This window comes from Copadichromis virginalis, linkage group LG10 (assembly GCF_057382275.1).
Source record: "Copadichromis virginalis isolate Kocher_CV1m ecotype Utaka linkage group LG10, C_Virginalis_male_GT1.1, whole genome shotgun sequence".
In the NCBI taxonomy this organism is placed as follows: Eukaryota; Metazoa; Chordata; class Actinopteri; order Cichliformes; family Cichlidae; genus Copadichromis; species Copadichromis virginalis.
In genome coordinates, this window is record NC_140627.1 from 17476949 (window position 1) to 17589989 (window position 113041).

Genomic DNA, 113041 nt, shown 5'->3' on the forward strand with positions numbered 1-113041 from the left:
CTGATGATGGACATGAATATTATGAAAAATGTTTAACTTTTAATGATTAATTTGAACTGTTCTTTTTCCAGGGTGGAATATGTCTACAGCATACATCTTTAGTGACTGTAAAAAGCATTTGCATTACTGATGTGCGGATCGATACTGAAATATCTATTCCTCCGCTACCAGTCATTTATGTTCTAGAATTGATTCTCACATTAAAATATCGATATTTTAGTAATGTAGAGTAAATTTGTAGCTTATCATTAACAGGAACAGAGTGGAAAGAAACTATATCATTTGGATTGTCTACATTGGAAGGAACTACTTCATCTTCCGCCTTTAATAGTCATGTGCGAAATACGGCTGTATAAATGTGTCGCAGCCCCTTGGCGTGCGCACTCACAACAATGGCTGGGCGTAAATGGAGTCATGTGCGGATGTATTTTACCTCCACAAACAGCCAAGATGCGGTTTGTGATACATGTGGCAAGAAAGCGAGGTGTTGTGGCGACACCATTTACCTCGTCAAACACCTCAGAGTAAATCATATCACAGAATATGACAAGCGTATGTTGAGGCGAACTAAAGACGAGGAGGGGGACAGGTGCTGCTAGGGCGAGACAAACGACTCTCGAGGAGTCCTTTAGTGCTGCAGGCAGGCAACATGCTCAAATGGCGCACAACTTCAGTTTTCTGTATGATAATTCTGCATTATTAAGTGATAAGAACAAGTAATCTGACGTCCTGTAATCATTATGAAGCTATAATTTGAGGTACAATAAAAGATACAGTAAAAAAAAAGGTTTTGTACAAAGTATCGGTATCAGATCAGTATCGCCGATGCCACCCTGAATTATACTTGGTATCGGACCGTAAAGCAAATCAGTGGTGTCGCACATCACTAATTTGCACTCATTTCATTGACCAATATTCAGAACAATTGGAAAATCAAAACTCACTGAAGTGAATCCAAGAAGAATAGCAGACTGAACCAGTGGTCAAATTCTCTGAATTCTTCAGCTTCACCTCAAACTTCATTCACCATGTCTTTATACAACAATTTGCATTCAAGCATGAGTTATTAATAATCTCCGGCCCTCTTCCACGGTGTGTCTTTTGTCCTCTCCTAATCTTGTATTTCTCTTCTCATCAGGGTGCCTGATGCCTCCTCAACACCTGACACGAACCTTGTTGATCACTTAGCATGGGTCTAGCCTACTCTAGCCCTACCCTAGCCTACCCTTAGGACCCTTACTGGACAGACACCGAACTTGCAATCCTCTGCTCCAAAGGCGTGTAGTCTAACCACTACTCTAGTCTCTACACTTCTCCTCTCCTTATCCCCAACCAGTCACGGCAAATGGCTGCCCCTCCTTGAGCCTGGTTCTGCTGAAGGTTTCTTCCTGTTAAAAGGAAGTTTTTCCTTCCTACTCAACATGTTCTCACTCCCTAAGTTCCTCTGGAACGCTGCTGGACGTGACAAAACGTCAGTATACTACGCCCCGGGAGTGAGAACGGGCTGTCCTACTGTTGTCAAGTGGTTGCTTATGGGGGTGTTGGGGGGTTGGGGTTTTGATTGTTGGGGTTTTCTATGTATTATTGTAAACCTTACAGTATAAAGCACTTTGATGCGACTGTTGTAATTAGGCACTATATAAATACAACTGAATTAAATTGAATCAACCACTGGACAGTTGAAACTTGGACACAACTGAGTGTCCCAACAAGACAATGATCTCAAACAAAATCTGCTCTAGGATTGGATAAAGTAGGTTAACATTAAGCTTCTGGAATGGCCTTCCTCAAGCTCCGACCTCAATCCTATTTCATTCCAGGGTTAAAAGCTGTGTAGGTGCCAGGAAACAGACTTATTTAAATATCCAGCCAGAATTATGCCAGAAGCCTATTGATGGTTGCCAAAAGCATCTGGTGGAGATATAACTTTCTAAGGGATATTTAAACAAGTTTTAGTTATCATGTATGCATACATCTGAGCCTGTATGAATAGTTTTGACCCTGTAAAGATTGGAGAAAATCCCAAATTATTCCAAAATTGACTGATTGGTAAACATCAAAGACACCAAATTTTAAAGATCTTAATAAATAATTGGTATGGTATATTTAATTTTTAAGTTTAAGTGTTGCTGATTCAGCTGTTGTTTATATGTTAAACATGTTCACAGAGTGCTTGATTTGCTTTTTCCGCCTCAGTTACCATTTTGGCACTTGTAATGTTCCTACTATTTTCACGTATTAACATTAATTTAACTTTATAAATTCTGGTCTCCATGATAGTCACACAGGATGATAAAGCAGGGCAGGTTTTAGGCAATCCTCCCTTATGATTAACAACTGCAGTGTCCCTCAGTTTCTCAGTCAGATCGACCTCCACTCATCGTGTCTAATTTGCAAATACCAAGATGGTGACAGCCATAATTTTTTAGCTTGAGACTTGTAAATAGGACTTCACTAACCTGTGGGTGGCATCCATCTTTTATATACAGTCTGTGATGCTCCCTTTGTAACTTCACATTATCTCAGTGCATGCATACATAGCACCTACATATATATCTGTCACACATGAGTGGGTGAGTGGATAATCTTTTACTAAACAACTCTCTCCTGCGTGGCACTGCATCTAAAAATAAAAACATGCTATTTTTTTTGAGGTCATGTATATTGTGTTGAGCGACATGCAGGGGAAAAACATGCATTAATACTACAAAAAAAAAACGCACAGACACACATCCACAACCCTTAATTGGCCAAAATGTGTTGTATGTGCCAGAGAAAATAAAACACAATCGGGGGAATGCCTGGTTGCCATGGGAATGCTTTCTGGCAGGTAGTCAGCTTGGTGATGTTTATACGAGGAGGCTTGGATGGCAACAAGGAGAAAGTCTGTGTATCAACTCCGCGGGGGGTCGGGAGGATAATCAAAAACCGCAAAGATTCCTTTCTGTGTGTCCTTGTTAGTTAGGGCCACAGACTGGCTGCCTTCAACCTTTTTGTCAACAATCAAGAATTAATTTCTTACCTTTTAGTGATGCAATTAAAGCTACTAAGAAATGCCACTCTACTCAACAGTAGGAGACCTTGTGACATTAAAGTCGCACTAATTTGGATCTTGTGCAGATGTGCATGCCCAAATACCCGAGGCTCTTGATGTTTCCACGTGTCCAAACCTTGTTTACCTTGCACTGGGGCTTGGTAGAGCTCTCAGTTCATTCTCAACCTGAAACAACCTGCACTTTAGCTCCCTTTCCTCCAGCTGAGTGCCCCTAAAAACAAAAGGGTTGAAAACTCTAAATGAGCATTTGAGCAGTCTGAGACCTGAGATTATGGTTTACTTACACATAACCACACTTCATTATCCAAAACTTTGTTTTTCTGTGGCAACTCTGTAACAGTATCAAAACTAGGGGAAAGGGTAATAGGTCTTTTAGGTGTTTCCCCGATTGCAAATGCCAGATGTTCATATTTGATAAAGGTTTTCATAAAAAACATACTTCATTTGCAGATGGTAACTGTAATATTACTATTTTTAAGTGCACAGTAAAATTTTAAAATATACCCTTGCAACAATTCCCTGGCTCTTGTGCAGTGCCACTTTTCATGTAATACCACCTGCATTAGTGCACAAGGAACTGCACAGAAGCCTGAAAATTGTGCCTAATATTTTCTGGGCGCATTTTTCAATGCCCGAGGAACAGGACTTAAAAAATCTCCATGCAGACAGCCAAAGGATTATCTAATCACAGATACATGCCTTTTAGAGATGCACCGTCTGCATAATTTCATCATCGCAATGGGTCAGAATGGAAATAAACTCCCAGGAACAAAGAGTACCACACAATAAGCTGGATCCATGTATTCAAGTCAGCAAATAATTCAGTTCCTGAGGTAAACAAAAAGGCATAATGCGAAGATTATGCTGAAATCTGCTCAACTGTTGACAGCGTATAGAGGCAAGGGAATCTAAGCCAAGATCCTAACAGCCTTTTCAAATCACCTCTGATGATTTCAGAATGAAATTTATTGTTTAACTGATCAAACACGTTGTGCACTTTACATTTTCAGGGGACATTATTATGCCTTCATGTCTTCCCAGGACATTGACAACTTTAAGCTCCGCTAAATGAATCTGCCAGATTCCGGTGGGGAGGGAAAGAAAAACATAAGAGGCATGACAAGACTGACTTGATAGGATTAAATATTTTATGGGGATTATTTATCTCACATAGTCTAGGTTGAGATCTAGCTAACCTGCTATAACACACCCATTACACATTCGCCCCGAGGACAAATGCCGTTCTCGTTCTCTCATTCTCGATAAAACGTGAATCTCCTTGATTGGGGAACATTCTTCAAGTCTTGTTAATGCGCAGCCACTCAAACACCCATGCAGCGCTGCGCTTCAGCATGTGAGTGACCTGAAATAACTTATGATCCTGTAGGAATGAATGGTAGTTTGCGAGATGATTCAACTGCAGTGGATGGCAATAAAGAATAAAAAGATGACAGCAAAGATGTCTCAGTTGCTGGCAGCGTTGATTCACAGCACTGAGGTTCTGGGTTGCAAACCTCTGCCTGTGGAAGCTGTTGTATTGAGTTTGAATGCTCTCACGGTATTCCTGTGGGTTTCCTTTAGGTGCCTCAGCTTTCTTCCACAGTCTGCAGACATGCAGGCCCGGTGAACTGGAAACTGTAAAGTGCCCACAGGTGTGAATGTGTTTATCCATGTTGTAGTCTGACCTGTCCGGTATGTTTCTTTGTGCAAGCTGTGGCACGCTTCAGCCCCCCAAATACAGAGTACATCTGAATAGGAATTGGATAGAGAGGATGAATAGATGGACGATGCTATTATAAGACACAAAATACATTAGGTGAAACTAAACCTGATCACAATAAGACATGTCAACTGGTATGTGTCTGTTACTGCTGGATGTTACGGTATTTCCAAAGAGTCCATCGGCACAGTATCTTTCAACTCTGTCAATGAAAACCACTTTTGCAACAACAAATGCGCTAATTTAACACAAAAGTGCGGCCTTGGATTCTCACTACATACTTAGAGACATAGACGGCTTGTATTTACTTTGTAGCATCTACTCTGTCTTTCTATTTGATGTACATATATTGTTTGCTGAGCATTTTCTCAAAGGCATGTTTACCAGATGAGATGATGAGCGTAGTAACTGTGACATGAGCCAGATGCATAAAAGTTTATGCAAATTTACGAGTGAATCTGTATTCCTCTACTCATATTTGGAAACCCGTGCCTACGCATGGTGCTCTTTTATAAATCTCAATCAAAGCGAAACTTTACACATGTGCATGATTTCCACTTAGAGCTTTCATAATGAATGATGTAAATCCTCCCTTATTCCTCATTTGCATATAAATCAAGCAGTGATTAGACATGACAATGATAAAAAAAAAAAAACACAGCAAAGAACAAGTGCAATTTCCCCAAATCTGAGACTGAGACACTAATATGAGTCGTGGACTAATTAAAATGTGTATTTGGTGATCTCAGTTCTGGAATCACGAACATAAGAGAAACTAGTGATGGGAGAAAAAAAGCTTTCACCTCTGGAAGTTCAGGGCAGAGGATCCTGGCAGAAGTAAAAACAAAATAAGACAGAAAAAAAAAAAACGGAGACTGCAAACAAGAGGCAACAAGTACATCAGATCACAGGAGGAAAGCAGGCCATCATATACAGCTAGCACCCACAATTATTACACCGAAAAAAATAACAATAATAAGAGGAAGATGATGAAGAAGATGAGAAAGAACAAGCAGAACATGGAAAGGTCTGATCAAGTTGAAATTTGTAAATGGTACATATACAGTTACTGTAGGTTCATAAGTATTTAGACATTGTTTCACTGTTTGCTTCTGTACACCATCACAGTGACTCTTTGAAGATCTGACAGAACATCTTCAGGGAGATAAAAGATCTAGAACTGAAAGCTGCTCGTGTTTCTTTTTTTACCTCCTGAATTTATAATAAAATGAACAGGAAACAGGTCTCATCTGGTCATAAAACTGCTTGTCATGCAACCACCCAACTATATAGGCGATTGTCTATTAAAATGGCAGTAATTCCTAAACAATATTAATGGGACACTTTTGTTAAATCCCTTGAACTAAAGCTTAAAGTCTGCACTTCAATCACAGGTTGACTGGTTGATTTAAAATCCACTGTGGTGGTGTGCAGAGGCTAAGTTATTGATGATGCGTTTATGAGCTGGAAATATATATATTGATAACAGGGAATGCAAGCTCAGCCAAACTGGCTGTTTTTCTTCACTTCTGTCTCGGTTCATTTTTCATCTTCTCTCCATTCTGTCGGGCTTGCCTCACCGTCTGTCACAGTCTGGAGTACGAACACGGTCCACACATTCTTCCTTTACAAATACCAGTTTGTGCATGCGAAGAGGTGTGTGTATTTTTGTGCACACGGTGTGTCTTTTTAAAAAAAATCCACAAATGACCCGAACAGCTACCATGAATATGTTTATCTTTAATTACTCCTAGCCAACTAGGAGTCAACTAGGAATATTCTCAGAGAACAGCGCTGTTTCGAAGCTTCGTTACGTGGAGTTTATTTTCATTTGCATTCCCTTTGTTGTGTGTGAACTGGGAATGCAGCAGCATTTACACTGCGTTATCAGCGAGCCAACCATGAGCACATGTCCTGGGTGAGTGATTCTGTACTTCACGGTTGCATGTCCACACAATTCTCTAAGCCGTTCTGCACATAATGCCCCGAAATTCATTTCACATATTAACACCAGGTGTAAAGCGGGCTTCAGTCTGCCTGAAGCACTGCTAAAGCTTCAATATATTCAAATTACATTATGTACATATTGATTAAATTAATGTGTTTTAATAAGTAGCTCTGTGTCCTTCTACTCACTTAGAATAGCCGATTCAGTAAATAAAAAAATATATCCTTAGTCCTGTATTTAATCATATCTACACAGGCCAGGTAACTATAACACATGTGCTCATGAAGAGACTCATAAGCAAAGCTACAAATATGAATAAATAAATAAATCCACAAAGGAAAATGAAATGATTGTGTAAAATCAACCTCAGGTAATCTTAATACTCTCAGTGTCTGTGTGGGATGTGAGCGAAAAGCTCCCTGCAAAACAAACCTGAGTGCGCGTCAGTAAAAAATAATAAATGCATTAAGTATTGCACAGCTGAGTTAACAAAATAATTGTCTGCCAGTACATGTGCGATCCGACACAGCGATGAACGAAATACATGATTTGAAAATTTGCACATACAGGGGTACGCGATCTAAAACAAGCTCCAAATGTTCTTCTTCAGTGACTCTAAATAATACATGTAAAAGCACTGATTCAGAGCCAATGGCAGCCAAGGTGTAGCTGTGACGAGACACATATATTTCCTCTTATTCCTCCCGCTTACAAATGAGCCAGGGGATTGGTGGTGGATTAGTGCTTGTTTACACAAGGATAATAATGTCGGATAATAAAAGTGTGTATGTTAACATTCTTGTCCAATTATTTTTTTTTAGGTGGTGGACCAACGTTCGAGTAGATTATAAATGTGAACCGTAACCAGAGAGGATCACCGCCACTCTGTGATTTGCAAAGGAACAGAAAATCTTTTTGTTTTGAGCGTGAGCTCATTTCAGCCCATCCCAGCCTGCTGCAGGTTCAGATCTGGTAGAGGCTCTGTTTATTCGTGTGGCTCTCCTGGCTCTCAGTGACACCAGGTTCAGTAGTCTTTCTAACTCATCCCCAGAACCTGCCAGACTATTAGAGCCAAGCCCTCCATGGTCTTCCCGTGATCCCCTCCATTCCTCTGTCTGTAAGTCCCAGGCCCTGAGGGGGGGCATAAGTTGAGCTGGGTGCAGGTTTAGCCCTGGGGGACTGGACGGATATCCTTCATAGGCTCGCCGAGTTGGGGGTAGAATATCATAAAGGCTCTCCGTGTCTTCATTTTGTTCCGGATCATGTCTGGACTCTTGGTACTCTTCATACACGGGCGAGGAGCTGTCGTCACAGCTGTCTTGGTCCTGCAGCTGCTGATCTCCGTGGTCCTGGTGTCCCTCCATGTCCTTGGTCCTAATGTTCATATTCCTTCCTTCCTCCTTGTACCTTCTCTTTTCTTTTCTGTCCGGGGTGTGTTTTCTCTCCCACTCTCCAGACTGATTCCTCTCCCACTGAAAGGTCCTCCTCCCAGTTTCCTGTGTCCTCTCACAGCTTTTGTCCGCGTTGTAGCCCATCACCCTGTAGTCCAGCTGCAGAGAGTGCGTGCTGCCTCCGCGTCTGATGTTCTGCTGGGTGTCATTAAGCTCATAATGGGATCCTAACTCAGGTGGACGCAGTCGTGATGGCGACACCCAGCTTGAAGTCTGACAGGAAGACTCCCAGCGGTATGCTGAAAATACAGTTTGGCATAGTTTCAGTAATAAACAGCATGGATTTAAGGACAATCTAAGAAAGGAATGGAACTTAACACGGTGTAATAGCAACATATGTCTTTTTCCATGGAAAAATCTTTGCTTCTAAATCACTGGAAGCATATAGTTTTACTGTAGTGTGCATTAGGGTGCACTACAGTGGTGGTCCCACCGGTGGGACACAGATCTACTGCAGTAAAATATGATTTATGTAGGAAAAGCACAGCGATGCTATCACGCAGACCTCATTCAGCTTGTATCATTTATTGTTGCTATTAACTGATAAAAAATCTGGAGCATGAACTTTTTTCAGCTGTTGCATACAAGTTAAAGAACCACAGTGTTACAGCACAGTGTGATGAAGACTCAGATCTAATCAGTCTAATAGGATCAGCCGGCGAAAGGTGTCCATCGGTAAATAAACTCCTCGTCTAAAACAACAGTATCGCTGCAATCTTATCTCCAGCAGGTAGAGAGTGGTGACACCAGTAACTACACTTCTGTGCATCTGTTATAGGAGGACTGTTGTGATTCTTACAGCTGCACACACATTTCATTGTCACTTACGCTTCTACCGCTGCCCTTGTAAAAACAAAAAAAAAACTAAAGACAAATAAAATAAATAAAATGAATGAAAAAAGCTTTCTCAAGGTGTAAAACCACCAACATCTGGAAAAAAGTTGCCAATTTTATTATCAATTTTGAACCCATTTCCAAATAGCTTGCATATTATCTGGCTTGTCGTGTTTATTTTGCTTCTCCCCTTAAATTGTCCCCATGCTTATTATCTCTACCTTTGATTGGGTTTATTTTTGCACAAGAAATGAAGCACGCATGATAGTGTGTGCATGTGTGCATGTGTGCGCTGCATGTTTGAGAGGTGTAGCAGGAGACCCACAAAGTGCCAGTAAGTGGGGCTTTCTGTTTGTTCCGTGGGATTTCTCCAGCGTGTTTGCTTCGTGTAATCGCTCCAGTTCTCATTTACTTTTTTATTAATGTGCAAATAAAATTAGTCGACATTTTATTTATTTATTTATTTTAGATTTCAGTTCATGCTGCTAAATGGACTGACACAGAACTCCCCGCTAATCCACAACTTCCTACAAACTACAGCATGCAGGTTGCATAATTCATGGTTAGGTTAATGAGCTGTGAGGGGAAAAAATATCATATTGATGAAGTGAGAGGAGGCAGAGGGGTCACCCTGTGTGTGGGACAGAGAGTACACTTAATTACTGTGCTTGTGCCAGCCACTACTATATAATTCATGACACATGTGTGGACACAGATATCTAACGGACTGCCATGCCAACGAGATCTTACTGCCATGCCATGCTTGCCTCAAATATCTGTCTCTGGTTAAAAAATGTTCTAACGAAGGGTTAAGGGAGGGGGGGAAAAAAGAATGCTCTTACAATCCACAATGTACTCTTTGATGAACTCTACGCAAATCTCATCTTTGCTCTGCAGGTGATGACTCGCTGTCAGTAAAATGGGAAACAAAACAAATATCTCATGGGACGGCGAACCTTTGATGATGAAATTCTCGGTGAATGCAAAAGGAGACGGCGAATTATGACACAGAAGAAAGCACGCTTCGACAACAAGAGAGGGAAGCTGGCAGAGAGCCATTTAGCACACCGCTTATACCCACAAACACAATTCATAATAGATAATACATGCACACAATCATGCTGCAACTGTATACAAAAACAGAAAATGGAAAAATACCACGATATATCAGATTCGCTTTTTTCACATTTCTTCTTGCTGTGCTTGAAAATAAACTTGTGAGATTGAAAACTTTATTAAAAAAATGTTTTGTGCAAAAACAGAAAATTCTGAATCCAAAGGATGTCTTCAAAAAAAAACCCACTGGACAAACATCATTTAATTATCTTTGTCTGAAATGAAGCTGCGTGTGCTTCAGCAGGCTGGCAGTGACTGAGGCATAAACACACTCTTGCTCTGGGTTGGAAACGAAATGCTTTGTAGACCTAGTAAATTACATGCAACCGAGAACAAACAGACTTGGTAACTATGAGCCAATTAATATTGATTGCAAGAGTGTAGCACAAGCAACTGACAGCGGAGTAGGGATCTTAAAGGATAGGTGCAACTGGATTGTGACGGCCCCGGTGTTTGTTTAAGGAAAGCCATGCATTCGCTAAGAGCAGAAAGTCAGTGTTCAGACTGTAGATGATTCCCCCCCCCCAAAAAAAATGTTGAAAAAGAAAGTGTTTGAAGCTGCCTTCTCCTCTGCTGTTCTGGGCGGATGTGAGGCTTAGCTCAAAGTGCCCCTAATCCTCTGAGACCCTCTGCAAGGCCGGGGTGAAAGCTTTGCTTTGCTTGGAGCTAGGACTGCTGCGCCCAATTTAGCAGTCATCAGAATTCAAAATTTCTTAATTAACTATGAAGCAGAATACGTTTTAAAAGTATCTCTGGACATAATATTTTTATTTCATCAAAGAGCTGCCTGAATGTTGTACCTGAAAGCCCTACACTGTTTGCTACACACAGGGCAACAGAAACTGACTCACATTCCAGTTATTTTTCCCGACCTCCGAGGTCAGAAAACATAATCGGAAACTGGAAGCCTGCATTGACATTCAAAGAGTGGATAGAGTCGGCATAAATAGACATAGTAATCTGTACTATTGGGCTCTGATGAAAGTATTCAGAGACAATACTGCAAAGGATGCAAAAGGTCAGGTTGTGGGTTCTCACCCCTGACAAATAAAGTCAAAGAAATGGCAAATTAATACGATGTTTTTCCATTGCGTTGCATCTCACTCACCAGGGCTGCTACGCCGCTGTTCTTTGTCCATGTTTGACACTACAAAGGCAGAGAGAAAGGGAAAGTCAGAGACAGAGCGAGACAAACAACCCAGAAACCAAAGGGGAAAAACTGAAACACAGAGAAATCCGGTGTCAGAAACTGACAACAAATATTAGAAATCTAAGCAGGATGTTTAATTCGTAATAAGAACGGGGGCCGAATGGCAGCGGCTCGGCTGCATTCAGTAAATCTTTTTGCTCTGCCGCTGAACAAATATGTTGGCGTCGGAATGACAGACACAAAGAAGACAGGGGAGTTAACAGAGGATTTTCCTTCATACCTTCACTTTCAATGTTATCAACAGTATCATTGACGAGACGTATCACTGTCACTATGGAGGCTAGGCAGAAGACAGAAAGAGAGAAGAAGAAATGGAAATAATCTCAGTGCATTCATGAACAGGGCAAGGTTTTATACAGTGGAGGTGACTCAGAGGTGCTGAGAACACGGAGGAAGCATGTTGCAAACGTGTCTATATACATGTGGTGTCTGTGCGTGCGCGTGTGTGTGTGGGTGTCCTGTAAGAAAGCGAGGACTCTTTGCAGCTACACTAATTAGACAGGAAATAAAGCACTGACATAGATTTCCTATGTAAAGAACACAACCACACACACACACATCAGCATCATTACGGTGCTTGACTTCCACCCTCTTATAGTTAGCCAGTGGAAAATCAATGCTATCGAGTTATCTGGGAATTGTAGCTTTGAAAAAAAGATGCACAGGCAACCTGTGCATATTGGTTGCATTAAAGCATTTCCACTTCTCTAATATCACCCTGCTTTTCAATAATTACTACAGGCCCAGCATTTGATTTTACACTAACCTTCATTTAACCAGGCAATTCATTAGGAACTAATTCCTATTCACAGTGACAGCCCTGCGAAAGGCGAACCCTCTCAAGGGAACTAAGAAAGAAATGTCAGATGCTTAAAAGACGGCGGCACACATTCAGAAACCATTTAAAACACTCCCTGCTTGAATACAGTCACAAGACGTAATAACACGTGGCAGCAAGCAACACATAATTGGCAGTCTATCTAACGGACAACAGCATCAGGAAACCAAGAGCAAAGCAAGAACAGCACGCACAAACAGCGAGCAAAGACAACAGCAGCAGCAAGACAACAAGGTTAGAAGGATATGCATGCAGAACATGAAGCAGCGGACAGACTGAAGATGGAAGACACTGGTAAACCGAGAAACAATTACATGTTTCAGTGAGAATGCTTGACAAATCTGTCCACTTTTAGGACTTTTTTCTGCAGAAAGTTCCAGGCTTTAGTTGAAGGAGTTTAAAATGATGGTGGGACAAAGAAGGTACTGGTGTGGGGAACATTACCTACAAACTTCTGGCAATTAAAATGCGCTTAAGTTAATTTGAGTATCAGAGTCTTACCGTTGTCATCGAAGGACTCTGAAGTGTAGGAGCTAAGTGAGTGCTCCTCGGAGGTGGAGTCCGAGAGACACCCCAGCCCGTCCGCCAGCTCCGACACGTCTAATGTAAAAACACAAAACAACACTCATTCACATCAGCAACTTTCACTCATGGTAAATTAAATGTAGGTTCAGAATTGAAAGACGTGTTCAGATATCCGAACCGTTCAGATCTGAAAAGCTCAGTAACGCTTGTGCTGTATTTACATTTAAAAGCTTAATTTCGGCTAATAAGAAGCTTCTAAAGTCTGAGCTAAAATAACCTCGCATCAGCTTTGAGTTGGATTTCTATCAGGGTGAAAAGAAGAAAGGATCAGAGTGACCGAAAACTCTCTACTTTGTTCATTCAGTGCACTCATGGGGAAAAAATGTGTCCACAGATCCGTCACTCCGCCTGTCCATTCATTTTCTTTCTAGCTGGCTGTGTTCAGTTAGAAGAGCGAGGCTAAATCTGCTATTCATCTACTTTTGACTCAGATAGAGCATATTTAAAAAACATATTTGACCTGCAGAATGATTTTTTTTTCCCATAAAGGCTTCCTCGCTGCTTTGATGTACAGCTTTTTCCACAAATCCCAGTACACCTACTGCAAATCCAGGTCTGTCCATTTAATGCTGTCAGCACTATCATGGAGGGGGTGAAGACCACCGAGTTACTGGTGGTTATGTAACTGCTGAATAACTGCTTAAAGAAAAAAAGCAAAATAGAGCAAATTGCATGACAACGTCACTGCGCTACAGGGTAGGGTGGCAAGTAGGTTTCTGTTTTGGGTCAAGCTTTTCATACTGTGGTAATCAAAGGTCTTCTTTTATGTTACAACCCTGCAATTTTGTCTGCGCACACAAATCAAATTAAATTTTGTTTGGAGAAATCTACCAGGCCTAATATCTCCAGTTTTCCTTAACCTTTACGTCTGCAGAGGCATCATTTCAAATAAACTGGTGATTACAAGTCAGTGTGGTCTTTTTTCGTGCCTTTGCCGAGCTGTTATTTGAAGGTTTGTTTCCTTCAAATCACTCCAAGTGTCCTCTGAGTGATTGTCAAACAACTGCCCGGAGGTCCGTAGCAGGTACTTATGACTTCAGATAAGCTGTAAAGACTGTTTACAACACAGCCAGAGGCAGGTGAATTTCTCTACCAGGTGCCCCTTATGTAGAAGCAATGAAGTCTTTTTTTTTTCTTCATTTTTGCTCAAATTGGGAAAGAAATACAGAGGACCAGCAGAGTGGAAAGGCTGAGCTGTGAGATCAATTGTTTGTGCAAAATAAAACTGCATGCAAAGAGCCAGTTTTGCTGATGTGATTAAAAGTAACTTTTAGCAAACTTTTGGGAAAACTAAATAGGCTTTTATTTAGTAGATGGAACAAACAGAGAGGAAAAAAAGAGAGAAATAGAAAATAGAAAGCTATTTAAATCCATTTTACTGCCTTGCTGCTATGTAGCGATGGATCTTAATGTGAGAATCATTGATTGGCAATAAATGGTCTGGGTTCTGAATATTTCCTCATGAGCATCTTTTCAGATGAATTCTTCTCCAGATGCTTGTATTGAGTCACAGTAAACAAAGATGCACTAACAAATTATATGGCATCAAGTCAAAAAAGTAAATCAAAAGTCTTTTTATTCAGCTCATTTTGGAGCAAAGATGCCAGTGTCACATTAACGCAACGTCTCAAGAAAAATACATTTTTCAAGAAGACTATACAAATATTTTATGTCATGCAATTGCTTCCCGCAGTTCCAGCTGTACCTTAATACATCCCAGCACACAGTTGTTCCTGTGGGTGGGTGGGTGTAAATTCATAATAACAACAGAGATTTTGTGATAGCGTTTTGAATCTCACACCTCTACACAACAGTTTACCCTTGTCTGACAGGTCAGGTGTGACAGAATTTCAAATCTTCAAAAATCTTGTTTTTCACTTCACGTTTGGTAAGCAAGCATTCAGGGCTCGGCCCATCTTGTGACCAAATCCGTACTCTGCAACCGTGTCCGCGAGGGCCGGGATGTCTGGACATCAACCTCAGCTTTCTGAGCTCAAGCTACGTAGTCATGGTTCAATGCATATGGAAGAAGCGAAACGCTCCTGTGGGAATGTGATCAGTAAGGCAGTACCATCAATCAAACTAAACAAGAAAGACAGTGCAGCAGCCACAGGTCTAATTCAGGATGCAGGCAAGGGGACACTTAATATAATCAGGTTTTGGAAAAAGCAAAAATGTTTTACCCTTTCTTTCTTTCTTTCTTTCTTTCTTTCTTTCTTTCTTTCTTTCTTTCTTTCTTTCTTTCTTTCTTTCTGTTTTTTTTCTTACAAGTTCCTATAATTAAGACCCACCCAAACTACTTTCTTTGCCGAGCCAGTTCAGTAAAATATAATGTTACGCTGATTTAAGTGATACAGTCTACAATTTGGCTCCCTTCTTATTTTATGTTTTTTTCCAGACAAGTTTTCAGCATTTCGGTTTGAAACACTAACAATTACCAAGCAAAACAGAGCCAATCCAACAGTTTCAACTCAAAGTCATTTTCAGCAAAATCAAACATAAATGTCAGTCAAAGCGGCCGCGCTCCTAACTCCAGATGGATGAGTTAAAAAAAAACTCTCAGAGTTGAAACACTCCATAGAAGCCAGACTGTAAACATGCTGTAAAGTTGGGGAATAGCTCTCTCTTGAAGCCAGCCTATTGTGACAGCTAGAGGAACTGCAGTTTGTGGCACATCTGCACTGGCTTCAATATTCACCTCCAGAGGTCACGCCTCGATCAGTTCACTCTGAAACACCCAACTTTAGAGCAGAAATGACCATTTTTAGAACCAGGTTTTAATCTCTGTGGCATGTTGTCCTCCTGTGAACATGCTAAAAGTCTTGAGTCTGCCTTCACTTTTTAGTATTTTGCAAGTAACCTAAGAAATAGGTGCAAAAGTTTACCGTAACAAGTGCAAACATACATGGAAAAAGAGTATTTAAGGGGAAAACAGAGTTTGTACAGTTCAAACCTTTTTTTTTTTCAATGTCAGTCTTCAGAAATGACTTCCTGTGAGTGAAACAGTTCATAGTTAGTGTTTAAAATACTCCTCCATGAAGAAGACATCCTGAAGAGTTACCAACAGTTACCAAAAAAACTCCAAACTATAGAGTTCAGTATGAGGCCTGATTTGTTCAAAGAGTATTTTCCAAGTATTTAATTATTCATCCCATTTTATTTATTTATGATCGAACGGGTAGTAACAGAAAATAACCATAGTTACTAACAGGGATGTTCCCTGGTTAGTAACTATTTCATGTTTTGACCTGTGGCCTTGTTATTGAAATACACATTATTGCACTTGCTTGTGGCTGTCGTGGTGTAAATAACTTACAAAACTCATTTGCAATTGATTAGTTAACCTGGCAGTTAACACTGCAGTCATTAACACAGTAATCTTGAGGTCAGTTTTCTATAAGGTTTATCATCATTAAATTAATAGACTGGTGGTGTAAATGTGAGTAGGTGGTGCTGGTTCTTTTTTTTCTTTTTTCTACAGACACTCAGCGGGGGACCAAATAAATAAAATAACCTATTTCCCATTCCTACAGGAAAAAATCAATAATTAACAGCCAGGAAGTTCCCACCGCAAGCTGTATTATTCACACAACAGGCTGGACAAAGGATCGAAATATCTGACGCCTACCTGCGCACTGAAATGCAACGTGGTTCATCGACAGAGAACAGACTGGGAAGAGTGTTGGCAGCTAAAATATCAGACGGATGCTGAATTACAATGACATTCTTCTCTCCTTCGGTTTGGTGCCTGTACGGCTGACAAAGGTAGGTGTGAAGCAAATTTAAGGAAAAATAAAAAGAGGGAAACTTGACAGAGAAGTTGGGTGACTTTGTGTGGGAGTGTTCCAACTACTTTGATTTTAACTGAACTTTATTTTTTATTTTTTCTTTCTTGCTTTTTTTTTTTTTTTTTTTGCAAAAGTAGGACAAGAACATAGGACATCAGTTCTGGCTGATTACCCTGACCATTCAAACAGAAGTGCCCACAAGATCCAAGAGAGTTATCCTGATACAAGTGGACATAATTGCCAATTTCAGCAGTGTAACAGAAAGTTCTATTACCCATTATTGCTCCTAGGAAATAAATAAGAAAACTGAAATGATAGCAAAATAGAAAATATTACTTTTTAAGCACTCTTGCTTACTCTGGGCCATTTTCTTTGATGTGTGTGATCAAAAGGCATAGAGCACTGTGAAATGAGCTCTCTCAGTGAAGATGGTGGTATTGGTGTAACACAATGTGTTCATGGCCTGTGTACTCTTTGCCTTTTTGATCAGGTTAGAAGCTGTGTGCGCACATGCGTGTGTGTGTGTGTGTGTTTGCAGGCAGACTGTTGCAGTCTTACCCTGTGGACTGTTATCTCTCTGTGTTCTCTCCAGCTCAAAAGCTCTCTGCCCCCACTCCTCCTCTCTCTCATCTCTAGCCCTCTCCAGCTCTTTCTCCCTCATTTCTTCGCCTTCCCAGGACACTTTGTGGGCCGGGCTATGCTCTGAGCGGCAAGCAGATGCTGAAGGGAGATTGGGTGCCACACTGCACACTGCGACGCCCCGCCTATTGGCCATACCTCGGACATTAGACATGTCTGAGAGGAAGCTGCTAATCTGCAGAGACACAAGAAAATACCCAGAAAGTTCGGGTAAGGGCAAGCCAGGTAGTTACTATTCAGAAACTCGAAATGCAAACAAATTTATACAGGATTTCATGCGTTATTAGAAAACAAATCATTATTTCATTCTTTGTGCAATTACACGCACAATCAGAAACATACATAAATTATCAAATGATTGCTTTTTGTAAAAACAATACAATATTCTGCACCAGTGTACGACCTTTCTGTTTTATATTTCCAACAATTCCAATTGATTTTCTGATACCATTAATTGTTTTTCTTAATTATTGCCATGAAAGAAGAACTGGGTCATCGCCCTATCTGAAGGGCCACACACATGATGAAGTCGCTGCTGTGAAGCTTATTTTAGCTCATCACATGCAGAATTGACTACAAAGAAGACATGAACATGATTATTAAATGTGAGCAGACTTTCTGTATCCTGTAAGCTGATTATCTACATAATAGAGCGAATGTGCTGGGAACATTACTACTTTTTAATCTACCTATATCGTCCTTGTGTTATATTTGATATCAAAACCTAGTTCCTGCCATAAAAACACAGTTTTTATAGTTGAGCTGTGTGTGGAGCCCATGTATTCTTTCTCCAGCACACTGTGGCTGTTTTTAAAAAATAGGACTAATATAAGAAATAATATTCTTTCTTTTAAATTATAATATAAATTCAGATAAATTAAGGAAGTGCAGCATCGTCAAAAGGGACTGATGAGCTGGGAGATATGATGCTCCACAAATATTGAAATTGTCATACAAAGTGGATATTACTTTGGATGCTCATTGTTATAGTTTGATATTAAAACTTAAATACTCTTATTTTAAAGCATATCATTCCTGCTTAGCAACCATATTATTCATGTGTTTTCCTAAATGGTCTGACCAACTATTTTTTTTAGATATTAGCAGTATGAACATATTCAGTTATTTAACTTTGTCACAATTTTGTCTGTTCCGCATTTACTATAAAGCAGAAACATAAATATCATAATTCAAACAAGCTATGCACACCTGACTGCCTTCACTGGAAGTGGTCCTGTCACCACTGAGTCCTCCTGGTAGAGGGGAGTGGGCAGTTGGGCGCACCATGACCTGGGGAGGGCCCACACTGCTGCCTCCCACCTCACCATAGGTGCTTGTGGTTGCTGGTGAGCCTGATACACGAACGGCTTTAAACTCAATCCCTTCTGCTCCCATGCCAGTCTTGTGCAGCATGTAGCTAGTTTCTGTGGAGATAGCCGAGATGCCCATCCCAGTCTGAACACCGGGGCCTGGATCTGAGTCTTTCCTGAATTTGATTTTTTTCCTAAAGACGATGAAGAGTATGAGGAGGAAAATGATGACAAACGCAAGGACTCCAATGCCAATTATCTCTCCTGGTCCAACGTAAGACAGAGGCTCAGCCTGCACAACAAGAAAAGTAAAATGATTAAAACATTATAATATTATAATAATTTTTTCTAGTTGAATAACAAACAGTTAAGTGTCAGAAAAACTCTAAGGTCATCAGTAAATACACAGATAAAAAGTTGAAAGAAGAACAAGCTTAGAAATAATTCACTTCATAAAAAAGGTCTTTGTTGTCAGATGATTAACATGAACATGAAGTGCTTTTTTTTTCTTAAGCCACTTAACACTCACCTGTGAATCATTCAAGCATAAAAAAGACACCTTAATCAACGGATGAACTAGTGCCGTGCCCACATATAACAGAAAACCTAGCAAAGAATCAATTTGCAATTAAATTTTAGGCATTTTTTACTAGCACCCTATTATAAAAACACATCGTTTGTTCCCAGTCGTTCAGTCCAACAACAGAAAATGTAACAAAGTTTGACAGATATAAAATTCTGTTTTTGCACCAAAAAGCAGATTCCCAGAGAGCTATTAGCCAAAAAATAGGCATATCTTGGCATGGTGTATATATATTTGAGGAAGCTGGACAAGTGAATGACAAAAGAATAAATATCTACAACAGTATCTGAAAGTCATGTCCTTAAGAAATAGGAAAAATTCACAGGACCTGAGAGGAACATAGTGAAGTTAGTTTACCCCCAAAATGTTTAATACTATCAAAGGGGGCTCATATTAAACCCCCAAACAATTTCTAAATGTTTGTTATTACTCTAAACATGAGATTAATAAGAATCTCATCGCTACATCTGAGACGCTAATTAGCAAAGTTTTGAAACACAAAGCATCTTTTGAGTATTGAAGTAAATGAAATGTTGGTATCGGGAAAATTCATCATCTAAAGCTGGGTATATTTACAACCCTTATGCACTCACTACTCCAAAAGATTATGAGCACATTTTATGGTCTTCCAATTTGGAGGGAGTGATTGAGCTCACAGCTTTTTTGTTTTAATGCAATGCGTGATGAATAAGTTTTGGCAATAAAATTATACATTCTCTCTAATGCAAGCACTCAATTAAAAAGAAAAACAAACAAACAAAGAACAAAGTTAACATACATTAGTTGTAAAAGAAGCTTACTAGATTTTGTCAACTCTGCTGCAGTCCTCCAGGGATTAATGAAGGTACCTTCCTTCTTATAATGTGCCACATTAATTGGGTTTGCAGTCTCAGTATAAGGTATATGGCACAATAAATTCAAGAGCATAGCAACTTCAAATAGAAACAGCAATTTAGGCATTACTACACTCTCATTTATCTGCTGTGGGAACAAAGATACCAAGTTGGTGAATAAGCCTTCCAGGGGGCTGCTGTAAACTCAAAATTCTCAATTTCCCTGTGTATGCCAAGTCCAATTAGGTGCGAGCTGAATGCACAAAAAAACAATTCGAGGAGTTTTCTCGATTATTTTTTCATTTATTCTGTAACATCTACAAAAATCCAATTCCAAGCGTCGCTCATACGCTACCTGTGTGTCATCCCCAGGATCACCAGGCGTCAGATCATCGCACAGCTGACCCTCATACCCTTCTGAACAGTTACAGTAGAATGACCCGAATGTGTTCACGCACTCTCCTCCATTTCCGCACGCTTCCTGGTCACACTCGTTGACGTCGTCGTCACATCTGTGGCAGCAAAAATGAGTAAGTAAAGCCGCTATGGGGGGCCGCAATATGATGTTATCAAAGTTAAGAAAAAGGAAGAATGCAAAGGTGAGAGTGAGCTAAAACATTTAAAACTTTTCCCAAATGCTGGGAATTTTCCCCATTATTTACATTTAGACGGTTCTGATTTAAAGAATTATGCATGAATGCAAAAAACATGAACACACACTCCCACTGAAGAAGCAAATTCCAGCTGAACATCATAAAAGTAATTTTACTGCAGACACATACATGCTCGTCTCAGCTTGTCATTTCAAGCATGGTGTCCTGCTGTGCAGCGGATGGAAGATACATGCAATTCTCTTTTCAATTATTTTCTCAGCTTCATGACAGAACTTTCCAAAGTTTTGCTTTTAAATGATAAAAGTGCAGGTCACAGCTTAGTCATTAATTATACACACAATACTCATTAAGGTCTGGATGTGCTGGCCAGTGATATCCTCTCATTATTATTTTAAACGATGAATACTTTAGCCCATAATTAAAAAAGTTAATGAAGTTGTCTCACATTAGTTTTATTAACCTATGAAATAGATGAGTAATAATGAGAAAATGTCAAGTTTTCTGGCTTTTTCCATAACAAAATTCTATATTGTATTTTTTTATTGTAATGCATATATTTTAGTGCTGGAAGAAAAAAACAACAACAACTCCACAGTCAACTGAATTCAACAGCTATTTGTTTGGTTTAACATTAATTATTAATGATATAAACAATCTGGTGCCTGAAAAAACAATACATTTTTATTCCATGGTTTTATTAGTGTAAGGATAATTGAATTTAAATTAATCAAATGAATTTTTAAATCCAAGTCAAAAGCATAAAAAAGCCAAAAACAAAACAAAAAAATTCCTCTGTGGGGGAAAAGTGCCCTCTGCTGGTGGCTCTGTGGAACAGCCGCATGAGCAGAGAGGTTATTTCAAAGGCAATTACTAAGCTGTAATTAAGAAGACAGCTAGAGAATGATTATGGGCTTTTCAACTAAAATTATGCAGAATTAAATTAGAACCACTAACCCCCCCCCCCCCCCCAATAACAACTAATGTGGGCTAATGAATGGGATTTTGAATCCAGCACATGCTCTTTCATGTTTTCACTGAGAGGGAGGGAGATACAGACATTGAGTATCTTAATAATCAGCACCGTACGGCTCTCATTGTTTACATACTTTCTAAACAGGACACAGCATTTGTCAACACTGCTGTTACAGCCGGTTATTAAGGCTAGAAAGTGTGAGCGATTCCAGGCTATTATATCTTACATAAGTCCCCCGAGTCCAGTAGGGCAGCCACAGAGGAATGCGCTGCCTACAAGCTTGCAGTCTCCACCATTCTGGCAGGGGTTTGGCATGCAGGATGTCAGTTCAATTTCACAGCGCCCCCCAGTGAATCCAACACTGCAAGTGCACATAAAACCTGTGGAAGAGATATTTTATGTCTGAAAATTATAATTAATATCAACTATTGTGCATAATTCTAATAAATGATAATGATCAATGATACAACAACAAGTTATCAAAATAAAATGATTAAAAACTGAAAAAACAGAGTAAAAACAAAGTAATGAATGTGTCCCACAGCAAGGCACATACACATGATCATGTTTTTTGTATATATACACACACCTCCAGAGGGAAGGCTACTGCAGATTGCTCCGTTGAGGCAGGGCTGACTGACGCATGGATCTGGATAAAGCACGCAGCCCAGTTTGATCTCGCTGAGCCCTGCTATCTCAGCATAACGGCTCCTTTTATTCTGGAGCGGCAGCTCATTTCCGTTCAGCATCAGCGAGCCCAGGCACCCCTGGAAGCCGTCCTGAGCTCTCGGAGGGCCCCTTACGCCACGCTCTGCAAGCCCTGGCCCTCCCTGGCTCCTCCCTGACCCAGGGCCTGGCCTCTCACCTTGCCCATTTAGTGGCCTGACTTGGGCCCCAAAGAAAAATGATGAATCTGGTGCCAAAGGCCAAAGACGAACCGGGGCTCTGGCTGCCCGGCGACGTTCCACATAGCTGTCATCCAATGACAGGAGAGTGTAGTTCATAGTCAGCTCCAAAGTGACTGCATGCCACAGGCCATCATTTATCGGTCTGCCAGAGATACCCATAATGCCAAGGGTGTTGTCACAGTCCAACTGAAACCAGAGTCGACCGCCTTCAATCTGTAGAAGGAAAGAAAAGTGTTGGAACTAAATAATTTGCAGTGCCTCAATAATGCTATGCTTCTTATTAATAATAACTGTTATAAAGTTATATAGTGTAGTATTAAGTGGACACAGCCCTGAAAAATAAAGGCATGAGACCACATGTCCTTGGGGAGTAGAAAGCTGTAGACTCTCACTCACGCTTGCCTGGGAAAGTGTAGATAAGAGGCGACCATCTCTAAGATAAGATAAGATAACCTTTATTAGTCCCACACGTGGGAAATTTGTTTTGTGGAAGTTACTGAGACACTGTTGTTTAGATTAGAGTTAAAAAGCTTCTGTAATAAAACTGTTAGTGGCACAACACCAATTTGAGATCCGCAGCAGCGTGTCATGCAGGACGCATCTCCCTTCTAGAAATAATAAAGTGTTAAATGGTCTACTGAGCAGTGTTTTGTCTTCCATCGGATGCCTCTGAGGAATCAAAAGAACTCGGTGAAGTGTGATATTATATAACAAAAAGTTATATCTTCTGAATAATACCTGATGATGTTTTCTAAAAAACATATACTGAGAAACATGTTTCCTTCTAACAGGAAATGAGCAGCCAGTGTTTTGCATGACCCCCAAAAAAGCATAGCCCTGTAACCTGTACCTTAAGCATGGTGCAGGGGTTAACCCGTGTGAACATAATGACTCCTCTTCTCTGAAGTGTTCTGATCCTGAGGCCGAGCTTCATCTCTCCGCTCTGGCCACTCGCTGTCACTCTGTACTTGATGTAGCTGTTTCCAGAGAAACTCAGCGAGGTCTGGCCTGCACATTTGTAACACACAGAGAAGCGGGAAAAGTTTCAGGTTACACTAAACCTCATCAAACTAAATCAGAAAGACAGAAGTTATACAAACTGCAGGCATGCCAAAACACACCTGCACAGTCATCTAGTCTCTCGGGCTGACACTGGCAGACAGATGGCGCAGTAGGACCAGAACGCACACACTGCATATCAGCTGGACAGGACTGACCTTCACAGAGCTCCACAGGGGTGGGGCATGTCCCTCCTGTTTGAAAAGGGGTAGAAATATAAATATTATTTGTCATCATGTGAAAAGCCTTCAGATTTACATTATTCTTTCATTAATTTATTTATATTTACATGCATAATATATGCCTCTGTAGTTTTTGTATTTTCTTTTTTATAGAATGCAAAATGTATACTACATAAGCAAAAATTCTGCATGTTTTCATTCAGATATTTCAGGATTTTACTGATTTTTACATGAAAACTATCAACCAATGCCGTTCATGAACTGATGATACGTGTTTGTGACACTGACTCTGTGAAGGTTCAAAAATGAGTGTAGTACAAACCGGGACAGGTGCAGGTCTCTTTGCGGCTGAACGTAGGCGACACCAAGCTGACCCTCTCTGTGCTGTAGGTGACAGGCGAGCTCCCGTCCATCACAAGTGTGTTTTCACACACTCTATCCCCACACTCCAGCTCGCCAGAACAAGTGCTGCTCACCACCACAGCCCCAGCTAGCACACCTCGAATCTGACCCTGCGCTGCCACCTCCTCCAGCTTTGCAGACAGCTCTTGCTGGGAGTAGAACACAGCCATGCGTCCACTGCCCGGCGTCTCTGGCCTCTCCATGGCTAGAAGCAGGTCCACATCCGATGTCCCCATCACTGGCTGTACACTGAGTATGTGAAGAGGATCCTGCTGCCCTGGTGACCACTTCCATCCACCTAGTCCCCGTAACGTTAGCTTAATTTGGCTAAGGTAGCGACTAAGTAAGTCTTCTGGAGACAGCAAGTTGAAACGTAGGGTCAGAGCGCTACGCAGCATGACATCTGTCACTTGTTCGACCTGGATGGAAACGTCAGCTATCACAGCAAAACGTCCATCGCTCACTGTAGCGTTCATCTGGTACCTGAGAAAAGGCAAGAAAAGATACTGAATTGTTACACCAAAAAGTTTTCTTTTTTCCATATCAGTGTTTTGTTTTCCTGTGTGTTTGTGTGGTCTAGCGTTCACCTGCCAGGTTCCAGGCCTGGCAGCGCTACAATGCTGCCATCCTGTCTGTTGACCTTAAACATGCTCTTGGGCTGAGGCTTCTGGGTAAATGACAAAACGTCACTCAGGTCACGGTCAGTTGCAGAGATCCGACCGATCGGGCCACCTGGAAAGGTATCCGTGACCATGACGATGAAGATCTCCAGAGGGGAGACAGTCGGCTTGTACTGACTGTTCCCAATGACCCTCAGAAATACCCAGGAAGAGGAGGAGAGACTAGGCTTGCCAGAATCAGTTGCCTGAGAGAGACAAAGTTATAAAAAAAGTTATAATGACACTTAACAGCAAAGAAAGTTCTACAGTAATAATAAGGTCTTGCTTTAGTGGGTTGAATTTACACTGGTGTTAAAGTTCTCCATAAAAGAAAAGTCTTCATATTAAATAGGATACTTTTTAAAACCGTAAAGTTCCTAACCTGGATTTCAAGAGTGAATTCTCTGGGGGCTTCAGGGCCAAACACACGGTTAGACCTCAGAGTCCCAGTCTGGTCCAAGGAGAAGAAGTTTCCCTCATTTCCTGACTTGATCCGAAACTCAAAGGGTGGACCATTCTTAGGGGAGTCTTTGTCGCTGACTGATAACTGGAGCAGGGTGGTGCCAGCAGCTTGGTTTAGCTGGAAGTAAGAAAGTGAAGTTGAGACAACATTGAACTAATAATATAAATATAGACAGCAAACACGCACAAATGTACCTGTATGACCACCGTGGAATTGGGAGGATTGAAAAATGGGGGGTTATCGTTAACGTCAGAGATATCGATGTTGATTGTGACTGTGGAGGACATCGCAGGAGAGCCACTGTCAAACGCCTGTACCGACAAAGAGTACCTGGACACCTAGGCGGTGAAGAAGAGAATGTGATTGCCATATCTGTATGTACATCAGGCAGTGTGGCAAGCACTCTTATGCTCGCATAATGTGATATTTCATTGAGCGTTGACCTTGATGGGACCTGGTATTTTCTGTCCTGACTGTGCTCATGAACCAGAAAATTACAATTGATTGTTTATGAGATTTTGTACTTAAACATGCATCCTTACAAGTTCTCTGTCAAGCTTCTTGTTGACTTTGAGAAGTCCTGCTACAGGGTCAATCCAGAAGTGGTTGTTTCGGTCACCTTTCAGGATAGAGTAGGTGATGCGCCCATTCACTTGGCTATCCAGATCTTCAGCCACTACCTAAAAAACAGACACCCAGAGGGAAAGAAAGTGGCCTGATTTCCTTGGGGTCAAATACAAACTGGCTAAAGACCAAAGAGAACGAAGGGATGACAACATTGACTTTAAACCTGAAAATAGTCAGGATTAGATTGACATCAACATGATCAATGTATTAGCATTAATAAAAAAACAAAATAAAGTCGAATAAAGTTTTCCATCTATCCATTCTCTTCCACTCATCCAATTCAGGGTTTTTTACACTCAAATTAGTTTCAGGAGCACGGACAGCACATGAGGTTGCCACGCCCTAACACTTAACTGTTTTTAGTGGCGGATATACAGAAACTCAGCAGTGTGCACTTTGACAATACGTGAGATATAGATCACAGATACACAAGATTAATCCACAAAATCGAAAATACGGTGGTACTGGAGTTGAAGAGCATAGAAATTTGATTTTCAGATTTCCCCTTGAAGTTATTTAAGTTGTCTTAATACAAGAATGCTATAGAAGGTGATGTCAAAATGTTGTCACACAATTTACAGTCCTACATCAGAGCCTATCAATTACTAAAGCCTGTTTTAAATATAACTAGTCTCTATTGGAGTGATAGGCTATTTTGCCCCATTTAGTAAATCTGGCCTTAAATCTTACCCTTGTAACTGTCTGCCCAACAGATGCATCCTCGCTGACCAGCAAATTGTAGATGTCCTGACTGAAAGCTGGAGCGTTGTCATTGACATCCATAAGTTCAATGGTTACCATTGTAGCTGTGCTAAGAGGAGGGTTGCCATTGTCCCAGGCCTCGATGGTGAGATAATAGTCCTTACACACCTCAAAGTCCAAATCATCAGCCACTGAAATAGAACCTTAACACACATATCAGTAGATATTCATTTTTTTTTAATTCCCTGCTTTTAAATTTCACAATAACATGGCACAAGCCACACACAGAGATATCTACTCACCCCATTTCCTGTCTATGGTGAACTTTCCTAACTCATTACCCGACCGGATGTTGTATGTGATCTCAGCATTAGGTCCGATGTCAGCGCTTGTTGCCAGGACTCGCACCACCTCGGTTCCCACGGCTACATCCTCGGGGACAGTTACAGCATAGTCTCTTCTCTGGAAGACTGGAGCATTGTCATTCACATCCAGCACTAAAATGGTCAAATAAACCTGAGGAAGACACACAAGACTGTAAAACAGCACCTAACCACTTTACTGCACTGCTTTCAGTGCCGTTTCACCACAAGGCAGAAGGGACCACAAGCGCATACAGAAGTTGTACAGAAAAATATGCTTTAGTAATAAAATAGGAAGCTGAGGCAAAAACCAACTAAAATCTGTGCCTGCTATAGGGTGAGAGAGTTTGGTGGCTACTAGATGAATGCTATTTTGACTCTATAGAATATAGAGTCACAAGTTCCACCTACTTAATACAGGACGCCACTAATCCTATTACTGTAGTTTTGCTTTTATATCATTGTGGCTATGACAATCATCTACTACAAGTAACAGAACAACAACTACTCCTCTCTATATTTGTAATGAAAGTGACACCTACTCCTAAAAATAATGCCATTCCCAGCATTTATGGTCAGTGAATGAGCAAAATTAAAGTTTACTTTTAAATAGCCGCTGTGAGACACAACACAGTTTCAGATTTGCCACATATCTGTTTTCCACCTTTTCTGCACCACTTCTCTCTGTAACTGCGTCATTTTTTCTGTTCCACACGGTTCACATGACTACGAGCTATCTTAATTAAAATCTAATTGGGGATTTACCTAATCTCTTCAAGGATCATGTGTTATTCACTTGATTTTTTTCAGAAAAACAAGATTATGTTACCCAAAAAACATAAATGCTGCAAAACACTGTTATAAATGTCAGTTTTGTTCAAAAGTGCATTTTTATTATTTATTATTTTATTTAGTCTTTCAATTATTCATTCATTTCAGAACAAGTGGCTTTTTTGTATCAGGAGCATCAGGCGTAAATATTTCCTACAGTAATGTTTGGTAGACTTAACATTGATTGTAGACACAATCAATACTGAATCTGGGTCACTTGGACTACCCACCAACCTGTGAGGAGAGCGCCCCCTGTTGTCCAGCTCGATCAGTGGCCTCCACACGAACACGATAGGAGTCCTGGCTCTCTCTGTCCAAAGACTTCTCCAGAACTACTACTCCAGTTACCGGGTCGATGGAGAAGAACCCATTCACTGAGTCCACCAGAGAATACAGCACTGTACGGTTGAGACCTGGAAAAAACACATTCATACTAACTGTTCACAATATATTACATCTTGGCTCATAATCTTGCTCGGACACTCAAACAGCACATTATTTTTAAATAATTTAAAGCTTAAAACTTTCTGAATTCATCATCGCTGCCTGACATTACTTATCTAACAGCAGCTTACCTTCATCTGGGTCGCTGGCTTGTAGACGGGTGAGCAAAGCCTTAGGCGAAGCATTCTCGTACACGCTCGCCAGGTAATGAGTGGATGAGAAGAGGGGGGCATTGTCATTGACATCTAACACTTTGAGAAAAATATCAGAGCGACAGAACAGGCCTCCCCCGTCAGTTGCCTGGGCGATGAGTTTGTAGCTGGGGGCCAATTCCCGGTCCATCACAATGGCTGTACGCAACTCACCTAAGGGCATAAATGGGGAGGTATAAAAAGAGATTTTGTTTGTTTGTTTTTGCTACAAGCCCTTGAAATGAAATATTTAAATGTACCGGTGTTTGCATCCATGTAGAAATCTTCAACCCCAATGCCAAACAGTGAATACTGGATCTCAGCACTGGAGCCTGAGTCAGCATCTGTTGCACCCACTCTTAGAATGCCCTTGTTAATGGGAATGTCCTCAGGAAAAGAGGTGCTATACACGGCCTGTGATAACACAAAAGCATATGCAGAAATTAAAGTGCACAGTAATAGTAACACTAACCATGGAGCTTAGTGGCCTCACAATTTCATCAAACACGGACCAGCAGCGGCAACGGCATTTTAGCACACCCCACCCTGCTCTGTTGGCTCTGCTGAATCTTCTAACGTTCAGATTTAAAATATATAAAGGTGAAACACCTAGTAACCAGTCAAAGGTTTGAAAAATGCCAAGAATTTGTTTTATATCATCTTTGCATTTTTGTTTGTTGAACAAAATAAAAATTCAAAGCATTAAATTGGGGATTTTCTAATATTTATATCCTGATTAATCACTTAATAAAAAAAAACAAGAAAGGAGCAAGCACCAGCTAAGAGTTTGAAATCGTTACTACTAGAAAAACGCCATTACTATTACTACTACTACTAATCTTCCTATGAAAAAAAAACATTAGAAAAGATGCCCAAACAGCAGTTAGAGTTCATTCTGTGGCAATGCGAGTGTCATTTTGATCCAGTTGCTGCTGTCGCCATGTAACGTCAGACTAATCACTTTGTAGTTATAGTGTTGGCTCGTGCGAGAAGGGAAAAAAAGACTATCAGAGGAGAACAGGGAGCATTTCAAGGAGTTTAGAGTTTTGAGGGAAAAAGAAAGTTTCTCAACTAATTATGTGAAACTGAAGAACTGCAGAATTTTACTAAATGAAAGGAGAGCCCCCAGAAGACTTCACAGTCCAATTATTCTCTCATTTCATAAAGATTTTCCTCTCCTAGATTGTCTTTTTGAGACTAACTCTAAATGTAGGGTGAATGTTGGCGTTGGAAGGTAGGAAATAGCACAAGGGACTCAACTTAATTGGCTTTATCATGATTACTGTCTTTTATTTGTGTAAATTCTCAAACTTGTGTAATTCATCGGTTTAGTACGTTATTAGATTAAGACTGCATTATGCACTCCATAAAAGCACTATGGAAAAGTCAGTTTATACATAAATTACAACACTTGGCCCGAAATATAAAACAAAGACAATTTGGCTGAATTCATTTGCAGCGAGTTAGAACTTCGATGCACTTTAGAACAAAGTATCAATATTTGAAGTGAGCAAATCCAGTTTTACTCGTGAAGCCACAGACTTTTCTTTACTAAGTCATGAATATGCAGATTTGAACATTATTCAACGCAGCTGAATTTTCAGAGCTAAGCCAGCGTTAAGATTACCCAAAAGAAAGTTCATCATTGGGGGAACTGGGAATCTCCACTACTCTTGACGCTCTCATTGGGATTGAAAAAGAAAACAATTTAAATGAGACATAAAATGATTAAAAATTCCTTCTTTGATAAACAGCTTTTGTTTTCCCCATTCAGTCCACAAACACAATGCCCTAACTTATCTTTTCAATAACAAGCATACATGACTGCATGCATGGTCACAAGCAATGCATTCTCTCTGTTTATAGACAGAAAATTAACTGGAATATGGAGACAAACAGCAGATAGAGCCATTTACTCTGCAATGCTCTATACATTCCACAAGCTCCTCTTGGTTTGTTTACTTTGCATATTTTCATTTTGCACACTTTCCATTTGTCTTTATCCCTGACCTGGTTACAGATGGGTCTGTTGTCATTTGCATCCATGACTGTAACCTCCACTGCGGTGTGAGCGACATAAAGGCCATCGCTGGCAGTGATGTTGAGCAGGTACCAGTCCTGCTGCTCGCGATCCAGCAGACCACTCACATAAACCTTCCACTCCCCCTGCACAAGGGCCAGGCCAAACACTCCTCGTGGATTTCCCCCTGGAGGTCATACAGATGAGAATTAAAGCGCTGACACTAAAAAGTGAAGAAAGGAGTGAAGATGTATTATATTAAATGTAAACAAACTGCGAGTCTTTACTCATTCGCAAGATGAATGAGAACAAGATTCTCTCCAACCGCACATAAAAAATGATGCAGGCACCCTTTGGTGCAATCAATAACCATCTTCATAATGTAAACCAGACGGGTAGGGCAGCGGCCGTGGCCCTTCAAAGTTTAAAAGTTTGACCTTTTATGACACTTTCACTCGGCCGATCTGTATTTTTTAAATGCCAGAAAACAAGGACAAAATACATCATCCGCAATCATTAACACACAGTGTGTTGTGAATGGACGTGCTCTTACTCATTATCAAGGTCAGAGTTTTTCTGGAGAGGCCAAGCAATGCTCTTTATTATTTTCATTTTTTTTTTTAAAGCGCGAACGCATAAAGTAATAGCTAAGGTTGTGAACGAGAATGATCAATTCATCAAGTGCATTTCATTAGAAGCACCTGCCTGATAATTCTATCCATCAGCCACGAGCCCGTCCCAGCTGTCATAGTGCAAAAACTTATTTTTTCTTCACATGAGTGTAGATTAAGGTTTTCTACAAAGCATTTTTGTTTCATAGTATAATGGGCACTTTGTAATATTAAAATGAAAAAAAAAAATACAAGTTAAAGGAAAGCTGGTTTTGGCATATCAGTTCAAATTAATTTATAACTTGACCTTTGGAGCAGAAACCATGTTAGACCAATAAATGATTTTGATGCAGCACAGTCTCATCTCATTGCAAGATGAAGAGTTACTGCAGCACAGAGTGCACGGGACAGCATTCTGTTAGTTGTCTCAGTGTCCTCACCAGTGATGCAAAAGCTGACGAGGTGGTTTTGATCCGTGCCATCTCGATCTTTGGTTTTCAGAACGGCCACCACTTCACCGAGGGGATCGCTCTCCTTTACGGCACCTCGGTACAGCTCCCTCTCAAACAGTGGCGGGTTGTCATTGACGTCTGACACAGTGATGGTCACCACTGTGGTGGAGGAGAGAGGCAGTAACTCGGCCAGATCAGACGCTACTACTTCAAAGCTGTAGCTGGAGCAGGCCTCGTGGTCCATCTGACTCACTGTGGTGATCCAACCTGTTTTACTGTCAATGGCAAAGACAGAAGTGGTAGACACAGGCCCGGAGAAGAAGCTGGCATCCCTTGTCAAGTCTAGATTGTAGGTGAGCAGAGGACCGAGGCTGTAGGTCACCTGCAATTCAAATAAAGGATGCATAGCAGCGCCTGTAGCTCTCTGAATTTAGAAAAATGCTTGTTTTAAAGATTCACAAACATATGATTCACAGTTTAACCTGACTGTCACACACCTGCCCATTAGAGCCCCAGTCTGGATCAAGAGCACGCACTTGGACCACTCTGGTCCCCACAGGCATCCCCTCCATCACCGTGGCTACATAGGTGCTGGTCTCAAACAGCGGCTTGTTGTCATTGACGTCCAGAATCTATAAAACAATAAATCTGCTTCAGCTGAACAAAGTCTAAATGAAAAGACAGCACAATTACCCCCTTCTTACTATTTTAATTAATTTATCACATAAATCTGCAATTATTTCATAAAATCCATAATTGCATATGCACATTTCCCTATTCAACTGAAAAACAGAACGCAAATGCTATCCTTCTGCAGTGCATTGTGGTACCAACCTTAACCTCCAGATCTACAGTGGAGACTGACTCAATCAGGTCTCGTCTTGTTGTTGCTGCAACTTTAAAGCGGAAGATGCTGACCTCTTCATAGTCTAGCGGTTTCACCAGACGGATGAGACCAGTCTCCTTCTCCACCAGGAAGGTCCCCTCCTGGTTGCTGTCAAGCGTCTCCCCTGCGATTGCACTAAAGAACCCGGTCTGTCCAGCACCCATGTACACAGACCCCAGGGCGGTTCCTACCGCTGTGTCCTCAGGGATGGTGAAGGAGTACTGAGGCTGGCTGAACGAGGGAACGAATGCATCTGGAGGGACTACGTGGATGAAGGCGGACACCAGGGAGTGCTTAGCCGGAGAACCACCATCTGTGGCTTTGACAAAGAAGGACAGCACAGTGCCCTGGAGGTGGTCCACTGTGCTTTTAGTCATCATCCAGCCACTGTCTGGCTCCACCTGAACACCAGCAAAATCACAAGGCTATTTAAATCAGCTTTTGGGAGTTTTTTTTTTTTAAACTGTTGACATTTGTAGTTATGTGTTTAATTCCAAACCACGAAAGTTGTTGCTATTTTTATATCATTTTGATTAACATTAATAAAATACAAGGAGAACGTCACGGTTTTATGCGCACAAACTGAACCGCAATGCCCTTCAAGCTTCACCGCGACATACAGTGTTTATAAGTTGCAGCTATATTCCTTTAATCCCATGGTGTTTCGATTTATTTATAGCCCACATTTATTTAAATTTAATTGTATTTTCAAAATTGACCAAAGCATCAACCCTAATGCAACATCATTTTGATTAGATGATTAAAAATACATAATCTACAGCAAACAGATGGCTTTTAATCCCCTGAAGTGGGAACGGAGGGTCATGTGAAAACATTCCTTAATTGAAAATCAAGTTTACCGCTAAAAGAGTTTGTGCTTTAATGAGTTTTAAATCAATTTGTTGCAGATTGCATGTGGTTGCATTTTTATGTGATTTTATGTGTTGCATAGATATTAATTTTCTTTTTACAAAGGGCAGTCAAAAAGAAGTTGAAAAGCAACATGCACTGACCTCCAGAACATCGACCAGAGATAGGCGTGCCTCACTGTAAAGTGAGTATGTGATCCTTCCATTAGACCCAGCATCTGGGTCAGTGGCCTGGATCTGAGTGACAAGAGAACCTTTGGCAACATTTGCTTTAATGCTCATACGATACTCCACTGCTCTGAACCGGGGGGCGTTGTCATTCTCATCTGCAAGAACCACCCGTACCGTGCAAAATGATGCACGGCCTGGAAAATAAAAACACACATACATTTAATATGCACAAATGATACAGATTAGCGCTGGGTATTATCACTGATTTCTATAGCTGATTTAATTCTGATTCACAAGGTCCCAATTCAATTTGATTTGATTTGATTCAATTTTGACTCAGACAGTCAGAAGTATTAAAATATTCTGCAGTAGTTTAAAAAACGAACATTACAGTTACAGAGGTTTTATTAGAGACATTTAAGTGTTTTCCAATTTGGCAAAAAAAATTTAAATTTCTTCAATATTGAACAGCAAAAATGAGGCTTTCTTGTCGGAGGTCATTTTTGAAAAAACAAAACAAAACACAACAACAACAAAAAAACAGCGTGCGACAGCGCTGAACACAATGGTAGACTGGTGTGCAATAAGCAAGCAAATAATGCAGAAAACAGAGATTTAAGATGGGGAAACTGTTCTTGAAGTACACCGAGAGAGTGAAAGAGCTCTGCAGGAAGTGTGATTTCATCAAAACTGCCAAAGCAAGAGGGAATTCATGACGATGTTTATCAAATGTGAAGTGTAGTTGTGATCTTCTTTTGCTACTGGTTCAATGTATTTTGCTCGGAGAGTGAGGAAACCCTCAGCTTCGGAACCTGTGAGATGTCGGCTTTCAGTAGTTTCTGTTTACATCTTTTTGCGGTATCCGTTTACTTGCTCTCATTTGTTGTTTTAACTGTTTGGCGGTTGTTGGAATAGTTCATATATATTTAAAAATCGATTTAGGATTAATGAATCGATGCACAACAGGAAAAAAGTCTATGCACCTTCAACGCAACATGCTAACGCATGGTTAGTATGGATGTTCCCGAAAGTGAATGATGGCATTTCGTTTACCAAAGTAAACTGCAGGGGCAGCCCCGCAAAGAAAAAGCTAATGAAGGAAATTGTATGAGCAATAGAAGCATCAATGCAGTTACCAGGAAAGTTGTGAAGACAAGTGAAAAAGAGGAAAGGGTTGATGTATGTAACCAACTTTTGTTATATAAATCTATTGCACCTGCTTTTTTTTGGTGAAGGCCAAGTAAAGGTGGGTGTACAGCAGCTCAATTTCAGTCAATTTTTTATAACTCTTTCCAGCAGCAGAGTTCTTTATTTTCAGTTATTTCATCGAGAGCAGTTTGGGGTGAAACTGTAAAGTTAAATAACTTAGATAAACTTTTTAAACTTAAAAATATTTTGTGTTGAAGAAAAGTTGATTTTTATTTTTATATGCTCTCAGTTATTTTTATTAGAAAGAAAATTTGGTCATGCGGAGAAATAAAACAGGAAAATGAAATTTGCCAAGAAAATTGCAATTGGAGAATCTCTACTTATATTAGCTGATTTGAAGATGGCTTTTTAGGGAAACAGTTACCTCCACCATCCAGGGCCATCACAGTTAGCACCATGTCCTTGTTGAAAGGGTTTTCTCGGTCTAATTTCTGAACAGTGGAAATGACCCCATCTGCATCAATGGTGAACTGAGTTTTCCCCAGGTCGTTGATGAACGAGTAGGTGATCTGTCCGTACAGTCCAGAGTCCTCATCTGTTGCGCGGACCTGTATGTCCACACAGAAATTCATCAATATTCCTCATTGTGTTATTTTGTATTCATTAATTCAGTGCACTGAAAAAGTGAAATTACCTGAATGACCTTTGACCCTTCCGGTGCATTTTCCTGGACCTCAGCCAAGTAGAACCTCTGGCTAAATACTGGGCTGTACAGGTTAGCTCCCAGGACACGTACAATCACCTGTGAATCACCATCGCAACATCACTCCATCATCATTATCCTCACTGTCTGCTGACATGCTGCTGTTGCCATCCCAACAAACATCACCGGCTGATTTGTCAAACACGATCAAATCAAAAAGGCAAAGCAGTAGTAAGAACACCAGGGTTGTGAACAATTAGTTACTGATTTGAATTACACACGGATTACACACAGATACTGACACCTCCGTGAAGAACTGCTGCACACATATTTCATGCATGTCAGAAGAAGAACTTTAAGAATGGGGTGATGTGTTATTGCAACAGAAATGTGTGATATATGACCCAACCCCCCCTCAAATCTCCCATTTGTAATTACCACTAAGAGACAGATGTGAGTATTTTTTCCAGCTGGCAGCTTATCCTCAAAGTAAATCTGATATGGCGAGACATTAACCTCCCACTGTGGAGCTGGCAGTTGTGAGAAACAGCAGTTACACTGAGCAGCAGCGAAGGTTGGTAATAATTTTGACAGGCCGGTGAAGAAGGTCAGCCCATTTTCTGTGTATAAGGACTACTGAGACTTAAAAAAAGACCAAATCAGCTGACAGAACGAATACGTAACTGCCAAAAGTTGTCTCACCTGAGCAGTGCTGGTGAAGACTCCATCCGACACGGACACATTGAGTTGATAGGAGAGTTTCATGCCTTGTCTCCTCTTGTTAGACAGACGAAGCACCCCCGTATCTGGCTCCATCATAAAAGTCATTTTCTCATTTCCTGAGAGAATACTGTACCTGAAGGCGGAGGAAGAAGAGAGAGCTTGTGTTGCTTACGGTCTACAAAGTTATTTTGCTCAAGAGGTGCTGCAAATTACAAGTGTCTACTTGTCTTGAGGGGGTGCTGAGCCAAAACTGCTTGAGAAAAATCTAAATAAAGCCTCGTGTGAAACTGAACCAGGATTACTGGGATTTTAGCAAACCAAAACACTGCACTGTGCTTTTCAAGAGGTGACAATCTGAAAAATTCTTAAAGAGGATTTGCATCTAGGTTCAAAGGTAAATCAAGTCTACAGAGAAAACACAGAATCGGTAAGTTCTCAAAGCGTCTTTTTCCTTACCTCAGCCTACTGGCATCACAGATGTCAGCATCCGATGCCTGAACACAAGTCACAAAGTGTCCTCTGGGAGCCAGCTCGCTGACAAAGGCCTCGTACAGCATTTGGCTGAAATTAGGTGGGTTGTCATTGGTGTCAGTTACAGTCACAGAGACAGTAACATCGCTGCTAAGGGCAGGGTCTCCGCTGTCCATCGCCCTGACAATGAAGTTGTGGCGCTGGATGAGCTCATAGTCGAGCAGACGTGCCGTGTATATCAGCCCGCTGTTACTGTCGATGCTGAAGTAGTCGGTGCTGTTGTAGATGTCAGATAGGATCTGGTAACTCACCACGCCGTTCTTTTCTGTGTCCTGGTCTTGGGCAAACACCTACACGGAGAGTTACATTCAATTGTGTCCTGCCTCATGCATTATTCAAGATAAGGGCTGATTTGCTTACCCCACACATACTCTGTGGGTACAACACCACCACTGCAGCCAATTGAAAAAAGTAAATAACGTTCCAGACTTTACTGAGAATAGGATAGAAAGACATGTAAAACCTTGTCAAAGCATTTGTTTAACATTCAGCGTGAACATTTGCTGAGATACAACTACATTTACAGAAATAAAGTAATAAAATATAAAAATATTAAAAGTTGTGATATAATGTTAAAGAAGGAGGTGGAACAATCATATGGAAGCCAAACAGAAAATCTGATTAGTCGGTCATAGCGCTCCAAGTGTTTTTACTTCTGTCGGAGTCTGTGCAGCTCTTTTAAACAAATATAAAAGGTTTTGAAATTTGGTCCCCTGTTTTTTATATCTGTGACTTGAGTAATGTAATGCCACAATTGGGTCAAAGTTGGAAGTGAGTTTGTGCAGTTAACTTTTAAAACATATGCCTGATTTTCAAATATATGAAGGCCAGCTGTACCTATAATAAATAGATATCGAGAAACTGATATTTTGATATTGAGAAACTACAAAAAACACAGCACATAACCACTAGAGGTCACTGAAATAAGCAAAAATATATTTTGGCATTTTGGTTTCTTAGACTTAAACAAACAATTATTTTGTCTTGTAAAACAATGAGAGGCCGCACTGTTTCACCAGGCTGCGCCAGTCAGATCTCCTACTTGTTCATCAACGACCTGGGGAAAACTCAGTTCACCAAGCTTATGTTAATTTAATTTGCGTTAATTTAACTGATGTGGTTGCCGTACTGATGCCGTACATTTATAGACCAAACATTTCTCCCCAATTTTCACTAAAGTTGAAAAAGCTGACCTTCATACCAAGGAGGACCACCAAGATTTTTAATTTATCAACGTTATCTTTATATTTTGCCCATTATAGCCATTCAGAGCTAATAAACAGAAACTTAGGTCATCTCTTAGCGACTGTTTCATGTACTGATACCAAACCATTTGGCATCCCTTCTTGGATGTCCAGAAATTTGTTATTTGACTGCTGAGGCAGAGATGTGCTTTTGATCAGGTTAAATACGACCCACATGGTAAACAATACTGCAGTACCACAGAGCAAGAGCAAAGCATATTTTAAGGCTCAGTGATTATAAGCCTCTGTTCTTAAATCTGTTTCTTTTACACTTTAATGCTAGTAAAAAGGGACACGGGCCTACAGTATTTTGCTGACTGACTTAAAAAGATGTGAGAAAATCCAAATTCAATCATATGATGTTCTCATCTTGTAAACAGAAATATGTTCCCGAATGAAAAAAGAGCACTATTGTATTAAAGGTCAAGCACTTCCACTGGGAAATTTCTAGGCAAATATCACACCATCTTCCCATGAATAAATGAGCCATCCGCAATGCTGCTGAAGTGACTCTTAAGTGTAAACACTCATTCAGTTAGAGTACACACTGGACTAACTCAGCAAACACAGGCATGCGCACACGCACACGCACACACACCTGTAAGACGGGCGTTCCAATCATGGAGTTCTCAGAGAGCACAGCTGAGTATGAAGTGTTCAGGAACAGCGGTGGGTTATCGTTCACGTCCAGCATGACAATGTCCACATCAACCTCCGACTTAGCTCCGGTCAGTGTATCGGTAGCCTTCACCGTTAAACGGTAATACTGTGTGGTCTCATAGTCTAACGGGTAAATCACACGGATGATTCCTGTGTCGAAGCCAATGTCAAACTGGAGGGATGGGTCTCCATCTGTGATGGTGAAGATGACGCTCTGGCCCTCGGGACTACTGGCATTGATACACAAGACGGAGGTGGAGACATCCAAATCCTCTTTGACGGTGACACCATAAAAAGGCTTGTCAAATACTGGCATAGCTTTATTTGCTACACTAACAGGCAGCTCCACCTCACTGGACAGAGGAGGGAAGCCACCGTCAGTCGCCACGAGGATCAGTTTGTACTCTGCGTTAGATAAATCTGCCTCGAAGGCTCTCTTTAAGGTCAGCTCTCCTGTCACAGGGTGCACCTGCATGGGATTTATAGACATTAATCAGTCCAACTCATGAATTTGCACAATTATAACATTTTACAGCCTCCCATATAAAATAAGGGAAGATGTTTTACTTACTTGAAAGTTTCTGTGCTGCTCCTTAAGGCTGTACGTCACTTGTCCATTCCGACCGTAGTCTTTGTCAGTAGCTGAGACCCTGAAAACACTTGATCCTGGCTGTGCTTCTACCTGCACTACAGCGTAGTAGGGAAGGTTCACAAACTGTGGAGAGTTGTCGTTTACATCCTCCACCTAGAAGATTTGATTTTAAGAAAAACATAATGGGGTCATTTTAAAGCTCAGGAGGGTTAATGTTGTTCAGCAACACAAAATCTGCACCGCAATCTCTTGACCACTGCACCACTGTCCTACCAAATTAGTCTATAACAAAAACACATTCAAGCAACAATGTAAAACGTATTTAAAGCATTCTAAACCAAAAGAATTGAAAACACATGACTGCCCCAATACGCCCAAGTCTGCATTACTGTAAGTGTGAAGGATGGACAGAAAAAGCAACAACTAGAAGCATGCTTGCAGGCAGATGATTTCCATACCTACCTGTACTTGCACGATCACCCTAGCCACCCTCAATATTTCATCTTCCCTGCTGACCTCCACCACCAATTCATAACTGTCCTTCTCCTCTCTGTCAAAAGGCACACCGGTAGTGAACACTGCTCCACAAGTGGGCCAAATGCTGAAGCGCCCAACGGGGTTCAGCAGAGTGTACTTGAGTGGCTCGTTGAGGCGGTGACCAACTGTGCTCACCACAGTCGCTAAGGTGATATTGGGTATGTTCTCTGGGATGGAGGCAAAGTAAACTGGGAAGGTGAAGAGAATTCCGCTGTCTATAGCTTCTCGGACAAGCACCGTGACCAGTGTCATGCTGGAAAAACGTCCATCCCAAACCTTAAAGAAAGAAGATAAATGAGTCAGAATTAGCTATAGCAGAGAATGTAATGCTGGAGGTTTTTTTCTTAGCTCAATTTGACTGCCCTTATTTTCTTAATAAAAACAGTAAAATAATTCTGGATGTAATCCTGGGTCAGAAAATCCTGAGTCATGCAGATGATGTATCCCGTAACAAGTCACCACATAATTTTGGGCTCTATGTGCACAACTCTGCACTGACCCAGGAATCTGACCTTCTGGAGGAAATCATTATTATGTTTGCCCAGCTTAGTCCAGATAGCAGAATGATGAAAAGACTTTCAAATGGTATGTCATGTCCACTAAAGACCTACCTTCACATTGAAGCGATAACGGTCTTTATTGAGGCTCTGATTGATGACGGTCACAAGTCCAGTGTATGGCTCAACAGAAAAGAACTCCACATTGCTATCCACCAAAGAGTAAAGCAGCTGTGGTGTGATAGACTTGTCAGGGTTAAGTGTGGGGTCAGAGGTCATATCGGGGTCAAGAGCCTTAACCTTAAGAACCTCTACACCCATGTAGGTAGGCAACAAGAGGATTGTCTCGTAAGTGTCCTCGGAAAACTTAGGGGGCGAGTCATTGATGTTGATCACCTAAGACGTGGTACACAGGGAGTGAAAATAATGTTGAGAAATGACTACGATAACGCAGAACTCAAAGTGAGTCAAGAGTTGTTTATGAGACAATGAAAGCTGATTCATATGTTATTTGCTTACCTTTATAAGTACCTCTGCTGGGCTGTCAGCATCCCGTGGAGGCTGGCCACTATCTCTAACATGAACCCGAAAGACGAACTCAGAGAAGGTTTCATAGTCCAGACTGGCAATCGTTCTAAAAATCATTTAAACAAACCCATTATATATCAACTTATAAGGAAATTAATCAGATCAATAGCGATTCAACTTCTGCACAGCATTATCACCTACCGGATCGATCCAGTCCCAGAGTCCACGCTGAAGAACATCCGAGCAGTCTCACCTATGATCTCGAACACTAACAGGGCATTGTGGTTGCGATCCTTATCAGTTGCCTGGATGACCAAAGGGTTACCGTCCTCTGCCAGGACCACACTGTTGATTGGAGCAGCCTCGCTGACTACGCCGACATACCTGTTAGGAGAAAAAGGTAACGCTGATGTCAGTCAAATATTTCTTAGGTCGGTCGAGAAAATCACTTTTTAACACTCAACAACTGATACAACAACTAATACCTGATTTGTTGGAATACAGGTGGGCTGTCGTTCACATCTACTACTTGTATGATGACGGAGGTGCTGGCTTCCACTCCAGCCATGCTCAGGGCACGCACCACCAGAAAGTAAGATGTTGTTTGCTGGCAAAGCAAAGAAATCCAGTGAAATTGTTTAAAAAACTAATCCAATTTAGATCCGATGTAAAGCCAGCTTTTTTTTGCATAAAGAAGAACGTGACAGTGGCTTTAAAAATAATGCTATAAATCTTCGGAAATAGAAATTAAATCACATAAATATTTCATGTTACCATCCTTTCCCTTTCCAACAATACCTTGTCCTCAGGGTATATTCAAACAAGTGACTGAAATGACAGCTTGTTAGAAGCATCTTGGAGAACCTCTGCATATTTATGCACTCTCAGTTACTTTTTTCTCATCTAATCACAGTGAGTGATTAGATGTAATGCTGATTACGGCTCTGAGGGCCACACCATCTGTTCCAGGACTGCTTGTTTGCTGTTGCTTTTTTTGGCTGAATATAATTCTTTATGACTGACTATATATTTGGGTCAAAGGCACACCTACAAAATGCACTTGGGACAGAACGGAAGCCCCTCGTACCCACTGTTTGACTGCTAAGCATCTATACATCTAATATATAACCAAAAAAGAAAAAACATTAACAAACCTCAAAGTCCAGCGGTTTGCGTGTAGTGATTACACCGGTATGGTGGTTAATAAAGAAGCAGCGCTCCTCGTTGCCTCTGGTGATGTCATAAATGAGTGCTGAGCGGCTGAGGGCGCTAACAGTGATCACGTAAGTTCCAGTTTTGCTGTTCTCCATAATCTATAAAGCCAAAGAGCAGAAATATACAGGTAGATTTTCAGAACTTGAGTGAGTTGTATAGACCATTTCCTGAAAAATACCGTTCTTACCTCCTGTATATCTGTCTAGACATTTAATCTCTATACACACATACCGCCTCCAAGCTGTCTTTATTCCTCCTATCTCTCCCACCCTCTCCAGCCTTCTCCCTTCAGACAGTAATTTATCTCTAACTTTATTTTTTATTTATTTTTTTTTTTTACCTCAGCCTGATACTCCTTCTGAGAGAATTTCGGTTTGGAGAAGTCTGAGAGGATCAAGGAAATGCGAACTGAAGCGGTGGCCATTAATGGGGGAAATCCACTGTCTGTGACGCGCACACTGAGGGTGTAAAAGCCTAAAGAAGTGAGGTCCAGTTCCTTGGCAATGAAGATAAGGCCTGTGGTATTATCAATGCCAAACACACCACCGGTGTTACCTGAAAGTAGCAGAAAGGTTACAGACACTATTAAAGGAGGATACAAAAAGAAATCACAGGTCACTACACTGTTTAAAACACAAGCACAGATACAAATCAAAAGGAGAATAATCTTCTTGCACATTGGACCGTACCTGCTTCTATAGTATAGGTGAGCTGCCCATTAATCCCATTGTCTTTGTCTAGAGCCGTCACCTGCACTACAGACGTGCCGACAGAAAAAGTCTCGTAGGCCGTAGCATCGTATACGGTGCTGGTGAAGTAGGGAATGTTATCATTCGAATCTTCCACTGCCACCAGGATACGAGCTAGGTCACGGTTAAATGGAAACTCCTGATCCTTGACCTAAAGCAGCAAACGAGAGATGAATATGGATAGAGCTGTACGAGGTGATAAAAGAACAAAATCAGCAAAAATTAAGTGAGGCAGACACAGTTGCCAAAACGGACATAATTTATTGGATAGCACAGTGGCGCATAGAGACTCACAGTAACATCCAAGCTCACACACACACACACACACACACACACACACACACACACACACACACACACACGAACAGATTGTCATCCATGCTTCCTTTCCCACCATAATAGTGAGGATGTGCTGTGTCCGGGCTTCATAGTCGAGCCTGTCTGCAGTATAGACAACTCCTGTGCCAGGATTGACCCTAAACAGCCTCATACTGGCCGGGTCTACGCTGCCATAGATGGAGAAGCTCAAACGGGCACGCTCATCAATGTCCGATGCTCTGACCCGCAGCAGCTCCATGTCAACTGGTATGTCCTCAGATACGCTGACATCATAAGCTGGTAGAGAAAAAACTGGAGGGTTGTCGTTGCTGTCCTGTATTCGAATGAACACCTGAATGATGAAGAGATAGGAAAGGGGAAATCTGCATAGTCAGCGTAGTGGCAAACAGTGATAGGAGACTTGGAGTCGAATTAGCTTCGGTAACTGACAATCCTCAATCCAATTGTAGAGTAAATGCAAGGCTCAGACACAACTGAACACTATTTGCATTAAGACAAGGCCCTATTAATGGCAGACTGGTAAGCCAGAGCGAGCGTTCTCCAAGAGGCATGAGGTTCTTTTTGTATCTTGACCTTTATTTGTCCAGAGTAATCCCATTAATTCTCTGATATCAAGGATTTCCCTTACAAGATATACCCAGTAGGGGAGCCCCGACAGCAGGAGCACAGGGAATGTCAAAGCAGGGCAACAAAAGCACATTTCATAGTCAGTATGAGATAATTTCAGAAAAACCGAGCGCAAGCAGAGGAAGCGAAGCTGAGCGTAAACAGTTCCCCGTGAAAAGAGGGAACAATAATTTAATTTGATGTGGGTCTGGGGCGTATGAGAGGCAGCGCCAGTGCATAACAAATCAAAACTCTGTGTACCTGTGCTGTGGCAAAGTTGGTCCCATCTGTCACCTGTACCGTCATGTTGTACACAGACTGCACCTCCGCATCAAGGGGCTTGGCCACGACTAGAGTCCCCACCCCCAGTTGGAGGTCAAACTGCATGTCAAAGCTCCCTGGAATAAATGAACACACACACACCCATCCCCCGTACACACACTTAGTGTCAGCCTTTTAGTATTCGCACTGCATATAAGACTCAGGTGCTCTAAGTTATTACTGTGTAATTGTTTTGGCCAGGTGCCTTCGTCTGGAGCTGGAGGGACTGTGAAATAAAATGAACTGAAATGCAATGTGATGTAGCACCAAACCCACTTGGCAGCCTGAGAGCTGTTAACAGCCACGCAAACATCTGTCTTATCACTCCAAAACACAACCCATCTCAGAGATCAAAAACCTGCAGCAGGGTCTTTTCCACGGGCGGCGAGTGTACAGTTTAAAGGCTTAATGTTTGATTAAAGTGAAGGAGGGGAGTGATATGTGTTAGGTATTCGGTACCATCCTTCCTCTCATTCCAGCTTCTCTCCCGAGATATCTGGGAGCCTGAGCACCCCTCAGCATATGAATACTGATTGGGCATTTTTCACACAACCACTGATGCATGTTGAGTGGGAGCAAAATACAGGATCTCACATTGTTTATTTATTTTTTGTTCTACTTTTCATGGCAGAGCAGTGGGTCAATTCAACACTACGAGGGATCAGTCTCACAGCATTGAGAAAAAAGAAAATTACAGCATGTAATCACTAGTTTCTTTTCCTGTCAGGGTGGAATGATGCCTCAGAGTTCTGTTATTAATCCAGGAAGAGCACGCCCGATAAGAAAGCCGTATAAGAATCAAACTCTTCTGTCTATCTATATCACAAAATCACATTCAGTGCCATAAAAATGATTAAGAACAAATATTTCTCTAGTGTGATTCAAAAGAAATGCAGTACAAAAAAGCAATTATATGCAAAACTCTCAAACTGTACATAGCCCCTAACAAATGTAAGCAAAGTATCCCATATTTTCAGATCTGGCTTTGGTCTCCACCAGAGGAATACAATCTGCCTCTTTAGTTGCTAAACGCTCCAGTGCAGTTTCAGCTCCACAGTTGTTTGCAGTGGCTGACCAATGATGCACAAAGCAGTGAGAGTGATCCGAAATACTAATGCTGCCGGGCTTGACAGTAAAGCACTGGGCTAGAGCTCTGTGAAGTTTTGTAAATCTAAGGAGCATCTGAAAATGTGGGTGCTAAATCTCTGAAGGGTCATTTATACTGTAAGAGCAATTCCTCTCACATTTCTTAGTACTTGTTTTAGTCACTGTAAGGTTTATCCATAACTGCTAAAAAACAGTGAGGTGCATTTGAATTCAGCCTTAAGTGGAAACATTAAAATAGCCTGTTGTTTTATAAAAATACTGTATGGAGGCCTTATGGAAGGGGGAGCAGTATCATTACAGGCTGCTTCTATCAGAAATGCAGCAACTTTCCAAAGTAGCTACAATGTAGCTGAACTAATAGCACAAACCTGTCTTGTGTGGGCAGAGATAATGATACCGCATAGTATTAGTGGAGCTGTGTGAGATTACTATTCCAAACTCAGATCGATCACTTCTGCCTTTGGCTAAACAAGGTCATGGAACTGCGTGCTACATTTCCTTGATTTCCTTAATTTCTTCAAACCTGCAGCATTTGGGGGAAAAGGTGTGGCAAAATTAGCTTTGACCCGACCTGTGTCAAGCGAGCAGTTTCTTCCACATGCATTCTGAGGAATGTAGAACATTTCTCTGGCAGGGCGCCCGCCTTAAAGGTGAGAGAGAGGAAAGAAAAAAGAGAATATAAATATTCATGAAGTCTGGATATCCCTGTGATCAAAGGTTTGGATGATTTATATACAGCACTGCAAAGTTGACCTCTTGACGTTTTTACATATATATGTGTCACTAAGTGATACAAATTGACTTTTCATTAGAATACTTAAGCTAAGGGTGGGTGATAAGAGCTTACTTCTGGAAGTTTGAAATAAAATATCCCCAATGCTTTTATTTTTTAAAACTATCTGAAATATGAATAACCGTTTCTGTACGATTACTCATCTAACATTAACACTAAGAATGAACTGGGAAAAACATTTGCACATTGCATTTTCTCTGTCTATTAAAAAAAGAACAATTAAATATTAAACATATTTTCTTGATTTAATAGCTCTACATTTTTATTTAATGTTAACTATCAAATAAAAGTTAATATTCCTTAGTTGTTCTATTAAAAACCAGGGAGGAGATCTGTTTTTTTTTTACCAGAGTCAAGACAATAATGATGAAAACTAGAACAATTTATTACTAACTCACTATCAAGAAACACTTTGTAACTTTTCATTAGTGTAACCAGGACACTTTTATGAGAAAATTCAGAGTATGTACTGTCCTTTGGCTCTCTGTTAGTTCAGTATCTTATATTAATTTTCTTACCAATGATAGTGAACCAGACAGGTGTGCTGGACTGGCTGATAGCCACGACTCCCACTGGCTGGGCAACAGTAGCTGTCTCCGAAATGGAGAAATTGTAGTACCGCTGGGTGAACAGTAGGGGCACTGGTGAGGGGGCAGGTTTACGAATCCACTCTACATGAAGTTTAACAGTAGACCATAATGGCGGATCGCCACCGTCCTCTGCTTTTATCTAAGAGAAGGAACAATATAGATAAATTAGTTTGGTAGCCCTGAGAGATCAAATGGACTGCAACTTATGAAACCACCAGCAAATAGAAAAATGACAATTTCAGTTGCCTCAGGGTGCTGAATGAAAAACAACAGAAATATAAAAAACAAACAAACAAATAACAAATCATGAAACAAAACAAGCTGTGAGAGTGACAGAAACCAAAACATGCGAAGGATTGCACTGAGACACACTCAAACGAAGCAGAGGGTTCATCGGTAATGTAAAGAAGAAAAAGCTGCATATCAATATGTGCATTAAAATCACATGATTCATATAATATTGTAGATACACGTTTGGTATTAGCCGTTTACTCTTTGCAGTAGTTCCACCACATTATTGTTTCCCTCTAGAAACACTTTTATTTCGTTTCATGATGTTTGCTTAATTTTCTTTCCATTTCTGTTGTGTTTTGTCTGATTTTACAGTGTTTTTCTATTTTCTGTTTTTTGAGTTGCAATGCATTTGACCTTTCAGGGCCACCATACCAACACAAGCAAATGGAGGACTTACCACTACTTGCTATTAGTATGCATGTATTCAGGCCAACCAAAAACTTTGAGTACATTAGAATTCTTTCCTCTCCACTTCATAGACCACGAAACCTACAATCATAATCTATACTGATCACCACTGCACTGACTGACTGCCCCTAGAGTGGATTAACTACATCTATAGCCTAGCAATAACATCCCATCCATACAAAAACTTTGATCCCAACAAATGCAGATTAATGAGATGAGCCTCACTACCTGGCTTTCAATAGCTTAGTCTGCCTTTTTCGCACCCAACACAAATACAATACTAGTTTGGCCAGTGTATAAATATGGATGCAAAAAATGCAATTTGTGTTTGTTTGTAATATTAGTCTGACCACAAGTACCCTTTCATGCTAGATCAACTAAGATCTATCATGCCACCTAGTATCCATCGACACCACTCCACCCCACAACCCCTCCACTCTGCTGCTGAATTTATTGGCAATAGAATAATGTGTGTGCTCCAGTACCTGGGCTTTTGCCTGATGAAACATGGCAAAGTTACTGCGTTTGCTTCTGCCAACTTTCCCTGAAAGCAGAGCCTTAGGAGCTAACAAGCGCACACTGGCTGTGATTAGTTTGTAAGAAACGGAATTGAAAACGCAGCACTCAAGACATGGAAAAAAAGCAGCACTGTGCCTTAAAGTCTTATCTCAAGGAAGGCTGTTTCAGCAATTTAGACTGTTGTTACTGAGTGCTGGCTTTTGTCTGCCATATCTCCCCACAGATTTCAAATACAGGCTTTCCTTTTAAAAACGAGGATAGCTTTTATATTTGATATGAGAGACTCACAGTGAGGATGTCATAGCTGCCTGCTGTCACCATCTTCTTTGACGACACCATAGCAGTCCTGGGGTCGATACTGAACTTTTCGTCCTCATTACCGCTAATGATGCTGTAGGTGATGTTGCTATTGGCGCCATAATCACGGTCGTAAGCGAAGACACGGTACACGGGTTCCCCGCGTTTGTTCCTGTCTCGCTCGGGCAAGCTGATGCGGTAGGTGACCTCTGGGAAGGTGGGCGGGTTGTCGTTCTCATCCTGGACGTGAACTATGACCCACACAGTAGATTGGCGTGTGGTCACCGGGCCATCTATTACTGTAATCTGGGAAAAACGTGAACACAAGCACACAAATGCATGGGATTTTACTAGGGAGCACATACATTTTATTGATATCGTAAATCTTGCTCATGCTGTGTGAGGGCAGGGCCACGTGGAGCTGAGCTCACGGGAAATCTCTTTGTATTATTGATCCCCTGGAGGCGGTGGCAGAGGGCTGATCACGGATCAATTGGATCAGATAGGGGTGAACACCATTGCTGCCAGCCTGACTCTTCACTAGGCTATTAATTACAGACAGCATAAGCAGTCAGGCTGAGCAGTGGGTGGCATGCATGGGTGATATTCAGAACAATGTTTTAACAAAGACTTCTTTACTTGTTTCTTTCCAAGTTGGCCACAATAGTATATTTTCTTGGCAGTTTTCTCTCTACTGTTTCTTTCACTTTGTAGTGTGCTGCCATACATTTATTAAGTATGGGAGCTAAACAAGGCAGCATGAGTCTGGACAACTCAATTGGCAATTCGGGCATACAATAGAACACATAACAAAAGCGCACAGGTGCAATCGTGTGGGTCAACTGCAGGTTATTTCATTCCATTTTGTAGAAAGGCAAAGTGCTCGTGAATTCAATGGCATTTAATAAGTTGTAAGCGAAGTGTGGGGGAATAGAAGTTTGTTCATGTCCACAAAGTCAAGAATCTGTGATTATCAGGTTCATCTGTATGCAGAGCTGCAGGAGCAACAGAAATGGTAATCACCCAGCTATCTGTATGCCTAGTGTCTGCACTTATCAAATGCTGGGCAGACCAACTCCTCTCCTCCCTGTTCCCGTCCTGAGTGGAGAAGATAACCAATGATGAATGATTACATTTAGAAAATCCCAAACCTGGGGCCCAAAACTACAGCCATTCATCACAGTTTATGGAGCCTTGAGGGTCTGCCAGGGTTGTCCTCCACCCTGTCTTTGTTAATAGTAGGTTATGGCAAGTGGCAGGCCTGGATAAATAATATCAATATGAACCTATGAATACGGTTCAGGCTTTACTGTACCTCTAAAAAGTGTTCAGCTTGTTGTTCTCTGTCCAGTTTCCTCGCTGTTGTTGTGATCAGACCTAAAAATCATTTTAAAAAAAGAAAAAGAAAAGCAAAGTTGTATATAACAAATAAAAACTGCTTTTATTGCTTGCACTATACATTTACTGTACATGACAATATGCACTGGCTTTATAGAAAAAAAAAATATATCTGTCATTAGAGTCACTTTATTTATGCATGCGTAAGCCCGCATGCATGTAAGCATCACCAAAAAAACTACATACTACAACCCCAACTGAGCCATTCACATTCAGCACAAACGGTACTGGATAACTGAGGGTCATTTAGTTGGCTTTCAAGCCACCAGGACATAATAGCTTTGATCGATCAGCTTCATTCAGATGATGGTTGGATGGTGTGACAAACTGTATCAGGCTTCACTGGAAATCAGACACAATGACAACTTCATATTCTCTTGATGCTATTTTTTTTTCCTATTATTTGATTTAACTATTAACGTTCTTTCATTATACAACTAAAAAGCCCCCCCCCCCCCCCCCCCCCCACACACACACACACATATATGCACATACAGCCATGTTTTCACTTAGTTCATAGTAGCTGAGGATTTTTCATAGTATGCTATATTGATTAGCTTTCAATTCCTGGAAACCTTTCCCACTGCTTATTCAAAACGCTGCCTGCCTAAATGATTTACAATGAGGCCACATGCTTTTTGTCCCTAATAGGAAGGTAAGCCCCAGCAAAGTAACTGAATTTTCTTAATATTACTGCCAGATTCAGTCAGTAAAAACTTTGGAAATAAAACAAAAAGCTCCTCAGACATTACTCGTACAAACAAGGAAACTAAGGAAGAAACATAAGCATTGATCTATAAGCAGATTCGGGACATTAAGATACCGTAAGTCAACATTTGTCTTAGCCTGGAGCTATTTTACCCCAAGATGCACAAACAAATGCAAAAGGGAAAAAGTCACTGATGATTCTTGTTTCAGTAAAAAAAAAAAAAATTCTCTTTGTTGTACTGCAGTATCCTTTTTTTCACTCACAGCAGGTGCTTATAATTAAAGAGTAACAGCATGTCTGTGCAACTAATGACATCCATATACACACAGCGCACACACACAATAACTAAAAAGTATATATTACAGAAATCCCTCTGCGTGCACTTTTATGTGAAGTTATTAGAGCAAGTGTGCTTGACTGGTGACTGGTGGTGCTTGAGTGTTTTTGTTTCGGTGTAATGAAGCGTTGCAGAGGGGTAGGATTAGTCTGGGTGCCTAAAATGCTGTGCAGTAAACGCTCAATGGGTAGACTAAAATCCTGGTGTGCGCACACATACACACCACACACTCTCACACACACACACACACACACACATTCACAAGCTTGCACATATCACAGTGTCACCTTGAGCTTGTTATGCAGGCTAACTTCAATTAAGCAAATTAGGAGTAAATCTAAAGCAGCGGTCATGAGCTCTGGGAGACAGACTGGAAGGAGGAGGAGGGGCTTGTTCAGCAGAACACGGCGCGAATAACAACTCTGATAAAAATCAATGATCTACAGCTTGCAGCACATCTGCAGTCATACTACACTCAGTTTTAATTGGACAAAGAAGCAATAATTTGAAAATTCACCACCCATACTTTCACATGCACACACAAAAAGTGATGGTCCAGTGGTCTGTCTTAAATCATTATACAAACTTCAGTTCACCGCTTTCTTCTTACCCACATAACACCTCATTTATTTTCTAATTCGAGCTACACTAAAAAAATTAATTTTTAATTTCAAGTTTGAAGTATTCATACTGGAACATCTTCCTTTTTTTTTAATCCCTTTAAGATGTAGAAATCAAAATCAAACGATTCATTAGAAAGATTGTAATTTTCCCAAAGACAGTTTGATCCAATGACAAATTATGACTTTTTGTTTTTACATATTACACAAAACTGACAGGTTTTGCTTTATGTTATAAAAATAAAAATCAACAAGGTTAACGTGATGGATACAACAGCAATACATTATTTAAGTGGCATTGGTTCCCTCTATTGTTTGATATTGGAACATAATGTGGAAAACGTGCTTTTTACACGTCCCTTTTTATTTAAAATTTTCTATCATTTGTTTAAATTTTGTTGCCAACCTTCTTGTCACGTGTCTGCTAATCAGGAAGAATTCAATGGGGAGAATTCATAAGTAGCATATTTACAGTGGGGGAAATAATTATTTGGTCCTCTGATAATTTTTTAAGTTGGTTCACTCACAAAGAAATGAACAACTTTTATGGTTCGTTTCATTTTAATAGAGAAAGACAAAAAACTAAAAATACTGAAGAAAAACTTTCAAATTCTAAAGTGATTTGAATGTCATTAAGTGAAATATGTATTTGTGAACTGGATACGGTGGACTGGCATGTCTATTACACATTTGTCGGTGATACTGCGTTGCTCAAGAGGGATTTTGGCTCATTCCTCTTTACAGACACTTTCTACAGACAATCCTATAGCTGACACTTGGCAACTCCAAGATTTCAGTTCCCTCCACAGATTTTCTATAGAATTGAGGTCTGGAGAGTTGCTAGGCGAGACCTTAATGTACTTCCCCTTTAGCTACTCCTTTGTTACTTTGGTGGCCTGTTTTGAGTCAGTGTCATGTTGGAAGACCCATCCACAACCCATGTTCATCAGTGTTCTGGCTCAGGGAAGGTTCTCATCCGTGATTTTATGCTACGTGGCCCTGTCAATTGGCCCCTCAATGCAGAGAAGTTGTTCCATACCAGAAAAACAGTCCCAATGCATAATGTTTCCACCTCCATAAATGACTGAGGGGGTCTGTGTTTTTTGGGTCAGACTCAGCATTTCGCATGATGTCAAAAAGGTTGATTCTGGTTTCTTCTGACCACAGCACTTTCTACCAAGCCTTCTCTGAATCATTTAAATGTCCACTGACAAACTGAGTTGGGCCTGTATCTGCCTTCATGAGCAGTGGAACCTTGTGGGCAATCCAAAATTACATACTGTGTTATGAGGGGTGTATTTCCCACTTAAAGAACATTAATAAGATTTAGGCTGATCCACAAACTTCCTCATGATCGTCCTCACACCATAGGGCAAGACATACATATGGTCATTTTCAGGCTATATATATACATATATATACACATATACACACACACACACACACACACACATATACACATATATATATATATATATATATATACACACACACACACACACATATATACACACATATATATATATATATACACACACATATATATATATATATATATATATATATATATATATGTGTGTGTGTATATATATATATATATACACACACACATATATATATATATATATATATATATATATATGTGTGTGTGTATATATATATATATATATATGTGTGTGTATATATATATATATATATACACACACATATATATATATATATATATATATGTGTGTGTGTATATATATATATATATATATACACACACACATATATATATATATATATATATATATATGTGTGTGTGTATATATATATATATATATATGTGTGTGTATATATATATATATATATACACACACATATATATATATATATATATATATATGTGTGTGTGTATATATATATATATATACACACACACATATATATATATATATATATATATATATGTGTGTGTGTATATATATATATATATACACACACACATATATATATATATATATATATATATGTGTGTGTGTATATATATATATATATATACACACACATATATATATATATATATATATATATATATATATATATATGTGTGTGTGTATATATATATATATATACACACACACATATATATATATATATATATATATATATGTGTGTGTGTATATATATATATATATACACACACACATATATATATATATATATATATATATGTGTGTGTATATATATATATATATATACACACACATATATATATATATATATATATACACACACATATATATATATATATATATACACACACACACACACACACACATACATATATATATATATATATATATATATATATATATATATATATATATATATATGTGTGTGTGTGTGTGTGTGTGTGTGTGTGTGTGTGTGTGTGTGTGTGTGTGTGTGTGTACCCAAGTGTCTGGCATAACAAAACCAATTCAATCGAACAGAAGGTTGTTTAAAAAAAAGGTCACACAGCCACCATGGCACTCTGCAAACATGCGTGTTTTTACAAGAAGCACTCCATCTAACACCCTGTGTCAACACTTATCTATTCTGTTTTCCTCCCCAAAGGAGGTAGGCTTCACTCACTCAGCCAGAGACAAACTGACAGCACTGTAAGCTGTCACAGCACATTTACACACTTTGCACTCATTCAAAGTTTGGCTTCAATACATTTTGGGAATTGTTGTGCTACCTCAAACCCATCAAAATGACACTTCCAGAGTAAACCTGAAAAATATATTACTTTGAAGCACCCCAAACCTAGTTTTGAAAAACAATCTAAAACTTCAAGAAGTTTTTCAGCAGTTCAGGTTCATAGTTTTTGCTGCCACTTGCATCCTGAAAGCAAATCAATCAGCTAGATTTTGTTTATCCAATGAAATCACTCTGGTACATGGAAAGTTTCTGACTGTGCAAACAGTGAGGATTGATTTAAACTGAATGCATCTCCCCATTCATGCATGTCTTATTACCAAACTAACACGGTGGCACTGTCACTCACAAAACAATAGAAATTATGGTAATGATGCATTCAAATTCAAACCTTGTGACTGTTTTCCTAAAGCTGCAGAGTCAAGTTTATCCACAAAAGAAAACATATTTTTTGTGTTATTTAATGGGCTTTGGCAAGCTGGTGGAACCCAGTGTGTCTTTTGTAGTTCATTTATCACACTGGAAACAATACTGTCATCAATGAGTTTCTATGTATAAAATTAATGAGTAACAGATAACAGAATACTGTGGGTCTTTAGACAGAGACAGAAAACTGGGCTCAGATGGCTAGAAACTCTCCCCTGTGACATGCACACTGGCACAAAAGAAATACAGCTTACACACACACACACAGAAACGCACAATCATACACACAAAGGCAAATTATTTTTATACAGCTGTATGTTGCGGTTGTGGCGTCATCTCTATTGACTCACTGCAACAGACCCAACAAAGCTGTAACCAATTAATCTATTGATTAAATGACCACACAGAGTCTCTTTTCTCTCTGACACATACACACATTATTTGTAGATACAGCTCTTGCATGTGTATTGTAATCTGCTAAAAAGTAAATTAACTGAGTATAATTTTGAACCTGCACTGACAGCATTAACATCAGTGGTACTTTAAAACATTCACAATGACTCACTCTGACTCACTGTTACAGGTACACAACATTTTGCAGTCAAACAGTTAAGCTTCCCGAGTGAGGGAACTGACGCAGAAGTATCTCAGTTGAATTCTTGAAATATTAAGGGACGGTGCCTCAGTGCTTCCTTTATTACCTCCTTTAGTGTAGTATACACGTGGCTATCCTTTATGAAAGGAAAGAAGATAATTACATCACATACCCGTCCGACTGTTCGTGAAAAAGATCAATGAAACTGACAAAGTGATGCAGATCATTTAAATGTTATTTATAGATGCATTTTCCATTTCCATTAACTGTTTTGAACTTTCATCAGCAGCTGAACTATGAACATTGCACTGTGTAGCATGTAATGCTGCTTCTTATGCTTTTTGCATGAAAAACACAGATTTCTATGAGCTTTTGTGACCTATAATAATTGATCAAGGTGTGTCTAAGGTTTCGGGGTGGGGTTAAGCTAAATGATGGAATTCTACTTTGGTTCTAAAAATCCTAAACAGAGAGTCATGCATAATTACACACACACGCAATTAAAAAACTAAAATTATATATATATATATATATATATAATATTGCACTGCTTGTTTTCTTTTGTATGCAAATGAGGTTAGCAAAGAGGTTAAGTAAGATGCATATTTTGTAATCGATCTTCTGAACATTGTATTCAATATGGCATGTCTTATGTGTCTAGTGTACGTGACATTTTCCACCAACATCAAAGGAAAATTGATTATGAAAAGGAGGGAAATTCTTTTGACTATTCGACCATACCTATGTTTGAGAATGCCTGTGTTGGATACAGTTTACATAGTAATGAGTTTTTGAGGATCAGCGTCTCGCTAATAGGATCAATATTAGTCCCCTCACCCTGTTTCAGCCCCCTCCATTTCCCTACATAATGTCAATATTATAGCCATAATGCATAGAGGAATATTCAGAGGATTAGAGGACGCCACATGGAAATTCCCCTAACATTTACCAACAAGGTGAACATGCAGCAGCATATTATTAGTGAAATCTTTCTATTATAATCTTGATCACTGAGATCCTGCTGCATTACCTATAGGCTCCTGGTTTCAGAACACTTTACTGACATTTCTTTGAATCTGAAAAGTTGTCCTTGTAACAGCTGAAATTTTCCTTTTGTTGTTTATTAGAACACTCACTACTTAATCTAGGGCAGAGATGGCAAAGACTTCACATTTTTTCCTACTAGATTTGAATAAAACATTTTACCTCTTCAATAATTCTTTAATATAAGCGTCAAGCAATGCTTGTACTGAGAATGCATGGGGACAAACTTGACAGCCAAAACTGAAATACATCAAACTTACCATTTATGTATTTATTTTTCTTTGATTATATTTGTATTCTTCAGAGACATTTGAGTGATTCTTCTAATTTTCAAATGTGTCCATTATATTAGTATAAATTGATCATTCATTTAAAAATAGATTGTCTGAATATTTACTATAGAGCATTTTTATACAGAAGCTCTGTGAAAAGTAAAGGGAGAGTTTGACAAGGATCTGCGAGCTGATATTCAGTTGTCAGGCTTCTTTTAAGAAATTCTTAAAAATGCATATGAAATTCAAATGTGTAAATGTTTAAATACGATTTTTTGCATATACAGACACACGTGTGTAAAAAGAAGTGCACAAAAAAGTTAAAAGGTTGCAATACAAATCTGAAAAAATGCAGAAAACTAAAGTTCCCGCATATTGCAACTTAGTCTATTTACAGATCTTCTACCAGATATGTGAAGAAATATATACAGCCTTCTGTGGCCTCAGGGGAGCTGTGATAAATTTGATAAATCGCCTGATAAATTTAAGGCAGTGACAGTTGGGACTCCAGACTAAGCCTGAAAATGACCAAATCTTTGATTACTAGACCACTGTGGCCCACTTCTCATTTTACTTGAGTCTCCAGGGGTTTGCCAGTTGCTGGTTCCAAAAGTCATGCATCCATTTTTCATAAAAACCTCAAGTCAAGGTTTGCTACAAATAACAGGTTTTGTCTTTATTCGTATTACTACTTTAAGCACAAAGAAATGTTTAATCACCAGAATGGTCACTTTTAGTCACAACTGCAGCGCTGTCTTGTTTAAACTCTAAAATATCTTGTCCGTTTCTTTGAAAGGACAAAATTAAACATTGACCTAACAAATATTTCATGTGGATTTTAGGAGCTATATGAAAATGTTAATTACATTCTTTGTTGATCAAATCATGCATTAAATGAACTTTGCATTGTGTATACCATTGTGCACACTCACAAAGTCTGATTAGTTTATAGAGTTTGGCTAATAGCATTGATAGCTGCAGTAGCCTTGCTTTTTTTTTCAATGCTAGCACCCAAATCCAGATGCAGAATATGGTACACCTAGCTTTTGTAATGTAATTATACTCCAGTTTATCCTGACAAAGCCTAACATACGGCAACTTTTTTTTCTTGTTGTATTAAAGTATTGCAGAACAGCACATTTAAAACAACTGTCATCTGTTTACAACTTTCTTGCACAAAGTAAGATAGAGAGATGGAGGCTCAACCATCAGCCCTGCTGACTGCCATTGTAGAATTAAAATTGTACACTTAATTAACTAGTATTTCTGGCACTGACTGGCAAGGATAGCAACATTTAAACCTTGAGTCAACCAGTTGCACACATCCCTAGTCAAAATTTTTTTGTTCTATGCTTATTTTTCCTGCTAGCCAAAACTAATAACCTATCTCACATCATAAAGAACTGTAGATTAATCTTGCTAACTAAGCTTGCTATTCATGGGTATCATTAGCTGATTCTCAACCTTTCCTTCACAAACCCCCCCCCCCACAAAAAACGATGGCCACAATACTTCTTGGGTCCAAGACAGTAGCCAACAATCTAATGTTTGACAGCATGGTGGGGGTACGTCTGTCTTCTAGAAACAGCGTATGACTCAAGGCTATATAAGCGCCATTACCAAAACAAGATTGTTTTTTCTTGTTTCTATTTTGATTCACTCTCAAAGCATCCATCACAACTCTGACATTATTTATAAGAGTTCAATGCCAAATTAGTGGCGCACCTTAAAAATGCACTCATCCCAATCCAATTAAACTGCATAAAAATGAAATATCTACTGACTGATACATAAATCAGCATGTTTTAACACGCAATTAGAATTTATCCCCGCACACAAACAGATATATTATAATATAACAGTATATTGGCATAGAAGTAAAATTATTCAATTAATCGCAGACAATATGCTTTCACAAAATATTTTATACACATTCACTGACTTTAATTTCTCATGCATTTCTAAGCAAATTTAATAAACAACAACAGGCTATCTGGGCATAATTTCATAAGCCCAGTATGTTTAAAACCCTCCACTGATCCAATATCTAATAGAGAGCTTATGGTGAACCTCTGTCAGGGTTGGTATTATCTCAATAAATCCTATTTCCAAATTGAAAGTAATACTCCTCAAACATTTAGCCAGCATCAGTTTTTTTTTTAACTCTACACCTTTTCAGCTTAACATTTAAATACATATCATCAAAAACAATCAAATATAACTGCTGTGAATAGAACATGTGAATAGCTCAGAGGAGTATCAGGTAGAAGCTGCATGCTGTTACGCGAGATACAGTTCATTTCTTTGTTCTCTGTCATACAGCTCGTATCTGTGAAATATCTGTTGTTCTGTTTAATCCCAGCTTGTTAATGAAATGCCTGAAGCGCATTTATGAGGGGCCATTCTTTCTTTCATCATTCCTTTCCACTCCACTAGTACCACATCACACACTACCTCACCTGTTTTTGGATTAATAGAGAAGAAATTCTGCGGGTTGCCGGCAGTAATACGATAACTCAGACGACTGGGTATAGCAGTGAGATCGGGGTCTTGCGCCTGAATACGAATGACTGACACATCCTTTGGAGAGTTTTCCATGATAGTCGGGTGGTAGATAGGATCTGAGGTGAGGGGAGCATTATCATTGACATCTTCTACCTGAGCAGAGACAAAGAAGAAAAGAAGACATGAAACAACAAAGCAAAAAGAGGAGAAAAAGAGGAGAAAAAGGCAATAAATATTCATCATTTGAGTTGGATCTTTGAATGGCAACAAATACATGGATAGTAGCCCTCTGAATTTGCACGCACTGTAATATTGTTCTGTTGTGATTTTAGTATCTTTGTTAATCAGTCTGGGTCTGGGTTGATATGTTATCAATCACAAAATGGAAATATATTTGCCAGAAAATGTCAAAGATGTCACACTCCAAATTAATTTCCCTTCTAACAGCATAGATCTAGAATATTTATGGCAAGCAGTGGGTTGATTGAGCATTTGCTGGAAGGCACAGAGAGCCAAGACAGTTCAGCCGGTGAACAGAAGCACCTGTGCCTGATTAATCTCCCCATTTTTCCATGTGATGAATAGGCCGGGAGTAAAGCACCCACTCACATAACCACACGTGGATATCCTGAAGCCAGAAAAGGCTGCTTGTCTTTTTTTCCCTTTTATACACAGCTGAACTCTTCCTCAAAGGGGGAGCAGTGATGTAGCAACTATGTGTGTATTTGAGTGTTTAGACGGTGGAAAAACTTAAGGGCAAATAAATTAGAAAAAACTTGAAGCAGAGAATTCCCATACAGTGTATCTCTTGCTTACAGACTGAGTGCTGAGTACAGAAATCAAGAGAGTAACACACTCGTTTTGCATCATACTGTTTGGATGTAATGCTTTACAAGAATTTTATAGTATAAACATCAAAATTACCCTGGAGGGTAACGTTGACTGGCTGTAAACTTTTATCAGTGACTGCCATTGAAAAATAAGCTACTTTTACAGTTAAAAAAGCTGAAAAGTTATAACCTGACATAATTTTAATGTAGTTAACGAGAAGTTACGCATAAAAAGTGCATAACTGTACCCTGCATAACTAAATATGATTTTTCCATGTACAATAAATACACAGATAAACTTGAAATGACCTAAAACTGGTATACTTTCAATTAAAATGCGATTGGATATGCTGGAAGTGAAATTAAGGGAGTAACACACTGGCAAACCATATTTTGAATATAAAACAATCTTACCCTGTAGACTTCTTGTCTACAGAAGCTCAGTAATGGCTAAGACTGCTGTACCAGTCATCTAATGGCACTTGGCATACAAAGATCACTTGAACTTTGTTTTTTTGTTTTGTATCTACACTCACTGGCCCTTTGTACATCTATTCAGCTGCTCATTAATGAAAATATCCAATCAGCCATGGCATAAACATGGCAGCAATTCAATGCATTAAGGCATGTAGACAAGGTCAAAATGATATGCTGACAGGAAGGCAACAGTAACTCAAATAACCACTCCATACAGCAAAGAAGGATACAAGAACATCTCTGAATGCACAACAGGTTGAACGCCGAAGCAGATTCTTTTCTAAATGTACTTGTATATTGTTCACATGTTGAAATAAATTACCAATCAATCAATCAATCAATCAATCAGATGGACTACAGCAGCAGAAGACCACACTGGGGCCCTTCCAGCCATGTAAGAAACAGAAACTGAGGCTACAGTCCGTATGGCCTCACCAGGGTCAGAATTTGGCTTAAAAAACATGAAAGCATACGCCCCTGCTTTGTGTCAACAGCTTAGACTGCTGGTGTCACGGTTTGGAGATATTTCCTTTGTATATCTTGGGCCACAAACAGAGCATAGTTTAATCACCACATAGTTTAACCACCACTGCCTTTCTGAGTATTGATGATGACTGATGATGATCCCTTTATGATCACAGTGATCACATCTTCTGCCATGTCACAAAGCTCAAATCATCTCATACTGGTTTCTTGGACATGACATGAGTTTACTGTACTCAAATGCCCTGCACAGTCACCAGCTCTCAGTCCAATAGAGCATTGTTGATTCTGTCTCCAAGAAATAAGGCAGTTCTGACGACAAAAAGACATCCAAACTGCTACCAGCAGCATGTACCAGGTGTATTTAGTAATAGCGCACTTTGGGGACATCCATTTAAGGCTTAAAATTACAAGGGAAAATTATCTGCTTGTTATGTTCAATGCTATAAAAGTCTGTGGGTAAATGTATTTAACATAATGATTCAATAGGCAGTGGATTCTATACCTGGATGAAGACTTCAACAGAAGCTGACAGAGGTGGAACCCCCCTGTCCATGGCACAGACAGTCAGCCAGTAAGAGTCTTTGGTCTCACAGTCCAGGATACCAGAAGTGTAAATCACCCCTGTTGAAGCAGAGAGAAAGATTAATGCAGTTTTTACCTGGCTTTGAATACTTATCTATTAAGGGTGTGTGTGTGTGTGTGTGTGTGTGTGTGTGTGTGTGTGTGTGTGTGTGTGTGTGTGTGTGTGTGTGCGAGAGAGAGAGAGAGTGCCAGAAAAAGAGAGAGAGAGAAACTGGCTGTTATCTGTAAAATACATTACAATCCTTAAAAGATCTCTTAGGAATGTCTTTGAATACTAAGTTTCCAGAGGCAAGCACACAAATTTAGACTAAAACTTTGTGTCCTGGCTTCAGTGACATTCACAGGCATTAGTGGTGCCACTGTAGTCACCTTCAATGTTTCAGCTTCTCTACGGCTAATCACAACTGACCAAACTGCTCCCACTGCTATTTGCTTAGTGCTAAATGCACCCTGAGCTGCCCTACACCAATAAAGACACACACATATATATGCACACACAAAGACACCCAGACATTCACATATATTGACTGGCGTGTGCTTAGTGGCCTTAAGGAAAATGAGTAGCTGACAGTTTTGGTGACCTCTTCGGGGACAAAGAGAATATTTACAATGGTTGACACATGGACACAACTTAAAAAAAAAAGAAAATCCGTCATCCAGGACTTTTCACAAAACCATTTAAAAAAAGACACATGCACACACGGTCTACGGTTTTAGGGTTCATTTGTTTCTTTTCTATTCGCTCCCAAGAGTATGGCATTGTAGAAACACAACGGCATGTGTTACATTAGTGTGACATTGTATACATTGCAGAAATCCAAAAAAAAGAACACTAACACTCGCAGTATCATTTCTATCAGTAAAAAATAAAGACAAGTCAGACAGAAACACGCAGGCTGAAAAAACGTTTCAGCTCAGGAACACAAACTCTCACCAGATCTGCAAGCTCCTGTTAAATAAAGGCTCCTTTGAGACATAGAGAGCCTGCACAGCATGAGCATGCACAGCATTTGTGCTTAGATTTACATACATTTAAACCCAACAAGCTGTCACACAAGCTGAACTTGGGCAGGTGAGCAAGCTCAAATTTAATTTGTTTTTTTTATGTTTTTATTTCATGGTTATGATCTTCTTCATTATATAAGAATGGCTGCACAGGAGTATTGGCAGTTGGATGATCTAGCCTATTGTGATGCTAAATTCCTAATCATTAAAAAATTCTATAGCCACAACCATTTACAGTACATTGCAAAAATCCAGATTTTTTTCCTATTTCTAAAGGACATAACATTCAGATACTGTTGATGCCTTGTAGATGTTTCTTTTGTCCTCCACTTGTCCATTTTTTAAGGAAACACTGAACACCATACTGAAATATGCCAAGTTTTCAGCTAAAAGCTATTTAGTAATTACATTGTTGGTGCAGAAAACACTATTTCATGGCTGTGAAAATGTGTAATCGATGGCATTTTTATGCAGATTAAACTAAAGAAATTGGAACAAATGATGTATTTTTGCATCATTATTTAAAAAGTTCCTAAAGATACAATTTAAACTTGGTTCTTTAGTAAGTTGTCTAATGTTTAAACCCAACACTAGTTCATCGCTTGAGCTGGGTGCCTTTTTAAGGCTTATTAAGTCGTAGCCCAGTGTTAAGTAGTTTAACAGACAAGAATAAACATTGCTCTGAAAATGGTCACAGGGACTGGGCTGAAAGTGAGTGAAAAAGCAGCCAACGTCCAAAGAAAAAATTTGAAAGACCTTCGGAAAGTCTGCATAACTGTTGATTAAGACAACTTTAAAAACTATAGGTCTGGCTCCTTGGAAGCAAAATATAAAGGCATGAGGGGTGGCCAAAGACTTTGCACAGTACCGTAGGTACCATAAAAGAAAAGCTGCTGCTTTATAGATAACTAAAGAAGTGCTAGGAAAAGGTGATCTACTGTGCTCATTTCCAGCTCCATGTTTTAATCTCAGACTTTACTAAAGTAGCAGTACATTAACTCACATTTCCTTATTTATCTTATGCTGTGCCTTGATGCAGCCCTTCAATTTATCTACGGTACTTTCTGAGGCAAAGTGTTTTGGCTTCCCAGCTTCCTGCTGCCCCTTAGAAAATATGGTCTGAAGCACAAGTAGTGGTTCTCTCAGATGGCTATACTTACGATAATTTCTTTTCTTTTCTTGCACAGACCAAAGAGCAGAAACACCTCTTTAAACCCTTTTAAGTGCATCAGATCATCCGTACATAATCTGAATATAAGCTCATTATTTATATATATGTACATACACATGTGTGTATATATATATATATATATAGCAGAAATTTTGGCTTTTGGGGCAAAAATGAGGCTAAACTGGGTATCATTTCACTTAACCAAATGAAAAAATGAACGCCTCTAGTCAAAACTCTAAGAGGAACTCTAGGAATTCCAACCCCTGGAGTATCATGCTCAATGCTACAACAAAGTACTCAAAGAAACCCGAGAACAAGTTTGACATCAGTTCTTCTTTCTCAATATGCTGAAAAAGACAGCGATTTATCTTTTCAGACATATTTAATAATTGTTTGTGGTGTTGGAGGAAAGAAAGCTTGTCATACGGCAGATCTGTTGCATAACTTTGCCTTCAATTCATCCACAAGATCTGCATCCCCAGGTACACACAAATAAATCAGACTATGCCAGAAAGTGGCAGTATGTCTGATTATGACTAAGCCGCTGCCCAGGACACACACAATGCATAGTAAAAGTGTTTGCTAAGATACACCCTTACCCTGTCGTCCTTGACCATGTCCTTTTCAAACCTCATCTCTGTCAGACAGCTTGACAGAGAGACAAGGAAAACAGAGCTGGCTGTTTCCAAAGCTCTTTGAACTTTAAGACCGACAGGCACTATTCAGTGAATTCAATATAAATCTGACTCGACAGCATCCATTCTCACCATAAATAACACACTTCAAATAGTGAACAAAAAAAATTGAAGGGTCACAGCACATTTTCTAATCTGGAACTTCAGCGTTTGGTTGGGTTTACATCCATCTGCCGCGTCTATTCACCATCCCCATTCTTGAGAAACAGGTTTTGTGATCCCATTTTTTAATTAATGTCTCCATATCAAATAATTGATCCTAAGATTGATGACAAAATATTGTGTGCATTTCTCTATTGAGACACAACTGAATAGCTCTGAATGTGCTATAAAAGAGGACATCAGAAAAATATATGGCCTATTCATTTTAATAAATGAAGACTGAGTGCTTTTTAAAAGTGTTTGCTTGTAACTTAAAGAATGCCTTATCCTGACTGTGACAAATCCTGGAGCTTGCAAACCCACTAATAGAGGAGCAGTGGCGTTTGACAGCTGTCCAATGAGAAATTGCAGGGCTTGCTTTCCACCCAAACCAATGACAGGAATACAAATTTTTGTTCAAAGTGCAGGGGAGCTAAGGTTTAAAGCCAGAGAAGATCCGTCTTCTTTTCTGTTAGCCCATGTGTTTTCCACCCACGTATGATTGAGTCATTTAAACATCTAAATATCAAACGCGGGAAAAGAGGGCACTCATTAACAGCAGCTATGACTGACAATAGGGGTGTCATGGGCTATGCATGATGCATCAAAGAGCTGATTTACAAACTACAAGTGAGGGTGGGAGTAAGGGGTGCATTAGCTGAGACGGGTTAAACAAAAGAGAGTTCTCATTCTTTCTATTTTTCTCTCTGTCCCTTTCACTCTCACTCACTGTCCATCTCACTCTCTCATCACATATTTAGTTCTGGCACTAAGAGCCACAGATTGACAAGCAGCAAGAGCAAAGCCACTCAACATGGCAGCTAAATGCATGGTGGGAGTACAAAGCAGTGCTACTCTGTCCGTGCCTGACAACGCTGACTTCTACACGATAAAATGAAGCACTTGATGATAAGGGAAAACTTGGCATGTTCTTACTGTATCGTGTCCTTCGATAGTAAAATGCATTAGCATTTCACATGCTTAGGGAAAAAAACTCTAAGTTATAAAAAGAAAAACTTTCCAGAAGACATTAAAATATATATATATAGGTCTGGGAGGAAGAAAGCTGTATTTTCTTTTGACACTTTTTATGTACTCCTGACTCCCCTGCATGCTTTTCCTTCCTCTCTTCGCTTCACTTCCACTTCCCTCTCCCTTCACTTTCTGCTCTAACAAGCAGTCTGATTTCCCCTGGAAAATCTACACTCAGTAAATGTTCTCACTGGCTCTGATGCTCCTTACTGAGGTATTAATACTCCAGGGAATAAAAACCCCAAATACTATTACAGGCATTTGTATGGATCAGTACATGCACTGTAAAACTGTTTTGCTGATGAGTACACAGCATACATAGAGTATGCAAATATATAAATGTAGCTGTTTAAAGCTTGCAATTACAAAAATTAACCATTTTATTTAATGCACAGTTTTCTAATAGCATGATGATCACAACATGATCATCGCCTGTCCTTGTTGTATTGTTTACTTTTGCCACATCTGCTTAGACAGTGATTGGTGGCTTTTATTTAAAACTATTCATGTATGCAGTGAATGGTTTGACAGGCAATACTAACTCTGGGAAACTAGGTTTCCTATTCAAAATTAAAATATGGATGTGTCAAATAAAATATAAACAACAGCGATAACTGCAAAAGCTGTATATTTATTTTAAGATGGGATTAGAAAAAAACTGCCATGTGAAGAAGAAAGAGAACGCGAAGGCTCACTACCTGCAAGTATATTAAGTCTCATTCACTATATGTAGGGAAGAGCAAATGAGGGTCTGGTTTCAGCATGAAGGTTCAGCATTTCAGCACCATGGACAGACACTGAACTGTTAGGTTTAAAAGCTTCAGTATGATGGACAAAAGCAGAGACTGCAATGATGCAATCATGACTGGTGGAAAAGAAAGAGTTCTTAGTCACACTTTTTCAGGTTTTCATGAAAAAGTATTGATGACAGTAGCTATAAATGTTTAAGCATACATCCATGTGCCCACAACACAGCTGTTTATCTGATTTAACAACAAAAAAAAAAAAGCAAATTGTAAGATCTTATTGATGTGCTCATGTTATTAATTTTCAAGTTTTACATTTAATGACATGCACCTTTTTGGGGAAGGGGGAGGCACTGTGGATGTTTTGTGCATTTGTATCTGCGCTATCTTCAGTAGTTAGGCCCTAACATTCAGACAATACTCACAGTTAAGACTAAAATTTAAGTTGCACAGCTATAGTACATGACCCAATATGCACTAAAATGAGGCGTCCTATTTTCACATTTGGTATTTGATTCATTTTATCCCTGGGTGAGTGAGTCATGGCTTCTTGTTTGGATCAACATGTCTTCAGCAGCAGTTTCACACTGCAGGAAAGTTGGAGTGTGCATGCTTATTTTGGGTCAGGCCTCCTTAAATAAGTCATAGTGATTTCTCCGTACTTGGGAAGGACGGGGCTGTTGTGCAGGAGAGCCTTGATCAATGTTAGCCGCTCAGCACTGGATGAGTTGTACAGAGCGGCCTGAGGCCCAGCCAATGTGGCTGCCATGCTGCCCTCATTACAGTAATGATCTCCCAGTACACAGCTCCCACGTGAGGCCCCATTAACACAGTGACTGTCGCTATACCTCGCACGCTCTTTGAATTTCTTTCTGTAACAAACATTTTCACATTGACTCAAGAACTGACAAGTGGCCATACTTTCTCTACAAATTACAATTAAACAAATCAAATAAAAACCTAGGCAAGCCATCTTGAAAGGCATGTGAAAATATTTCCTATGCAAAAACTTAGATGTTGATATTCTAAGCATGGCACTATGGGTTATTGGATTTTCACTTTACATAAATAGGCTTAGAAATTGATCTTGTGTCACACCTGTGTCTTCGTCAATCGTAAAAGTGCCCAGGCCGCTGCCACCTTGGATAGAGTACTTCAGCACGCCATCTCGTCCCTTGTCGTCATCTTTAGCGTTGACAGTCATGACACTTGTTCCTGCACGAGAGTTCTCCTTCACTGAGCCTCTCACAGCAAAGTCGGAGAAGTAAGGCGCATACAAATTCTCATTGACATCCACCACCTGAAGAAATGTAATGGTGCACATTAATTATGACAGAAAAACTGTGTGATATTATCTGTAGTATGCAATTGTGTGGCATCAGTAGACCATCTGTATATTTCACTTTTGTACACGTTATTCCCTGTCTTGGAAGTTAAATGTACCGTGAGCTAAATGCTGTCACGCATTTAATCATCTATCTAACCGGTGTCATAAAAATGAGTGAAGAATTAAAGGAAGAAAGATCTAAAAAAATACAATTGGACATCTTGTCAACAACTGCAACCTTGAAAATAACCAACCAAATCATCAATGATAATGTAAATTGACAAAATTGATCATTGGATTTTTTTTCTGGACAGCACACAAGAGAGGTAAAGAAAAGAGTGCAGTGGGTGGAGAAAAGCCTCAGGGGTGATTTGCCAATGAAGAATAACAATAAGAGTTAAAGGGAAGGTTCACAAAATGGTAGCGAGACCTGTTTTAATGTATGGTTTGGAGACGGTGGCACTAACAAAAAGACTGGAACCTTAACACCCCAAATTATTGATAATAATGTAAGCTGACAAAATTGATTATTTGCATTTGGGAGGCAGGGCTGGAGGTGGCAGAGCTGAAGAGCACTGGGAGTATCCAGAATGGACAAGATTAGAAAAAAGCATGTCAAAGGAACGGGTCCGGTTAAGCAGTTTGGAGGCGAAGTCAGAGAGGCAGGACTGAGACTGTTTAGATGTGTGGAGAGAAGGGATGATGAAATTATTTTACAAAGGATGTTAGATATGGAGTTGCCAGTTAGGATCACACACAAGATTTATGGATGAAGTAAAGGAGGACATGTAGCAGATTGATGTGACAGGTGCTAGGGATAGGGTGAGATAGAGGCAGATGATCTGCTATGGTGATCCCTGAGATGTAGAATATTTGAGCATGTGTGCTACGCACCTCTACCTCCACAAACGTCTGGCTCCTAAGGCTGGGGATTCCTCTGTCTTCAGCAAGCAGCGTCAGGTTGAAAAACTGTTGTTTCTCAAAGTCCAACTCCTTTCTAATTCTCAATACCCCACTTATAGGACCGATCTATAAAAAAGAATTACATCATAAACAATCTATACTTCAATAAATGTAAAAATAAAAATCTTAACGTGTGCAAGATTCTGTTCACACTGTGTCATCACCTACCTCAAAAGTGCCATTAAAGTCATTGATTAAGGAATATCGAACTTGTCCTCCAGGTCCAATGTCTGGGTCCTGAGCCTGCACCCAGGTAATCACAGTCCCGGGCGGGAGATCCTCTAGTACTCGAGCACTATAGCTGGTAGGGATGAAAGCTGGAGCGCAATCATTGACATCCTCCAAGATTACACTTAGAGTAGTCACTGAGGACCTTCGAGTGCCTCTTTCAGCCATGTCTCTGACTTCAATCTTCAATATGAATATTGGAAATGTTTCTCTATCCAGCTGGCTAGCAACAAATACACTTCCAGTTTCACTGTCAATCCCAAACTGAGGAACACTGGTGAGCATTATATAGGAGAGCTGTCCATTCTGACCCATGTCTCTGTCAAATGCAGTGATGGTTATAACCTCCATGCCAATGGCTGAGTTTTCTGAAACAAGGGCAGAGTAGCTGTCCTGATAAAACTGAGGGTCATTGTCGTTTGTATCCTCAATGATCACTGTCAGTAATCTCCAACTGGACATCTGAGGAATGCCCTGATCATAGATGGTGATATTAAGGAAGTAACGATCCACTCGTTCACGGTCGAGTGGCCGCAGTATAGTTATCAGCCCACTCTCCATGTTTATATTGAAGCAGTTTTCTTTGTTACCATCAGAAATGGAAAAGAGAACGCGGCCATTAAAGCCTGTGTCACCATCTCGCGCTCGCACCTGAAATACACTGGCACCGGGAATGAGGTCTTCTCTCACGAGAATGCTTGTAGGCAAGGCTTCAAACTGTGGAGGCTGTTTGTTCGTAGAGAAAATATCTGTGTAGCTCTCATCTGGTCTCGGTCTAGCCATAGCAGATGCCTTTGAGAGCATTTTTTCTGCCAAAAGCTGGGCTACCCTTGTGTCCTTGCAGTTGAACCCTCTGGGGGGAATCCTACCCCTCACCACTGATATATTCACAAATGTGGGATCAGAGAACATCTCTCCATCTGTTGCAACAACTTTGAAGTTGAATACACCACTTTTTAAACTATCCACTGCTAACGATCTTTTCAGTGACAAAGCCCCAGAGTCTGGATTTAAGTTAAAATAATCTAACTCATTCCCAGAGAGTATCTTGTACTCAACTAGTCCTAGCTCGTCCATGTCAATTGCTGACAAGGTGACAACAGTCTGGTTGACAGGGAAATCACGGCTTATCATCCCTCTGCAAGAAACCTTCTCAAAAAGAGGCTGATTGTCGTTGATATTTATTACACGTATGGTGATATTAACCTCACTCTCCCTTCTGTAGGGTGAACCCCAGTCAGAGGCACGCACTGCGAAAGTGTAGATATCATCTGATGATTCAAAGTCCAGATCTCTAGTAATTCTCACCTCCCCTGTTTTCTGGTCTATGCTAAATGGAAGAGACTGTTCACCACTAATAGTGTGACTTACATACCCATTCTCCCCTTTATCATCATCCACAGCAGAGACCACAAGGACAACAGTACCTACAGGTACGCTCTCGTTGACGACAATATTGTAGAATGGCTTGTTGAACACTGGAGAGTTGTCATTAGCATCCTCGATTTGAATTTGGACACTTGTTCGCTGCTCACTTATCATATCAACTACCTCCATCACCATGAAATCCTGTGATATCCTTGTAAGCTGCCTGGTGGTCATAATAACTCCAGTCAAAGGGTTTATATCAAAGTACACTGGATCTGAAGGGTTGCTGAAGCTGTAATTGACTCTCAGAGGAGCCGGGGATATTTTCACCACTGCTATAACAGAGCCTGGGGGAGCGATTTCACTCAGCGTGACTATATAAACATCTTTTTCAAAACTCGCCATCACTGGGTCCGGTTTTGTAACCAACAACTGAACAATTTGGGTATTAGAAAACTTGGGAGGCATACCTCTGTCCTTGGCCTGAAATGTTAAGTTGCAGCCATAGGGGAATGTATCCCAGCTGACAGCTTCCGACGTTTTAACTCTGTACTCATTCCCAACAGGCGAACGATCAACCACAAACTGCTCGAAGGGATCCCCCTCAATGATGGACACCCACTCTATATCTCCGGATATTCCTTCATCTTTGTCCTCCACATTAATTACTGCATACACGGGATTCTTTTCTTCCCACGATGGAACAACAGCGACTGCACTAAGAACGGGAGCAAATTCATTTACTCGCTGCACAGTTAGTACAAGCCTTGCTGTGCTGCTGATACCACTGTTCCCATAGAGTTTCATCCCTCTGTCAACCACCTGTACCTCCAGCTCAAATCGGTCCTGTTTGTCCATCCTTGGTCGACCAGTCAGGGTGATGACCCCGCTCGTCGGATGAACAGCAAAAAGATCTATTTTATTCTTGAAAAAGTAGTAAAACTCTCCATTCGAGCCTACGTCAGCATCTGTGGCTGTCACACGTCCTATGCTGGCACCCAGAGGGGCACTCTCAGAAACAACAAATGTGTAGGAAGTTGGGGAAAATAGAGGTCGAAGGTCATTTGTATCCAAGACCTTGATATAAACAGTGGTTAAAGCCTCTAGACCTCCTGGGGCCGAGGCCTTAACTGTCAGAGTGTAATTATCCTGTACTTCCCGATTCAGTATAGCACCACTACCTCCATTAGTGCATATGCGGAGAAAACAAAAATCTCCCATTACAAAATCTTCAGCCTGAAAGATGCCTTCACTGTCTCCCAACACAATGGAGTATTTTATCTCAAAAGACCAAGGTGGCCCGAGAATGATGCCCATTTTGGCTTCACTTTTGGTATAGGTTCTTGCAGCAGAGTTCTCAAAAATGGACACATTATATGCAGGCTGAGTGAAGAGCAGCAAGCGTTGCCCTGCTCTAGAATCTGTCAGAAGCTGGGCACGGGTTGAGTGGAAACATATGAAGAGGAAGAAGAAAAAGAAAATAAAAAGGAAAGGAAGAGAGAAGCTGGGCAGGGGGTGCATATTTCCCCACCGATTGGGCTTCATCACTATCCCATCATCCAGTCACCCTGTATTTGGAAAGAATCACAATTAAAATAAAGGACTTGATTTTAGTTGGTCATTCAGTAGGAATGTGTGTTCTGCTGATAAAAAAAAAAAAAAAACTTTGGATGATCAGGCACAAAAACATTTTAGAGGGAGTTATTATCACTACATTGATATGATGATGCTCACACTTTGCATTGAAACAATGAGAAAGGCTGTGAAGCAACGAATCAACTTCAAACCACAGCTCATTTGCACAGTCTCACAGAAACACATCATGTCATCTAAATAAAATAACAGGGGTCATAATAATAAAGACTCCTTTAACAGAGACAAGCAGGGCTGTGATATTTTCAGAAAGTAGAACATAATTACAACAAACACATCATTGTGAAAGCACAGACAACCAATTAAAAAACCAATTTAACAAGTGTCAGACAACAAAAAGGGCAAAATAATAAAAACAAAGAAGTTTAAAAATCTTTTCTTCTTCTGTTGCCTACAAATTTTTATTGCTGTTTTTTAACTATTGCTTTAGATACCGTGCCATTCACCTAAACCATAGGTCTCTACATGATCGTGACTCAACTTCGAGAAACACTGAAATATATCGGATCTATAGATAGGACTGTACCAGCAATAAATAAATAAATAAATAAATCTTCAATCACAATCCAGCGATTTAACATCAACATCCCTGCTGAGAGGCTATGCCGGGAGATCTGCACAATCGTGTCCTGCAGTAATCCAGTGAAACGCGTCTCTGCAAAATCCACGAGTTTATTAACTTACACTTTGTTGCTACAGTGTGTCGCTTAAGTACCGGTACTGCATACATTTGTACAGACTTCACTTACACATTGCAAAGTGACCTACCTTTAGATGAAACCGATGCAATCAGTGAAATTAAATCCTGTCCCATTCTCACTCAATAATTACAAAAAAGAAAAGAAAGAAAGGCAAAATGGCCGCTTATGGATGCGCGAAAAAAAGCCTTTAGATATATCCCGATAGGCAGTTATCTAGTACACTGCAGCTATCCTCGTAAAACTATATAGCTATTGCCCCCGTTCCATGCACCTGATAACTGTAAGCCTGAGTGCAGAGGGCTATCCCGGCTTGCATTTGCAATAGTTACAACCAAACTAAGATTAGATAAGTTCTACATTCGTTTTCTATAAGGTTAAAGTCCGAGAGAGATGTGAACCAGAGAAGATGTCGCTTATTGCAAGTTTGGAAGCGGCCAGCATCAGCTGTCGCCTGTGTGGGACCGGAGTGCGCTCACAGGCTGGAGGTGGTGGCGGGCAAGCGCCGATCTTTGCCGAGTGCAGCCGACAACATCCGGAAGTGTAATGTTCAACACCTTAAAGCAAACGGCGGCGAGCTCTCTGACACACGAGCTCTGTAGTGGTTAGTTAGAAATCTGATCATTCGTTGTACTTCTCCCACCAGTCACTATGTCTGTTTTGTGTTATAATAAGGGATGTGGACAACGATTTGATCCAGAAAATAACCCAGCCGGTGAGTGGTCTTACTTTACTATCGATGTCCATTGTATGTTCCCTGAGTGTTAGCAAGCTAACCTCTCATCATCTGGAAATTTCTACCGTGAGCAGGCCCGATGGGCCCGTGTTGCTAACCTTATGTCAGTTAGCTGTTCAACTTAATTCATTCGTTTCCTTCGTTTTATATCTGATAAATAACACACGGGCCCTCTGTGAGTTAGTTTTATCATGCTGTAGTTAGCATGTTAAGCTCCTGCGATTAAAAGGCAACGTTAGACTTTGCGGGACGGTTGTGCGGACGCTGTAAGCGGTTTAAAGTTTCAGAAAGCCGGTTCCTTCCACATAAAGTATCTAAAGATCGTTATTCACGTATACAACGTTACATGTGTAGCCATACAAGTAGTGTGAATGCGGCAGTCACATTTTCAATTCAACGTTGGAAGTTTTAATCACTTGCTTACAATCGGCATCCCTTATAGTGATCTTAGTTCATCCGGCTGGTAATTATGTGACTGAATTATTAATTATTGTGAGTCGTTGAACTTTTCCACTTGGCTTTAGAAGAAAGTAGATGCTAGCTCGCTTTTAACTGCTTTCCATAATCAATGCAAACAATTTAAAGAGAAAACTGAAGAGACGAGTGGGACCAGTAGGCAGTTAACTACTTATTAAAAGAGTCACCACAGTGTGCAAGAAAATATATACAAGAAAAGCCTTAAAAAAAATACCAGCACAACAACGGGGAGGGAGGGGGGGCTAACCTTAAAATACAAGTAAATACATGCACATTTAGGTAACAAGTGCTTCTGTATTATGAAACGTATTTGTGATTAAATCAGTTACAAACACAGATAACACTCTGACATGCACCAACTAAAAGCGATGAGCTCCCTTGTGACTTTTGGGGTTACTGAGGTTGGCTGTCTGACCCTGATGTTGGAAGTTGAACTAATAATCATTCTCATAACTCGGATGATTCTCCATCTGCTGGTTAGCCTACATGGTTTCTATATTTGATAGTGTTTTCTGTACTTGGAGCATGTTTCAATAAGCAGTTGTATATCCCGCATGTCTTCCCTTGACAGTCAAAGATGTAAAATTAGTAGGGGGAAACTACTTCCTCCGCGATACACACAGTGAATGAAAAGAAGTGCAATGTATTTATCATTATCTTTTTTTTTCTGACTGCCAGGCTTACCCTTGAGGGAAGCCAAACTGTGTTTTGAGCCCAGAGTGTTCACTGCCAGCAGCTAAACATCGATATGTGAAAGCGAGAGCAGGTGGAGCAACCAGTTAGAAATCAGGACATTTTACACAGGCAAACATGATGTGTTTGCATGTACCCAGAAGAGGTACATGTAAACACCTTTTTTAAATTTTAGCAAAATATAGATCTACGACATAGACCTTAAAAATTTAAAGGGTGCCCAAAGATCAGTTGGTGTTTCCAGCCTGTTATACAGTTAAAGTCCAGTTTTTATTTGACATATGGTGAATTTGTGATTATTAATATTTCATGCATGTAAAGGATAACTAATTAAATTCTACCCTTTTTTGTCTTCTTTAAAAAATGTGCATTTTCAGTCACCTTACAAAACCCACAAATACTGTGGAGTAGGAAGACGATCGCTGTCATTATAAGCCACACCATTCTCCTTGTAACAGATGTGTTGTTTGTGTTTATATGAAGCCACATTGAAAAATAAATAAATAAAATTCAAGATCGCAATTTTGTCTTCAGCTCCCACGACAGAAACCTCAACGTGACTTATTTCCTTTCTTTAGAATGGTCCACCTCTATCCTCAAGTAATCTAACATTGTGTACACCCCCTGTGTAGGAGTCCAGTCTGATTTCCATTTTAATGGGATGCTTCTTTTCTCATAACGGTCGAGTATATTATCTTTACCTTCAGAGGTATGCAAGAGGTGTGTCAAAGTCAGGAAGCACAGATTGGGCACAGCTCCGGCTGTACTACAGGTTTAATTCGTTTATTCGTTCTGCAGCGATTTATTTTTAAAGAGTAGATGATGAAAATAGAATACGAGTTACAGTAAAACCTCAAATAATGATGATGGTAGTGTGACTAAAGTGCATCACAAATCTGTTATTTTCAAATGGTCATACTCATTTTAATATATTGGTTAAATGTGTATGTATATATTGTACTTTGTGCTTTGTAGATTGCTCAAGTAATAAAAATTTGTTTTTTGAACACTAAGGATGTTCATGCCATTCTGTCTTTCCGGTAAACACTTCTTGTAGTTATTGGTATATATGTTGTTGTTGTTGTTGTTTTAATCCTACAGTTTACATATGCACATATTAGAATGTCAGTTCAAATTTTTTGCATTATGTCTTTAAATCATTCTGAGTACCTTTTAATAAATACTCTGAGTGGCCAAACTTGACTGCAAACTACCCATCATTACATAAAGCTCCCTAAAGCGTTCGGGCTACTTTTCTACAACTACAGTCAGCATTTTTCAAAACAAACGTACACTTTTCCACAGCGGCTATTTAGAGCAGACTTGTAAACAGTCATTGTTCCCACAACTACACGATTTCTCCCCAAAGTTAATCAAAGATGCATTTTGTTTTCACAGATGGCTGCACCTATCATCCAGGAGTCCCAGTATTCCACGATGCCTTGAAGGTAAAGCACCCGAAAATGCACAGCTAGCTTGTGTCCTCTTCCTGTTATTTGATCAAAGCTAATGTTTCTGTTATTTCCTTCAGGGATGGTCTTGCTGCAAGAGAAGAACTACTGACTTCTCAGACTTCCTCAGCATTGTTGTAAGTTCTCTGTTTAACCTTAGTCGTTTTCTCTGCTCTATTCTCCATGGTGATGTCTCTGTTGTCTGTTGTTTCATAGTTATTGACTGGCACCTTTGCCATGGCCAAAACAGCCTGAGCTTTTATTTTGTGCGAGTCCAACACGGTGACCTTCTCCTCACAGGGCTGTACAAAAGGTCCCCACAACAAAGAGAAGCCCCCTGAGCCGGTGAAACCAGATGTGACATCTTCAGGAGAAAAGAAGGAGTTAGAGGACCAAAAGCCAAAGTTTAATGAGTACATCATCTCTGCACCGAAACCTCAGGAGGCGATATGCAGACCAAGGTTGGCATCAGCCATATTTTTATGTTTTTTAATGCTTTCATGTGAGCGATAGCCATTTCTGGAGGCATCATGTTTCTGTGTTGTCATTTTTTTTTTTGTGTGTGTGTGTGTGTGTGTGTGTGTGTGTGTGTGTGTGTGTTCTGTGTTGCACTTGGACCTAAGGCTGAACGGATTACTGTTTGGTTAAATCTAAAGTCAAGGCAACTAAATTGTCATGAAAAATAAGCTCTGTTTACGGGGTATTTTTAGGACTTAAATCTTCAATGCTAAGCTAAGCATCAACGGGATACTCTGAAGTGTTCTTACCAAGGTTTAGGGTTTTGTTTTATAACCTGGGTGGTTTCCCCCACTGTTAAAAGAAAGTGGACAGGCTCAAGCACTTAACACTGAAATATTAAAGCCCTTCTCAAGCAGAGTATAGATCCTAGATTGGGTTTGCACCAAAAATCACCCTTCCAAATGATTACTGCACACAGAAGCACATTTTTGTTTTGTTTTCCTTATAGTATTTTAATATATATTTGTTGTTATAGTCCTGATGAGCCAGCGGTGAGATTGCAGCATAAAGTCTCTGCATCTCTGAAGCAGGCACTGGAGAAACTTAAACTAACTGAAAATGCTGAAGAGACAAAAGGTAAGAGCTGAATTTGTTTTTTGTATTTTTCTGTTTCTCTCATTACCTCTTACATTTTAGACAGAAAGGTGATGGTGTCAGTAGGACTTCTGCTGGGAAGCTGCCATCGTCTGTGTCATTCACATAATAGAATTTGAGTTAAAGCTTCATAAGAGTCAATGTACTGTTTTATAATTTTCTTCATGGGCTCAATTATTTTGTCTTTATAGAGGAAGAAAGTGATGAGATCAAAATTGGAACGTCCTGTAAAAACGGAAGCTGTACTAAAGTAAGTACTAACAGCAGCTTTAATGTATGAAGTCACATTTGTTTCATAGGTTGTATTGTTTCTTTGTAAGTATATGTGTAATTCCGAGTTGTTCGTGATAAATAGTATTGCAAAACTGCTCTCTGAAAAGGGGGAAGTGGATCTTTTTCCTCTGTCTCTGCATTTTCTCTGAGATAGATATAAAGCTAAGTTTTTGGGGGCTCAAGCTAATCGAGTCTGTCAGAGCAGAAACTCTAAGATTAGAACAGAAATTGTGAGTAAAATTGTCATTGACATGCGTAGTAGAAGCTTAGAGTGGGATTGTAGTGATTTACATAATTGTACTTTAACTTGTTTGCTTGAAAGCCACAACACATTTTCTCAAGGGTTTCTTGCTTTTAGTTTATCCATAAGATTGGGTCTTTGTAGAAGCCTGGATTGGTACTTTTTTGGACTTTTTTAGCAGGAACTATTTTTCTAAAACATTGGTACATAGACTATTACAGTGGAAATGATCGTTTGCTGAGTTGCAAAGTAATTAAGAGACTGTCATTTCCAGAAAAAAAATGCATAAAAGTTCTAAATTGTTTTTGAATGTCATTGGGTGAAAAAAGTATTTAATCTCCCCAAAACACATGAATTAGTACTTTGTGGAAAAACCCTTGTTGGCAAGCACAGCAGTAAGATGTTTCCTGTATTTGGTCACCAGGTTTGCACATATCTCAGAAGTGATTTTTTTTTTTTTTTTTTTTTTCTCACTCCTTATTACAGAAACTCAGTCCTTTTGTTTTCTATGCTCCTAATAAGCAACTCCAAGCTTCAGCTCTCTCCATAGATTTTCTATAGGACTGGGGTATAAAGACCAGCTAGCCACTCCTTTGTTGTGTTAGCAGTATATTTTGGGTCTTTGTAATTCTGGAATATTCATCTTCAGTGTTCTGGCTGATTGAAGGAGGTTCTCGTCCAACATTTGACAGTATCAGAATAAAATACTTAATTCTAATTAGAATTACACTCTAATCACTTCTAACTTTTATGTAATGTGGGATTTTTTTGTTTGTTTGTTTCCATGGATTTATGGTTGATATTCTGTCTCTCTCCATTAAATATGAAACTACTATAAAAATTGGAGGCTGTTTATTTCTTTTCAGTGAGCAAACTTCCAAATTCAGCGGGGCATCAAATAATTATTTCCCCCGCTGAGCTTTAGATTTTTATAAGCAGGACAGTTGAGGAAGTTGTTGTTGGGTGCCTTCAGACTCAACAAGAGTTGAAGTAACAAAGTTGGAATTCTTAAACTTTAACTCAAGACATTTAATGGTTAAAAAAGAGCTAATTGCCTCATTTGCATTTTTTCGCCTGACAAAAAAGCAAAAAAAGTGTTTGTTGAGGGCTCAACTGTTCTTGTTATCCTCAGAGTTTTGAAGGACCTGCAAGTGATTCGGATGTGTGCCTATACCATGCTGGATTTCCCATCTTTCACGAAGGGTTAGTATTACTTATCGCGTTTTCAAATTATTATGTAGAGAGTGTTAAATTCACCCGATTCCTTTCCAAATGTGTTTCTTACATTAATGCGGAATATTAGATCTGCTCTCTGTAAAAGAAACATGAAGGCACCATTATGATTCTCCTGTTAGTCTTGTTTACCTTTTCTCTTGAGTGACAAGTTATTGACTGCTAAAAATCCAGCAGGTGTTATATCTTTCCTGCATCTCCAGGATGAAATACTGGAGCTGCTGTAAAAGGAAAACCTCAGACTTTAATACCTTCCTCTCTCAAGAGGGCTGTACAAAGGGAACACATCTATGGAGGAAAAAAGATGCGGTAGGTGTGCCAGCTTGGCAGCAAGTAATCATTTATGTGTGCAGGCCTGCATAAAGGAAACTCACCTGTGACTCCATCTAGTGGTGTCTGCTGGCAGAGGCTGAAGAGCTGAATTTGAACATTTGTCTTGTATGAAAATTCTTTACAGGGTAAGAAGGTGGTCCCGTGTCGGTTTGACTGGCACCAGACTGGGACGCAGGTCATCATTTCTATCTATGCCAAGAATGCAGTCCCAGAGCTAAGCTATGTGGATGCCAACAGCACTACGGTGAGTCTATCCGATCGTTCCTCTTCATATCAAAACATCTTGGGTTTGGATTTTTTTCCTTCTTATTATCTAATGCTGATTTTTGCTTTTCTCCTTCAGCTCGACATACACATTATATTTGATGGAGAGAAGGAATTTGAGCAGAAAATCAGCCTTTGGGGAGTAAGTCTTATTTATTATTATGTTATTAGTCTGCACTACATTTCATTCAGTTTGAACTCATTTATTTTCTTTAATTGTGATGTAATTGAAACCAACAAGAAAAATAGCAAATTTAAATTTTTTTTAATTAATTTTTTTTCTTTCGCACCCTGTTTGTTAACGGAGTCTTTTGTCTTGCAGGTGATAGACGTGAGTAAAAGTTTGGTGAACATGATGGCGGCCAAGATCGAGGTAGCCATGAAGAAGTCCGAGGCGATGTCCTGGGCCCGTCTGGACCTTCCTCCTCCTCCTGCTCCACCCAAGGAGAGCGAGAAGCAAAAATCTGACAGTGAGGACGAGGATGAAGATGAAGATGACTGATAAGATTGAAAATAAAGACACGGTGTGTATGTTTAACTGAACCCAAGGTCACATTCCTCACAGTTAATTCGTTACCTCTTTAACTTTAGCCTTTCTTTGAAGTCAACTTGTAGTAACAGAATCTTTCGTTATTTTTTTTTTATATATAATTTTTTTTTCCACAGTGATTTAAAAACTGAGTTTCAGCAGGCTTCCAGTCAAGTCCCAGCTAAATTGCACTGAAGTCCCTGGAAAATTACATCATGCCTTAAAATAAGTTGTCAGTTTTAATTCTGCTCACTTTCACACCCATGCAGACCCATGTCACACTAATGGACCGTGGCTGTGACCAGATCTCATATTTTCAGGAATAAAATCATTTTTGTTTTTCATAAATTTAATACATCAGACCAAAAAGCTGCCCCGGATTGTCTTGATTTGTCCGCTTACATCAATATGTTATCCAAACTTGTGTTTTATGAAATGTATTCTGAATCAATTGTGAGACGAGAACTATCACAGCTGAATTATCTTGAGATATACTTTGGAGATGCACTCTAACTATCCATACTTTTCTCAGTAAAAATTGTAAATTTGCTCCAAATTATGTTTTTTACTTCACTACACTCAATGTAAATTTTGTACAAGTTTTGCTTTCAGATACTGTATTTATCTTATTTCTTGTCAAAACAAAGTAGTGTGGTTTTAATGAGGATGTACTGTAATGCCAATTAAATACAAAGTATTTTAAGCAAAATATTGTATCATAAAATGCTATGCTAGAAAGCATGTGTCTAGGCTTAGATTGTATGAAGTGTTATTTGGCAAAAGGAGAAGCAATGGAAAAGTAAAGTTCTAGGAAAGGGAACCAGTTTGTCTGACCAAAAAATAAATAAACTTCTGAGATTAAATTTTAAAACTGGAGTGGTTGTCTGTGGTTTGAATTCTAACATATACACCTTGCTAAATAAACCTTGTGCCTTCAGAACAGCCTTTATTCTTCATGGCATAAATTCACCAAGGACCTGGAAACCCTCCTGATATTTTGGTTCATATTGACATGATTGCATCAGTACAAGCATAATGTGAATTTTCCATTCCACCACATCCCAGTGGTACTCTATTAAATTGAGGCCGCGTTGCTATTTTCAAGAAACCGGTGTGAGATAATTTGAGGTTTGTGATGAGATGTGTTATCCTGCTGGAAGTGTCCATCAGAGGGTGGATACGCTCAGGTAGGCTGTGGTATTTGAACAATTATCACTTGGTACTAATAGACTCAAAGTTTGCCAACATAAAACTAGCCATTCTTGGCTCACAGCAGTGACCCTGTCTGCTGCTCAGACAGGGCACTCAGCACCGGGTCTCCACAAGGATGTGTTTTGAGTCCCCTCCTGTTTACGCTCTACACATCCGACTGCTCCCCTACCCATCTCTCAAACACAATCATAAAGTTCGCGGATGACACCACAGTGGTTGGACTCATCTCAAGGGGGGATGAGTTGGACTACAGAGATGAGGTCAACAGACTGACTGAGTGTTCAGGTAACAACCTCCAACTGAACACCACGAAAACTAAAGAACTTATCTTGGACTTCAGGAAGGGCAGAGAAGACCCGGCCCCACTTTACATTCATGGGAACTGTGTGGAGGGTACACTCCATGAGGTTTCTGGGCGTGCAGATCTCTGATGACCTCTCCAGGACTGCAAATACCATGGCGGTGGTAAAAAAGGCCCAGCAGCGTCTCCACTTTCTGAGAGTGCTCAGGAGGAACAACCTGAAGGAGAGGCTGCTGGTGACATTTTACAGAGCCACCATAGAGAGGATCCTAACGTACAGCATAACAACATGGTATGCAGGGTGCTCAGCTGTGGACAGGAAAGTACTGCAGAGGGTCATCAACACAGCCCAGAAGATCACTGGCTGCTCTCTGCCCAGCCTGGAGGTCACTGCAAACTCTCGGTACCTCAGCAGAGCTGGCAATATCATCAAGGACCACTCTCACCCCAGCAATCAACTGTTTGAACTATTACCGTCAGGCCGACGGTGCAGGTCACATAAAACCAGGACAAGCAGATTCAGGGATAGCTTCTTTCCCAGAGCTATCACCATAGTAAATAAGCACAAAAACAATTGAACCTGCTTAGCTATACCGTACCGTCACTGCCATTATATCATGCTGCTATTCATACTGTCATTATATTAATGCTGCTATCCTGTATATATCGTACTTACTATTGTTTGAGTACTTGCGATTGTTTTATTGTACTTTTTATATTTTACATTTATATTTATTATTGAATCTTGCACCAAGGGAGTGGCACTCCAATTTTGTTGTACTCTGTACAATGACAATAAAGGCTATTCTATTCTATTCTGCTGTAGCCCATCTGCTTTAAGGTTTAACGTGTGCATTCAGCAGTGCCCTTCTGCATACCCTGTTTTGTAATATAGTTATTTAAATTGCTGTTACCTTCCTAATAGCTTGAACTAGTCTTTTCCTTTGACCTCTGATGTCAACAAGGCATTTTTTGGCAAAGCTCATTGGAACTCATTTTCTTTTTCCCAACCATTCTCTGAAAGCATCGGAAAGCCTAGAGATGGTTGTGCAGGGAAAATCCCAGTAGATCAGCAGTTTCAGAAACACTCACATCAGCATGTCTGGCACCATCAACCATGACACATTCAAAGTCATTTAATCCTTATTTCACCTTTCTTCACCATTCAGATGCTCGGTTTGAACTTCAGCAGGTCACCTTTGCTATGTCTAAATGCCTAAATGCATAAAATAAATAAATAAAGAGATGTACCTTATTTAAGTGGTCAGCAAGTGTACATTCAGTCTCATAGCTACAGAACAAAAGCATATTTCTGTTTCACACAGATGATTTAAACTCATGTTTCCTTCCACCCATTTCTGATGCACGCTGTGAACTTCAAACGGGACATCTTGACCAATTTCTACATCTGCAAATGCATTGATATGCTGCCATGTGATTGGCTGATTAGATATTAGCGTTGCCAAGAAACTGAATAGGTGTACCTAATAAATTGGCGTATGGGTGTATAACATATGCAGAACAGGGTTTTGTTTTAATCTCACACTCTTTCATGAGTGAACGAGTGTGGGAAGCTGAATGCTTTTTTTTTTTTTTAGATAAAAGTAGGTGTGACCTTTCAAAAGAAGCTTTTGAACTGCATCGACTTTTGGAATTGCAAGGACTTTTACAAATGTCACTGTGTTTTTTTTAATCTATTGCATTCGTCATAGGTTAGAAATCTGAACCTAATCCCGTTGCTGTTGAAGTCTCGGTTCTTCACTTTTAAGCAGATAAAACTTTTTCTCTCTCTCTTCCAAAAAACATTTTTCACATTACAAACATGAATCAATTCAAACATTAATCAAAATGTGGTTCAGTCAACTCCCACATAAACATAACAAAGAAAAAAAAGGCTCTGATGAAACACTTTTCTCTTTACTCTGAATTGCAGTTGTGTATATATGCACATGACATGCTTTTAATAAACCATAATAAATGTTTGTGTATATATGGCTGATGCAACACACTCCAGACCTGATTTTCAAGGTAATCAACTAAACTGTATGAAATCTAGAGAATAAATGTGACGAGTCACTGTGGAACAGCCCCTTGAAAAAATCCATAAACGTTGTAAAGACCATGTCAGAAATGATCTTCTTGGTAGAGTTTGATACCAAGATAACAAGATACCAGTTGTAGGAGGAACATGTTTAAAGCTTAACATGGCCCATAATCCATTTTTGAAAGTTACTGCATGCACAGGTTTTTATTCCCACTTGTAATACAGTTAAATATATTGGAAATATCAGATATCATAGAAGTTGTTTTTAGTTAGCATATAGTTCAAAGTAAAAATTCACAGTGCTTTTATATTAAAATTCATAGATCGATAAGGCTAAGCTAGACAGGCTTTGCCTTCACATAGTTGTTTGGTAGTTATGTTGGTTGGTTTCCTCTATTTCATTGCTCCGGATAAGTGGTTGTCTTTCAGGGAGAGCAAATGCATGTTTCCAGCTTCTAGCACGCAACCAGGATGATCCTTTGTACCATCGTTTTGTAGTTAGGACCGCAGCAGCTATGGCTATTGTCAAAATTCCTCCACAAAGCCCTGCAAGAAGCAGCCACGGCCACACGTCCCGCAACTCGTCGAGGGAAGGGTGCAATGATTCTGCTAGCTTTTGACCTGCAAAGAGGACATAGCTGGTTATGTCAAAGTAGGCAAAACAGTAGAGTTTACTTTTTAGGTTTCAATAAACCAAGATAAGTAAATGACCTAAGCCCCTAAGGGCAAAATTCAATGAGTGGAGACGAGAACAATAAGAAGAAGAAGGAACTGGCATAGGCGATCATAGGGTAACTCACTAGCATCTAGCAGGTGGGTGTATTCATATCCCAGGTCTTTGCTGGAAATGAAGAAGTCTCTGTTCCTGTGCAGAGGTAGGATTGGTGCCATGTGGTATTCGCTGTTGTGCCCTATAGGAGCATTTGACTCCGGATACTGGGATGGAGATGGTCTGTGCCTCCTGAGCCACTGCTCATAAAGGCTAACAGGGACAAAAACAAATACAGTACCAGTGTTAAGTTCAAGCATTGAGTGCAAATGTACGGTTTTCTGTGTTTTTAAGGTGTTTCTGTCTCTCACCAGTCAACAAACGCATGATGAAGCAGAAATATGGGATCGTTCGCAGAGCCCTGCACTGAAGACATGGATCCGTTCATGTACACGTGTAGAGCAGCATGCATGCCCAAACGAGAACTGTTTCCCAACCCCGTCCGAGGGTCTCCAAATCCTATAAAATGAAAAGGGTCTCATCAGCTTGACAAACATACAGTGGGGCAAAAAAGTATTTAGTCAGCCACCGATTGTGCAAGTTCCCCCACCTAAAATGATGACAGAGGTCAGTAATTTGCACCAGAGGTACACTTCAACTGTGAGAGACAGAATGTGAAAAAAAAAAATCCATGAATTCACATGGTAGGATTTGTAAAGAATTTATTCGTAAATCAGGGTGGAAAATAAGTATTTGGTCACCTCAAACAAGGAAAATCTCTGGCTCTCACAGACCTGTAACGTCTTCTGTAAGAAGCTTTTCTGTCCCCCACTCGTTACCTGTATGAATGGCACCTGTTTGAACTCATCATCTGTATAAAAGACACCTGTCCACAGCCTCAAACAGTCAGACTCCAAACTCCGCCATGGCCAAGACCAAAGAGCTTTCGAAGGACACCAGGAAAAGTATTGTAGACCTGCACCAGACTGGGAAGAGTGAATCTACAATAGGCAAGCAGCTTGGTGTGAAAAAATCAACTGTGGGAGCAATCATCAGAAAATGGAAGACATACAAGACCACTGATAATCTCCCTCGATCTGGGGCTCCACGCAAGATCTCATCCCGTGGGGTCAAAATGATCATGAGAACGGTGAGCAAAGATCCCAGAACCACACGGGGGGACCTGGTGAATGACCTGCAGAGAGCTGGGACCAAAGTAACAAAGGTCACCATCAGTAACACACTACAACGGCAGGGAATCAAATCCCGCAGTGCCAGACGTGTTCCGCTGCTGAAGCCAGTGCATGTCCAGGCCCGTCTGAAGTTTGCCAGAGAGCACATGGATGATACAGCAGAGGATTGGGAGAATGTCATGTGGTCAGATGAAACCAAAGTAGAACTTTTTGGTATAAACTCAACTCGTCGTGTTTGGAGGACGAAGAATACTGAGTTGCATCCCAAGAACACCATACCTACTGTGAAGCATGGGGGTGGAAACATCATGCTATGGGGCTGTTTTTCTGCCAAGGGGACAGGACGACTGATCCGTGTTAAGGACAGAATGAATGGGGCCATGTATCGTGAGATTTTGAGCCAAAACCTCCTTCCATCAGTGAGAACTTTGAAGATGAAACGAGGCTGGGTCTTCCAACATGACAATGATCCAAAACACACCGCCCGGGCAACAAAGGAGTGGCTCCGTAAGAAGCATTTGAAAGTCCTGGAGTGGCCTAGCCAGTCTCCAGACCTCAACCCCATAGAAAATCTGTGGCGGGAGTTGAAAGTCCGTGTTGCTCGGCGACAGCCCCAAAACATCACTGCTCTCGAGAAGATCTGCATGGAGGAATGGGCCAAAATACCAGCTACTGTGTGTGCAAACCTGGTAAAGACCTATAGTAAACGTTTGACCTCTGTTATTGCCAACAAAGGTTATGTTACAAAGTATTGAGTTGTATTTTTCTTATTGACCAAATACTTATTTTCCACCCTGATTTACGAATAAATTCTTTACAAATCCTACCATGTGGATTCATGGATTTTTTTTTTCACATTCTGTCTCTCACAGTTGAAGTGTACCTCTGGTGCAAATTACTGACCTCTGTCATCATTTTAGGTGGGGGAACTTGCACAATCGGTGGCTGACTAAATACTTTTTTGCCCCACTGTAGTAGCATGTAGTTGGGTTTTTGATGTTACACAAAATTAAATTCTGTTTTTATTTACATAAGTCATGTCACTTCAATGCAGAAGTGTGAAAATGTAGCTATAGCTATATAGCTATACAGCTCCAGTCAAAGGAAATGTACGGATAAATTTTAAACCTTAAGCCCTTTAGTAAGGGGATAGAGTGGATCTGTTTATCTATCCACTTGTCTCCTTAAGAGGAAGGATCACTGCAAAACAGTGATAAACTGTTCTGAGTTATCACTTTTTATGAAACATTTTAAAAGAGAGGATGACAATGCACTCTCCATGATCTATGTGGGCTAACTGACTAGTTTGGCAAGTATGAAAATGATGTAAATCATATGGTGTGGCCCTTGCAGGGAACAGCTCTCAACACAACTGCACAGCTATTGAGGATTTTGGACGAATCTGCTAGACAGAGCTTTATGTTATCACCATAAACGCTCATTAAGGGAATATCTTTCCATCCCTTCTAGTAGGGTTCAAGATGCTTTTACAGTCAAAGTTACTGATGCAGTTTGGGTGGAACATCATGTCCGAACAACCTGATAAACTTTATTTTGTCACATTTCTGTAAATGTTTATCGATTAGTCCCTTTCTTTCTATGACAGCTGAATTTGTGGAAATACACTGCTGTAATCCTGAAGGTACTTTAATCCTACACAGGTATTATATAATAGTAAACCCAAGAAACACTAGTTTTTTTGGGGGGGGGGGGTTTGTGATGCATTTTACTGAGTGAATTTTAACACTGGAGACCCCAATTTGAGGTTAATTTTAATCAAATTTCATTTTCACTGTATGTGCAAAAATCAGTTCAAAGGCCTCAAAATGAACTGCAAATAACCAAAGAAATCGAGGGCAGCCTACACATTTCAGGTGCCCAGAGACAGGCAGAGAATCAAAATAACGCAGTAAAAGCAAAGACTATATGAGTGATAGTGAAAAATAGGAGTGCAGAGAGGTAAATTGCAGTCTGGGTTTGTGTATGTGGTCAGGCTTATCTGACCTTCCAGAGTGTTTCTGAAGCTCATGTTGGCACTGCGGTCCATTGGTCCGGTGTCATAGTTGGTCAGACTCAGCGTGAACTCCACATCATCTGAAGTTGGTAGTCGTTCCACTAAATTGCGATTGTGGTTTCCAGGGTTACGACGCAGGGGCCCTTCTTCTGTAGCATCGCACAGCACACCTCTGGCACTGTAGTCCTGGGCTTGGGAGCACAGGACCTGTGGATGCAGACAGACAGTAAACAGTACAGAGCATGCAAAGAAAATGTGTTTGAAATTAGAACACTTTGAAAATAGTCCTACTCCGAGTTGACTGTATGAGACCAAAAGCTGACTGCAAAAGCAGTATTGTATTATTGCAGTTGTTGTATAGTTGATTATTGTATATTTTATGTTTAAAAAAATTGCCGTATGCGTAAAGAAAGGTTGTCTCGTCCTTAATTAAGTGAGAGCAAGTGAACGCGTTTACCGTCCAGGATGAGAAGACCGAGCCGGGGCTGATAAGACTGGGATCCTGTGTGCTCCGGTCCCCCATCAGCTCGTCTGTGCACACGTCACAGCCCTGGGCATCCCTCCAGTCCCAGTACGGGATGGTGAAACTCGTGTCTCCAGTCAGCTTCCTGATCTCGTGCTCCCAGTGCAACAAGTATGCTCGGTGCCACGGGAGAAATGCAGGCGCCCAGTGGGCAAAGTCCACTTCGGTCCACACATTCCCCGGCCCGCCTAAGAGCGCATTCCGGGACACGTAGTAATGCATCCACACAAACACGTCATACACAGACACTTCGGCAAACATCGGGTTGGTTCCGTTTTGCATCTCCCTGTAGGTTCCCGTCACCACAACATAGTCCCTGCTAATTGTCTGCTTGGCCAGGTTCAAGTAGGACACGAGTTTGAGTCTTTCCGCCCTGGACAGGTGAAATATATTCCTCCTCAGAGACTCTCTCCTCTCATTACAGTTCTCACCAAAGTAGCCAAACATGCAGTCCCCGCAGTTAAAACCCATAAAGTTCTCAGTACACTGGCATGTGCGGTTGTAGAAAACCAAGGGCCACTTCTCTCTGTCGTCCAATCCCGAGAAGGGGTACTGCGGCCCGTCGGGGTGCGCAGAGACCACCACATCCTCGCAGGTGCCCCGGCCCGAGCTGGCACCGCAGGCCGAGCCGTCTCCTTCCCAAGGCGGGCAGCACTCCTTGGTGCGCAGGGCTTCCTGAGTTGCGCACAAGCGGGGGAACTGTTGATAACTGGGTACAAAACACAGAAGAAAACAAATGATTTCCAGAGACCACATTACAGCAATCTTTCACGTTAGACCAAGACCAAGAAATTAACCAGAAATGTTATGAATTCTTGGCTGAAATCCTCGCCCATTACCCCCACCAGTTTTTTTTGTAGAGGCAGTCACATGCTGCTCCACCTCACTTCAGGGGATGGGGGTGGGGGAGGTTATGCACTCTACCATGAAAAATAAGACTTTGAATGGGATTAACAGTATCTAGCCTACAGCCTGCAGACTTTAGTGATGTAAAACTGAAATAATTATGGCTTGTGGGGCTTTTTTGGTTTTGGTTATCTGATGAGTCTACTGCAAGATAAACCTGTATGCCCACTTTTACATCAGAACAGTGTTCTTTCTTCTTTATTTTCACAGGTTATGTGTTTCAGATTCTATCTGCGTGCACAGCCCTAATAGTGAGAACAAAACAAACTCATGATCTACACATTCACATACTAAAATGAACAGTTTTTCCTGCCATTACGGGATGAAACTCACCATGACAGTACCCAAACCACAGGAGAAATATGAACAAAGACAAGCAAACATAAAACACATTTTCATATTTTTATCTACTTTCATGTTGTCTTTTCTCTCCTTTTTGTGACATGAATGTAAATCAGTGAGTAATAACTGCTAAATAACCCAATAACTTCAAATTATGCACTAAAGATGAACATTTTCATTGCATATATGATTAAAAAAAAACAGACCTCCTACTTTAGTATGTGGTATAGGCTATTTATATGTAGACTGTTGTGTAACCAAGCATTCTCCAAAAAGTCCCCTGTGGATTTTTTACCGTTTAATATCTGTGGTCGTATGATTCTGAACCCGGTTTCACGATCCATTGTGCACAACACAGGAGACTTCATATGACGAGCTGATAAGATAACTGCCATAAGCAATAGCTTTATTGTGGTAATATTATAGAAAGCTTTATTGTGCTCTTTCAGTAGAAGCGGTAAATGTTTGTTGTGTTATCTCCACTGCTATCTCAACGTCACTGGAAAGTTCAACTTTTTCACTTTGCAGAAAAATTTTCATGTGATGTTCACGGGATTGGGACATTACCCTTGTCGACAAGCGAGTCCCCACCAGAGGGCGTTACGTAGCCATAAATATCGTCTTGCTCGTTCACTGGGCCTACCTTTTCTTTTTGCCCGTCTCCCAAGGCAACAAATAAGCCTCAGCTCAGGAGCAGATACTCTTTTCGAGTTCACTGACACATTGTAGAAAATGCACCCATATTTTGGTGAAATTACTAAGATGTAAATAGGTGATTGTGACTTGTAAGTTACTTAGATATATGTGTGCATAGGTTTCATTTGTGCATTGGATGCGACATTAAATGGGGGTGGACAAATTTACACGGCTTTCAGAATTATCCGGGGAAATCCTCCCCCGGATAATTTTGAGCATCAAAGACTTAATTTCCTGCAATCTGGTTATTTTTAATGCGCCAATTTGCACGTTTAGGTTACCAGTTTATGATGTAATTGTCTTTATGTACAGGAAAACACCAAAATCGGACACCAGCGAACAGGTTAGCTTCTATATTTGCCTGTGTACACATATGAGAGCGTTGATTTCTGGATTTTGATAGCTCAGATGGAATTTTGCAAAATATCTTCTCATCAAAATCTATTCCTTTGGCTTCTGACGTCGTGGCTTGTGTGTGTGTGTGTGTGTGTGTGTGTGTGTGTGTGTGTGTGTGTGTGTGTGTGTGTGTGTGTGTGTGTGTGTGTGTGTGTGTGTTTTTTAAGGTGAATAGCTAAAGTGTGGTCTCTTAAAGCTTGGTGTTGCGTTCAAGTAACTAAATCAAACAAATCTGTGACTATTTTTTCACATTTATATTCCCTAAGCAAGTTAGGGAATCCCACCGTTCTTATACGTTTCCCCCTATTTTCAGATGCAGATGATGAAGATGATCAAAAACAGCATATTAAACGCCCTTTTTGTTGAGGTGAAAATGATCAACACACAAGTTGTGGGATGTCTTGGATTCTACTTCCAACATTGAGATTGCAGGCTGGTTTGCATGGTAACGCCACAGGTTTATTTTTTCTTTCTTTCTTCCCTTTTTATTATTCCGAAAACAGAATGTCATTAAAAGAAATGCAGTGAAACAGAGAGAGGTGTCAGTTTTGTAGAAATAAGACCTGTGATTTAAAATTCTGCCCTAAAGCAAGAGAGGGAAAAAGCTGCAGTTGAATTCCAAGAAACAATCAGTTCATCTCCTCTTCTCTTGTGGATACTGTCATTTTCCATGCAGTCCAAACTCCAGCCATGTCTGATTTTGGAATGATGAATTTAAATTTCAAATATAAGTAAAGTATTTTTGAGATGGTGATTTGTGAATGGGCTCAAAACACAATTATTAAAACTTCTTTTTATATAATCAGAGGAAATGAACTGTTAAAAATTCAAATGAGCGGGGGCCGTCTAGTTATGCAGATTTCATCAAAAGGTGGTAACAATTAAAACAGGAAGGCACGCGAATGATCTCCCACCTCTGTTTTCCCTTCATTCACCCCTCCCCCCCTTCCACACGTTTGTTTTTGTCTTTTAATAGTGCGTCTAAGTAGCTCCCCTGTAGAAGAATTCCATCGTTATACCTTCTGTTGTTGCTCCATGCTTTCCACTGTTTTGGTGGAGGAGGAGGAGGTAAAGGAGTAGGAGGGGGGGCTGTCGTGTGCGTCAGTAAGTCAAGCATGTTCCAATAACGGGCATTATCTGCTGCTATTTGCAGTGTGCTGTAACCAGGCAGTGCGCCGCGCTTTTTATTTGTTAAAAATTGCTCCTTGGTGATGGAAACGATCTCGGAAGGAATATCATCTGCACGGGCAGAAATAAGGTAGGCTGAAGCTATCTTTTAGTTTGCTTATGCGAAGCACTCTGTGGCTGTTGATGAATTATTAAAGCAGAGGAGATTTCCGAGTTTTAAGTAGGTTGTAGTACTCCACTGAAACACCTGGCTCTATGTCAGTTTTACCCAAGTTACACGATGCATTGGCGTTTCAGCACCACAGACAGCAACTGGATGTCATAGAAAAAGTGAAAACATTTTTCATTTTCATCGTACCTAAAAATGCTGTCTGAACTTTTATGTTTTAAAATAATTCTATAATGCTTTTTGCTCAGGAATCCAACCCTTGCCCTTGGCTCTACAAGCACAAAGCCAAACGCAAAATCCTCAGCTGAACCTCAGCTATAAGTGGTCAGAAGATGGCGGGAGGTGTAACGAGGACCACGGGGATGGGACACATCCTGAAGTTGAATGTGCGGCTGTTAGCGGTGGCTGTGCTGCTGGGAACTGATGTGAGCTGGCTGGGCTTGAAAGACCAGGTTGGGGTCAATGCCCAGAACAACGAGAGAAGGGTATTGGCACATATCCCTGGTGATATCATCATAGGAGCTCTGTTCTCTGTCCACCACCAACCACCTGCAGATAAGGTACATTTTGATGTGTTTATGTGCATATGCTTGCACACATCTCAGTGTAACCCTTTAAAGTCTGAGTCATAAAATAAACGCCAGAAAATTTAAATTTTGCAAAATAGGAGTGGTTATTGAACCTTCTGACAATTAAAACAAATAAAATATTAATATTTGCATATATGAGTTTTAATTTGTATCATATTTGCTCCATCGTGCATTTGTTATTTTTTTTGTTTGCAATTTATTGATAAAAAAGGGGGAAATCATACACTAGGCGTTAAGGGGGTTAGTGTCACAAATGTAAATGATCCATCTGTGCTGATCAGGTCCATGAGCGAAAGTGTGGTGCGGTCCGTGAGCAGTACGGGATCCAGAGAGTGGAAGCCATGATGCACACTCTGGACCGAATTAATGCAGACCCCACCATCCTTCCCAACATCAGCCTGGGCTGCGAGATCAGGTCAGCACTGACAGAGCTCACTGTGTTGTCCTTTTGTTTTAGCAGGACATTGTTGTCAGCCTTACACAATATTTACACAATGAAGAATTTTTATTCAACTGATGGTTTGGCTTACAGACTGGTTCATTATGAGATCAATTATAATATTATATTAAACACAGAAAGATATTTTAAGAAGGCTTCTAAACTTTGGTTGCTTTAAATGAATAGACAGTATCAAAGTACATGGGGGAGATGTTTATAGGCATCAGAGGAGAACCAAGCAAACTTTCAAATAGACTCTGAAGATGGCTGAGTGCAAGCAAGTGAACCGTAGCTGGAGGAATTGAGCCACAAAAGCAGCATGACAGGTAAGGGTAGACTGTAGTTTCTTTTGAAGTAAATGCAGTATTTAAAAGCAACATTTTGAAGTCATCAGCAAGCCTGCTTGTGATGACCTGCTTGTGTTTCCTGACACAGCTCATGGAAAACAAAGTGGGAATTTTGTACTATAAAGACCTTAAAAGACACTGATCTGCTCTGATTAGCGCAGACTTCCTAAACATTGAATTCCAGACTTCTGAGGAATTTTGAAATTGTCTTTGTGTAGTGGTTTCCTCAAAATCACTGAAGCACAGACTGTACAATCCTCACCTCATGTTCCCATAATTCCTGCCAAAACAGTGTGATTGCTAACTCAGTCTTTCTACACCAGGGATTCGTGCTGGCACTCTGCCGTGGCACTGGAACAGAGTATTGAGTTTATTCGGGACACACTAGTGTCCAGCGACGAGGAGGAGAGCCAGGGCAGATGCACGGCAGAAGGAGGGAGCATGCTTCTTCAGGGGAAGAAGCCTATTGTGGGACTTATTGGACCAGGTTCCAGCTCTGTGGCCATCCAGGTGCAAAATCTCCTCCAGCTCTTCAACATCCCACAGATAGCTTACTCAGCCACCAGCATGGATCTCAGTGACAAGGTAAGGCTAGTCAACAAACTCGCTAACAACAGAGCTGCAAACTTTAAATCCACACTGAATAACAAAGCAGTAAGCATGTCCTCATCAAAGTGTGAGGACATGCGTGGCAAGTGTGGCAGGGAAGAAAAACAAAACAAAAAACAGTTAGTGCTTTGAGTTTTTTTGTTTTTGTTTTGATAAAAAGGAATTTCATGTAAAATACAAAAACACAAACCAATCTAAAAACTTCAGCTTGGTTTACATCATGTTTGATAAAACATGATCTCAATTTTGAGAATCTGCTTTTAAGCTAGCGCACAGCGATGGGTATGGTGTAAAGATTATAAGGGATGAATATGCAAACTAGTAGACGAGCTGTTGCATGCAGATAAGCCAGCTAAACTGCCAGACTGGTGATCATGTAAATTCCTTCCAACAGAGCCTGTATAAATATTTCATGAGAGTAGTACCATCAGATATGCAACAGGCCAGAGCAATGGTGGACATTGTCAAGAGATACAACTGGAGCTACGTGTCTGCAATACACACTGAAGGTAAGACTGTGTATGTCAGAGTGTTAGAGTTTTTTCTGTTATTCTGCTTTATTCTGTTCCTGCCAAAGACCACATATATACATACAGGTACAGCTCTTTTCCAGTTGCATCTGAAGAATCTATTTTAAAGCGTTTTAGTCATCAGGAAGCACGTGACTCCCCATTCATTCATCTGATTCAAGCATTTTTAAGTTTACCTGTGAGGGGGTGTAAAAAAAAAGCACAACACACAACAAAAGGAGCTTAGCTGTATATATCGAAAAATTCAAAAAGCCTTGTGATGCAATAATTCTGAAATGTGCTTTTGTCTTTACATCCACGCCTACAAACGTATCAATGTGCATTTTTTAGGCAAATTCATTGTCTGTTAATGTACAACTGATCATTAAAAAAATATAAATTGATCACTGTCACAAGCTTTGAACTGTTTGTGTATCAGGCTGCGTTGTCCCCTGATTTCATTAATGCTTAAGTTTCTGCCTAACATTCTTACAGCAGGTATATAACTTTACTTAATGTTCCAGCAATAAAGTAATAAACGTTCATATTTATTGTTGTCCTCTGGCGACAATGACACACCAGGCTGCGATGCACAACACTCCCCAAAAAGCAAACGTCAGTGTAACAAACATTAACTAATCACAAGAAAATATACTCCGAATGCATCACTCTTATCTTTATTCAAAAGAGTTTCCATATATTTACTGCCTCTTTTATAATGTCTCAGTGGCTCCAGGACATACAATTCTGAAATAAATCGCTCTTAAGTGCCAGATTTAGGCAGGATTGTTCCTTTTTTCTTCTTCTTCTTTTTTTTTTTTTGTATAATTACCAATCTACTGTAGGGGAGGATTTAAAGTAAGTGTGTTTTGCATGCTGAATTTTCTTCTCCAAAGTAGTCTGATGTTTACACTACATCTATTCTTCTAGCATTTTTTAACATGTAGTCCACAATGGGGGTTATCCAGCTGACTTTCTATTTCTTATTTCATGAATGTAATTACATGTGTAATTACATGTGTACACTTCGATTTTTTCCTATGTATGTATATATATATATATTACCTGAACAGTTTTCCACAATTTTGTGAACCAGTTACATCAGCTAAAGAAGGCATTCGCCACTCTGGAAAGTTATATATATATAAATAATATTCATCCTTGGTTGTCTTTACTTTTAAATATCTGTGAAATGGAGTGAGCTTTGATTATTAGTCTTTTAAAAGTTAGACTCTCAGACCCATGGAAGGTTAACCAGTTTCTTGGAAAGTTAGAACAAACACAGAGAAACATTAAAGAGTATAAAGCAATTTTAGTGTATATAAAATACAGCATCACTAGTATGAATGGCAGAGAATTTAATCATTTCTAAAGCACAGAAAATCAATTTAAAACTGTTGCTGCTGCCACTCAAGAATGCAAGCAACGTTACTCATGTGTAGTGATAGAAAAAAATATTTCAAATAGTGTCAGAGGGAGAGCATCCTCGCGAAGCATGAGAGTAGGTGACCTGATTTCTAGCAAAAACAGGGAAGTTTAACCCCTGACAATTCCTGTAATTGGGGGGGAAATGTACCAGATTCCCAAGTGCTGCGCTGGCATTACGCAAGTGTTCATACATTCATCTGTATCTGTGTCAGCACACTAAAAACAATTGGGCTAAGCAGTAAATGTGTTAGAAACATCACAATGAAGATGCTGAAGCAATTGTTGTACAGTAATGTGAACAAAATTGTTGGAAAAGTCAGAGATAAATTTGAAATTTAGATGAGAATGATACACAAGCTGGAAAGGATGTGCAGCAGGTTCGGATGATTAAGGACAGAGATGGAAATGTACTAACATGTGAAGAGAGTTTGCTGAGAAGATGGTGGGAGTACTTTTAAAGCTGATGAATAAAATGTCACAGGGAGAAGGACAGATGGAAGATAGTCAGTGAAGCAGGAAGCGCAGAAGATTAGTAAGAAAAAAGTGACTGCAGTTATGAAGAGGATGAGGAATGGAAAAAATGCTGGCACCATTTTGGAGGTGTGGAGATGTCTAAGAGAGATGACAGTGGACTTTTTGGCCAGATCTTTAAACACAATCCTGTAGAATGCCTCAGGAATGGAGAAGAAGTGTACTGGTAGCAATTTTCAAGAACTGGGGTAATGTGACGATGAAGACTTGCGCATGTATTGCAGGAGGATGTTCAAAGAGTTGTTGTGTCAGAGGAGGATGCTTGGGATAAGAAGCAGTCAAAAGAAGAAGAAGTTAGCAACAACTATTTAACAGACCCCCAGCTTTTATGTTTTTATGAACACCATTGCATTCATGTGGTTACCTCCACAGGTAATTATGGTGAGAGCGGTATGGAGGCATTTAAAGACATGGCAGCAAAAGAAGGGATCTGCATTGCCCACTCTGACAAGATATACAGCAATGCAGGGGAGCAAAGCTTTGACAAGCTTTTGCAGAAACTCAGAGGCCATCTACCCAAAGCCAGGGTTGTGGCTTGCTTCTGTGAGGGCATGACAGTCCGAGGGATACTGATGGCCATGAGACGACAACGCCTAGTGGGAGAGTTCGTCCTCGTCGGAAGGTGAGTGGCGACTTCTGGTATGTAGGATTCTTTAGACTGCATTTCTTAACTGTTGGAGTTTTTGCTGTTATCAGAAGCTGTTAAATCCTCTTAGTATCATGTGCTACTTGCCAATACAGATTTTCTTCTGATATCCACCATCAAGAGAAGATTGTTGATTTGTTGTCTTCCTGTCATCATCACCAACATCATCATTATCCTTGCTATCATCAGTGTTTTCATTGCATCCATCAACATCATGGAATCAAAGGTATTTTTTTTACATCTTTTTTGCACATTTTTAGTTCAGTTGTGAATATATTAACATTTATTAAATTTCAATTACTACTGCTACTGCAGCTCCATATAGAGAAAAAGGTAACAGAGCCATACATTATTATTATTATTATTATTATTATTATTATTATTATTATTATTATAGCTGTCACAACAGTAAATAGTGCCAGACCAACATATTCCAGTTACTCTGTTTCCCTTTTATAAGAAAATCTGAGTAGTCTAATCATTAGATAAAGCATTGTTTTCCTGATGTCCAGTATGTTAAAACATAGTCATCATTATAAGAGATCTCGCACCATACCACATCAAATCTGCTCTTGATGTGGCCTATGTTTAATGCATAGATCATTCTAACGATACGTTAAATGAAGAAACTGTCAAAGATTGTGAAAACCGAGCAGGGAGGAAAGCATTCAATTAGATACACAAGGGGAGAAAACAAGCAGAAAGAGGTGGTTGATTTAGCAGGAGGTTTCACTCTCTCCGAGAATAACATGTTTTATTTTAAGGTTTAGCTCTCTGGCTCGCTCTTGTCCCTGGTGGTCTATAAATGCCTTTCCTCATTAGGAGCTACATATGTAGGCTGTCGCTCAAATCTGACAGCAGGAAACATAAAATAACCTTGAACTACATATTGCAAAACACTGTGTTCTACCATCTATGTTATCCATACAGAGCTTTCAGGTAGCTGTGCTGTTGAAATGTGCTCATTATTAAAACTTGTGCTTAATTTGTTAAGATGTCCCTCATTATGAGGGTGACTAGATTCGAAACGTACTGCGGAGGTGTCAGATTTGTCTCCAGTTGTTTTTGATGCATTCATGCAAGCATTAATGAGCACGCGTTTTATGAGTTCTGTCCTTCAGTGATGTGTATTTAACATCACTCAACATTTTTCTTGCATTTCTTGTTAGCTGCCTCCACAAACGATCATTTTCATTAGCTTGAAAGATCTGTCACCTTGCAGTACATGCCTAGACTGGATGCTTTTAAATTGAGGTACTTAAGCCTGTTTTATACAGCTGCATCTGATCAGCAGCCAAACTGAGCTCATGTAGATAGATATCTATGGATAAATGAAAATGTATCACATTTGTATATAAAGGCAAAAGGTTATATAAGTACACTCCCTATTTTTAGTCACATTAGTGGTCTAGAAGTGGGAATGTCAACTATGTTGGATGGGTGTACTGTTGGATGAATTTCAAAATAATTTAATAAGTTAATGGCCACTGTTTGAGGTTGACCTGTGTCTTGCTCTTCATTTAGATAGATTAGCTTTTACATTTTACAGAGCTGATTCTGGCCTGTAGTTTTTGCCATTTGAAATGTTACTTTATATACCCTCTGGTTTAGCTTCAGTTTAAAGTTTTGTGGTTTGATTGGTAATCGTGTTGTGACTATTTATGCTTTGAGGATTTAGAGTTTGTGTTATTAATATTTGATTCTTTGTGTTTGGTTTACTTTTGCCCTCCCTTCTAGTTTCTTGGATCTTTTTGTCAAGTCTTTCTCTCTGTTTGTGATTCTGTGTTTGGTCCCTCGTGTGCCACATGCTTATGCCTGAGTTTGGATTTTCCAGTTTGGGCCATTTTTAGTCTTTGAACCAAATAAAAGGTTATTTTTCATTTATTTTGTTTTGTCTGCATATTCCTCTTTGCCCACTCATGACACACACGCTCCATCAGTTCCTTTACAAAGCGCTCCAACTAATCACTTGGAGTTTTTAGTGTTAGCATAGCAACCCAACCCCCAACTGGCTTCTCACCTGCAAATTGGTGTGATGCATTGGACTGGTTGTTTGTGGGACGAGTGTTTTTTTTTTCTTTTGGTCAGACAGCTGGTTTGGATTTTTTTTTTTTTTTTTTTTTGTATGTGTGTTTTGTTAAATTTTCAGATTTTAGATATGGGAACGTTTGTGGCCTCAAGTTTGTTTTATAGAAGTGAGGAGTTCTAAAGTATTTCCTCATAAAAATCTGCTCATACATGTATTTTAAAGTGAAATAAGAAAACGATGTGTGTTCACACGTATCTGTGTGTGTGTATGTGTGTCTGTGGATGCACATCCTTGCACGTTTATGTGAGTCTTCAGGCTGTAGGTGGTGTAGCAACATGCTGCATACAGCATATTGCCCTCCAAGGTCGATGTGTGGGTTTTAGAGCTCTCGTTCAAGTGTGATTCAAACTATCCAGAGTCAAAGCCCTCCATGCTTTTCATATCCATTTCTGCCTTTTTCATGCCAGTGTACCATTTCTGTACTTGCTTCTCTAAGGATGAGTTATGAAATGATCTCCTACCTCACTCTCATAAAAAAAAAAAAAATCCACCCACACTACTGTTGTGTAACTCCAGCTCGGTTAGCGAAGTTTTCAAAAATGACTTCTTTTTTTCAGTTAGAAGAGTGCAATTGTTTGTGTCAGTGAAGTGTGCATTTTTACATGTATGCACATGCGTGGATGTGTAATCACCCTTCTTTTTTTTTGCCTTTTTTCTGACTGTAGACAAGTATCCAGAGGGAGAGATAATAATAGATGGGAGTAGAAATCTTTTCAAGCAGTTCACTGATATTTATAGCTTATTGACTCCAAGACCTCTGTGTTTTTCAAAAAACACCACATCAGATGTGCAGACACTGCAGTCTGCTGATGTTTGTTTGGAGTTTATTCGGCGGTGGATTTTTTTTTTTAAGAAAAAGGACCTTTAAGGTCCTTCGCCAAACAAAAATAAATATTTTCTGTCATAATTTTGAGTTCCAATATACTATGAACCTTGACAGTTAGATTTAAAGGAATAGTAACAGATTGGTGCAGAGATGCAAGTTGTTAAAATCTGAGAAATTAATTAAAGAATAAAATAGGGAAATAAAAAAAACAAAAACAATAGAAAATGCTTAAAACAAATGCTTTATTTTTTTTAGAACTTTGTAAGTCTTGTGTTGGCTTATCTGAGTCATCATTGTAAATGTTATTCTCATTTCAGTCATTCATTTATGAAGACACCTCTGGTCTCTTCCAGTCTGAGCAATTGTGTGCCAATAAATTATTATCAACACAACAGCTTTTCAGCAAAAAAATAAAAAATAAAAAATCCATCGTGAATTCAGTGTTATGTTACTTTCTAAATCCACTACAAGATATCTGCAAGCAGTGAGGAGGGGGAAGCAGTTCAACACTGCATAGTTGCCATGGCAACACGATCTGATCATGTTAAAAGCATAGATGCAAGCGCTCATAGGAAAACATATGAATGCTTATTGCAACACTGACCCAGATTTATTTTTGAGGCAAACTCGGAAGGAGTGTGAATCTATAGAACAAGTTTAGGAAAATATATTAATAACAGAAGTAAAATATGATCACGTTTCTTGTTTTTGGGCTTCGCAGATAATTTCCTTCAGCTGTGACAGTCTCAGAAATCTAAAAAGCAATTTCAGAAGTTTCTTGATTCCTGGTGTGATGATTGTATTTGTCAGCTTTGCTGAAAATTGGAAAATATTTGTTACCTGTGAAATAAGATGCCTCTTGCCCTTGGGCAGCTTTTGAAAAATCCATATAAAAATCCATATATATTTATAGGTAGGTAGGGGTTGAAAAGCATTACTTGGCAGAAAAGCACCAGGGTTCTATATCGCTGACATTCACACTCGATTTCCAGGTTCGCTGTACTAATGTGTTTAAGGCATAATTCTTATCTGATAGTCCTGAATGGTGCTTTAAAGAGATGTCTCTTTTACAGTTTGCAGTGTAGCCCTTTTCAATTTGTTTCTCTGGTGTAAAGTGTCAAGTTTTCCAGCTGTGCTTAACAGATAACAGGCAATAACAAGTTTTTAGCAAATCTTGCTGTGTGCACTACACCCTTTGAATGCTTTCTGGGAACTAGCTGTCCCACTAGCTATGTTTTTATATACTTTATACTCACATTTATAAGCCAAAAAATGAAATAAAAAGAATAAATAATAAAAATAAATAATGAAGCAAATAATTTAAAAAATAAGAAGAATAACATCCTAATAGTAACAGTACTTACCTAAACTAGCTGTTGCACTTTTTTCTAATTTTCCCTTCCTCCTGTCCAGCGATGGCTGGGCTGACAGGTATGATGTGACTAATGGCTACCAGAAGGAAGCAGCCGGGGGAATCACTATAAAGTTAAAGTCGGCGTATGTGACCTGGTTTGATGATTACTACCTGAACCTGAAGCCTGACGCTAACCTGAGGAACCCCTGGTTCCCCGAGTTCTGGCAGCACCGCTTCCAGTGCAGGTTGAAGGGACATCCACAGGAGAGCACTGCTTACAACCGCACTTGCACTTGTTAGTAAAACACCTACTTAGACACTTTTAACGAATCAGTAAAATACTATCATTACAAGGGTTTTCTATTGTCTATCTCCTTTCTGTCCACAGGGAGAGAGTCTCTGCGGCATCAATATGCTCAAGACACCAAGATGGGCTTTGTCATAAATGCCATTTATTCGATGGCTTATGGCCTACATGCCATGCAACAAGCACTTTGTCCAGGATATAAGGTATGAGGACTGATAGAAAACATTTAAGTGCTTTCACATCAGTTGTGACAGCAGTGACATCACTTTCTCTTCCACAGGGTTTGTGTGAGAGCATGCGTCCCATTGATGGTCGCAAGCTGCTAGATTTCCTGATGAAAACCAACTTTACTGGTGTATCTGGGGAGGCCATCCTCTTTGACCAGAATGGAGACTCACCCGGCAGGTAAGGCCTGAGATGGCAAAGGCAGAAAAAAGGGGGCAGGAAAAGCATAAATTGCTGTTTAATGTGTGTTTATATTGCATGCTTGCCTCAGGTATGAAATCATGAACTTCAAGCAGACAGGTGAAGATGAATACGCTTACATCCATGTGGGAAGCTGGGATCAGGGTGGCCTAAAGATGAATGATGAAGAAATCTGGAGCAACAACAGTGAAATCATCCAGTCAGTCTGCTCTGAGCCCTGCCAGAAGGCACAGATTAAGGTATGAACCCGTTCAGCGCACTCAAGGGCCAGAGTTACACCTCTAAGGTTTAATACTCAAAATTTTAATCTATAATGTATTTGCTTTTTTTTTTTTTTTTTTTTTTACAGTTTGTAGCAATAGTTGTACACACAATCGTGACAAGATCATATATCAAACCAAAAGACAATGCAAATGACTTGATTTTAATGTGTGCATCAAACTAAAGGGTGGATTATGAACATTTTCTCTTTTTGATGCCGCTCATAATTCATGATGCCATATGACCACATTTAACCACAGACCAGACAACTCGGGACAGTTATAATGAAGAAACCTTTCGAAAAAACACAACCCACACAGCAGCCTTAAATTGATCCCACGGGTTCACAATTTCTAAAACTGGTCCAGTCAGATCCTCGAGTATTCTGCCAGGGATTCAGCAAAGCTCTTTGTTCAAGCTTTTATCATCTCCCATCTGGACCTTTTTAAGCTTCCTCCAGATAATTCAAATCACGAAGAACACTGAAGTGTCCCTCTCCAGTATTTTCCCCTAAGTTCTAATATGAATCCCTCTTTACTTCTGACACCCTGTTGTTTATGTGGAGCAGTGCACCGCTACAGAAGCAGCCTGTTGGAATACCATACCACCTTTATTTATCTCAACTGTTGTGGGGAAATCGTTGTAGAGCTATGACAACATATGGCATTTTATAGGCTTGTAAGTTTTCCTGTAGTGGCTGAAAAATACATGTAGTGAAAGAAATAGAACGAGAATATGATCACCTCTCACAAGCATTTCAGATTTGCTCTTAAGTTTATGCTTGTGTTAATGATTGTTAATAACCTCCATATTGGAAAAAACAAACAGTCACCTAGAGTGGACAAGACTCAGCTGTACATCTAAAGGGTAAAGGTCACTCTTTTGAGGATGCCAGTGTTCATATTTTGGACCGGGAGTAAAAGGAGTAAATGAGGCCATGTATGTCCACTGTGAACGACCATTAACGGATAGAGAAACTGTCACCACCTACAGTGCAGTCTTGAGATTCCTACCCAGAGGCCTCAACCCCCGCTCGGATCTTGTGGTAGTGACCCATGCTTTTTTTTCCACATCTTGGCTCATGTGGTGGGGCACATGATTAAAAGTGGTGCCACAAGGGTTTAAATACCTGGGACTTTCCACCATTTGGTTTCAGAACTGAAGAAGCTCTTCTGGATGAGAGGTGAAACGTCTTCAAGAAATTTGAGAAAGTCCAGTCGTTTTCTTTCCTTAGACTGTCATGACCTGGATGACTGGGAACCTACACAGACAGATTCCCAATCATGTTCACCCACAAAGGCAACCTACCTTCGCACTATTAGAGGATGCGGCAGAACCAAAGGAAATGGGAAACTCCGCACAAAAATTTTAGTAATTCTGATTAAAACTCCAGACCACTAACCACTAACCCTCCGCACTTCCACTTTTCCTTTTCCAGCTACACTTCTTCATATACGTGTTGCTATGGTGAGGAAAGTTTTTTGTTAATAATGAGACTCAATTACCTTCTGGACGTTTTTTTCTTCTTCATTTGCTCCCCTGGTGAACAAATTCTCATTTTCTTAGCATGTGGAGCAGTCAGAGGGTAAGATTACCTACAGGAAATTGTCATTGGAGCATTGAGACCTTTCCAGTCTTTCATACTGGTGTGTCTGTGTCTCCAGGTGATCCGTAAAGGAGAGGTGAGCTGCTGTTGGACCTGCACTCCCTGCAAAGAGAACGAGTTCGTGTTTGATGAGTACACTTGCCGAGCCTGTGAGCTTGGCTCCTGGCCCACAGATGACCTCACTGGTATGCACTACTTCATCTGTGGCACTTTCACTTACACTTACACGGTTTCCGCAGCGGTCAGAGGAGCCACGAAATCTGGGTCCACCGCAGTGACGGTGGACCACATCCGTTAACAGCCCTAGCATTCTGTACAAAGACACACTACTGCACAGAGATAGTATTCACATATAAAGAGACCTAGATCCAGATTTCTTTGTAAACTGTCCTATCATATTTTATTTCCTCTCTAGTTTGAAAAAAATATTTTTTCCTAAATTTTACACACAACAGTTACATTGTTGATGCCCACAGTGTTGCAACATGAGTGAAAATCTGTTGCTGGAGTAAGCTACAGTCTGTTGCCTGTTTCATGAAAATACATAAATACACTAGTTTTAATATTTCGTTTACAAATGCATCACATTTTTGAATGAAACTTTTCATGTTTTTTCTCTCACTAATCATGATCTCTCTGCACCCCTCAGGTTGTGAGCCAATTCCAGTGCAGTATGTCCGCTGGGGGGATCCAGAGCCCATTGCTGCTGTAGTCTTTGCCTGCCTGGGCCTCATGGCTACACTTTTTGTTACATCTGTTTTCATCAAGTAATTGGAGCCAGTATCTATACATTTAACTATGAATGCACAGGATGTTTACATACATATTCAGGACTAGCAAGGGCTAACATCAGTTTATTTTGACCTACTGTTGGTGTTTTACTGCGACTCTGTAGATGTTTTTAAAGTCTGATGTCCCTGTTTGCAACTGGTTGTTAGTGATATATGTAATACATCCTTTGCGGTATTGAATGTCTCATGCTTTTGTATGACTAACATTTAATTAGACAAAGTAAAACAGTCACTGCGGTGCTCTGCGTATCTTTTATCAGCAATGTGAATCTAGATGTTTCATTTATCTGTAGGTTTTGGGACACTCCTGTGGTCAAGTCATCCAGTCGGGAGCTCTGCTACATTATTCTGGCAGGAATATGTCTGGGCTACCTGTGTACTTTCAGTCTTATCGCAAAGCCGCACATTGTCTATTGCTACCTCCAGCGGCTGGGAATCGGACTGTCCCCTGCCATGAGCTACTCTGCTCTCGTCACCAAGGTACTTTTTCTGTTTAGTTATCAGAAGGTAGGGGAACAAGCACATAAAGTATATGCACGTTAGCGTCTTCTTTCACTTCCTATGAAACTAAGTGGGTTAAAACAGGTGCTCATTGTGTATCAGCTGCATTTGAAATCAGCTTATTCTTTTAAGCACTAAAATAGGTATTCTACAGTATTTAATTTTAAGATCAGAAATTTCAAAATCAAATTTATATGTGTACTTCTGATCACATTTTCCCTATATCACCATCCCTCTATCACTACTATACCTAGGGATGGGAATTGATAAGATTTTCACGATTCCAATTCCATTTTCGATTCTGTTTAACAATTCGATTCTTTATCGATTCTCCTATCGATTCTTGTTTTTAAAAAAGGAGAAGACACAGGTCGATTAGCTTAGAACTTTGTTTTATATCTTCTCTTTGAACAAGAAATTTAGGAGTAACCCAACTGTGAGATGTTAAGAGATCCACAGCCTATGGCTCTTCGATGGGGTGTCACGGAGTCCCCAGAAAAAAAAAAATTGTGAATGTAAAATAATAAAATAAGTATTTGTCTGTAGCAATAACAAAGTATAACATAAATTATTCTGTAGCAATTACACAAGAATATCCAGTAATGTCCCTGCCTACAATTAAACACATTCACATTCACAAAATCGGGGCCATCTGCTGTGGCAAATAGATGCAAGCTTTTGACCACAAACTTAGTCACTGCTCGGTGACATTCGTCTATCCTGGCCTAAAAGGAGACGCTACCGGTAGACTGCAGCGAGAACTGGCAGCATCTGAGCCTGACTCTGTCTGTCTCTCTCATCATGGTCACCTAAATGCAATGCAGAGTAATAGCAGGTTTTGTAATAAGGCAGATCGCGCTAACATAATATGCACTGTTAGTTGATTATTTACCTGCCGCACTAACGGGAGAGGACGTGCAAACGTTACCACTGCTGCTGGGTTGAGATTCACTAGTCCTAGGCAGCGGAATTAAAAACACGACATTCATTTAAGGTCATCGCCTGTTTTGTGAGCAAATGCTTTTGCATATTCGTAGTGTTTCCTTCCTTAAATGAAATATCTTGCAAGTTGTCCTGTTGTCATCCGTTCTCGTAAAGTATAACCAAACATTTGTGCCGCTTAGGCACCATGTTTCCTGCCAGGTACATGACGCTCTGCAACGTGGGGAATTGTTTGCAAAAATGACAAACAATTCAAATTAATTGAAACAGTGGGAACCGGTTGTCAACAAGAACCGGTTTTCGATTCCCATCCCTAACTGTACCTGTGGAATATACAGTATACTAAAGAGTGTAGTTACTGTGACAGTAATAGTTACTGTCACATTTTTTCTCACTGGCACTTTCAGTGTTTAACAACATGTTGGAATTGAGCTGCACGGTTAAGAAGTTATCAAAACAAGCCTGCAAAACGTACAACACTATATTGCCAAAGGTATACACTTCCCTGTACAAATCCTTGAATTCAGGTGTTCCAGTCACTTACATCATCACAAGTGCATAAAATCAAGCAGCTAGGCATGCAGACTGCTTCTGTGAAAGAACGGGTCGCTCTCAGTGAATTCCAGCGTTGTACCATGACAAGATGCCACCTGTGCAACAAGACTAGTTGCGAAATTTCCTCACTACTAAATATTCCACAGTTAACTGTAAGCGGTATTATATGAAAGTGGTAGCAATTGAGAATGACAACAACACAGCTATGACGTGTAAGGCCATGTAAAATTGGAGTTAGTGGACACTGAGGGGCACAGTGAGCCCCCCTAACTTTCTGCAGAGTCAGTCGCTACAAACCTCCAAGCTTCATGTGGCCTTAGCTCAAGAGCAGTGCGTAGAGAGCTTCAGGGGATGGAAGACGAAATTACTCAAAGAAGATGTTTTTTCTATGAGTCCCAAATGACTGACTTTAAAGGACTTTATAATTTTGACAGAGCAAGGGCTTTCTAATTTCATTTAAATTTCTCTTTATAAACCACTTTTTATCAAACTGCTTATCTACTGTTGTAGTTTTATGTATTCAAGCATAAATAGAATGGCAACTCTAGAGTAATGTTGGGAGAGCCACCTCCAGAGACTGAATGATAGCCAATTGTAAGAGAAGCATGGTAGAAGTTGAGGGTCTGAGTGTGGGCTGAGGTTGCTGCTGAAGAACTGGGAAGGGGATTATTGTCATGAATCAGTGCAAGATGTATTCTCCACAGTCGATGTCATTGAAGCCTGCATAACCATTTGATCTATTTTTGATCCAGACCAACCGCATAGCACGGATCCTGGCAGGCAGCAAAAAGAAGATCTGTACCAAGAAACCGCGTTTTATGTCCGCCTGCGCACAATTGGTCATCGCCTTCCTACTCATACTCTTGCAGCTGGGGATTATTGTGGCACTTCTCATCATAGAGCCACCACAGGTATGTGCGGGTTTCCTTTGTAATGTGGGGAATGGTCATATACATTTATTTATACAACTAGAGAAGCTTCTTCCTTTCTTTAGGTGATCTATGATTACCCCAGTATCCGTGAGGTGCACTTGATCTGCAATCTGACCACTCTGGGGGTGGTAGCACCGCTGGGCTACAATGGCCTGCTTATCCTCAGCTGCACCTTCTACGCCTTCAAGGTACTTCAACATAGCATTAGTCAATAATGCAAGGCTTACTAAGATTTTCGGTTACTTTTATATGTTTTTGTTACTCACTTTTCTTTCCTGTGTACTGTTCGTTTTACTTTACCACGCCCTGCTTTAAAATGTACATACTCCCTTTTCCCACACAGACTCGTAATGTACCAGCTAATTTTAATGAGGCCAAGTACATTGCCTTCACCATGTACACCACCTGTATCATCTGGTTGGCCTTTGTTCCAATTTACTTTGGCTCCAACTACAAGATCATAACCATGTGCTTTAGTGTCAGCCTCAGTGCCACAGTGGCTCTCTGCTGCATGTTTGTCCCCAAGGTAAGAAAGAAAAAAAAAACCTAAAAATCTAAAGATTTTCTGTTTGGTTTGGCACTATCCCTTTTCACACATTTTTTTACACTTCCTTCTTGCTCATTTCCATTATCAGGTCTACATCATGCTCGCCAAGCCCGAGAAAAATGTCCGCAGCGCTTTCACCACATCCACAGTTGTGCGCATGCATGTGGGCGATGCTAAGAAAGCTGCCAAATCTGGCAAATCTTCTAGCAGCATGGCCAACTTGTTTCGACGTCGTGGCTCTACGCAGGACAACATAAGGTACAAGCTGGCATTAACGTATATATATAGAGATAAAAATAAACAAACAAAGATTTTATTAACATAGCTGTGAGCCTATCAATCAATAGGTTTAACATTTTGTCTATGTTCAAGGGCTGTATCTAACATTCACACACACACTCTGATGACTGTAATATGATAAACTTGGCTTAACCTTCTAACTTGTAGACAACCCACTCTACCACCTGAGCCACATGCCCCAAGTCTACAGCATCTGGTATTTTCAGGTGATATCCCATCCAAGTACTGACTGAGCATGCTCAGGGTGGTATGGCTATGAGATGAAATGAGGTCATGTACTGTAGGACTACCTCTGTTTTGAATTTTTAAAGTGTTTCCTACTCTCCATAGCATTTAAACTAGAGTGAACTCCTTAAGTAGTGGCTTATTTTTTCCATTAGCAACTGTATAATGACGCATTGTGAGATAAAATCTTTGAATCAATTTATGTTTTTAAAATGAAAGTTATATTTAGTGCTTGCTAATTTATAATAACAAGCAATATGAGACCATATTGGCACAGTTTCCGATGATATTTTCGATAAAAAAACATAACGTTTGATAGGAGTTGCACGCCACATTTGCAATGCCATAGTAAATGGCCTGTATTTGTATAGCACTTTACTTAGTCCCTATGAACCCCAAAGCACTTTACACTACATTCAGTCATCCACCCGTTCACACACTGGTAAGCTACATTGTAGCCACAGCTGCCTTGGGGCGCACTGACAGAGGCGAGGCTGCCATTGGCGCCACCAGGCCCACCACCAGTAGGCAACGGGTGAAGTGTCTTGCCCAAGGACACAACGACCGAGACTGTCCAAGCCGGGGCTCGAACCGGCAACCTTCCGATTACAAGACGAACTGCCAACTCTTGAGCCACGATCGCCCCATAGTGTACAACAAGATAAAAATATGATTGAGCTGAAGCTAAAATGGGACAGCTACAGACAGCTGGGGTGATACAGTGGATATGAGGTTTAACTAACTGCTGATTGGAGAAGAAAATACAGTCACCTTCTTTAGTTGTTTCTGTTCATGAGTCCATCAAACGATATGGAAGATCTGCTTAGATATAGTACAGCTAAGAGCACAGCCATCCACATCTCTTCTTTAAGCTTTATACATGTAGAGCAGAAGTTGTTGCAACAGGCTGAATATGAAGCCAAGAAAAACTGCTCCCAGAGCTGGGAGTATGTAACCTCATTTGGGTTACGCACTCCCAAAGGATCCCCACTGCCTTTAAGGATTTCTCTTTCGAGGAAGGATAAAAGAACATGCAAAGAGACTTAATATTACACAGCAGGCAAAAGATAGAACATAGGAGAGTAGAAATACTCGTGAGAGGAATTGGAATATGACCCTCATCATGGATTATAATAGTTTAAAAAAAAACCTGGTGTGATGTTGAAATAAATTACAGATATTTACACCAAATACTTACATATTTACTGACAACTTGCAGTATTACACCATAAGTATGAGATTACTTACTGCCATTCATGTGATTTTCAGTTCCAATGGGAAATCAGTTACATGGACACAGAATGAGCGTGGATACAGACCAAACCTGTGGAAGAGGATGTCATTTCACGTGAAGAAAAAGGATCCAGTCGAGGCAAATCAGACAGCCATCATCAAGCCATTCTCTAAAGATGGGGATACACCAGCAGACAACGGTGTCAAGGAGCAGTACGAAGAGCCACAGCTTTCTCAGTCTTTCACCTGCACACCCTCTCAGTCACCTTTGCCCACCATCAGTCAGCATGCAGCGAAGGCGGTGTGTCATCAGGGAGGAGAGGATGCCGAGGATGCAGAAGTTTTACCCACCTATTTACCCGAGCACCCTGCTGGGGTGAGAAGAAGGGGCGGGGACAACAGCCAAGGTGTTGGTGCATTGAATGATGGAGACATTAGCATCATAGGAGTGGGTGACATTGGCATAGGGATGATTGGCGGCCAAACTCAGGGTACCACAATCATGGACCAGATCAGTAGTGTGGTTAACCGTTTCACTGCCAACATCAGTGAGCTAAATACCATGATGCTGCCAGGGGGAGCCACCGTCAGCCCACCCTCCACCACTGCTCTGCCTGCTGCTACTGCAGACACCACGGCGTGTCCACCTCAGTACCTCGCGCCCAGGAACAGACAGACACCCTCCACCGTCACCACATATGCGGAGGTAACAGCTGTCTCCAGTTTCTGCGAGAATCGACCAGCGGGTAAGATTTATGAGCACCTGGCCGGGACTTGCGTGAGTAGCAGACGGGCCAAGGATATGGAGGAGCTCATGGCTCTGACGCCTCCCTCTCCATTTAGAGACTCATCTCTGAGCTCCAATGGCAGCTCTCCCCCTTCCCTGTCCCCTGCCTCTGAGGCTGAATATGACCAGCTGCTGCTGAGACATTACAGCCAGAGCTCGTCCTCTCTTTAAACCTGCACCCCCCTCCCACAACTTATTTTCCTTTTTAAATCTTCTATCCAGGGAGTATTTTAAACTCCAAGAGACAAAACTTCCCACTGGACCAATCTCTTTGATGCCTTTCTTCATGTGGATATTATGAATGTTTAAGGTTTTTTTCAATGAACAGATGCTTATTTTCAGATTGCGACTGGGCACACCCACACATGACCTCATTGAGTACTGAAGGACTTAGAGAGGAATACCAATAGAAGGATTTAAAAAATTGGACTGAAATCAAAATAAGGGCATTTTAAAGACTTTTTACTGCTTTTCTGACATGTTTCAAACTCAGTTTTAAACTCCAAAGACAACTTTGATACGGCTATTGTTCTAGGGACTCCAGGTGTTTAGAAAAATTAAAAATTACTACAAAACCCCAACATCAAATATGATTGTGTTTTACTTGGATATTTTTCATTATCTTTTATCATTAACATAGAGAGTAAATGTGTTTTTTTATCGCTTGTTGTTGACCTTATGCACTTTTTCTACTGAAAAACTGCCCTAACATGTGATATTGTGAGACCCCGCTGGATCCAGATTGTAGGAAGAAGCAAGAAGGTATTTATGCGAAAATCAAACAATTTACTGCCAATCACAAAAGACATGAGAGCGCATTTTGTATCCTGATGCTAAACAGGGAAAAGTGGTCAAATGCTGCAAATCAGCCATCAGGTTTTTCTCTTTCTCAGTGACCTTTTTCATGTACTGAGGATCAAACACCTCCTATCCCAAGAGGACAGAAGCTTTTTATGTCTCAAGGAAGTCAGACATTTTCCCAGTGGACGCGTTCATCAGGTGTCTAACCCACAAACAGCGTTCGGACTACTTGGATGTCTTCTTTAATTCTTTGATCTAGTTGTGACTCAGTTGAATGTATAAGTTTCAAGATCTGTAGTGGACCAAACTGATCTTCCACCTCAGGATGTGTTCAGCTGTAACGTGCTGAATGACTGTCGTCATGTGGCGGATCAAAATGTCTACAGTTTGCATGATGTCAGGATTTGTTTACACTCTCTGAGGTATGTTTGTAATGATTTACTTTTTAATATCGTAATGTCAAAATACTATTATGAATATATACAGTAGCACAGTAACAATACTAATAGTGATATTGATGTGCTTTTAAGATTAGTTTAAGGAGGAGAGAAGCAAATTTAAATTGCGCCAGATTTTTCTTTCTACTAAAAAAAAGTTTTTTTTAAGCCTTGCTTTTTACTTATATGTGTGCCAGTGCATTGAATTACTTTGTGGTTATGTAAAATATGCTACTGAAAATCTTACTGTAAGCCTATTCAAATTTCTTATGCCTGAATATTTTAATTCATTTGGTATGCTTTTTTTGTTCTTCTTTTTTGTCTGCACTTTTGCCTCTCTGAGGTTTAAGGTCAAGAATAATATGGATTCATAGGTTTGCAGCTTTTCAGCTTCTAAGATGTAACTGAAGATACTGACATGGTAGCTAACATATGTCTGGTTATCAGACCTTTTTCTTTTTACTATTTCCAGTCTGGCTTCAGTCCCTATCTTCTTGTTTTGTCTGATATTTCCATACAGACAGGAATGCGTTTATGTTTTTTTGAAATGTGCAGTATGTTTTTTTAATATAAAAAAAAATGTTCATGGATAGTCGCCACATATGCATGCATGCAGCTTGTACCAGTCATGCAGGTTCATTATAATATATGCCACTATTTTCTGACATGATTTAGAGAATGGTTGTCTTATGTTTTTTATCCGATTTGCAGATTTAATTCACAGCTTGGTCTTCTACTGCATTAAAGGTTTCCATTCAAAACTAGCGCTTTGTAAATTATTGTTAATTTCTCTTATTTACAATGAAGGAATGGAGAAATGCTTCATAATGAATATGACAATAGTGATTAAATTTTAATATTTAGAAAGTTGAAGTAAAATGTAATATCTCTGTATAACTCACAACTAGTACTAACAAATGGCAATCATTTTATAGGAATTTATGTTTTTATTGTCGTTTTGGTTTGGCAACTGAGTTTTTTCCACAATGTATTTTTCCTCTGGCTGACCAAATCCCTATGGTGGGTTTCTGTTCCCTACTGGATTAGGTGGCTGCTCCACAGTTTGGAGAACCAATGTTTTAATGAGTTGCATCTCTTTTTAACACTGAAAACTGGATCGTGTGCACCCTTTCTGTCAAATCATGCTGCAATACTTTAGAAACCTAAGGGAAAAGGCATTTCTAGGACGTTCTTTATTAAATAACGTGATATAATTTTGTATGCCATACACTGTAGTCCAAAAATTTATAGTGAGATTACGAGTTCAAAAGATAGCGGGCAAGGTTTATTCATAGTTGGAGCATAATAAGCTTAAAGTAAAGTAAGTAAATAAACAGCTTTCTTAGGGCTCTAACTGGCTTGCAGCCAGTCTCCACTACATTCCTAAATTTTAGTAGGAATGCAGGTTACTGTGCGTTAATTTCTTTCTGGAAGAAAAAATAAGTGATTATTCTTTATTTTCATTTAACTGTAAATGATGAGAGAATTGGGAATAATAGTGACAGTAATTCATATTCACTAATCACAGTGATTATGTGAGTGCCAGACATTTTTCAGGTATCCAAGACTCACTTCTTCTGTTCTTTACAAGGTTTGCATGCATTTGTTTATGGACAGCTTTCTTAAGGTTTAACAGCATTTTCATTGGATTGAGGTCCAGACTTGAAATGTGCAACATCTTGATTCTTTTTTTTTCCAGTTATTTTGTTGTGGATTTGCTGCTGTGCTTTGAACCATTGTCTTGGCATGAGCCAATTTCAGCAAAGCTGTCGGAGAGGTGGCCCCACATTTGACTGTAGAATGTACAGAGGAGTTTACCAAGTCCTGTGGCTGCAAAACGAGCATAAATCATCAGTCCTTAACCACCGTGCTTAACAGTTGTTATCAGGTGTTTGTGTCGATATACACGTTTTGCTTCTCTTTCATATGTGGTACCATTATGGCCAAACATCTCCACATTGATCTAACCTGTCCACAGGTTATTTTTCCTAGAGATGATTGTTCAGATGTAATTTTGCAAACCTGAGCTGTGCTGGTGTGTTCTTTTTATAACAGGACACTGGAGTAAATTCTCAACCATCTCACACTTCTGTTTAATCGGTTTTCTGTTTGATGTTTATTCAGCTGATTGAAAACTATAACTTTAATCTCAGCCAAACCGTTTAATTCAAGAACAAATAAAACACTGAATGAAAAAAAAAAACAATAACATTTTGAAGTTATCATGTTTAACCTGAGTTCGCCGGCTCTAGTGAGCCTTGAACCCCCAGCTAGCTATCAAGCTAGTGGGTAACAGACGTCTCCGAAAACGTCGG

At 40.0% G+C, this 113041-nt stretch overlaps 4 protein-coding genes across 4 annotated transcripts; 2 read left to right on the forward strand and 2 right to left on the reverse strand.

The window, feature by feature from the left end:
• Window positions 1-5494: 5494 nt before the first annotated feature.
• fat3b (FAT atypical cadherin 3b) lies at window positions 5495-70925 on the reverse strand. The gene is made up of 52 exons (XM_085470315.1): window positions 67953-70925; window positions 67716-67850; window positions 66593-66794; window positions 60625-60743; window positions 58284-58482; window positions 49054-49115; window positions 47730-48044; window positions 46149-46359; window positions 45409-45480; window positions 43671-43807; window positions 42859-43134; window positions 42405-42615; window positions 42056-42270; window positions 41655-41813; window positions 40986-41107; window positions 40702-40884; window positions 40492-40606; window positions 40087-40368; window positions 39401-39751; window positions 38918-39091; window positions 38285-38815; window positions 36368-36732; window positions 35891-36044; window positions 35180-35287; window positions 34910-35093; window positions 33310-33530; window positions 32245-32697; window positions 31908-32042; window positions 31399-31792; window positions 30338-30534; window positions 28588-28741; window positions 28268-28501; window positions 27927-28105; window positions 26802-27015; window positions 26488-26702; window positions 25713-25850; window positions 25365-25508; window positions 25090-25287; window positions 24636-24913; window positions 23969-24531; window positions 23527-23658; window positions 23256-23413; window positions 22087-22618; window positions 21724-21877; window positions 20266-20422; window positions 18394-18786; window positions 17104-17359; window positions 12674-12772; window positions 11555-11614; window positions 11233-11271; window positions 9851-9916; window positions 5495-8413 (listed from the first exon to the last, which is right to left on the reverse strand). The coding sequence occupies exons 1-52, from the start codon at window positions 70923-70925 to the stop codon at window positions 7656-7658; spliced, it is 14376 nt and encodes a 4791-aa protein (XP_085326441.1). The 3' UTR covers window positions 5495-7655.
• Window positions 70926-72230: 1305 nt separating this feature from the next.
• On the forward strand, window positions 72231-79950 carry chordc1b (cysteine and histidine-rich domain (CHORD) containing 1b). The gene is made up of 11 exons (XM_085470300.1): window positions 72231-72446; window positions 75036-75085; window positions 75169-75225; window positions 75389-75549; window positions 76083-76183; window positions 76393-76451; window positions 77848-77918; window positions 78152-78257; window positions 78406-78525; window positions 78625-78687; window positions 78868-79950. Exons 1-11 carry the CDS (start codon window positions 72383-72385, stop codon window positions 79045-79047), a joined length of 1032 nt encoding a protein of 343 aa, XP_085326426.1. The 5' UTR covers window positions 72231-72382; the 3' UTR covers window positions 79048-79950.
• Window positions 79951-82756: 2806 nt separating this feature from the next.
• Window positions 82757-87854, reverse strand: LOC146700208 (tyrosinase-like). Its single transcript, XM_085470303.1, has 5 exons — window positions 87005-87854; window positions 86538-86754; window positions 83712-83859; window positions 83432-83613; window positions 82757-83252 (listed from the first exon to the last, which is right to left on the reverse strand). Exons 1-5 carry the CDS (start codon window positions 87824-87826, stop codon window positions 82987-82989), a joined length of 1635 nt encoding a protein of 544 aa, XP_085326429.1. The 5' UTR covers window positions 87827-87854; the 3' UTR covers window positions 82757-82986.
• Window positions 87855-90475: 2621 nt separating this feature from the next.
• On the forward strand, window positions 90476-112812 carry grm5a (glutamate receptor, metabotropic 5a). Its single transcript, XM_085470301.1, has 18 exons — window positions 90476-90668; window positions 90956-91267; window positions 91579-91712; window positions 92407-92668; window positions 93087-93201; window positions 95533-95782; window positions 100135-100370; window positions 100464-100585; window positions 100663-100787; window positions 100879-101047; window positions 102734-102860; window positions 103325-103442; window positions 103760-103946; window positions 106217-106375; window positions 106459-106584; window positions 106740-106922; window positions 107032-107201; window positions 108738-112812. The coding sequence occupies exons 2-18, from the start codon at window positions 91040-91042 to the stop codon at window positions 109657-109659; spliced, it is 3633 nt and encodes a 1210-aa protein (XP_085326427.1). The 5' UTR covers window positions 90476-90668; window positions 90956-91039; the 3' UTR covers window positions 109660-112812.
• Window positions 112813-113041: the final 229 nt, after the last annotated feature.

Coding starts and splice junctions, on each gene's coding strand:
- fat3b (XM_085470315.1), bottom strand. CDS start 70,925: ATGAAGCCCAATCGGTGGGGAAATATGCACCCCCTGCCCAGCTTCTCT. Junction 42,616..42,858: donor AGCACATCCTCACTATTATG/GTGGGAAAGGAA, acceptor TTGCTGCTTTAG/GTCAAGGATCAGGAGTTTCC. Junction 17,360..18,393: donor CTTCCAGTGAAGGCAGTCAG/GTGTGCATAGCT, acceptor GTGTCTCTGCAG/ATTAGCAGCTTCCTCTCAGA.
- chordc1b (XM_085470300.1), top strand. CDS start 72,383: ATGTCTGTTTTGTGTTATAATAAGGGATGTGGACAACGATTTGATCCA. Junction 78,526..78,624: donor TGGATGCCAACAGCACTACG/GTGAGTCTATCC, acceptor TTTCTCCTTCAG/CTCGACATACACATTATATT. Junction 78,688..78,867: donor AGAAAATCAGCCTTTGGGGA/GTAAGTCTTATT, acceptor TTTGTCTTGCAG/GTGATAGACGTGAGTAAAAG.
- LOC146700208 (XM_085470303.1), bottom strand. CDS start 87,826: ATGTGGTCTCTGGAAATCATTTGTTTTCTTCTGTGTTTTGTACCCAGT. Junction 83,860..86,537: donor CTTCAGAAACACTCTGGAAG/GTCAGATAAGCC, acceptor TTCATTTTATAG/GATTTGGAGACCCTCGGACG. Junction 83,253..83,431: donor CACCCACCTGCTAGATGCTA/GTGAGTTACCCT, acceptor TCCTCTTTGCAG/GTCAAAAGCTAGCAGAATCA.
- grm5a (XM_085470301.1), top strand. CDS start 91,040: ATGGCGGGAGGTGTAACGAGGACCACGGGGATGGGACACATCCTGAAG. Junction 95,783..100,134: donor GAGTTCGTCCTCGTCGGAAG/GTGAGTGGCGAC, acceptor CCTCCTGTCCAG/CGATGGCTGGGCTGACAGGT. Junction 100,371..100,463: donor TTACAACCGCACTTGCACTT/GTTAGTAAAACA, acceptor TTCTGTCCACAG/GGAGAGAGTCTCTGCGGCAT.